This window comes from Abrus precatorius, unplaced genomic scaffold, assembly GCF_003935025.1.
Source record: "Abrus precatorius isolate BTA unplaced genomic scaffold, Abrus_2018 Scaffold5, whole genome shotgun sequence".
Taxonomy (NCBI): Eukaryota; Viridiplantae; Streptophyta; class Magnoliopsida; order Fabales; family Fabaceae; genus Abrus; species Abrus precatorius.
In genome coordinates this window covers 2,701,261-2,843,882 of record NW_020874395.1, presented here as the reverse complement: position 1 = coordinate 2,843,882, position 142,622 = coordinate 2,701,261, and the positions used below count along the sequence as shown (strand labels likewise).

General features: G+C 31.7%; 16 protein-coding genes and 1 pseudogene across 24 annotated transcripts; 9 read left to right on the top strand and 8 right to left on the bottom strand.

Annotated features, from left to right (window-relative positions):
* The first annotated feature begins 5,486 nt into the window (after positions 1–5,486).
* Positions 5,487–8,102, top strand: LOC113867000 (COBRA-like protein 4). Of its 2 annotated transcripts, none has more exons than XM_027501891.1 (6): positions 5,487–5,609; positions 5,697–5,776; positions 6,026–6,482; positions 6,789–6,936; positions 7,033–7,310; positions 7,680–8,102. In XM_027501891.1, exons 1-6 carry the CDS (start codon positions 5,558–5,560, stop codon positions 7,961–7,963), a joined length of 1,299 nt encoding a protein of 432 aa, XP_027357692.1. In that variant the 5' UTR covers positions 5,487–5,557; the 3' UTR covers positions 7,964–8,102. The 2 variants fall into 2 exon arrangements, with proteins under 2 accessions (XP_027357692.1, XP_027357691.1); XM_027501890.1 differs by having other exon boundaries at positions 5,515–5,608; positions 5,693–5,776.
* A 297-nt stretch (positions 8,103–8,399) lies between these two features.
* On the bottom strand, positions 8,400–12,265 carry LOC113866999 (protein COBRA-like). Its single transcript, XM_027501889.1, has 6 exons — positions 12,043–12,265; positions 11,093–11,172; positions 10,057–10,513; positions 9,736–9,895; positions 9,361–9,644; positions 8,400–8,990 (listed from the first exon to the last, which is right to left on the bottom strand). The coding sequence occupies exons 1-6, from the start codon at positions 12,146–12,148 to the stop codon at positions 8,701–8,703; spliced, it is 1,377 nt and encodes a 458-aa protein (XP_027357690.1). The 5' UTR covers positions 12,149–12,265; the 3' UTR covers positions 8,400–8,700.
* A 19,760-nt stretch (positions 12,266–32,025) lies between these two features.
* Positions 32,026–34,732, bottom strand: LOC113867175 (receptor-like protein kinase FERONIA). The gene has a single exon (XM_027502280.1). It carries the CDS (start codon positions 34,680–34,682, stop codon positions 32,211–32,213), a length of 2,472 nt encoding a protein of 823 aa, XP_027358081.1. The 5' UTR covers positions 34,683–34,732; the 3' UTR covers positions 32,026–32,210.
* A 1,058-nt stretch (positions 34,733–35,790) lies between these two features.
* LOC113867177 (solute carrier family 25 member 44-like) lies at positions 35,791–42,031 on the top strand. Its single transcript, XM_027502282.1, has 7 exons — positions 35,791–35,821; positions 36,625–37,006; positions 38,142–38,338; positions 39,064–39,208; positions 40,474–40,627; positions 41,593–41,625; positions 41,677–42,031. The coding sequence occupies exons 1-7, from the start codon at positions 35,793–35,795 to the stop codon at positions 41,682–41,684; spliced, it is 948 nt and encodes a 315-aa protein (XP_027358083.1). The 5' UTR covers positions 35,791–35,792; the 3' UTR covers positions 41,685–42,031.
* A 904-nt stretch (positions 42,032–42,935) lies between these two features.
* LOC113867178 (nucleoplasmin-like protein ANO39) lies at positions 42,936–45,371 on the bottom strand. Its single transcript, XM_027502283.1, has 7 exons — positions 45,227–45,371; positions 44,992–45,113; positions 44,840–44,892; positions 44,479–44,542; positions 44,282–44,324; positions 44,112–44,159; positions 42,936–43,691 (listed from the first exon to the last, which is right to left on the bottom strand). Exons 1-7 carry the CDS (start codon positions 45,347–45,349, stop codon positions 43,368–43,370), a joined length of 777 nt encoding a protein of 258 aa, XP_027358084.1. The 5' UTR covers positions 45,350–45,371; the 3' UTR covers positions 42,936–43,367.
* A 4,849-nt stretch (positions 45,372–50,220) lies between these two features.
* Positions 50,221–52,316, top strand: LOC113867176 (phenolic glucoside malonyltransferase 1-like). Its single transcript, XM_027502281.1, has one exon. The coding sequence runs from the start codon at positions 50,285–50,287 to the stop codon at positions 51,653–51,655; it is 1,371 nt and encodes a 456-aa protein (XP_027358082.1). The 5' UTR covers positions 50,221–50,284; the 3' UTR covers positions 51,656–52,316.
* A 1,493-nt stretch (positions 52,317–53,809) lies between these two features.
* Positions 53,810–54,865, bottom strand: LOC113867651 (receptor-like protein kinase ANXUR2). The gene has a single exon (XM_027503062.1). It carries the CDS (start codon positions 54,863–54,865, stop codon positions 53,810–53,812), a length of 1,056 nt encoding a protein of 351 aa, XP_027358863.1.
* A 2,611-nt stretch (positions 54,866–57,476) lies between these two features.
* Positions 57,477–59,604, top strand: LOC113866962 (PI-PLC X domain-containing protein At5g67130-like). Its single transcript, XM_027501799.1, has 8 exons — positions 57,477–57,622; positions 57,706–57,828; positions 58,134–58,271; positions 58,363–58,461; positions 58,599–58,902; positions 58,997–59,220; positions 59,330–59,416; positions 59,503–59,604. The coding sequence occupies exons 1-8, from the start codon at positions 57,536–57,538 to the stop codon at positions 59,533–59,535; spliced, it is 1,095 nt and encodes a 364-aa protein (XP_027357600.1). The 5' UTR covers positions 57,477–57,535; the 3' UTR covers positions 59,536–59,604.
* Positions 57,537–62,900, bottom strand: LOC113866961 (receptor-like protein kinase FERONIA). Its single transcript, XM_027501798.1, has 2 exons — positions 60,087–62,900; positions 57,537–57,858 (listed from the first exon to the last, which is right to left on the bottom strand). The coding sequence occupies exon 1, from the start codon at positions 62,765–62,767 to the stop codon at positions 60,128–60,130; it is 2,640 nt and encodes an 879-aa protein (XP_027357599.1). The 5' UTR covers positions 62,768–62,900; the 3' UTR covers positions 57,537–57,858; positions 60,087–60,127.
* A 2,180-nt stretch (positions 62,901–65,080) lies between these two features.
* On the top strand, positions 65,081–73,781 carry LOC113867222. 7 transcript variants are annotated; one of them, XM_027502377.1, is made up of 10 exons: positions 65,184–65,258; positions 66,126–66,628; positions 66,799–66,891; positions 68,134–68,238; positions 68,330–68,579; positions 68,951–69,136; positions 69,800–69,907; positions 70,268–70,471; positions 70,570–72,422; positions 73,015–73,781. In XM_027502377.1, exons 6-10 carry the CDS (start codon positions 68,990–68,992, stop codon positions 73,556–73,558), a joined length of 2,856 nt encoding a protein of 951 aa, XP_027358178.1. In that variant the 5' UTR covers positions 65,184–65,258; positions 66,126–66,628; positions 66,799–66,891; positions 68,134–68,238; positions 68,330–68,579; positions 68,951–68,989; the 3' UTR covers positions 73,559–73,781. The 7 variants fall into 7 exon arrangements, with proteins under 7 accessions (XP_027358172.1, XP_027358175.1, XP_027358177.1 ...); XM_027502376.1 differs by lacking the exon at positions 66,126–66,628 and having other exon boundaries at positions 65,169–65,258; XM_027502370.1 differs by having other exon boundaries at positions 68,134–68,579; positions 73,015–73,608.
* Positions 73,782–75,434: 1,653 nt separating this feature from the next.
* On the top strand, positions 75,435–77,591 carry LOC113868131 (polygalacturonase QRT3-like). Its single transcript, XM_027503695.1, has 3 exons — positions 75,435–75,530; positions 75,687–75,923; positions 76,587–77,591. Exons 2-3 carry the CDS (start codon positions 75,777–75,779, stop codon positions 77,589–77,591), a joined length of 1,152 nt encoding a protein of 383 aa, XP_027359496.1. The 5' UTR covers positions 75,435–75,530; positions 75,687–75,776.
* Positions 77,592–85,013: 7,422 nt separating this feature from the next.
* On the top strand, positions 85,014–85,720 carry LOC113867845. The gene has a single exon (XM_027503342.1). It carries the CDS (start codon positions 85,161–85,163, stop codon positions 85,494–85,496), a length of 336 nt encoding a protein of 111 aa, XP_027359143.1. The 5' UTR covers positions 85,014–85,160; the 3' UTR covers positions 85,497–85,720.
* Positions 85,721–88,924: 3,204 nt separating this feature from the next.
* Positions 88,925–93,749, bottom strand: LOC113867429 (eukaryotic translation initiation factor 3 subunit M-like). The gene is made up of 10 exons (XM_027502749.1): positions 93,542–93,749; positions 92,905–93,034; positions 92,371–92,509; positions 92,062–92,274; positions 91,788–91,926; positions 90,511–90,661; positions 90,307–90,416; positions 90,132–90,229; positions 89,872–89,941; positions 88,925–89,341 (listed from the first exon to the last, which is right to left on the bottom strand). Exons 1-10 carry the CDS (start codon positions 93,632–93,634, stop codon positions 89,252–89,254), a joined length of 1,233 nt encoding a protein of 410 aa, XP_027358550.1. The 5' UTR covers positions 93,635–93,749; the 3' UTR covers positions 88,925–89,251.
* Positions 93,750–96,766: 3,017 nt separating this feature from the next.
* Positions 96,767–99,658, bottom strand: LOC113867796 (protein SPIRAL1-like 3). Its single transcript, XM_027503278.1, has 3 exons — positions 99,587–99,658; positions 98,149–98,426; positions 96,767–97,127 (listed from the first exon to the last, which is right to left on the bottom strand). The coding sequence occupies exons 2-3, from the start codon at positions 98,395–98,397 to the stop codon at positions 97,041–97,043; spliced, it is 336 nt and encodes a 111-aa protein (XP_027359079.1). The 5' UTR covers positions 98,398–98,426; positions 99,587–99,658; the 3' UTR covers positions 96,767–97,040.
* Positions 99,659–103,673: 4,015 nt separating this feature from the next.
* Positions 103,674–107,458, bottom strand: LOC113867650 (annotated as a pseudogene).
* A 1,968-nt stretch (positions 107,459–109,426) lies between these two features.
* Positions 109,427–113,000, top strand: LOC113867876 (ubiquitin-like domain-containing CTD phosphatase 1). Of its 2 annotated transcripts, XM_027503377.1 has the most exons (7): positions 109,427–109,580; positions 110,247–110,521; positions 110,604–110,685; positions 110,858–110,924; positions 111,279–111,464; positions 111,580–111,640; positions 112,552–113,000. In XM_027503377.1, the coding sequence occupies exons 2-7, from the start codon at positions 110,248–110,250 to the stop codon at positions 112,737–112,739; spliced, it is 858 nt and encodes a 285-aa protein (XP_027359178.1). In that variant the 5' UTR covers positions 109,427–109,580; position 110,247; the 3' UTR covers positions 112,740–113,000. The 2 variants fall into 2 exon arrangements, with proteins under 2 accessions (XP_027359178.1, XP_027359179.1); XM_027503378.1 differs by lacking the exons at positions 109,427–109,580; positions 112,552–113,000 and adding an exon at positions 112,262–112,535 and having other exon boundaries at positions 110,062–110,521.
* A 9,650-nt stretch (positions 113,001–122,650) lies between these two features.
* On the top strand, positions 122,651–128,344 carry LOC113867263 (protein LONGIFOLIA 1-like). The gene is made up of 5 exons (XM_027502456.1): positions 122,651–123,459; positions 124,619–124,671; positions 124,751–126,655; positions 126,729–126,882; positions 127,266–128,344. Exons 1-5 carry the CDS (start codon positions 123,306–123,308, stop codon positions 128,054–128,056), a joined length of 3,057 nt encoding a protein of 1,018 aa, XP_027358257.1. The 5' UTR covers positions 122,651–123,305; the 3' UTR covers positions 128,057–128,344.
* The last annotated feature ends 14,278 nt before the right edge of the window (positions 128,345–142,622 follow it).

Here is a 142,622-nt window from a genome sequence, read left to right as displayed (position 1 = left end):
TATTAATAATATTAATTTTAGTTATAATAAATATTTTATTTTAGTGACTATGTAATATCATCACAAATATAATAGCTACTTAATTATTAGTGACAATAAATATGACGAATTTAAATATCGTTACAGAATTATTTTAACAATGACTTTTAAAGCTTTTAATGATAAATATTATAGTCACAAAAGATGTAATTTCTTGTAATAATTTTAAAAAATTACACATGATAGATTACTAATGTTACTTCTCCTATCTCTAAGTATGGTCCAAAAACTATCATTCATGTCCTCATAAATTGATGATATGCTAAATAAGTTTGAAAATAATTTATTCTTCTTATTAATAATAATAATAATAATAATAATAATATATTATTATTATTATTATAGAGTGGATAACTTATAATCTCTTTAATTATGACTTTAATAATTTTTTTTACTAAAATATGTTATTTAGAGTTGTTATATGACATTTGATACATAAAATTTTTTATGATTTTGAATGCAAGACTGTGACTAATTTTATAAATAACAAGAGTCAAGTTAGATGACATTCTCTTCTTGGACAACTAAAATTGAATGTCATGGCTCAATTTCTCAACTTTTGAGAAGCTGAGTTTAGTAGATTAATTTAAGTTTACAAAAACAACTTTATTGTTAGATAATATAATAGTTTAGAACCTTGTTTTCCTTTAGTAATTGAGCTTTAAAGAATTATTAAAGGGTGTAAAACTAGTTATATAAAAAACTATTGATCTAATTTATATTAGTGTGACTTTAAGGAAGTTATTTCTATATTATTGTCTATTTAATATTGTAATTATTTCTTTTTTTCATTGATTAGTAATATTAGAACTTTATTAAAAGATATTAAGTTTAATTAGAATTAATTATTCTCTTGAACTGAGAGAAATTAACTAAAGTGTTAATAAGTAAGTCAAAATTAGAGTAGAAAAGCATTTGTCTTTTAATTATTTTTTAAAACTTTCTTTTTTAGATCTTTCTTAAGGCTTGATGTTTTAGGTAGGAGCTTTTTAGAACTCTTCTTGCATTTGGATAAAAAATTATACATGTTTTCATAGTAATTTAAAATGTTTATTAGAGTGGATTCAATGTTTCTTAATATGTATTTTTAAGTATAACATTTAAGAAATTAATATAAGAAACAAACATATATTTTTACATGTATAAATTGCTAAAATTTTCTTTACACTTATTTATTATGATATTTGTGTTAATTATTTATTACTCATTTAAGTAAATATATTTATTTATTTAAGATAAAGGTTAATAATTTGACCATTTTTTAATATAGTTGTTTTAATGATTTTTAATATGTATTTTCAGATATAAATTAAAAAAATTGATATAAGAAACAAATATCTATCTTATATGCCTAAATTTTTTCTCTACTTTTATATATTAAGACATTTATGTTAAGAAGATATTTCCCTATTATGTGAATATAATCATTCATTTAATATATATCTCTTACTTTATCATAAATAAATATTTTTTTCAACTTTCTTATTCTTTTAATATTAAAAATACATTTTTATATATCCTTTTAATACATGTTATATGATGGATGATTATTTGATTAAGAATGCACAATCGTATACGATGGTGAGTGAAAATAAAAGGTAATATATATATGCACATAAGATTCATTATATTTTATATCCATTGCTTCTATACCGTATATTTTTTCTACATCTCATCACGTTATAAAAATCCACAAATATCTATAATTTTTTAATAATTTTTTATGAACTGTAATTTATAAAAGAAACTATTTAAGATTTTTTCAATAAATTTATTCATTATCAAGAAATAAGATCATAATCTTAAAATATGTTTGATTTATATTTTAAGAATAATTTTTAATTTTTAAAAATAAATTATAATATAGATTTGTACTATAATTTATTTTTAAAAACTAAAAACTATTTTTAAAAAATAAATCAAATATATCTTTGGTTTTCTTATTAAAAAAACACTATTGAATTATAAAAATTACACTATAAGAGACAATACTTCCTTCGCCTAGTTGAAACACAGTCAGGAGGTGTTTTAACTTATATTCCTACTAATGTAATTTTTATATTAAATGACTAAATATTCTTATTCGTCGATTTATTCAATGTTGGAATCAGACCAACAATTAATGTTAGTATTTCCGTTTTAAAGTTAGATCAACAGCTCAAATTAAAACTATGAAATAAGTAGCTGGTAAATTAAAATTGAAATTAACACAATTCACAAAATTAGAAGTTTTTGCACAATTCACGTCTGATCTTAATAAAGCTACTCAAAATTAATTGGTAAGAGGTTAACGATTGGGCGAGTTGCTTAAACAATCTCAATTAGCCCCCTCACTTAGAAGAACAGATAATAACTATTTATACTAGAACGAATAGTTATCTTGATTCATTAAAAATTGGACAGGTAAGTAATTTTTTTTATTAAATTATGTACTTACCTAAAAATAAATAAACTCCAATTCAAAGAAATAATATCTTCTATCAAGACATTTAATGGAGAAGAAGCTCTTTTGAAGGAAATTATTCAAGAATAGATGAAATTTTTTTTACTTCAGGAACAAATATAAAAAAATTGATTAATAACTAAGATCATGATTTTTAAATAAATTTTTTTATTCTTAAAATTTTTTTTATTGATATAACTATTAAAGTATCTTTTAAATGAGTTTTGTTAATCTTAATTTTTAATTTTTAGGGTTGAATTTAAATATCTATAAATAAATAAATTTTATAAAAAAATACATAATTATTATATTAAAATTATAAAAATATAATAAATACTTTTCTTTGTAATAAAACTTTATTATTATTAACTGCTTAATTTTAACAAAACTCTTTAAATATATACTTTTCTCTCATCCAAAGATCATTGACACAAGCAAAAATTCAAACTTGAATCTACGTACCCATGTCAAATCATGTAACAATAATAACATTTGCAAAACGTATCAATAAAATATTTTCAACTTTAAGAATTAAAAAAACTAAAGAAAATAAAATAACATATTATCTGAAGACCTAGACCTTATAGCCATATTATTTTAAAAAATTATATGTGACTATTTATTTTGCATTAAAAAAATGAAAACTTTACCCTTTTTTCTGTAGAGCTTGTACCCATTGTTCCTATTCACTAACAAAGAAGGACGGAATTAAGGAATTAACCGATTATGGATCAAATTATAAAGTAAATACAAATTAATACTTTAAAAATACTAGTTAATAAATAAAAATTTTAAGATATTATCAATAAACATCTTTCGTAGTTAGTTTTTGATATAATTTAATGTAAATTTTAATTAAAAAAGTTATGTTCAATATCTTAAATAGTATTTTTAAGACACTAATTAACGAGACTCAAATAATAACATTTAAGAATTTAATTACTTGTATATTAATATTTCCTCTCTTAACTCAAATCTCAATTTATTAATACACTTATATTAATTCCTTTTTTTTTATAAATTTTCCTTTTTACCCATAAATTAAACTACCTTTATTTATTTAATATATATATATATATATTCTATTATTATTTTTAAATTTTGCTTAAATTTAAAATTTGTTGTATGATATATAAAATAGTATTCCTAGTATGGTTTTTATTTTATTTTATTTTCCTTTTGATCAACAGCGCCTAGTATTTTTTTTTTCAAAGCCCCAAAACTATTTTCTCACTGGATAGGATTTGGTCTTACTTATAAGTTTTAATTCCTTAACCAACGCCCTAAGGATTTTTCTTGCATGCTTGCTTAGTTTTTAAATGTTTGTACATTAAAAATGGAAATTTTAGTTGTTACAGAAACCAAATTCTTTTAATAATAATAATGATAATATATAAAAATATTAAATTTAAATCTTTCAGTATTTTTTTATAAGAAGTAATTATTGTGTTTTTCCTAAATTTAAAAACAAAAACCCATTTTTATAATTTTTTTTTAATTTTTTGAATTCCTGTACAATGCTTTAAACATTGAAAGAAAGAAAAATATCCGTATACACGAGGCATTGCATTACCCTCTAGAATTTGGTAATAATGAGGGTACAAGAACTTGATGCCAGCACCCCATAAACTTGTTCTCATTATATTAATAACATTATTAAGAAAAGTTAACTTGCAAAGTTTGCATATCAAAATTTGGTGAACTAAGTAAAAGGCAAGTGGCAAAAGAGAACAAAATAGAATAAAATTTGCAAGTCCTAATAGAGGCATGAAGCAGTTAAAATGTCATTTTTTCAAAAGGAAAAGAACTCACTAACGGTCCCTTCCTTGCTTGCTTGCTTCAAACTCATTTCAATGACTCAATGCAGACAAAAAAGCAAGCAAACACCCTTCAAGATTACGTTCACAAAACAGGTTGGTAAGTTTAAGAGTTTAGTTTTTATGGGAATGGGAAGAAAGAAAAATAATCGATAAACATCACATTTAAATAGAGATAAATTTTTTTTTTATAAATGTGACAAATATTAATATATCATATTTATTTATCAAATACACGTAAATTTAATATAATTTATGATGTATAACAATCCAACAAAGGACAATTAGACATATAATATGATATGAAAAAAATAAAATAAAAAAGTCAAATAATAATAATATTATTAAGTTATTTACAAATAAAAATTATACTTAATATTATCCAATTTGTGGTCACAAGATGACTATAATACCACTTTTTTGACATAAGTAACTTTTGATATTTTTTTTATGCACAAAAAATTTGGAATTCAAAAGTTGATCCTTTTAATTTTAAATTTTAAAGTAAGTTTTTTTGAGTTGCTTGTGTACAAGAAAGATAAAAAGTGAGAAGAAAATAATTATATATAATAATACATACAAATTATAATTTTTTATGTATAAATGATAAAACTATAAACTAAATAATTTCCCATGGTGGTCCAATATAATATAACGACTTTAAGTAGTTGTTTAATCCCTTTATATGGCTATGCATCTCAAATTCCGTATGTGCAAGAACAACATTTTATTTCGTCTCAAGCCAAATTTATTATTCAGAACTTTCTACATTTCAATCAACAATCATTCTTAGAAACATTTGAAAGAAATGAGAAAATTGTACTTGCAAAGAAGAAAGGGAAGAAAGATACTTTTAGAAAAAGTCCTTTCTATCTTTGGAAAAACCTTATTTCTCTTTTCACTGTGTCAAGTTCCTTAATCAAAGAATTTTCTTTCCCTTCCGACACAACCGTTGATGTGTTATGTTCACTCTTACATGTCTGTTGTGGTCTGTAGCGGTAGCTTTAAGAAAGGGAAACTTAAACAGAAATCTCAAGTGTGAGACAGTGATATATAGCAATAAAAATGTGCATGTTCTTAACAACCATTAGGTGAGACACCACAAGAGAATTCCCTGGAAGGTTCTTCTTCTACTACATTATACATTCAATGCTATGCATAGCATTTGGTCACTAAACAACTCTCTATCTTGATTTTTTTTGTCACTTGAGCTGTCCAAATTGTAGCAGTTGATAACATCAAACGCAATATTCAAGCAATGAGGCTTGTCATCTCAGCTCTTTGTGTTCTTGCTTTATTCTCTTATGCAGGTGAATTACAAAGTTTAACTATATGCTGGTTTTGTTTCACTTGCACATGCATATTCAACTAAAGTTTTAATATTTATTTTATCGTAGTTGCTTATGATCCTTTGGATCCAAATGGAAACATAACAATCAAATGGGATGTCGTGTCTTGGACCGCAGATGGCTATGTGGTAAGTACAAAGTGCATTGCTATTTGTTTAATAGTTCTTAAGCCAGTTATCATTGGTGCCATAAAAGATCTAATTGAATGTCACAGTATTGTTAGCAATTTATTGTACAGCAATGAAATGCAGGGAAAGAAACCAAATTAAATGTTAGAAAAGACTATCAAAAGATGTTCCTATTACAACTAAACATTTAAATCAAATTCTGCAGTCATGTATTGAAATAACCTTTGTGTAAATTGCATTTTTTATCAGGCTGTGGTAACTCTCAACAATTTTCAAATGTTTCGGCACATCATGAATCCTGGGTGGACCTTGGGATGGACATGGGCTAAGAAAGAAGTTATATGGTCCATGGTAGGAGCTCAAGCCACAGAACAAGGAGATTGCTCTAAGTTCAAAGGCAACATACCTCATTGCTGCAAGAAAATTCCCACAGTTGTGGACTTGCTCCCTGGTGTACCTTACAACCAACAATTCACAAACTGCTGTAAGGGTGGAGTGGTGGCAGCATGGGGCCAAGATCCTTCACAAGCTATCTCATCCTTCCAACTCAGTGTAGGACAAGCTGGTACGTCAAACAAGACAGTTAGACTACCCAAGAATTTCACTCTCTTGGCTCCAGGACCTGGCTATACTTGTGGCCCTGCAAAGATTGTTCCTTCCACCACTTTCCTTACACCGGATAAGCGCCGCAAGACTCAAGCACTGAGTAAGTTCTCTTACTTGACAATGATTCAATTTAGATAAACTTCTCAATAAATCTTTATAAGAGTTAAATGTTAAGTATTAAAATGATAAAATCAGCATATACTTTCTCTGTCTTTTAGAAGCTATCTTATTTAATTTTTTTAAAACTCATAACATATAAGTTTTATTCATGTTTCATATTAATTTTTTTCTCTCGTTAGTACTTATCTAGAAGTTCTTATCTAAATTGGGCCAATTTCATTTTCTTCTCCAACTTCACCATCAACAATTCTCATAAAGTCTCATTTGGTCTTATTATTCAATGCAGTGACTTGGAATGTTACCTGCACATACTCTCAATTTCTAGCTAGAAAGAACCCAAGTTGTTGTGTATCCTTGTCATCCTTCTATAATGAAACCATTACCCCTTGTCCATCTTGTGCCTGTGGCTGCCATAACAAGAAGAATTGTGTGAAGTAAGTTTGATATTGCCAAACAATCTATGACTTTTAACATATTATTGTAAGAGAGAATTTCCAATTAATTTTTATCATTATTGATATGGTATGCAGGAGAGACTCCAAAATTCTTAGCATGTTGGGGGTTCACACTCCAAAGAAAGACAATGAACCATTGCTGCAATGCACTCATCATATGTGTCCAATCAGGGTTCACTGGCATGTGAAGCAAAACTATAAGGACTATTGGCGAGTCAAGGTTGCCATAACAAACTTCAATTACAGAATGAATTACTCTCTCTGGACTCTTGCTATTCAGCATCCAAATCTTAACAATCTCACCCAAGTTTTCAGCTTTGATTACAAGCCTCTTCTACCCTATGAGTCCATAAGTGAGTATCAGTAAACGGATCTTCTTAAGCTTCTACTATATCACCTTTGGTTCTATGTATAATATATTTTTGGGAAGTTTGTTATAGTCTTTTTTTTTATATCCCTTGCAAATTGTTACTTGCATTAATCATATTTTAGAAAATTACCCTTAAATGAGGTAAATCAAATGAAAAGAGAGTAAGACAATAGATTTCAGTAAATTTTAAGGATAGTTCTGAAAATAAATATATAAATTATGGTCTATTTAATGCTATTAACATTTCTTAATTCTTATGAAATAGTTAAAAGGGTAATATATTTAGAATTAGAGGTATTAATTCAAGAACTTTAAGAATGATTAATCAAGTGTGTAATCATTATGTATGCAGATGACACTGGCATGTTCTATGGCATGAAATATTTTAATGATCTACTAATGGAAGCTGGACCAACTGGGAATGTTCAGTCAGAGTTGCTTCTCCAAAAGGACAAGGATAGATTCACTTTCAAGCAAGGATGGGCTTTTCCTCGCAAGGTCTACTTTAATGGTGATGAATGCATGCTGCCACCACCTGACACCTACCCTTTTCTCCCTAACACTGCACCAGCAAATCTATTTATCTTCCAAGCATTCATTTTCTTATTGTTGCCTTTCTTGCTAGTAATTTGGTAAATTGGTGCATAGTGTGTCAGAATTATTTTATGAAAATTTTGAAACCATGTATACCTTAACAATGATAACGTGACAATAGGTATATATATTCAAGTTATTCTTTGGAAACACCAAGCCAATCTCATGGCTGTGTTTTTTCTGACACGAGCACCAAACGGATGCTAAATGTAAATCCCAACAATGATTTTGTCTAAATCGTAGATTCACGAAACTGTTAAGAAAATGTCATGAAAGAATAATTTGTTTCTATTTTGTTCTGCTCCAATTAAGTGACCACAAAGAATAAGGAACCGTTAATTTTAATTTCATAAACTCTTTTGAGTCTCTGTTCTAATAAATTTTATAATCAAATTTATAAAATAAATCCTCCTGTAAAAACTGAGTAAATGTTTAATTAAGCAAATTGTTTACCCAATCGCACCCTATCAGAATTATCATGTCAAATACTTACATATGTTTATGAATTATTTCATTCCGTGTATACCTTCATATATTTCTTATACACAGATCTAAAACCAATAATTACATCAGTACACTAAATAACAATATAGTACTAGCAAATTCAATTGCCCCAAATACCGAAACTTAGCAACAAATCATAGGACAACTGAGCTACTTTTGACTTGTCACAGCATGTCATACTCCTGCTTGGTTCAAATTCCAAATTGGAATCCCAAAATTGGGTCAAAACTGGTTAGACTAAAATCTTTTGATGCCAAACTGTGTGGCATGGAACTTTAAGCATTTGCATAAAATACCAAGGCCACCAAAGAAGTCATCATCAAAGCTAGCAGAGAAACCTCTTGCCGAGAACCAGTGTTAGGTAACCATGGATAAGCATCAGGTGGTGGCATCACACAGATGTCACCATTGAAATAGATCCTCCGAGGGAATGCCCATCCCTTGTCAAAAGTAAAAGTTGATTTATCTTTTCTGAAAAGTAGCTCTGACTGCACATTTCCAACAGGGCCAGCTTGCATGAGAAGATCATTGTAGAACTTAATTCCCCAAAGCATGGCTGTATCATCTGTTAAAAGCAACTTAGATCAATCATTTTTGTGCCTCTACAAAAATAAGGAGTAAAAAGATGCTCTATGGTGAAAAACAAGAATATATGCTGCTCATGTACTGATTAGTATTAGAAAATTTAGAAATGTCAATAACAAGTATAACAAAAAAAAAAAAAAAACTGAAATTAATTACTTTGAAGTATATGCAATTGAGATTTGGTAAGAAAAAAATTAACATAAAAAGGAAACATGATAGCAAATATCAAAAGGAAGAAGAGATTACAGTAGAAGATAATCTCCAATTCAAAAAGCTGTACTCTTATCAATTAAGTAACCATCAGTATTTTGTATCTTTAAGATTGAAAGTCATTGAAAGAGCACACTTACTTATTGACCCATAGGGCGTTATTGCCTGGTAGTTGAAACTGAAAAGTTGGGTCAGATTGTCAAAGTTTGGATGTTGAACAACCAAGTTCCAATCAGAATAGTTCATCCTGTAATTGAAATTAGTAATAGTGACCTTCACACGCCAATACTCCTTGTAGTTAAGCTTAACGTGCCAGTGAACTCGGATTGGGCACATATGACTAGTACATCGAACCAAAGGTGCAATATTACTCTTTCCAGGTTCATGGTTGGAGACAACTGATTCCAAATGTGATGAATCTGGACTGTAACCACATAAAAAGGGACATATGTGAGTGTATAATATTTGTTTCTGTTCAGAAGAAAATCACAGCGCCTTGAGTATCAAAAGCCTACTCTACACAGTTCCCTGATTGAGATGAGTTGCCCTGGCAGCCACATGCACATGTTGGACAGGGTACAATAGTATCATTATAGAAAGATGAGAGGGAGACACAGCAAGTGGGTGTTTTCTGAGCTAGAAATTGTGAATATGTGCATGTCACATTCCATGTCACTGCAATAAATCAGAGCAATGTTAAGGTCAAATTAAATTGATGGGTCTTCTAATAGGAAGTAGAAACTAACTTGGACCAGAATTTAAACCAAACTTTGGCACTAACCAAAACTAAAACAAACAGCTAGTTATAAAATGACCATAAAATTTCATTAACTTACTGAGTGCTTGAGTCACTCTCCTTTTGTCTGCTTGTATGAATTGTGTTGGTTTCACAATTTTTGCTGGCCCACATGTATAACCGGGTCCTGGTGCTTTCAAGGTGAAATTTTTTGGCAATTTAACAGTTTTGTTAGTGGTACCACCTCTACCCACACTGACTTGAAATGATGCAACTGCGTTGGGTTGATCCTGTGCCCATGAGCTGAGTACACCACCTTTGCAGCAGTTAGCAATCTGTTGATTGTAAGGCGTTCCGGGGAGTAAATCCACAACTGTTGGGTTCTTTTTACAGCAATGTGGGATGGTTCCCTTAAATTTTGAACAGTCCCCTTGTTCAGTGGTTTGGCCTCCCACCATGCTCCATATTACCTCCTTCTTTGCCCATGTCCATCCTAGTGACCACCCAGGCGCCGAGATATGACGATATTGTTGGAAGTTGTTCATTGTAACAACAGCCTGTCCATTCAATTGTTTCTTAGAGTTAGACATCTAAATAACTAGTGAAACAAAAATGAATTCGATCCCTTATAAATGGATCTAGCCATTACCAAATAAACTCATTTGTATACTTGAGTTTAATCAATACTTTTACAACTTAAATAGATAATACTAAATACAGACTTGGAAACTCAATGAAAATGGCTCAGAAGTGTGGTTTGAAATTCAAACCATCATATTCCTAATTGGAACAAGATAAATGCTAACAACTAACAACATACTCTTTAACACTGTTCTTGTTGAGTGAAATTCCCGCATAATCCCCTAAATAGGAAGGGACCCACACAATTTCAATGGGCCCGACAGAATTTCACCTAAATTGCTGGCATTTTTATTGGAACAAAATGATTTTGATATTCAATCTTCTAAACAAGTAAGACTGGTATATACCATACAAGATGAAACTGAAGCGAAGATACAAATACATCAGAGAATCACAACAGATGTGCCCAACTAGTAGAGAGAAAAAGAGCTAAAAACATTTTAAAACCTTGTCTAATTGTAAATCAAATGATCATTGTAAAAGAATGTACTTACAACATAACCATCAGGTGTCCAGCTTATAATATCCCATTTGATTGTGATATTTCCATTTGGATCAAGTGGATCATAAGCTTCTGAAAGATAAACAGACAACAAATTAATTAGAAGGAAAGAAAAAGAGGGGAAATAAAGTAATCAATGAACCTTTAAATCCTCCATAACATACTCCACATTAAACAACAAATACAGTGGTGATATATGTGAAAGATGCGATAGAAATTATGAGACTCAATTTCTGGAATTGCTAAGCAATGGACGAAGATAGCAAAACAAGCAAACATTTTTGTTCGAGTCAACGGTCAATTTGTCAGTTTCTGACCTAATACTACCTTACTTTTGCATATTCGATTACCATGATAAAGAACTAGAAGCTATCAACAACCTGAACAGGCTAATTGCTTATACATTTATTTTTTTCCTCTGTGCCAAAGGAAGAGGAGGAGGAAAAAAGAACATAAAGCTTTTCGCGTGACTCCATGCAAACTCAATGTTATATCAATTCTTATACAGCATTTCATAACAAGACAGATAATCAAAACATCAATTTCATTGCTTGGTACAAAACTTTAGACGGAAATCAAGAAAGAATAGACAAAGGAATCTAAACGCCATATTTAATTTCCTGCTAAAACCATTGGCATCATCAAAGAGGGAAAGCCGCCAGAAGCTAACAAAACTTTTTTTTTTTCGAATTTGGAGAAAACCCATCACCTTTCGCTACCCTTTTAAACAATTACAAAGAAGAAAACTCGCCATCAATCCAAAACATTCCTTCGAATTCAACATACCGTAAGGTCCACGCCATGCACAAAGGAACAACAAAAAGGACTAACAACAAAAAAAGCAAAAACTGTTTTGCACTGCCACCCCATCAACCACAATCACACAACCAACAAAAAGTCCAAAACTTTGATGAGAAAAAAGCAAAGCATGAATGCAGGAACCTGTTAAAGTGAAGGACATCGAAGAGAACAGAAACAAAAGGAGAATGCATGGAAATGCTTTGGGGAAAAACCGGATCATGGGTGTGAAGAAAAAACAGAAAAGCATTGATCTGGGAACAAAGGGAATGTTGGGGTGTGGTGTTGAAAACAGACTTGTTGCTTTGTGCAATGAATGTAACGAGAGAGAAGAGTGTGAAACTAAAAAAGAACAGAGGAGAGAGAAAGAAAGAGTCTGTGTGTGGAAAAAATTACGCGGCGGAAGATGACTGTTTTGTTGTGTCCAGTTGGCATGTGTGTACACAGTGTAATACATCGTATGCTTGAAATCTAATGATTCAAATGGCACTGAATCAAGCAACCTCCACAAATTTCAGTACACTTCACATTTTTTTTAGAATTTTTATACAATAATAAAATATATTTAAATTTATAATTTTATTAACATTAAAGTTTAATTTAAGATCAAAGTTCGTTTTTTAATTTTTGTATGATATATATTAAAATTTAAAATATTATAAAAATTATAAAAACATAAAATTCAAAAATCACTAATACTAATTTTTAATGTAAGTAAAAACATTTAGCGATATAATAATTAAAAATATTAAATATTAAATCATAAACAAATTTTTAAAAAATAATAAAAAATTAAATCACCAAAAATTACCTATGACAGATTATTATTTTTTATATTTTTATAAATTTTTTTAATTTGGTACTTATGTTTTTTTTTTCTATATATAAAAGGATTTCTTAAATTTAAACATTTAAAAATAATAAAATTTTAAGAACGTGGGATTAATTGTTACTTAGATCTCTGTGAAATGATGAGTTTAAAATTTAAATTTCGATGCTATTTGTTTATTAAATAAAATTATATTTTGATCGTATACGTTAAATATATCTGAAATTAATTACTGTCCATGCGGATTAACAGTTTTAATTTTTTAAATTAAAAGAGAAGGCTATATCTGTGGGTTTTGAATGCTATATTTATTAAGATTTTTTGTTAACAATTATTAATAAATTAAATTATAAATTAATTAGAGGTGATTTACCATCATTTAAAAAAAGTTTTGATTTTAAAATCTTATAGTTAAGTTTTTAATTATATTCTTACTGTATAGAAATATCTCAACGAATTTCCAATGAGAGATTAGCTTTAAATGCCATAAATGAAAAAAAAACTGTTAATATTAAAATAATTTTTAAGGTATATAAAGTAATTATCATAAATTTAAAAATTTTATCTTTAAAATAAATTAATTGAAGCATGTTATTAAGATATTTTATATTAATTAAAAATTATTTTAATATTAACAATTTTAATACGCGGTTACCAGCTGTTTTTTTTATATGTATTTTTTAAACACAACTAAGAAAGACGTTTCTGGGTGAATTGTAAATTTAATGACAGCGCCTGATTTATAACAATTATGATATTTTATATATATTTATTAACATTTTATTTTTACTAATTTTTTAATTTATCGTTAATTATATTTTCAAATATTTTAAAATTTATGTTTCTTACGTCGATTTTATTCTCTCGAAATTCTATAAAATTATCATTATTCATCTTGTATTTTATTTTTTAAAAAAAATTATGAATATTTGTTTTCTCAGACTTTTTGTTTATTTTTATGTGAAATTATCATCATCATCATTATAGCATTTTATAACAAATAAATAAATAATTTAGATATTAAATAGTATTATATTTCTATTATAAAATTCCTAAATTAAAAATTATTTACATAAAAATACCTTTGTTTTATTTTCTAAAATTTTCTGTCTTGTAAGATTTCATAAACACACAGAGGGTATACAGTTGATGACATTGATGCACACATCGACAGCTCATTAACTTTAGGTTTAATTAACTTTTTAAATTTAAATCAGAAATATTTTTAAAAAATATTTAAATTCTGAATTTTGTTGATGACATAGGTGATGCATCATTCCATGGGTGAAAGTCTTGCCCCTGTGATGAAGACTTTATGAGTGGAAGCTGTGAGAGAGCCACTTTTGGTCTTTAGGAGGCAACTTTTAACTTACTTTGCTCGCATGTTTAGAACTTTGCTTATTAGATAAGTAATGTTATATCTATATTAGAATAGAAAATATGCCCTTGCATTGAATGATTTGTTTTCTTTTATTAAATTAATTTATTTTAAAAATATATAAATATAATAAAAATTTTATTTGTCAAAATAAATTATTAATAAATAAATATTAATATTAATTTCATATTTTTATGTATAATATTTATATTTTGATTTATATCTTTGAAACTAATTATAAATTCACAAAATACTAAATTTTTCATTAAGAAACACTTTTCTTTACATTTGTAATTGAGTGCTATCATAAAATTTTTTAAAAGTATTAGAATTTATATTCTAATATGAAAATTTTGAATAATATAGTTAGAATATGAAATTCTAATAAATAAATATAATTTGATATATTAATATAAAAAAATATTTATAACATTTTAAATACTAACTTTTATCTTTCTTTGATTGAAAGTCTTTCAATTGTTGTAAATATTTAGATTTCATGCTCATAAAAATTTAAAATAAATGATATATATATATATATATATATATATATATATAAATTAAATATAACATTTAAATTTAATTCAAAATTAAAACGTTATATTTTCTTTATTTATTCATTCATTACGATATAAAATTATTAAATATAGAAATAAAATGGTTAAATCATATTATTTTTTATTTTATGATATTTAATAATGTTTAATTTATTTCAATTATTATAATTAATTAATTTTAATTGGAGAATTTTGAATTTATCATCATCATCATTATAGCATTTTATGAAAAAAAAAATATTGCAACAAAATCATTAAGTATAAATATTTTTAAATTTTTAGTTAAAAAATTAAATTTGTCATCATAATTATTATAATATAAAATATAAATAAAATATTATCTATGTTAATAGGTTATACATAATTATGATATATCAATTTCTATTAAATTATTTTCTAAAAAAATTAAAATAATAGAATAAAAGAAAAAAAGAGTACTTAAAAATTTTCAATTAAGATTTAGGTAGAAATTAAAAGAGAAGAATTGTTATATCTAATATAAAAATTAATCTTTATATCAATTAAATTTATAGATGTTGATATAATATAAAATTTATGAATCACATATAATATTTGTCTAAGAATAAAGTCAATACATAATATATATAATAATAAAGTAAGAGAGATATATATAATAAAATAACAAAATTATTTTATAAAAAACTTAAATGTTTGGTGACATTTTACTTTTCAGATTCTAAATAATATTAAAAGTATTTATATAATACTGGAATAAAAATAGTTCAATTTTCTAAATCTTTCATTTTTATATTTTCTATATTTAATAATTTTATTAAATCTTTCATCGTTATATTTATAATGTATTATATTTTCTATATTTTCATTGTTATATTTTATTTACTTATAAATTACTGATCTAAAAAATTTAAACAATACATTATAAATTTTTAATTTGTTTATTAATTTTCTTCTTCTTTTTGTCAAATTTGGTGTTTCTATAGTTGAAAATATAAGTAAACAACTTATTGTTAAGTCATTTTCTTTTGTATTTGTATTGTTTAAACCTTATTCCTTTTTAATTTGTAAATATGAAATAATAAAAATTAATTTATTCATTATTGTATTATAAACATTATAAATGAAAGTAATGAAACTCTAATTTAATCTTTGATATTACCTTCACTATCGATATCATAATTTTATTTACAGTGAAACCTTGTTTTCCACAACTTTCAAAGTAAGTATTAATTTTTATTTGAACAATATGTGAAGTGTCAATAATATTTAAAACTTGTTATTCTCCTACAACATCATGAAAAACATAAAAGTAAATAATTCTTTGTGATCAATATAAGAAAATAATAAGAGATTTGATATAAATTAATCAATTAAAAATAAGATTCAATACATTATGTTATTTAAAAATAATATGACTTTATGCTTACTAAAAAAAGATAAATTAAAATATATAACACAATTTAGTGAAATAAAATAAAAAATATTAAACTTGAAAACACATGTATTTACGTGGATAGGTAATTATTGACTGTTGACATGGTTGCAAAATATAAAGAAAAAAAATGACAATAAAAAGGACCTTGAGTAAGTTTTTAAAAGTTGTATAAATATGACTTATATAAGTAGAGAAAAAATCCTTCTTAAAGATATATGAAAAGTTAAAAAATAAAAATTAATATAATAAAAGTTGTCTTTTCATTTAAAATTTACTTTAATAATATAATATATAATATAAAACAATAATTCACTTTCAACATATATTTTGATTTTTGATTGAACTATATATTATATTTAACTAATTAATAAAATTATTTAAATATGTAAACTTACCTTTTCATTAGAAATTTAATTTAATAATATATAATATAAACTAATAATTTTATAAATATATTTTTATTCAAATTATATTTTAATATTTAAAGTAAATATTGTAGTTAATTTTAATAAATGGTAATTTAAAGCAATTTATAGTATGAATATTTATGTTGTCATTTATAATATAACATAAGCATTAATTCTAATAAAAAAATAATTTATCAAATCTAATAAAGATTCTTTAAATATAATTCAAAAATAATAACTATGAATAAAATATAATTTCAATCGGTAAATTTTACGTTTCACATTTTAATACATAGAGTAATAATTAGATGCGGTTAATATAAATGACTTTATAGATTATGAATTAATTATTTAAATACATTTTATCAATTCTAATCAAAATTCTTTAAATACAATTCAAAAATAATAAGTATGAATAAAATATAATTTCAATCGGTAAATTTTACGTTTCACATTTTAATACATAGAGTAATAATTAGATGCGGTTAATATAAATGACTTTATAGATTATGAATTAATTATTTAAATACATTTTATCAATTCTAATCAAAATTCTTTAAATACAATTCAAAAATAATAAACATAAATGAAATATAATTTTAATTCGTAAATTATACGTTTAAAATTTTAATGCATAAAATAATAAGTAAATACACATAAGAGTAACTTTATAATTTTTAAATTTTAATGCATAAAATAATAAATAAAAAAATTCACATAAATCAAGACCTTATATATTTTAAAATTTAGTGTATAAAGTAAATTAGAATATAGACATAAGTTATTATTATGATTATGATTATTTAACAATTAAATTGAGCTTGTAAACTCTTGTTTACGGTGAAAAATGACATTTGTAAACAAATAATCCAAATATCATTCTGGGGACTGGATTTAGGTCCTCTTTGGGTTCTTTTAAGTGTGTTGTTAACGTGATATTCAAATTAACGGCGTAAAAGAGTATTAAACAAGAATAGTGAATAATAAATGTGCAGAATTAAATCAGACGTAAATGCTTTTACAGAAATGTAGCAAGCAGGAACTAAACAACGTACAAAGACATAAGTAACAAGAACTGAAATTAAAATGCAGAAAGGTAAATGCAGGAATTTAAAGGTGCGTGAATGTAAACGTACGACTCCTCACAACGGCGAACAGCGGCCACCGTAGGTCTCCTTGTAGCTGGTGTCTGGCGCGGTGCAGGGTTTCAGCGTCTCAGAGTGTTTAGGTGCGGTGTCTAGGTGCAAAAAGTCGTCCCTTGTGAAATAATGCTTTGTAGTATTTATAGACATGAAGATCACCACCGTTTTCCTCCTTTTGCGGGCACTTCTTAGTAACTGCCTTCAACTGTTGATGCTCACTATCCACGATTGCTTGTGGTCGTGCTGTTTGTTGGGGTTGTAACCGCTATCGCCCATGATCTCCTTTGCGTAGTGGTGAATGTTGATAACTACTGGTAACCGCTTTTGGATTTTTCAATACTCCTATCTTTCGAGTATTTCTGAGAGAAACTTAGGAAACTCTTTTAATGTTATGGCCTTGGAATAGTTTCTTCTTGACTTCTCTTTTCGAGCCATTCTGGAGTTTTTGAGTCTGTCTTGGTCTTGTGGACTTAGAACATTTTCTTTGCTCATTTCTGTTTTTCGAGCAATTTTGGAGGGACTCTTGGGTTCGACCAGATTTGTGAACTTAGAATATTTTCGGACCATTTCTTGTTTTTCGAGCAATTCTGGAGGAAATCTGGAGCTCAGCCAAGTTTGTGGACTTAGAATATTTTCTTACTACTTCCTGCTTTTCGAGCAGTTTTGGGTGTCAGGTACTTGGAAACTCCTCAAATATTCCTCGAAAAGCCATCAGTTTTTTGTGGACTTAGAATATTTTCCTGTTAGTCCTGTTTTTAGAGCAGTTTTGGGTGTCAGGGACTTGAAAACTCCTCAAAAAACCATCAGTTTTGTGGACTTGGAATATTTTCTTGTCAGTTCTATTTTTCGAGTAGTTTTGGGTGTCAGTGACTTAAAAACTCCTCAAAACTTCTCGAAAAAGCCTTTAGTTTTGTGGTCTTAGAATATTTTCTTGTCTTTCAAGCAGTTTAGAGAAAAATCAACAATGTGACAAAAATCTCTTAAAATAGCTCGAAATGTGTTCCTTTTAATTAAAACCAAAGATCTTCCAATATTCTCTTATGTTTAGGTTTATCTTTGACTCCTTCTTGACCCTCAAAACTTGTTGAAATGTAGTTTCCTTCAAGATGATTTTTAACTTAGAAAATTTTCCTTATCCCAAACAGATGCCCCCCAAAATATTAATATCTCAGGTTGATGAGATTTTAATATTTTTTATTTTGATATTTAATTGGAAAATTTTCATTTTCTAATTTTCCCGCCATTTCTTATGGCGTCTCTGCCACTTACCTGCTTTATGTCAGGCACGTCGTCCAAAGTCGGCGCAATAAATGCAGATACTGCTTGGTAGTTACCGAAAATGTCCCATTATTGAGACGTGCTCCGTTCTGTTGGGGATTTAAGGCCATTTTTGATCGAAAAGACACCCCACTACCTTTTCATCTTCCCACTAAGTGCCAAAATACTCTGGACTTGGGCTCTTGTATGGGCCTTGCACGAGGTTGGGGACCAGTATAAAAAGGCGAAGTTACCTTCCCATTTTTTACACTTTCATACTTTACTTCCCTCTTAAGAGCTCTGTTCTCTCTCTTCTACTTTTGTGTCGAAATCTCTTCCAGTTCTTTCCTATCTTCTCTTTTTTCGTTGAAATGGCCTCTAAGTCTAAGGTCCCGTTGGCTCTCTCCAATGTTGAGCTCGTGCCTATTGGTTATTCGAGCTACCTTCCTGAGCCGCCTCTCGAAGAGGAGAAGTTGGCTATTTGGAAATCCCAGGTACTTATTCCTTTTACAATGAACTCGAAGCCCCATGCATTTTTAGGTCCTTTTGTTCCTCAGAACTCTGTTGAAGGGATCATGGCTTTTTCCTCAAAATATAATCTAGATTCCCTCCAAAATTTACAAAAAATCTTTCGTACTATGCCCCCAGTTACTAAAGATCTTTATCTTCCTTGGTTAGATAGAGTTGAAAAGGAAAAACAAGATAGCTGGAAAGTGATAGGGATTTACGATATAATTCAACTTTCTAGGTATAATTTGTCTTATAATTTTCCCATGATCATGAGTTCTTTCTTCTTTTGGAATCAAAGTACCAGTTCTTTTCATGTTCCTTGCGGTATGATAACCCCTACTCTTTTTGATGTTGCTGCTATTACTGGGCTCAAGCCTACTGGCCCCTCATTTCGACCAGATTCCCATCCTAAAAACCCAGATGTAATTCCTAATTTTCAAAAACTTTCTTATCAACTTTTCATCTCTCTCAACATGAATAGAGATGGTCCAGTTACTGATGAAGAACATGTTGCTTTTCTTATGTTCTGGCTTTCGGCATATGTTTTTTGCTCGAGGTCACTCCAAGTTCCAAAAGCCCTTCTTACTCTTGCCCAGCTTTTACATGAAGAATCTTCAATATGCCTGGGGAAGCTTATCCTGGGGAATCTTTATGAAAATTTGAACGAAGCAGTGGCTTCTTTAAGATCTAATGAGTCTTTACCTGTCGTTAGTGGTCCATTTTGGTTGCTTCAGCTGTGGCTGAATGCTATTTTTGAAGATAAGTTACAAAGTTCTGAACCTCCTCATACTTCTCGAGAAATAGAGGGTTTTCGACTTACTTTTCTTACTCCAAGTATTGCTAAAAAGCATTATTGTGATGCTTTTCAACAATATTTTACTTTCTTTTTGAACCTACAGACCTTCAGTCCTCAATTAGCCCCATTTTCTTCTTGAAAAATTGGACCAGTTTGGTTCAAGTGCCCTTTCCCGTCGAAAACTCCAGGTGCCCAGGCTGAAAGTTTGATAATTTGGAGGCACTTCCTCTCTTGTCAACTTCTTTTCTGTAGCTTCACTCCAAGACCTTATCAGGTGGTTGCTTATCAGCCAAATTTGGTGGCTCGACAATTTGGCCTAAGCCAGCTCAGGCCAACTCTTATGCTTCAAGGGACAAATCAGAGTGTCTTGGATAATGCTCGAAAAAGCATTGACAATTTGAATGAAGCCATTAGCTTCTTTAGAAAATGTAGGCCAGAGCTTTCTTCTGTAGATTTCGAGCTTTCTTTCTATAGCACACAAGCATATGAGAATTGGTGGTCTAGCTATTATCAACAATGTGATATTTCTGTCGAAGTGTGCTACCAGAAGATGACCAGTGCTTTTTCTGTGTTTCAGAAGGGAGATCCAAAAGCCAAGACGAGAGGTACGCATATTCGAGAAATTCAATCTTTTGAGTGATTTTTTAAAGTGCTTTACTTACCCCAGAGGATATCTCAAACTATTTTTGAGGCTGCTCTTTCTTTAAGAGAGAAAACCAAAGAAAGGGTTAATAGATACAAAGAATTTCATCCTTTTGAAAAGTTCATAGAGGAACTCCTTTTCAAAAAATTTCGACCAACTTTTCCCCCTTTGCCAAACTGTAATTTTGCTCTGGCTTTACCAATAATTTCACCAAAATGGGTCGATTTACCTTCAACTATTTTGAACGAATTAGCTCCTCCTCGAAATAGAGTAACAGCTTCGAGGTTTTCTTTTAAAACTTATTCTTACCCTCTTCATCTTGATATTCAAGATGTAAGAATCCTTACAAAGTTCAAAGATGGTAAGGTTTTACCCTACTTTTCCTCGAAATACCTTTTGTATTTTTTATTTGATTTTAACCTTTTTCGAGTACTTTTACAGCTCTTCCAACAGAACCTTTTGTTGGTCGATATGACTAAGAGGATTGGGAAGAAGATGAGCCTCCTAAGAAAAAACAGAAATCTACTCGAAAAAGTTCTTCTTCAAAAACCCTACAAAAGGATTCATCTACACCCCAAGCTGCCTCTGGGGTGTCTAAGGTAAACATTTGATCTGGGTTTAATTTTATTTTGCTTTTCTCGAATGCTTATTATTTGGAAATTTTACATCTTTCAGGCTAAGATTACCAAAGTCACAAATCCTGCCAAATCCAAAATTTCTGTCGAAATGGCTGTTCCAACTCCTGTTCGACCAACTTCTGATCAACCTTCGACTCAGTCAGCGGAGGTAAATTTTATCTTTTTTCGAGTACTATTCTGTTTTTTTTTTTAGCAATTTTTGATCCTTTTCTTTGTGGCAGGTTTCGACTGATGACACTCCAAGTGTCAATTCACCCCCTAGGGTCCGAAAAGACCCTAAAAAACGTTTGACTCCTATCCCTGAGGAGTCTCAAAAAATCTCGAGAAAAGAACCTGTATCTACTGCCCAACAAGGGAATGAGGCAGCTTCTTCCTCGAGTTCTGGATCTTCGAGTTCTTTTTCGGATACTTCTTCGAGCTCTTCTAGCTCGAGTTCTGAAGACCAGGCCCAAACAGAGCCGGCTCCTGAGGTAAGGCATCTTTTTACTCAAAGTTTGGTCTTCATAATTGTGAATTTTCTAACTATTTTTTTTTCTAGGTGCCCCCTATATCTCGACAAACACCGCCTCTAGGTTCTCCCGAGGTTGATGTTGTCACATATCAATCAGAAGATGAGGGGCCCTTGCATGAAATTGAAGAAAATGTAGCTGAAGAGGGGAACCAAATCCTTGAAAACCCCCAAATTTCTGTCGAAGGTCCTCCCAATATTGATGTTATACCACCAGCATCATCCATGAATTCAGAAATGAACTTGGATGATTTTAACGCTATGATTGAGGAAGATCCAGAGGGGGCCATCGACAAAATCTTGGCTAGTACTTTCACCTTTTCTTCTTCGTCTCATACTCCCTCAGGGTCACATTCAGAAATCTCTAAGCCCACTGAAACAACTGAAAAAAATGCTCGAAGAGCTTAGGTCCTTGGTCTTTGATGCACCAATGATGAAGAACCTTCCAACTGACAAGGACTTGGTTGCCAAGGTCAAAGGTCTACTTTCTTCGTTGAAGGCTCAACTCTCGACCTTTCCTGAAGGACTCCAACATTTTGAGTCTCTTTTCATCGATTCTTTAGCAGTTATAGACCAAACCACTGTGGTGGGTTCTAAACAAGATCAAGCTCGAGTAAAGCAAGACTCTGCTTCTAATAAATTGAAAGAGGCTCGAACTGGGTTAGTCAAGCTAAAGGAATCGGCTACCAATGCCGATATGAAGCAGAAAGAGGTTGATGCTAGAATCGTTGATTTAGAGAAACAACTCGAAAGAGCTCGAAAGGAGTCAGAGATGCTGAAGAAAGCTAGTGCGGCTTGTGAGAAGAAAAGAAAAAACTTTATAGAAAATGTGAAGACCCTGACTATTGAGAGAGCTCAAGCTATGGAGGATATTTCGAGTCTGGATGCACAATGTACAGCTCTTGAAACCAGATATCAAAATTTGAGAGCTGTTTATACTGAAATGCGCTCGAAGCCTCCTTTTTGATTTTTCCTTGTATTTTCCTTTGAATTCTTGTAGTTAGGCTTTTTGTAAATACTCAAATTTTACTTTGAATGAAATTTACTTATTGTTCGAATTACCTGTTTATTTGCCTTAATTCAAGTTATTCTTACTTCATATGTTTCTGGTTTGTATGGTTTTAAGTACTTACCGTTAATCGACATGATTCGACTATTAGTTCCAATTTCTCGAATTGAATACGCGTTATTTGAAAACACATTTTCAATCTCGAATGGGCCTTCCCAATTGGGTGACCATTTTCCAAGTTTTCTTGATTTTTTGTCGAACGGTAAAATTACTTTCCACACTAATTTACCAGGATTAAAATGCTTGTTTCGTACCTTTTTGTTATATGATCTCAAAATTCTTTCTTTTTGTCGAATCATGTTTTCTAAGGCACTTAAACGAATTTCATCCAAAGCATTTAATTCATCAAACATTAAGGCCCAATAATCTTCACTTGGTAATTCAAATTGCCGTTGTAATCTAACTGATTGTAGATTCACCTCCACAGGTAGAACGGCTTTATGGCCATAAACGAGTCGAAATGGAGTTGTCCCTGTAGCTTCTTTTGGGGAATTCCTATATGCCCACAATACTTGACTTAAGGTTTCATGCCAATTTCTTGGTTTTGATCCAATGTGTTTTTTAATCAATTTGATTAAAATTTTATTTACTGCCTCCACTTGTCCATTGGCCTGGGCATAGTATGGGGTTGAAGTTATCATTTTTATATTCAAGGACTCTGCATATTGAGTTACTTTTTGACCTACAAAAACAGTTCCTTGGTCTGTTGTTAAAGTTTCTGGTATGCCGAATCGATGAATTATGTATTCGTCGATAAAATTAACAACATCACTTTGAGTAACTTCTTTCAACGGAACTGCCTCAGCCCACTTTGAAAAATAGTCGACAGTTACAATGATATACTTATGGCCTTTTGTTGAAGGAGGATGAATTTGGCCAATTAAATCCAGAGCCCAGCCTCGAAAAGGCCATGGCTTAATTATTGAATGTAATTCTGAAGCTGGAACGTGTTGAATATTACCATGCTTTTGACATTCTTCACAAGATTTTGCGTAGTCAAAGCAATCTTTAATCATCGAGGGCCAGTAAAATCCTTCTCGAAGTAACATCCATTTCATTCTTTCTCCAGCTTGATGAGCTCCGCAGATCCCCTCATGGATTTCTGCCAGGGCAATATAAGCCTCATGTTCACTAAGACATCGAAGTAAAGTGTCATCAACACTCCTTTTATACAATTCGTCAACCATAATTATATAGTTGACTGCTCGAAATTTTGTTTTTCGATCAGTTGGAATATTGGGGTCCTTGAGATAATTGACTAAAGGTTTTCTCCAATCTTGGTCAGTTAAGTCATTTATGTTTAAGATCTCAAGGTTTGTTGACCCTAACTTCTCCCTTATCTCTGTTAATTTTGCCAGGTTTTCACTCGAAATTCTATATTTCGAGGCATTTTGGGCTAATTCATTGGCCTCTTGATTTTTGTTTCGAGGAATATGTTCTAGAAAGACTTCGTCAAATTTTTGTAATAACTTATTCACTTTTACCCAATATTCGATGAGGTTTCTACTTAAACATTTATATTCTTTTGTTAGCTGCTTTATTACTAAGTCAGAGTCTCCTCGAATGATTACATTTCTTGCCTCGAAATTTAACAGTATTTCAAGTCCAGCTAATAATGCTTCGTACTCAGCTTCATTGTTTGAACAAGCTGTTTTTATCTCGAAGAGTAATTTCGTTGGGATTTCGTCTGGTGAAATTATCAGTATTCCGATTCCAATTCCATTTCTATGACTAGATCCATCGAAGTACAATTTCCATGACTTTAGACTTATAAAATCTATTTCTTTGATTGGAATCGAATGATCAACAACGAAATCAGCAACAACTTGGCCTTTTACAGATTTTAGTGGTTTATAAATTAGAGAATACTTTGTTAAAGCCAACGCCCATTTTCCAACTCTACCGTGAAGGATAAGTTTCGACAAGAAATATTTTATTATATCATGATGTGAATAAACATGTACATCAAAAGGCCTAATATAATATTTCAATTTCTCACAAGAAAAATATAGATACAAACATAATTTCTCGATTAGACTATATCGAGATTCTGCACCTATCAACATTCGACTAAGATAATAAACAGCTCTTTCGACACCATTTTCGTCTTCTTGAGCTAGCATGCTCCCAATAGTATCTTCTGATGTCGAGATATATAACTTCAAGGGAAAACCTTTCTTTGGCGGAACTATCACTGGTGGTTTTGTCAGATATTGCTTTATCTCCTCGAAAACAGCTTGATGCTCTACCTCCCATCGAAACTCTTCTTCTTTCTTTAACTTCAATAGGGGTGAGAAGATTTTAACCTTGCCAGAAAGGTTGGAAATAAATCTTCGTAGAAAATTTATTTTCCCTAGCAACGATTGCAGTTATTTTTTAGTCGAAGGGGCTTGTGTCTCAGATATTGCTTTGGCCTTATTCTTGTCAATTTCAATTCCTTTTTGGTGAACAATAAAGCCAAGGAACTGTCCTGCAATAACACCAAAAGCACACTTTAGAGGATTCATCTTCAAGCCATATTTTCGCATTCTTTCAAATGCTTGTCGAAGATGACCAACATGGTCACTTTTATACTTAGATTTCACAACAATATCATCGATATAAACTTGCAAAAATTCGCCTATTATGTCATGAAAAATAGTGTTCATTGCCCTTTGGTATGTAGCTCCAGCATTTTTTAATCCGAATGGCATTACTACCCATTCATAAGTTCCTAGAGCCCCAGGGCACGAAAAACTGTTTTCGATATATCCTCTTCAGCGATAAAAATTTGGTTATACCCTGAATATCCATCTAACAAACTTAAAATTTCATTCCCTGCTGCCGAATCTACTAACATGTCGGCTATTGGCATTGGGTATTCATCTTTTGGTGTAGCAGTATTTAGATTTCGAAAATCAATGCAAACTCTAAGAGATCCATTTTTCTTAATCACAGGTACTATGTTCGAGATCCAGTCAACATACTTGGCTGTACGAATAAACTTTGCTCTAAGGAGCCTTTCGATCTCTTCCTTGATTTTTGGCAAAATCTCAGGCGCAAATCTCCTAGGTGGTTGCTTTACTGGCCTCTTTTCTGGTCGAATTGGGAGTCGATGTTCGACTAATTCCCTCGAAAGGCCTGGCATCTGGTCATAATCCCAGGCGAAGCAATCCTTAAATTCCCTTAGTAGCTTGATTAATTGGTCTTTCACTTCTCCGTCGACCAATTTACTGATGAAAGTTAACCTCGGCTCCTTCTCATCTCCAAGGTTCACTTCTTCTAAGGGATCTTGTGCCTCCATTTTTGGCCCTTTTCGAGCTGAATCTTTCTCGAAGCTAATCGGTGCATCATCGTAGATGCAATCAAGCCGAACATCGTTGCCTTCGGTCTTTAGAATCGATTCTTCTTGAATCACACATGTTTCAAGTTCTGTGTGCCTTTGTTCGGCTAGATAAGCCGAATTTGTCTTAATGGCCGAATATGGTGAATCAGCCTCCAATCCTTCGGCCACTTTTAGGGCTGCTTCTCTTCTTTCGGCTAGACGAACCGAACTTTCGACCATGTTGATATCTGCATGGCCTTGGATTGGGTTTACGGCTTTATGAGCCGAGATTTCTTCAATTTTTTGTGATTTTATGGCCGAACTAAACTTATCGGCCTCCAAAGTATCCCCGGCTTCGATAGCCGTTTTTATTTTATTTTCGGCTACGTAAGCCGAAATTCGAGCCAAAAGGCTCTTTTCAAGGCTCTTCATTTTCATTCTTTTCAGCCTCCACTATTTCTTGGAAGCCGTAAAAACCTACTGAAGGATCTAGGCGAATCTGGTGTCGAATTTCGCGAGCATTTGGCAGGAGAGGATTTCGGCCAAAATGAGGGCCGCCTATATCTTCTATACGGAGTGGTGCAATGTTGGCAAAAGATTTGTCGAATGTCTTGCTATCAAGACTGCTTACATGAACTTCAGCCTTAAAATAGCTCTGATCTCCATCGACGTATTCCAACACTCCGTTGTTATTCCAAAGACATAGTTTCTGATGCAGTGACGAAGGTACTGCCCCAACCCCATGAATCCATTCTCTCCCGAGGAATAGATTATAACTTGCCTTAGAAGCTACCGCTACGAAGATGGTTGCTCGAGAAACAGATCCAACCCTCAAGTTGACGATTAGGGCCCTTTTGGAACTTGAAGATTTCCCTTCGTAGTCCATTAGTACCAAGTTGTGTGGGAGTAAATCCTCTTCAGATTTCCCAATCTTTTTCAGTAAATAACTGGGCATAATATTGATAGCTGCCCCAGAATCAACGAGGACTTTGTTCACTCAAAATTTTTCGTCAATTCGAGCCGCAATGTATAGCGGCTTCATATGACTCTTCATTTCACGTGTCGGCTTCTCGAAAACAGCCGACGATTTAGCAAGTGAACCATCCTCTGCTAAATAACAATAACCCCATGGGTTATTATCGGGTTCGTCATCGGCATAGAAGTCTTCTTCATCTCCTTCGCCGATTCCTTCGGCATATTCAGCAGGCAGCATGGATACAACCCCAAGTATGTCCTCGAAATCATCTTCAAAGCCTAATTCAAATACATCGGTGATCAATTCATCATCCGCATCGTAGTCGATTTCTGGACTCTTCATCTTCAAGTTTTTCTTCATTGCTGGTGCCCTCTCTTGAGTCATTTTGACTTCGACACTAACCGGGGTACACCGCATATTTCTGGCGGCGTTTCCCTGGGCTTGTTGGACTTGATTTTGGGCTCGAATTTGGGCTTGGATTCGAGCTTGAGCTTGTGCCTGGACTTGAGCTTGAGCTTGAGCCAAGGCTTGTGCTTCATGCTCAGCCTTCCTAATTCTTTGAGCCCTTCGCCAGTGAGTTTTAGTCATAGGAGCCTTAAAATAGGGCTTTTTCGATTGAAAATGATTCCCGGATGGATTCTGGAACCCAGTTTGAGTGAAAAACTTGGGTTGTGAGAAAACTTGTTATGGCATGATCGTCGAATGTGACGGTCTGCCCTTTTCGACCATCTGCAATTTTGGTCGAGTTAATGATGGGTGCAGCACGTTCCGAACCCATGTGTTGCTCGGAACGTTTTGAGCAGGTAAAAAGGTCCTGCTTTGAACAGTCTGGGGATCCCGTATGGTGATAGAGGCATTCTGGGTCTGGATCCCTTTGTTCTCTGTGATCACCTGGTTGGTAGTTACCTGATAGTGCTTCTTCATCTCTGATTGCTCGAAGGCTTTAGCCGCCGCTTTATCGAAAACGGCGCTGCACCTCGGGCACAACATGACCTCACTGTCTGCTTCCTTCTTTCGAGTTAGAAAGTCCAGCAGCGAGTCACCAGCCTTTGGGAAGATTTCATCTTCTTCCTTCTCGAAGGCTTCAAGGGTGTCATTCAAAGAGCCTTTTCCTTCTAACTCTTCTACAGCTCGATCGAATGACCCCTGTTGTTTAGCAACGTCGACCATCAGTATGTCGATAGGTTCCACGAAATTAGCTTCTATTTGCATGGGATCAGAATTGATTTTCATCGGCATTTTGGGTTTTTGCTTGAATTTTAATCGTCCTTGTTTAATGGCGTCCTGAATAAGATCCTTGAAATGAACACAGTTATTAGTCCAATGTCCATAAACATGATGAAACTTACAATATTTTCGACCCTTTCTTTGTTCTAGAGTAGGGATTTTATGATCATCAGATAATATAATTTGCCCATCTTTCAATAAAATGTCGAAAATATGATCAGTTTTAGATACATCAAAGGCATAACTCTTATTAGGTCGAGTTTTGTCCTTAATTTCGAGTGATTTTAAAGATTGGCAAACATAAGGGGGTCCTGGTTTTAATTCAGCTACATTTACCTCATTTACCCCTAAATCGACATCTTCTTCGTCGAGATCATTCTCGCTTCCTATTTCTCCTTCAGCGAGACCTATGTAAGCCACTTTGTCTTTTCGAAGAAATTTCTCTATTTTCTTAGGGACAAATTTTTCAACCTTAAGTTGCTCGATTTGCCTCACTCTCGTCGCCAACTGCGACATGTCTCTTAACTGCTGATTAATCAATTTCTTTCTAATCGAGTACTCTAATCCGCCTATAGCCATTTGGACTAGTTCATATTCTGGAATTTGAGTAAAACATCTCGACCTCATTTGTCGAAATCTACTTAGATAATTATCAATGGATTCATTATGTATTCTTTTTATATTAACCAAATCCATTAAGCTAACTTTCGCTTCACCACGAAAGAATTGTTCATGAAACCTTCTTTCTAATTGATTCCAATTATGAATTGAATTCGGGGGTAAGGTTGTGAACCAGGTAAAGGCCCCCTTAGTCAAAGAACTAGGAAAGTACTTTAACTTTAAATCTTCATTTCGAGCTAAATCTCCACATTCTATGGCATATCTAGCTATATGTTCTGCTGTAGATTCACCGGAATCTCCGGCAAATTTAGTGAATTTTGGGACTTTCCAGCCTCGAGGTAGTTCAGCCTGCAAAATTGCCTCAGAGAATGCTGAGACAAAGTAGGGTCTAGTAGCGTACCCTACGTCGAACCCATGTTGATTCAGGACTTGTTCGACTACATTGGCAATGTTTTGAGGATTCGGGTTGTTTGGATATTGAATTTGATGCCCCCTTACATTATTTTGCCTAACGTGCTCAAGTATTTCATTAGCATTCTGATTTCGAGCAATAATAAAGGGTTGATTTCCCTGGAAATCACCCTCATTTTGTCTCAGAAGGTTCTGGTCGAGATTTCGACCAATTTGCTCAAACGGAGCATTTGGATTTCGAGCAAAAACTAGGGGTTGGTCTACCTGAAAATTTCCCTCATTTTGTCTCGGAAGATTTGGACCAAAATTTGGTCTATTTTGGTTGAAAATTTGACCATTTCGACCAAGATTTGTAGCATCTTGATTAGGTGTTTGGGCAACATTTTTCCCTTGCCTTATAGGGACTCGAGGTGCCCCAAAAACGTCAGCAATTCGACGCATTTGTTCAGCCAAAATTTGATAGCTGGTATTAGTCGTTTCCACTATGGGATTCAACACAGTGGTCATTTGATGAGTCAGCATATTGACCATCTCGTGATTGCTTTCATCCATCTGTTGCCTCATGGAATGTAAGGCAACATTCAAAAACGAGCTAGTAGGAAGTGAATCCCCACTCAAAGCTCCAAACGCAAATTGCGTTTCAGGTACTCCACCAATCGTACCCATTCCCGGTGGAATAGTATGGAGTACACCCATTCCTGGTGGAATGGTGTGACTCTGGGGTGACACGGTTGTCACCACAGGGTTAGAGTAGGTTGATACTCCAAAGATAGGAGGTATACACACGGGAGGTAAGCCAAATGGGTGATCACCCAGCCTTGGCCTTGGGCCAGGATTTATGCTGAGATTGGTTGGCGGCATAGTAGCCATAAATTGGCTAACTACGGGAGATGACGGCGTAGGTAACACCTTCGTTGGTGTGGGTTGTGCGGCAGTAGTAGTACTGCCGCTTACATTTTCTGGGTTAATATCACTACCATCACTTCTGGAATTGGCATTCCCAGAACTAGAATCACTATTTCTTCCTCTATTAGCCATAATACAACGTCCGTTACGTAATATTATGCAACAAAGCAATCAATCATTCAAAACACACAATATGGTTTCACTGGGCGTGCCAATTTGTTTACGGTGAAAAATGACATTTGTAAACAAATAATCCAAAGATCATTCTGGGGACTGGATTTAGGTCCTCTTTGGGTTCTTTTAAGTGTGTTGTTAACGTGATGCTCAAATTAACGGCGTAAAAGAGTATTAAACAAGAATAGTGAATAATAAATGTGCAGAATTAAATCAGACGTAAATGCTTTTACAGAAATGTAGCAAGCAGGAACTAAACAACGTACAAAGACATAAGTAACAAGAACTGAAATTAAAATGCAGAAAGATACATGCAGGAATTTAAAGGTGCGTGAATGTAAACGTACGACTCCTCACAACGGCAAACAACGGCCACCGTAGGTCTCCTTGTAGCTGGTGTCTGGCGCGGTGCAGGGTTTCAGCGTCTCAGAGTGTTTAGGTGCGGTGTCTGGGTGCAAAAAGTCGTCCCTTGTGAAATAATGCTTTGTAGTATTTATAGACATGAAGATCACCACCGTTTTCCTCCTTTTGCGGGCACTTCTTAGTAACTGCCTTCAACTGTTGATGCTCACTATCCACGATTGCTTGTGGTCGTGCTGTTTGTTGGGGTTGTAACCGCTATCGCCCATGATCTCCTTTGCGTAGTGGTGAATGTTGATAACTACTGGTAACCGCTTTTGGATTTTTCAATACTCCTATCTTTCGAGTATTTCTGAGAGAAACTTAGGAAACTCTTTTAATGTTATGGCCTTGGAATAGTTTCTTCTTGACTTCTCTTTTCGAGCCATTCTGGAGTTTTTGAGTCTGTCTTGGTCTTGTGGACTTAGAACATTTTCTTTGCTCATTTCTGTTTTTCGAGCAATTTTGGAGGGACTCTTGGGTTCGACCAGATTTGTGAACTTAGAATATTTTCTGACCACTTCTTGTTTTTCGAGCAATTCTGGAGGAAATCTGGAGCTCAGCCAAGTTTGTGGACTTAGAATATTTTCTTACTACTTCCTGCTTTTCGAGCAGTTTTGGGTGTCAGGTACTTGGAAACTCCTCAAATATTCCTCGAAAAGCCATCAATTTTTTGTGGACTTAGAATATTTTCCTGTTAGTCCTGTTTTTCGAGCAATTTTGGGTGTCAGGGACTTGAAAACTCCTCAAAACTCCTCGAAAAACCATCAGTTTTGTGGACTTGGAATATTTTCTTGCCAGTTCTATTTTTTGAGTAGTTTTGGGTGTCAGTGACTTAAAAACTCCTCAAAACTTCTCGAAAAAGCCTTTAGTTTTGTGATCTTAGAATATTTTCTTGTCTTTCAAGCAGTTTAGAGAAAAATCAACAATGTGACAAAAATCTCTTAAAATAGCTCGAAATGTGTTCCTTTTAATTAAAACCAAAGATCTTCCAATATTCTCTTATGTTTAGGTTTATCTTTAACTCCTTCTTGACCCTCAAAACTTGTTGAAATGTAGTTTCCTTTAAGATGATTTTTAACTTAAAAAATTTTTCTTATCCAAAACAACTCTTAATCATAATTAAACTCTCATAAAATCAACCTTCTAATTCTTCGTTAGCATGGGCATGCTCTGCGCGCTGCTCTCACTAGAAACAGATATTTGTTCTTCACTGAAAGTCTCTGCATCAACCTCACCATCCTCTTGGAGTTGTAACGCGAACTCCAGCATCCAAACGACGTCGTTCATGGACGGTCGTTGTGCCCCGTCATCAAGCAAACAACTGACTGCAGCCTCACAATACTTCTTCAAACACTCGGGCGCAATCTCGCCCTTGATCACGGGGTCCACAATCTGATCAACGGTTCCGTTTTCATAGCACTCTCTGGCCCATTCAGCAAGCGACATCTGTCTCTTCTCCACGCAATTCATCAAAGGTGGCCTCGCACACAGCACCTCGAACAAAACCACCCCAAAAGAGTACACGTCAGATTTCACAGTCAATCGCGACCGTTTATAATATTCAGGATCCAAATACCCGAGACTACCCTTGGCCACCGTGCTGACGTGGGTCTTCGAGACCCCACTGGGCCCCACTCTACACAACCCGAAATCCGAAACCTTAGCCACCCATTTCGCATCCAATAAAATGTTCGTGGTCTTCACGTCGCGGTGAATGATGCTGTCCGTCGCGCCTCTATGGAGGTAATGCAGCCCACGCGCCGCTCCCATGCAGATTCTCAGCCGTTGCTTCCACGAAAGAGGAGCGTTATCATTGTGGTAGAGATGGTCACGGAGGGTTCCACGTGGCATGAAATCGTAGGCCAGAATCATCTCGTGGCTCTCGGAACAATACCCTACCAGTGACACGAGATGAAGATGACGAAGCTGAGAAAGCATTTGAATCTCGGTTAAGAACTCGTGGGCCCCTTGTCGTGAACCGGGTCTTAACCGTTTGATCGCAACGGGTATTGAAGGACCACGGTGATCTATGTACCCTTTGTACACGTTACCAAATCCTCCCACTCCAGTTATTAAGGCATCATCGAAGTTGTTAGTGGCTTCTCTCATTTCCGCCAATGAAAACCTACGACAGAGTTCAGACGGTAACGACGAGGTTGACTTGGACTCTGTATGTTGACCCCATTTACGATAGAAGAAAGCAACCATGGAGAGAAAAACAACCCCAGAGAGCCCGCCAACAACAACCACAAGTTTTCCTATGAGGGGGTTGAGAAAACTCTTGTTGGGGTTTGGAACGTACAAGGTTGTGGGGGATGTGAATAGAACAGTGTCAGGGTTGGGTCCAGCGAGGTTACTTCCATTAGGGTTGCTGATTTTGAACACTTCGAGCCCATTTAATAATACATCGCTGTAAAGAGTCGAATCAGCTGGCCGAGGATGCATTTGGAGTGACAAATTTGACTTTTTATGATTCTCGTTATTCTTAGGAATGAACACAACGTAATCTCTGTACACAGTAAGGTTGTTGTTCTCATTGCTCCACATTTGAACATCCGCACGGGTCTCAGCCATCTGTTCCGCTATGTAGATGTAGAATGCTCTGTCGCCTCTTTCATTGATTTGTCGGTAGAATATCTCACAAAAATGAAGCCTTACCAAGTAGTAGAAGCCAGAATCAACTGGGAATTCCCATGTCAGATTAGAAATCTTATTGTGAGTGGCGTTATTACCCATGGACCTTGCTGTCTCATACATTTCTTTGGGTGCTATATAATCAGGATTAACACGAATATCCCTGCCTGATAAATCTATGGGTTCGGCACTCGAAGAGCTTAGATAATGCGTATCATCGCTTTCCCAGCTTCTGAGTATGCCAGAGTCTTGTCTGGGTGGGAGATATCTACCTCCAAAGTTAAGCCTATATTGTGTCTCAAGGGCAGTGTTGTTTTCAATTGTGAATAATGAGTCTAAGTGACCCACGAATTTGATTATGTGGTTGAAGATATCGTTGGGATCACTATAATAGAGGTAAGAGGGCATGGACACGATCTCAATTCCGTTGATGAAAGCATAAGATTTTGAAGAGGGAGTGAAGGTTAAGTTGAGGCTTTGATCATCATCATCATCATCACCTACGTGAATGATGTATTCTTTGAAGATGGTGTTGGTAGGAGAGGTGTCAGTGTCAACATCAACAAAGAGTGAAGAGTTGAAGTCTTTGAGGAGTGTGAACCCACCAGCTTTAACCGTGAACAAAGCATTAGAGCGATGGAACCCAGGGTATGAATCTGGGTAGAAGAAAAGGCGCAAGAATTTTGGGCCTGAAGTGACATTGAAAGAATAGGTGAATAGTGAATAAGAAAGACGAGCTGTGGAGTATGGGGCTTGGTTGGTAATTGAAGGAGCTTGAGCAGTGATGGTTTGGTTGTGGTGTAGGGACAAGAGTTTTGAGTTTGTGTCTTTTATCCATCTTCTATCACCATCGAAAGAGTTGGCGTTGGATCCACAATCGATGCTAAAGTTTTCAATTGGGGCATAGGCTTCAAGGAGTGTGAAAGGGTAGAATAAGAAAAGAGAGAGAGAAAGGAAGTGAATAGTGCCTAAAACTATCATGTTTTGTGAATGAAGGAGTGACAAGAGTGTTTCATGCAGAAAAATTATGAGACGTGGATGATATTAGTTCTCATAATAGTCTTCTATATAAGAGCGAATAGTGCCAGTGTTTCGTGGTTGCTTCGAAGCTTGGAAATGTCAATACTAAAAAGTTAGAAGTCTTGTGCATGTGATCTGACTATTCCATATGAGCTGAAATATAGCGAACTTAAACGAGGGTAAACTGAACGACAGAACAGTTGTCTCTTAGATTAAAAAATAATAATTAAATATTGTTTAACATTATTTACTAAAAAATAAATAAAAATTACCTGTTTAGAATAATTTTTTGTCACGTGTGTAAATTGTATTGCACTTAAACGATGGTTATTCTTTTATAAACTTATAAAGTCTATGTCATATGCGATATAACGTGTGTCTAGCCAAAAAATGTCCTAAACAAATAACTTTTTTAATTATTTAATAATTAATTTTAAAATTTAATGTTTTAGTAAAAAATCCTAATTTGAATAACTATAAAACAGTCACTAAAATCCAACAATTCAATTTTCTTCCCTAGAAGCCGTGAAATGCAGCACAAAACAAAAAAAGAAGTCCAAAATTAGAATACTATTTTTATCCTCTAAAAGGCTCTCATCTTTCACATTTCAATTTTTTAAGAATTAGTTTTTTAAATATTTTAAATGTATTTTTTTTTTTTTACATTTTAATTTATCTAAGCATATAAAAGAAATCATTCAACTGATTTTATTAACTTATTTACACACAGGAAGTAGTGAATAATTGATAAATTGGCATTACTATATTATTGAAAATTATTTATTTAATTTTAGTGAACGGTGCATAAGATGAGCTTGTTTTTGAGCTGAAGGGGAGTCTCAGTCTCTCACCTGACTTTAAGAGAAATTATTTTGCCTCCAAGAAACTAAGACGACTCGGCATATTCTCTTTCTCTTCTTCTTCTCATTATAAAAGGGTTCTTTTCGTTTTCGGTCTTGATTCAACGTTTTCTTCTTCTTCTTCTTCTTCCTTTCCGGTTTCGCTTCTTTCGAATATTCGAAATCTGCAGCATCAAGCAATTCATGAAATCTTCCTTTCTCTGCTGAATCAATGGCAACATCTGAGATTAACTGGGACAGGTTTCTTTGCTTTCACTTTCTTTTTTCATTTTTCTTATTAGGTTTTCTTTTACCTTTTCTTTTAATACTATTGCTGTGTAACCATTCTGATAGATTTGTTGTTGTTTCGTGAACTATTAATAAATATTTTCGTTGATTATCGAGAATGAACCGAAATCGAATTTAAAGAAAGGGAAGAAAATAACAGAGTACATAATTTATTTTTACTAGAAATTTAGTAGTAAGTGTTTGATATTGTTTGTTGGTTCAATGAGAAAGCATCTTTGAGGTAAGATTCAAGGTTGCGATTTGCTGCTTGTATTGTTACTCTCATTTTCCTATTAGATAAAGATTTTCTTTGCATATTGGAAATAAGCTGAAATAGAATTCGAAGAAATGGAAGAAAAATAACAAAGTACATAAATATAGGAAATGTAATTGCTTGTTATTTTTCACTAGCTCAACGAGAGAGCATCTTTGAACTCAAGATTCAAGGTTGCGTTGCGTTGCTTGCATTGTTGCTTTCATTTTCCTATTAGATAAAGATTTTCTTTGAATATCGTGTATGAAAAATATCAAAGTACGTAGCTCATTTTGACAGGAAATGTAGTAATATATGTTTCGTATTGCTCATTTGCTCAACGAAAAAGCATCTTTGAACTCAAGATTCAAGGTTGCGACGTTGTGTTATGCTGCCTGTGATTTTTTATGCCCTCCTCCCCCTTTATGTAAATTCTTCATCTTTTGAAGTGAGATCTTTTTATGGATAATGAACTTAGTATCTTGGAGCTCTACATCCCTATTAAGTTCACTTACTTCTGTAGGTTAGATAAAACAAAGTTCTATGTCGTGGGAGCAGGACTCTTTACGGGTGTTACAGTGGCACTCTACCCAGTTTCTGTCGTGAAAACTAGATTGCAGGTTGCTTCAAAGGATACTCTGGAGCGAAATGCATTTTCTGTTGTGAAAGGATTGCTTAAAACGGATGGCATCCCTGGTCTGTATAAAGGTTTTGGCACGGTTATCACTGGTGCCATTCCTGCCAGAATCATATTCCTCACTGCCTTAGAGACTACAAAGGTGGCTTCCTTTAGGATGCTTGAGCCATTTAGGTTATCTGAAACTACCCAGGCTGCCATATCAAATGGAATTGCAGGCATGGTATCGTCGCTTTTGTCACAAGCTGTGTTTGTTCCAATTGACGTGGTATGTATGATAATCTAGTTCATTTAACCTGCTGCTAAGTACAAAAACTGTATTTTTATACTTCTTTTGGACTCGCTGTCACTGATGCCTGTATGTGACACTTGTACATATGGACATAGTGGTACATTTAAATAAGTTAGTTCTTTAACAATCTTTCAATTTTGTTTTTAACTCTTCCATAAACTAAAACGGTACATTTAAATAAGTTAGTTCTTTAACAATCTTTCAATTTTGTTTTTAACTCTTCCATAAACTAAAACTTGGAATAAATTCACTGATGTTCTGTTGCAATTTAATTTTATTATAGCTCTAGAAGTGTTTATTGTTGCATACGATTATAAAAGTTGTACTAGATGTTTACTTTAAAAGTTAAACACTATTTTGCACTCTTAATTTTGAGTCAAAGTCTAACTTGGTTGTTTATCTCTCTATCTGATAAAATATTTAAAATACAATGTTCAGTTCTATAAACCTCGAGTATCTGAAAATTTTGAAGGATTGAAAGAAAGGTTTTGCAGTAATGTGCTTTGCTTTCTCTGCAGACTTACAATGTATTCTATTGGAGTATGATGCAAGATTTAACAACTACCAATTTATATGTTTTCAGTTTATTTTGCACTTCTTGTATACAGTGCTTCTTTTTAATGTTGTTAATGATATGCTCAGACAAATGAGAAAACATATTTTTATTGGTGTGTTTACTCTTTTTTGTTTTTCCTTTTGTCTTTGTCTCATTGTGGTAAGAAATTTCCTTGTGCTGTTTATCTGTGCTAATTTCTTTTCTTGTTAACTAACCATTTTTTTGTTTTTATCAAAATATAGATAATCCTTGTCAGAATATCTGGAAAATATTTCATATTATCAAATGTGTTATCATATTTTAAAGTATTTCAGTTCTCAGATGATTTCTTAGAAGTGGTTTCCATATTTCCTTATATTTCTTGATTTGCTTCTTCATCTACCTAGGTAGCATTAGCCAATTAGGAACCTAATATTAGTATAGTGCCTTGTATTTTTGTATCACATCATAATACTTTCATATCAATTTCTCTCTTTTTCTGCTTTCTTACGTAAACGTTAGTATAATTTCACCAGATCTTAAATGTTAATTGCCTTTACATCAAATGATATTTAGGTTAGTCAAAAGTTGATGGTGCAAGGATACTCAGGCCATGCCCAATATAGTGGTGGTTTGGATGTTGCTCGTAAGGTGTTAAGGTCTGATGGAATCAGGGGATTATATAGAGGTTTTGGTCTATCTGTCATGACTTATTCACCATCTAGTGCTGTATGGTGGGCAAGTTATGGCTCAAGTCAACGCTTCTTATGGAGGTGAGACATGATCATACTTTTTATTACGTCTTAAGGCTCATTTATTGTTGTATCACCTTTTCCTTGATTTTTATATTGTTTCTCAAATGGTTAGAAAAAACAAGATATCCATAGAGATTCATATATTCAACTTGACACATTTTCCTTTATGAAGTTTAACCATCATCATTGCGGTATCATGCCATTAGTAATATGAGTGTAATGAAAGAGCTAGTAAAATTTTTACACTCCAACAATCAGTTAGGTCTCTGATGCACTTCTATGTAAATGTTGATTATAATCAATGCACGATTTCAAGAAGGGCTTATATACCTTCCATTTAAGTTAAAATGTGTATCTTTATTCTATTCTGAGGATGTGGCAAAAATGCAAAAAATCAGATAAAGATCCTATTAGTTTGTTGTTATCAGTTATCTTGGTCAGATCAATTTAAAGGATTCAGCTTCAAAGGATTGTATTATGCTGCTTGAAATACATGTACGTGTAACTGTGTGGAAGTGTGGAAATTTGGAATTTCTTCTTGATTGAGAGAACCTATGAACAGCATAACCCAATTTTGCTGTGAGCTTAGTTTTTTTTTTTTCAAGTTTTTATAAAAGGACGGATTTTGTCAGTAACAGTGTAATGAACTTTCAATATACAATACATGCATACTAATATTTTATTTCTGCATTATTAGTCAAACTATCTGATATTAAGGACATTACTTGACGATGCTTTGGCAGATTCTTGGGAGATAGGTTCAGTGAGGAAGGTACTCCTCCTAGTCTATCAAAGATTATTATGGTTCAGGCCAGTGGAGGGATTTTCGCTGGTGCTACTGCATCCTGCATTACAACCCCATTGGATACTATCAAGACAAGGTTACAGGTATTCATAACCTTGTTGACCATGTTTCTTTCTCTTGCAAAAGTTCTCTGTTTTCTGTGGTCATCACTGTAGTGTGGAGTGTGATTCTTGTATTTGGTTGTAAGTAATATCTTTACTAACGAACTGGTGTTAATATATAATGTGTTTGGTAAGTTTATGAGAAACTAAAAAATTGCCTATGCTATTCTTCATTTCATCTACCTAGCTTTAATTTGACATCCCCCATAAATCACCCTAGCACTTTGTAAGGCAGACCCAAGATACCCAAACTGTTCAAGTTGTAGTATATGATGAGATACTCAATTTCACCTCCAAAATATTTTTGCATCTTACTAAACCTTTTTCCATATAGTTTGCCTTCCTCCTACTTGACCAAAATCCCTTTGACTCCAAAGCTTTTCTCCATAACCCAAGTTTAAAATTTACTCCTTTTGACATAATAACTTGGACTCAATCATTAGCAAAAAGCATGCATTGAGGCATTAGCTCTTGAACGTGCCTACTAAGTACATCCAATACCAAGGTAAAGCAGTATGAACAGAGTCTATCCCTGGTGTACAATTGTCAAGAAATGTTTCTGTTAGCATGTTTGAATATCATATTCAAAATATTAGTTTACTTTTATCAGTTTATGTATGACATTTATAAAGAATTTAATATTTTTACTCTTTTTTTTCTTCTGGAAATATTTATGTGATACCAAACCAACTGCATTTTTTGGATCATTGGATGTTTGTCTCTTTGGTTTAGTTCTGTAAATGAATCTGGTCATTCCTCTTTTCTCCTTCTATCTGCATGTTCTTTCTGTAAATTTTGACTAGCCTTATATATTGTGGATGCAAAGGCAGTAATACGTGTGTTGCTTGTGTATATGTTTTGGTAATTGTGTATTTTTCTTTCTCAGAAAGATGACAGCTAAAGAGGAATGCTAACAACATATTTTCTTACACTCTTTTTAACACACTTAGTTATTGACTAAAATTTATTGAAAACTACAAACAATCATGTGAGCTCCACTTATTCTGACTCTTAATTTAACATTTCTCTTTCATATTTTTGTAGCTTTTAATAAATTTTAACCAATAACTAGAAGTGTATTAGAAAAATGTATTGCTAGCATTCCTCGAAAGCTAAAAGGGGAAGAATTGGAACATCATTTTATGATCGCTATATAATGTTGTAATTGCATTTTACATGCTGAATCTCAACCATATTTATTTAATCTGTCATTGGCTACTCAATTTTTCTGATTGCTTACGCTACAGGTGATGGGGCTTGAAAACAAAAGTTCTGTAAAACAAATTGTCAAAGACTTGATAGTTGAGGATGGTTGGAAAGGTTTATATAGAGGATTAGGTCCAAGATTTTTCAGCATGTCAGCATGGGGTACTTCAATGATATTGGCCTATGAATATCTGAGTAAGTCTTGCTCTCTGATTACATTCTCTGTGTTTATAATCCTATTTGAGTATTCTGGTCTGGTGTATTTAAATATTGAAATAACTATATAATTTAAGTTTAGTTCTGATAATCCATGTTTAATTTGTTATTTATTGTTTTATGTTGTAACGATCCTAGTTCTGAATTGTGGTGTTGAGTAATTCTTCTGGTAAAATTTGTGATACTGCGTTTATGTTGTAGTTATACATTGTCTATGATACATTTACATCTTAAAGTTAAATGCATGCCAAATAAGAATGATTCAACCTTGCATTTAGATTATCTCCTATTTTTGTACTGGGCGGCAAAGGCAATTGGCTGGCTGAAAATTAACCATGATTGAAATATCATCTGGAGTTTTCACAAGGGATATTGGTTTTCTAAAGCCACAATTTTATAATGAATACAAACTTTTGTGGATTGAATTTTTCCTCTTGATTAGTTCTATTTTAGTCCAACCTTGGACCTTTGTTTATCTAAATTTATGGGCACTCAATGAAGAATTATACAATAGATAACTGTGTTTTGTGGTTGTGGGCGGTAGAATGCATGTGTCTTACCAGATATGCCAATTAATGAAGCCATGTATAATTTCTTTTTTCCCAAAAAATGGGCTATTAATATCTTTATCTACAATTCTACATACATATGATGTCTACTCAGTGATGACCTTGAGACAAATAGGCTATTAGTGACATCATTTATTTCCTCAAACCGGATTTATCGACCCATTCAATGCATCTTTTTCATCCTTTTTGAAGATTATTCGTTTTATTTTCTTGTTTATTTAATGTCATAGACTTGTTATTTGGCTTGTTTTCATGATTTTGCCCATTATACAAATCTGGTACGCTTTTTAGTCTTCTTGTATCATATTACCTACCTTTTCTATATGTTAAATATTTCAGCTCATTTTGAAATTATTTCAATGTTTCTTCACTCAGAGCGATTATGTGCAAAAGATGAAGAGGCAGTTGGTCTATAAACTGGTCGCGTTTCCAATTAGCCACTTGGTCCCAATCTAGTTGGTAATTGACTTTCTTTTCTTGTCGTGACTTGAAAGGTTGCAGTTCAAAAAAGGTCTTGACATCACGGTTAAACTTTTGATAGAGTTATACTAACTGATTGTTCAAGGAAATTATCGTTGGATACATAGATATAGATTTTTTCGTACTAGAAAATTGTTTTCATTCTTTTTGACAATTAAATTGGATTGGGTGTATTCTTTTCCCACACTGTTATGATAATGTACAATGGGAAGAAAAAAGTTAACAATCAGATTTATTTTTTCCTTTTCCCTCTAAATCTATGCTAATTTCAGATTTGCCTCCATACCACTGCCTTTTCGTCTTTCGATTTTGTATTGTGTGTGACTTGAAGAATAAGTATTTTCGTTACCACTTTTGCCTGGTATTACTAAGGCCGTAAATATAATATGTCATACAGAAGTGTAGGCTATTGGGCCTTTTATTGCAACTTGACTCCCCATGATTGGAATTTGAGGGGAGGGAAAAGAATGCAGGGATTAAATGGTGGAGGATGTTCCAAAAAATAACAGGAACGAATATGGAATTGAAATGTTTAAAACAAGTAAATGAGCTACTGTAAATTTATTACGCTCTAGATTGGGAGAAATTTTTGCATGGTTTAGGATTATTACGATCTTGAACAATAATAACCTAACACAAACATATTTGGCACGTGTAAAAATGTGAGTGGTTAAGATTACGTAGTCTTGGATAATTAAGTAAATATAATTAGAACCTATTTGTGGAGAAATTCTTAATTTATTCAAAGATGTGTTGTAAACTAATACAGGTATTTTGTAACTAGTGTTATGCCATGGTTGACCCTAATGACAACATTGTTATCCCTGCCTTTACAAAGCAATTCATTGCTAAGAATAACTGGGCATTTTCAGGCGAATTACATCCCACGCCAATGATAAAACATTAGTTGATTATAATTTGATATAAAAAATGATAAATTTCGTATTATAAATAACCAAAGGAAATTCATCCTCAATCTTATTCACCAACAATTAATTAAAATTAGTTAGCAGAAAGCCACTTGTAATCTAACCCCTGCAGTATTACCAAATTCTTAAATATTACACATAATCGTAAATGTTGTAGGATTAAGGATGTATTAGATTAAATAATTTAATTAAATATTTTATTTATTAAACTTTTATCTCATGAGAACTTATAAACTTCGCTGCGAAGCTTCTTTTTAATAATTTTCTACATAAGACTTGCAGAAATTAGCTAAAAAAACTTATAAAAGGATCACAAGCTACTTTCATAAACACCAATAAGCACTTCCAAGTTCTTCCTAAATAAAATATTATATAACATAGCTTAAAACAAATCCCAACCATTTAGGGTATCACTCATAATACTAGGAAATTTTAGGTTGGGTAAGTAGAATCCTGTGGCTCAAAATGCAGCCACTAACTTAATAATATGAACTGATGGTCACGCTCAGCAGAACAAATCAGGAATCAGGCGGTGTTTGAGTGGATTAAAAATCAACAATAAAACAAAAATCCCCCATAGGCGAACAAGATTCATCTAAACTCTGTGTATATAATGATACAACTCATCCAAAATTTGTATTCAACACAATATGTGTCACCTAAAACGCAGCAGATATGTCAAAAACAGACTGCAAAGAAATCAGATTGTAATTTCTCTAGGAAACTGACTCCAATCCCGAATCATTCATTTCTGTCATCTGTATGACCAGGAACATTATCATCATTATTGTCATCATCCTCATCACAATCTTCATTATCACCAACACTGTTATCATCTTCATCATCACAATCTTCATTGTCACAGTTATCACCTTCATCTTCACAAACTTCCCCCTCACTATCATCAGATTTATCATCACATACTTCTCCATCATCATGCCCCACGTTAACTCTATTCAGTTTGGCATAGTCTTCAAGGGATGCATTTGGAAATAAATGTCCAACTTTATTATCTTTAGTATCGTTTGGGGTATTTCTTGAACTCTTAGATTTGCCTTTGTTCATCTGATAGCAGAAGTAGAAAGATGAATATTCAGTAACATGCATGTGTGCGAAACATGGACAGTGTGAAAAAAAAAATGGTATAAACAATACAGGTACTGCCTTTGCCATGAATGATAAATAAATCATGTTACACCATGGCGTATATAGACTTGGGCCGATTTTAGAATACCAACATAAATTCAGGACAAATGTAATTACACATATATGTAAAAACATTAGAGAATTGTGTATGCATCAACAATAGGTACTACAAAAAGCTTCCTAACCAGGCATCGTTTAACAATCACAACTCGGTGATATGATTTTCAAATGAAACATTCTATATTCATGTTTTGTTTTAAATGCTGTCTATTAAACTACATGTTAGTGATGAAAATGAAGCAGAATATGATATGAATAGGCTTGGTTTTAGTATCTTACAGCACGCAATAGGGTTCTTCTCTCTCTCTCCCGAGAGTTCTTAATGGCCTGCAACAAAAATGTCAGTGTTATTAGGAGCTTCTGCTTTGCATAGATGAACCAATCTAACATTCCGAAGATACAAAAACATGGCAACAAGAGGGGAAGAAGAGAGTCACTGAAAAAGAAACCTCCTCAAGCATTTTTTGCTCGGCCTCAACTTCCAAAGAATCCCTACAAGAAACAAAATTACATATCAATACAGATTCATTTTTTCCTTTAATGAGTGTCAGGGTCAACTAAAGCTAACTGATATCCATCTTGAACAAAACAAATCTTACAAATACAAACAGAAAGTGAATCCTTCATAAAATGAAAGAAAGACAACCTTCCAACTATTCGGTCCCCACTGCAACAACACTTTGCACATACACCATGCTCCTTGGCACAACCTGCACAAACATCAAAGCCAATGAGCAAATACACAAAACCAAAGAAGCAAACTTGATCTTCAGTTTTCAACCAATATCATCAGGGTATTATTATCTTATATCCAAAGAGCAGTTTTCACAAACAACTTGTGCACCATTACAAGCTCCAACCAATTGAACCCGTACCCTTTTTCTCCTTCCACTTCCACACTCCAAAAATCCAATCTTTTTTTGCTTATTGCAACTTATTTGAAAACACCTACTCACCAAAACCCAACAATAAACACAAAGTTAAATTAAATTAAATGTGATACTAACCAGCACATAAGTTATGATAAGCTTGGCGAACAGCACGCTTGGAACATCTCTGGCTGCAACCCAATTAACTAATTAATGAAAAAATAAAGAAATAAAAAAATATAAATTAAGTTTTTTTAACAATAAAAAATCAAAACAAAGAAAAAAGATACCATTTAGCAGGTTGAAGAAGAGGCTTGTACTTGCCATAACGGCGTTTCCATTCAATTTGTTCCTTGCAACGAGGGCACACTCCAGTTATATCAGACAAAGGTCTCAACCTTCCTCCAACTTCCTGTGTATGAGATTGTGAATAATATTTTAGAGAGAAAAAAAGTTTTTATGGGTTTGATATGAATGAAGAGAGTTTAGAAGTAAGAATAAGAAAATGGGGTTACAAAAACATACAGTTTCATTGATTTTGCGACCAGCGTTGGGGTTCCAAGCATACTTGTTCTGATGCTTTGGGGGTCCACTCTTCTTGCCGCTGCTCATCTTCGTCTTCTGTTCATGCATTCCCTCGCAGCGCATCAAAGGCTACTTCTATTGCTCTTTTGGTAATTTACTTTTTCTTTTATTTTTAAATATTTATAAAACAAAACTTTTATTTATTTATTTTTTTAACTTTAAACTGCAATAGCTCTTTCAAAAAAACTAATAATAATCATATGCTCGAATATAATTAATTAAATTGAAACAATTTTGTTTCACTTGATTCATGTGTTTTGGTAATATTAGGTTTTTCATATGAAATATTATACAATATAACTCTTCACTTTTAAATAGAATATCGTTTTTTTAAAATGGGTCTTCAACTATTTTTAAAATTATATTATTTATACTTTTATTAAGATATATATATATATATATATATATATATATATATATTAAACATTTAATTTTATTTGTTCTTGTAATTTTTGTTTCTTTCAAATAATTTTTTAGTTAATTTTAATTTTGACATAATATATCAAATGAAACAACTTTATTATAGTATAAATTATCTAGTTATAAAATTATCTTAATTTAATTGATAATTTTGAGTTTGAGTCGTTAATCTTAAATATTTAAAAAAATCTGATATTTATAATTGTCCTACCTAAATAAATAATATGAATGTTAAGTGTTTATTTTGTATAAATTGTAGTTTGTATTTACACTTTAGAACTTGATTTAAAAGGAAATTTTATTTTTAACCCATTTTTATCTTTAAGAAAATTAAAGAATATGTGATTACTATATTTTGTAAAAAGTTATTGACTTTTGAAACTAATTTTCTTTTATCTTGATCTTGGATGACTTATAAAGTTTTTTTTTTTTTTAAATAATTTTGAAGTCTCTCAACTGCTCAGCCTTTGGAGAAGCGCTAAGCGGATTGGAGTCAGATAACAATATTTGGAAGCATGTACCAACCACTTAGCTATTGTAAAGGCGTTGAACAAATTAGGTCTAGAGAGGATGGGAGGTCTTGACTTTCAGAGTGTCTAACACTTCTCCAATAGTTCAACAATTTAGATTTCTTAATCAAGAAGAATTTTTTCGCGGTTCACTCTCTTTTCAGTCACATTGTTTTAATTTTTGGGAGTATAACAAAGAAAGAATGGAAAACAGAGGTAACGAACAAAAAACTAGAAAACAGAGGAGGAACAAAGGACCACGAAGTTTGGGATTCAACCTGATAGCATGGAGATTCATCATTTATCTTCTTTTACTCTATTCTCTCATATTTTGAGATTGACATTCACTACCATGAGTAGCTAAATTACTTTTTTATTGAAATTGAATGTAATCAGTCAAACTTTCTTGAATTTCTTTTTTATTATATTTATGCTATCTATTATTCATTGTTAGTAATTGTGATTCTACTCTTAATGCTTTAGATGAACTGATTACTCATATTTAGATTTTAAACTTTGATTTCGATTGAAAAATACTTTCTAAGTCTAATTTGAATCATATTACCTAATAGCTCTAGTGGTAGGAATATGTTTGGAGTTATTAGTTGGTTAAGTTATTGATCTTAATGCAAAGATCATGATTTGATAAACTAAGAAATCTTTGTTGGATTATAATCTTTAGTAACTCTAAATGCAAGAAATTGATTTAGAGTAACTCCAAAGAACTCAATAGTATTGATTAATAGAATCATATTTATATGACGTTAGAAATCAATTGAGTTAGATAGATGAAATTCAATCTCAACAATTTCTTTATTGTTGTTTTCTATTTATTTACACTGTTTAACTTTAATCAATTTAAAATTCAAATTAATGAATATCAAAATATGCATATAATGTATATAGTTATTTTCTCAAACTTTATGTAAAATATTAGAATCTATTATTATATTACAAGTCTATCAGATTCAACAATATTTATTTCATCTTTACTACAAATAGAATTGGTAAACTTGTCACACATAAAAATTGATTAACAGTGAAGTGATTAAAAATTATAAAAAATAATTTTAACATATTTTTATATTTTAAATTATATTTTATTTATCATTTATGATTTATGCGATGCACTAATGTGTAAAATGTAAGAATAATAATAATAATAATAATTAAAATGTAGATTGATGAGAAAATAAAAGTAAATTTTACAATAAAAAGAAACAAAAAATAATATAATGTAATTTAAAAATTTTACAACATTTAGAGTGAAATAACTATACAAATAAACACAACTTAATAATATTAATAAAATATTTTAATATTGAAAATGTTTGTGCATTTGATTATATAGTCATTAACATTAAATAATTAGTTTGATGTAATAAAAAAACATTTATTTCAATATTATTTAAAAATTTTGAAAACTTGTATAAATAGCAATTAATAAAATCATTATGTTATAAATTTTTGGGTGAAATATATAATTTCTTTAAAAAAATTTATAAGGAAATATATTAATTATTTTAATAATTTAGAATAATTTAATTTTATGTATACTCTTATAATTTAGAAGTTAATATTAAATTTCCATTCTCACGATTTTTATGATGTAAAAATTATCACAATTTTTTATTCTAATATAATGTATATTGTAACTCATGTGATTTAGATATTAATATGTATTTATTTTTTATTTAACTATTTGTATGCTTTTATACAGAACTTTTATTACCTGTATTGTAAATATTTATTCCCCTGATTTAAATATAAATATAATTTAAAGTAAAGATTTTATTCTCATATAATGTAAATATTTATTTTAATAATTTAGATAAAGGAGTGAAGTTATACTAACTTTTGTATTGTTAGATATTGTTAAATATAATTTAAAGTAAAGATTTTATTCTCATAAGTTTCTTCTAGTGATCTAAAATATTTTTTATGTAAATTTTTTATTATAATGCAAATAAATATCTAGAATTATTGTTAGATATTGACATGTGAGAAATGCTAAGAGCATATTTTTTAACACACTCGTAGTTATTAATGAAAATTTATTAAAAATAAAAAATATAAAAAATAACTAAATTAAAATAAAAAAGAGTAAGACTATTGAAAAGATACTTTGAATAACATTTAGGAGGGAAAGGGAGGAAAGATGTAACATGAATGGGTTGAGAAAAATCCATAAGTCATTGGGATATATTTTGCTGATCTTGGAAGTTTTAATGTGAATTGGGATTAGAAATCTCAACTAAGGGATACAATTTGAAGGCTTAAAAATGAGTTTAGAAATATTTAAACATGTTGATAAAGAAGAAAATCTAAAATTATTGGGAGTTATAAAATTGTTAATCAATTAAAGAATTTTATTATGAGTAATAAGAGATTATTAAGAAGATGAAAGAGAATAAACAACTAAAGGAATTACAAATCAAAATAAATTTTTGTTAGTTCCTAATCTAAAATTTTGTCTCATTCATGTGAAGGCTAATTTTTATGTTGATAGTCTTATCAATATAGATATTGATTAAAATGCTCAATTAACTTTTTCTAATGATTCTCTTTTTGAGATTAATTTATTTAGAGGAATTTTGTGGAGAGGGATGGATCAATTTCAACATAGATGGTTGAGTCAGGCAAGAAACTGCTTTGGCTGGTTGTGGGTTGCTCTCTTAAGGAAGCTTTTGGAACTTTGGTTTCACCAAAAACTTGGGCATTAGTAGTGTTATTATCATTTAATTATTGAGGGGTCACTTTTTTAATTTATTATTAATAATAATATTTTAAATAGGCTTATAAATATATTTTGACTTTAAATCTCAATTTTTTTAAAGTAAATTATTGTTATAAATTATAATTTTTTGTTAAAAAATATTACTAGAAGCATTTGAAAAACCACACTTATATTGTGTTTTTTTAAAAAATTTTAAACTAAACTTTAAAATAAACTTTATATCAAATAAAAATATATAAATTAATTTTACTTACCTAAAAAATATAATTATTTTTATAGAAAGCCAACTTTTGAAGTTTCTGGAACACTGTCCTTTGAGGCACGTGGCCAGCGGCGACTTTCTGCCTGCAAGTCATAAACCGTGGGAAAAGGCGTTGGAGTTTTTATTACCATTATTATTATATTAATATTTAATTTTAATTAACAAAATATTATATTTTAAGTTTCTTCTTTTCAACAGAGGATGGAAATTCACAATATTTGTTTATTGTGTCGACTAACTTTGAAATTTCAATTTTATGAAATTGTGTGGATTAGATTTACAGGTAGAAAACCATCTTTTATACTTTTTAATGAAATGCATTTTATTAAAAATTATGATTAAAACTAATTATATTACATGTTAGAATTATATTTAATAATTTAAAATGAATTTTATTAAAAAATAATATATCCTTTCTAGATATTTTTTGATACCTAATACCTAATGTGCTTTATGGACTTTGAAATCAAACTTGACTTTTCTGAAAATTATTTTTTATTTTGCATTGGTAAAAAATAAAAGCTATCGTCATGAAAACGCATATGAATGCGGGAATTTGCATTGCATTAGTTTTTTTTATTATTAGCTTTTTAAATTTTAATTTTAAAAGTTATAATTGATATTTTTTAATTATTAATATAATTCTTATATAAATTTTATTAAAAAATATCTATCAAATTTTAAAGTGATACTCATATAATATTTATAATAAACAAAGTAGTATACCAATCTAAAAGGATATTTCACCAAAGGGGCTAGCCATTCCTAAACTTTCAATAACAATTTTCAAATTACTCTTTTTGAGGAAATTGCAAAAAACAATCCTACAAGGAAATTCCATGATACATGTAAAGTCCAAGATGATAACATCTTCCTCTATTGTCTTCTAATATAATAACATTTTTACACTCACTTTCTCTTAATTTTGTTTATTTCTTTTTTTATTGCATTGTTTGTCACATTTTTTTTTTATATATATTTTCCTATCTTATGTATATATATGTATATCCATATTGATATTGCTGTGAACGCCCACCTCTTATTCTCCCTCTCCCTCTCTCTGATAAACCATGACGCAACCATCAACTCCATCTTTCAAAGTTGTTCAAGTTTGTTCAGTAGCACCATTACAAGGACCAACCCTTTCCACCACGCCAACCTCTCTGCCTCTAACCTTCTTTGATCTCTTATGGCTAAGGTTTCCACCTGTTGAGCGTCTCTTCTTCTACTCTTTCCCACACTCATCTTCTTCTTTCTTTGATTCTGTTCTTCCTGCTCTCAAACACTCTCTTTCACTCACTCTCCAACACTTTCTCCCTTTCGCTGGTAACATCACATGGCCACATGATTCTTCCATACCCATCATCAACTATTTTCCTGGTGATGCTGTTTCCTTCACTGTTGCTGAGTCCAATGCAAACTTCACCCATCTTTGTTCCCATCTTTGTGAAGCAGAAAAAAGACAACCCTTGATACCCCATTTGAATACTTCTCATGAACAAGCTTCTGTGTTAGCACTTCAAGTCACTGTGTTCCCAAATTCCGGTTTTTGCATTGGAATAACCACACACCATGCAGCTTTTGATGGAAAATCTTCAACTTTGTTTATGAAATCATGGGCTTATGCATGCTCCAATAACCTTGGAGAATCATCGTCTTTGTCATTACCTCAACATCTAACACCTTTCTTTGATAGATCAGTGATAAAAGACCCTGAAGGAATTAGCCAAGCCTATGTGGATGCATGGATGAATCATGGAGGATCAAACAATCGGAGTCTCAAGGTGTGGGAGTCCATTAATGCAACACCAAGTGATGCAGTTAAAGGTTTGTTTGAATTAACCCCTTCACATATTGAGAAGCTCAAGCAACATGCAAATTCTAAGATGAAAACAAAGGTTAAGTTATCAACGTTTTCAGTTACATGTGCTTATGTTTTAGCATGTTTGGTCAAAGCAGAACAACCAAAGACAAATCGTATAGTGTTCATATTTAGTGTGGATTGTAGATCTCGTTTGGACCCTCCAATTCCTGCCACGTATTTTGGAAATTGTGTTGGAGGCCAAATGGTTGTGGCTGAGACAAAGGACTTAGTAGAAAATGATGGATTTATTACTACTTTGGAGGGGATAAATGAAGCCTTGATTAGAGTGAAGGATGGAGTGTTAAATGGAGCAAAAGATTTGGTTTCAAATATGCAAAAAGCAACCACGGACAGAATATTTTCTACTGCTGGATCACCATGGTTTGAGGTTTATAGTACTGATTTTGGATGGGGGAGGCCAAAGAAGGTGGATATGGCTTCAATAGACAGAACAGGAGCATTTTCTCTTTCTGAAAGTAGGAATAATGATGGAGGAATTGAGATTGGATTGGTGTTATGTAAACGGGAGATGGAAGCTTTCAGTACCCTATTTGTTCAAGGACTTGAATCCTTTTAAAGTTTAAAACTTGACTATTTTGAGGGAAGGATAATAATTCCATGAATATGTTTCATGCTATAGAGTGCTTTTCCTAGTTCCCAAGAGCATATATTTTCATAGTATTTGCCATTAATATCTTTATAAACCTATGCAATACTTTTAGGCTGAATAAGCAAAAATTGTGAGTCTTAGTCTGGTAATTAATGTCACAAAAAATTGTATTATCATATATGGAAGCATCTAGTGACTATTCTTTACCAGTACCCTTAATGTGCTGTGAAGTTAGCTTTTGCTGTTTATAACGTTTCCAATTGGGATTACTTGAATTATTGTTTTTGGTCCGTTTTCAATGTACTGTGAACGTTTGTCTTCTATTTCAATGGAATGTTGACAGTGAAGGAAGGAGACAAAACACCAGTCCAATCATGTCGATGCCCTTTTGTGGAAAAGAGTTTAGACTTTTTTGGTAAATTGCATGCTGTTTGGTTGAAGGAAATGGTAATTTTTTTATAATATTTTCACCTTTAATTTAATATTTTAGAAAGAAAAAGAAGGGACCCAAATTTCTCTTTACTTATTTCGCCTTTCCGTTCTTTATGATCAAAGATTCCAAATTGGAATGATCAAAGAAGAATTTTCCGAGGTTATGGAGACTTCATGAATGCTATGGATATTGAAATTTCAGAGCAATTACGTTATTCTATTTTGGAAAATAATCTATGGACACTCCTAAATTCGAATGTGAAATGAATAAAGAAAGATTTTATAATAATATTAAATGTGTTTAATAAAATTTCTCGTCCTAACTTCAGTTAATAATATTTTACCTAAATTTTTCTTTTTCTTTTTCTTATACTATACTATGATACTACACCGTCCTCTATCATCATCAAAGCCCCCTTGAAAAGTTACCCTCTCTCCCTTTCATTCACTACGATTGAACACTTGACAATAAGGGTTTTAGTTTATGTTTTGTGAAAAGAAAATTGATTGATCCATGCTACTGGTAAGGATGATAAAATATTTTATTTCTCTTACTTTTGAATATTTTGTCCTTTCTGCATTTCAGGAAGAATTTAAATAGGATGAAGACTAACACAATTTACAAGAATAATTTTAATAATATACTCTTTAACATAATTTTTATTATTAAATAAAATTTATATTAATTTTATTCTTAAACTAATGTTTTTGTTTCTGTGGCATGATCGTAGGATTTGGATTAAGGTTTTTGTGGTTTATCGATGAACTGTGACAGATAGCTTCAAAAATTGATGTTTAAAATGACGTGCGCAGGCAAACAAAAACGCAATATACTATGAAAAAGATTGTACACAGTGAAAGAAGATTGCTTCCTTCCTAAATGTATTATATTTGGTCAGAATGAACTTAAAGTAATTTTTGAAACTTTAATTGCTTAAAAATATAAACAAAAAATTATTTTATTAAATAAGGTGGAACATGGTGGTCCAAAATAGTAAGATACTACCCTATTACACAAATCCGGATCCTACCACAACTGCACTGAATCCGGATCTGTCATTACTATGATTGTTGATAATACACAAATCTCAAAATTCTCGTTTTTCCTGTTTCCTGTAGTAAAATTCACTGTATATTTTGGTGACACATCATTATCATTGTCTCAACATTTAACGGAGCAGTGATATAATAGACCCCGCAGAAGTCGGTGAAGCACTTAAAGAATGCACAGTGATGCAATTAAAAGTTAATTTGAATTAACCCCTTCACATATCCAAAAGCTCAAGTAATATGCACACTCTAAACTGAAAATGAAGTTTCAGTTATCAACGTTCACCTAATTTAAGTAAGCTTACACACAAGTATTTTTTGGCATTTTTTGTCAAAGCAAAACAAACAAGACCAATAGAGTAGTTCACATATTTATGTGAAGAATTGAGTGCTAAGTGGAGTAGAATGTAGAAACTTTGGTTTCAGATGGCTGGTTTAAGGGGAAAGAAGAGTCCCTTCAAGCAATATGATCTATGATGGTCAGTTTCTGTGCTGCTAACTTGATCTATGTACAAACAAAATTTATTTGTTACAAGGTAGCACCTTAATGTGATATCCTTGTAACACTACAATAAGTGAACCGAAGAAATACAAGATTTGTCAAAATTAAAAAAATTTGCAACATTGAAAATGTAACATTTAGTTGCAATTGGCCAAGCTATAATTAGAACTGGGATCATGATGCTCCTTCTCAGCATCTGCTCTTTCCTGCAAAAGCAATGCATTCTCTAGAACCACTTCCACTTCCCCCATTGTTGGTCTCTCTTCACCATCTGAAGCCAAACATCTCTGAAGGATCTCAATGAACACTTGCCAACACTCTGGTGCTATTTTTCCCATGAGACATGGATCAACAATCTTCTCAGGAACACCTTTTCTTTCATCATTAAAGGCCCACTTGACAAGGTACACATAAACTCCATAAGGGGTCAAAAAACATGCTTCTTTCCTACATAAAATCTCCAACAAAACCACACCAAAAGAATACACATCACACTTCTTTGATAGCCATCCATACATATGAAACTCTGGGTCCATGTATTCCAAACTAACTTCCAAATCCTCCCTCACCTCAACTCTTGGTGGTTTTGGCCTTGAATCCCCTTGAGGTTCCTTCTTGCATAGCCCAAAATCTGCCAATTTAGGCACCAAATTATGGTCCAAAAGAATGTTGCTTGATTTCACTGCACGGTGAATGATGGGTATCTTTGATCCAAAATGAATGTAGTGTAGTCCACGAGCCACACCAATACAAATGTTTAGTCTTTGTTTCCATGACAATGGAACAACATTGTTAATGTTGGTACCATGCAAACAATCATAGAGGCTTCCATTAGAGACATAATCATACACAACGAACTTGTCACTTTTATGCTCACCAAAACCAATCAAAGGAACAACATTTGGGTGGTGTAGTTGACAAAGAATTTTAACTTCAGCCCTGAATTCTGTATCACCAGCTGGGCTTCTAGTCTTGAACTTCTTGATTGCAACATATCCTTGGGCTTTGAGGTGGCCTTTGTAGACCTGACATGGGCCTTCTCCACTAACAATTGAACTTTGGTTGAAGTTGTTTGTGGCTTTTTGAAGTTGAGCACAAGAATAACGGTGACATAGTTGTTCGAGAGGGATAAAGTGGTTTTTGGTGTTGGATTTTGGGGTGGTGAAGCATGATAGACATGGAAAAGGACCCATTTTGCAGAGGAATTAATGCTGTGTGAAGCTTAATTAGGTGCAAAGATGTTCTTGCTGCTATGATTGGATGGGTTGATTCACACGGTTTGGTCAAATTAGCGGGCTTTAGTTGAAGACTTGTGACTATTTGAGTTAGTTGAAATTTTAGACCAATTATCATACACAAAAGTCGTCTCGCCTATTTGGTTGTTTTTTCTTGTAATAATATGTGAAAAATGTTAATATCAGCTAATAAATATGATTTTTGTAAACATTTGTTAAAAATTATTTATTATATATTTGATATAATATAAGTTTATTATTTTTAAATAATCAAAATCAAATTTTAAGAGTTGATGTTAACAAATCTGCAATAATAATATCCACTAGACATTTTGGTGGGAATAGAATTCTCTCATTTTTTACATATGATGTATGGGAGTCACATGCCCTGAAGCCTAATCTTTAGACCAAAGTTTAACAATGACACATGTTACATTACATTAAATTAAATTTACTCAACTTAGAATTTGTTTTTTTTTTTTAATTTTGGAATTTGAGTGCATATTTGGGTTTTCTTTAGGCTTATTTAGTAGTTTAGGGATATATCCAGGGAAGAGGTTAAATAGTGGAGGTAAGCTTCAACCTATGCAAGAGGCAATATAAAGAGATTGGAATCATATGCATGGACACACAGGTTTGGATTCCTTTTTCCTCTTGTAAATATTTAGGTTATTACAACTTGACTATTTGCTTAGCTTGCTCCAAGTTGTTTGTTTCACCAAACTGACAATGATTGCACCGATATGGATTGCAAATGAATTAATAAAATAAGAAAAATGTTTTATCACTCCTTGAAATTAATTTTAAAAAATAAAATATGACAAGTTTATATATAAAAAAGTATTTATTATATTAAAATAAAAAATGTAAATAAATATTTTCATTTTAATAACTATTTTTAGATGTTTAAAATCAATTCTAAAAATTAATGCTAAAACAATTGATAAAAAAGAACAGGTATCATTAATTAATATTCTTCTTGTTTATTAATAAAAAAACCCAGTTAAAATAACATTTCACATAACATTCTTGTAAATACAAAATCAATTTTAAAGGTACTATTTACAAAGTTAATTTACTGAAAAATAATTCTACAATGAAAGTATTCTCAGCGTTAAATTCCAAGATTCATAACCTTTCTTACTCTAGTAATATTATATAATAGTAATAATGATAAATTTGAATCTTAGGTATTGAATTAAAGTATTTTTAAGAGTTATTTTTATTCATATTAAGTCACCTGATTTTTATTGCATTAAATATTTTCTTTTAATTTTTGTATATATATATTTTTTAGAATTTTGTTAAAATTACTAGTCAAAGAATAAAAAATATTTTTCATTAAAAATTACATTAATGATACATTAAGAATTATTAAAAGAAGTTCACTGTCACACTTTTTGATAAGATATTTTCACATTTGATTCAATAATGACATCAGTTAGCAGTTTATTTTTTTATTCCACTTAAATGCTTATTAATTAAATTTAGTTTCTTTAAAAGTTATTACTTAAATGTAGTTACTCTTAATTAAATATGAATTGCATTTTGATTTTTAAATATTGACGTACTTTATCAAATTAATTGTTGTAGAAATGATATGTCTTTATTAAATAATTTATTTTCATTTTCTTTTTGCAAAATATTATCTTTTTTTGCTAAACTTTATCTTTTCAATTTATTTAATTTTATAAAATAACATTTTTACTATTAAAAACAAAACATATACCATTATACTTTATTTATTTCCAAGATTCATAGTTTCATTATTATTGAATTAATAATAATAATAATATATTTTTCTCATAGTTTTTATTTTTAACTTATATTTATGTTATTATGTATAAAAAAACTCGAGCTATACCAAAAGAAATTTGTTAATTATGAAAGATGACAAAGTTCAGAGAATATTCCATCCAAAATATATAAAAAGAAATTTAGAATTATATATATCTTTTTGGGATGACGACGAAATTCAAAGAATATGCCTCGCGTTTAAAGATCTATCAGTATGAATATGATTATTGCATCATTAAAACCGAATTTTAATATAAATAAATTTCAAAATAGGTAAAATAAGAATTTTATAATATTTTTAATAAAAATAAATATATATAAAAGTTCTTGCATCCCAGTTTTAAACGACTATGTTTTGAGCATTGAAGTACAGCAGCATGACAATGGTGGATAAACCACAATCTTATATTATTGTCTAATCCACCGCGAATATAAATGTACCCAACCAACCACCAACCGAGAAGCTAGAGCACATACTTCAATTTCATACTTTATCTTTACGGTTTACCAAAATGTCGCAGATTTTTTGTCTCTCAAAATCCAAATCAGCACTTCAACCGTTAGTGTTCTTCTTTGCAGAAGCACTGAGTTTGGCGATAAGTATGAAAAGTAGGAAACTTTTCACACTCAACTTCATCAAGTATTCTTTTGTAGTGCTTTCGTTTCCAATAATTAATGCAACATAACCGCTTTCCCTTTCGGCTGTACTATGAGGATTGAAAACTCCTTAAGCCATTATTGCTTTTTCCCATAAATTAGATTTAGACCCCTCTGTGATTTTCTTCACTTCCTTAAGAGACCCCCCACTGATCCAAATTAGTCATTGTGTAAATGGGTTCTCTGCTGTGCTTGCTTTTGGTTATTATTCTTCCCTTGTGTTGTTGTGTTGATGCTGCTTGCTCTAGTGGAAACTGCAGGGTTTGTGTTGCCTATCACCTCTTCTTTGAATCATGCTTTTGAGTTTTTGGTTTTTATCTCGATGTTTTTGAATCTTTGATCAGCTTCATGATGGGTGCTCGTCTAATGGTGATTGTGGAACCGGGCTCTATTGTTTCTCATGTCCACTTGGGTTTTCTGGCTCTAGGTGCGTGAGATCTTCCATCACAGATCAATTCAAGCTCATAGTAAGATATCCATTTCTCTTTAGTCTTTGCCTGATTTCACAAGGAACTGTCACAACAAATGCATAGATGACAACCCACCTAATTCCTATGTATCAAACTTCTGAACACCAGCATCAAGTGACAAAATTTATAGTGGTTGGACACTCGGTGTAGGCCAGAAACTACTTCATCATTTCACATGAGGGCATTGTAAATTTTTAGACCAAAAGAGAATATATGATACATGCACATTCTTTTAGAGAGGGAAAGGGGAAATTCAGTATTTCATCTTAATCTTATGTTAATTGGTTCTTTATTTCTTTTAGAATAACTCTTTACCATTCAACAAATACGCATTTTTGACAACGCACAACGCTTTTGCCATTGATGGCGAACCATCTCACACAGGAGTGCCTCGAGCAACCATCACTAACCAGGAAGACAGTATAACCCAGCAGCTACATGTATGCCATTCATTACTACTAAGCTTTGCTTCTGCTCACTTTTCCAGATATTCTGTTTCTTACAAGCATTCATCAATGGTTTCATTTGTAGAGTGGAGTTCGGGGACTAATGCTAGATGCATACGATTTTGATGGAAATGTGTGGTTATGCCATTCATTTCAAGGCCAGTGCTATGATTTCACAGCTTTTGTATGTAAAAAATAATCTTCCAAGTTCTGTTTCTTTTTGGCCTATGCTTTCCTAACTTGTTTCTTAGCAAACACTAATGACTAATGAGTAGTTAGTTACCACTACACAAGTACCCTAACTTCGTAATCAACAAGTAGGAACCGGCTATAGATACACTCAAGGAAATTGCAGCTTTTCTATCAGCCAACCCAACAGAAATTGTCACACTCATATTGGAAGATTATGTTAAAACACCAAAAGGATTGACAAAAGTCTTCACCGAAGCTGGTTTGATGAAGTTTTGGTTTCCTGTGACAAGCATGCCAAAAAATGGGGGAGATTGGCCTCTGGTGAGGGACATGGTTGCTAAAAGCCATAGATTACTAGTGTTCACTTCAGTAAGGTCTAAGGAACAAAGTGAAGGCATTGCTTATCAGTGGAATTACATGGTTGAAAATCAGTGTAAGAAAACACCAACCATCAAAGCTCCTTTATTCTTTAACACATGCATTGATCTTCCTTTGTCAATTTCATTTTGATGATCTAGTTTCTGCAGATGGGGATGGTGGAAGGAATGCAGGAAGCTGTGCACATAGAGCAGAATCATCTCCTCTTGATGATAAGAGCAAGTCCTTGGTGTTGGTAAACTATTTTCGATCGGCTCCGCTTAAGCCGATCACATGTATGGATAATTCTGGAGGCCTCATTGACATGCTAAAAACATGTCATGGTGCTGCTGGCAACAGGTGGGCTAATTATGTCGCTGTTGATTATTACAAGGTAGGTCTATGGCATATTTTTCACTTTTTCTTGTAACTTCTGTTGCGAAAGCAAAAACTTTGGAACACATGTATCCCTCTATTCTTACAATTTTGGGACCATTGTGAAGAGGAGTGAAGGAGGAGGATCTTTTCAAGCCGTGGACACCCTCAATGGGAAGCTGTTGTGCGGTTGTAATGATGTTCATGCTTGCGTGGTAAGGGAATTTGCACCCTTGCTTTCTATAAAACACAGCTAATATATAACTGCCAACAATTGAATTTTGGTTCTTCCATTTTGCAGCCTGGATCTACTTCACAAGCTTGCTCAGCATAGAAAGCATAGCAATTCCAAATGTGTTAGCTATAGTTACTGGAAGATGTTGAAACATGCAAGTGAAAATTTTAGGAAGGACGAACCTTATGTCCTATTCTTTAGACGTGTATTTACCACTTAAGAGTTTTACTTTAACGTTATCGAAGATTATCCAAATACTGTGGAAAGTGTTTTAAGATTTAGTTTAAACCATAATTCCACGTGATTGCTCTGCATTTTGGTCTCTACCTACAATTATACAAGTTTCGTTTTCTGTGGCCATAGTCTTAGTAGATTCGGTTATATGCTTTTATTCGGCAATCCATAATGTAGCTATGCATTTGTTGTTGAAATCCTTTTATAGTTGTCATCCCTAAGGAAAAAATAACAGAGTAAGAGTACAAGAGACTATTAGGTGAGAAAATTATTGAGTCACGTTCTGAAAGAAACCTAAAAATTAATTATTGGAAGAAAAAATGTTACAATAATTGAACACACTTAGGCTAATAACAAAAATGTTGATATAGAAGCACTATAATTCCTGTACAGCTTAAAGTATATCATTATATTACCATTAAGAAAATGAAATAGAGGTGTTGGAAATTTGGAATGCTCAACGCGCCTTTGGCTCCATAATCTCGGAGAAGACGGTTCCAGACCCAGACAATAACCTATCGCTACTCTTATCATCAGCAGAATAACTACGTTCTCCGCTAGTGGTCGTAGTCACACTGTGGTTAAAATCGGAAACCTGTCCCACACTCGTTCCACTACTGAACATATCCTCGCTATCTTCTCTTCTGTCGTTAACCATTTCAACACCATTCTCATTCTCATTCTCACGCTGCTCCGCGCTCTCTTGCAACTGCAACGCGAACTCCAGCATCCAAACGACGTCGTTCATCGACGGCCTCTGGGTCCCATCGTCCAACAAACAACTAACCCCAATCTCGCAAAACTTCTTCAGGCACTCGGGTGCGATTCTACCTTTCAACGCGGGGTCCACAATCTGACCCACCGTCCCATTTTGGTAACAGTGTCTGGCCCAATCAGCCAGCGACACCTGTTTCTTCTCCGCGGTGCGGATCAGAGGCGGCCGAGCGCAGAGTATCTCAAACAACACAACCCCGAAGGAATACACGTCAGATTTTTCAGTTAAACGCTGTCGTTTGTAGTACTCCGGGTCCAAATACCCCACGCTCCCTTTCACGACCGTGCTCACGTGGGCCTTGGACATCCCCGTGGGCCCAATTCTTGAAAGCCCGAAGTCTGAAACCTTGGCCACCCACTTCTCATCCAGTAAAATGTTGGTGGTCTTCACGTCGCGGTGGATGATCGTGTGCTTCGCGCCTGAATGGAGATAATGCAGCCCCCGCGCCGCGCCGATGCAGAGCTGCAAGCGCCGCTTCCACGAGAGAGCGGGGTTATCGGTGTTGTAGAGATGGTCGCGGAGAGTTCCACGAGTCATGAAGTCGTAGACGAGGATCATCTCGTTGCTTTCGTTGCAGTAACCGATGAGGGAAACGAGGTGAAGGTGACGAAGCTGCGAGAGCATCTCGATCTCGTTCATGAACTCGTGCGCACCTTGCTGCGAACCTGGCTTAAGGCGCTTGATGGCGACGGGGGTGGAACCGCCGTCGATGTAGCCTTTGTACACGTGGCCGAATCCCCCGACGCCGACGATGAACACGTCGTCGAAGTTGTTGGTGGCGGTTTTGATCTCGGGGAGGGAGAAGTGGCGGCAGAGATCCGACGGCAACGACTTTTGCGTGTTGGTTGACTTGGTCGTCGCAAACGACAGTGGACCCCACTTGGATGTCGCGGAGGACTTGGTAGATTTAGAAGTCTTGGCTTTCCTTGGCTTATTCCGAACAAATAGGAAAACGACAAAGGAGATCAAAACGACACCGGCTACCACGCCGACGACGAGTCCAACAATTGTCGTTGTGCTGCTGCTTTTTTTATTCGAACTCTGACCGGACGGGTTGGGTGGAGCCTGAACCGGGTCCGGGTTAGGTCCGGCAAGGTTGTTCTGGTCGCTGATTTTAAAAATTTCGAGACCGTTCAAGAACGGGTCGCTGTATTTGGTATCTCTAGCACTCGAATAGGGATGCATTTGGAGGGAGAGGTTAACCTTTTTATAAGGGTTGTTAGGGATGAAAACGGCGTAGTCTTTGTGCACAGCGAGGCCTATTTGTGTATGGGCCCATTTCAAGACATCGGCCCGTTCTTCAGCTACCTGGCCCGCTATGTAGATGAAGAAAACCCTGTCACTGTTTTCAGTGACATTGGGGTCAATTTCACAAAAATGGAGCCTGAGCATGTAGTAGAAGCCAGAATCAACGGGGAACTCCCATGTCAAGTTGAGGCGTTTGTTAAGAGCGGCGTTAAGGCCCATCTCACGCGCCGTTCTGAAGAGTTCCACCGGTGCCACGTAATCAGGATTCACGGTTATGTTCATGACGCGGTTCACGTCAGCTGGTAGGCTTCTTAGCGCACTCGGGGTCATTAGAAAAGCGTCGTCCTGACCCGCCCAATCTCTCAACAAACCGACGTCGTTTCGCGGCGATATTCCCTGGCCTCCCACTTTGATTCTGTAATCCATCTCCAGCGCTTTAGTGGCATCCACGCTGTAGACCGAGTTCGTTCCGACGAGATTGAACCCTTGGTCCGACGTGTAATAGAGGTCGTTGGGCATGGATAGGACCTCGATTCCGTTCACGAAAGCGTAGGTGTTCGGTTGCGACGACGAAGGGATGAAGGTGAGGTTGAGTCTCTGAGCGTCGTCGACGTTGACGATGTATTCTCGTACGATTGTGTCGGTTTTTTGTGCGGCGGCGTTGAGGGAAGCGTTGAAGTCGTGGAGGAGGGTGAATTGGTTGGATTGAACGGTGAAAAAGGCTTGGGAGGGAGGGAAGGAAGGGTATAGGGTTGGGTAGAAGAAGAGGCGAAGGAATTTGGGGCCTGCGGTGAGAGGGAAGGAGTAGGTGAATTGGGAACGGGACAAGCGTGCGGTGGTGTATGGGATTTGTTTGGTGGAAGAGGACTGGGTTGTAGCTGTGGCGGAAACGGTGTCGTGTTGGAAGGGTAAGAATTTAGAGTCTATGTCCCCTGTCCATGTCCTATCCCCGTCGGAGGAGTTGCCGGTGACACCGCAGCTGATGGTGAAGTGCTCCTCTGGAGTGTAAGATTGAAGGTGTGTGGAGAGGTGTAGAAGAACTAAGAAGAAAAGCAAAGTGAGCCTGAGCCTCATGGTTGATGTGATACACTAGGAAGTGAGGTTGTGAAGAGTTTTAATAGTTGTAATCATCATCATGGCTATTGGCTTGTATGGGGGATTGTAGTTGCTGGGAAAGTTCAGAGTGTAAGCCGAAGAAGACTTGAATTGAAGAGGGAGGAGACTGGGATAGGGACTTTTCTTCTTCTTTGGTATAAAAATTGGACACGATACACACAAGTCAATGGTTTAGTTCAGTGTCAATGGTTTAGATATGCACGGATTGAAACAATTGCCCTTAAAAATTAGTTATGTTATTTTCACACTAATACTAGCAAACACAAGAGATTCAAAGAGACAGATAAATTAGACTCACCCAATCAACTCTCCACCCAAGTCTGCTACAACTTGCTAAATAAAATCTAGGATTTAGATTATATTTATATCTTTTAGTCTAGTATAAGTTAAATCCCTAAAAATATTTAAAAAAATGCTATTAAGTATGAATATTAATTTTGCAAGTTTTAATTGGATTCAAGCTTCTTTACTCCACCTGCTAAAATTCATCACATGCAGTCAAATGGACTAGCTAGCTCATTTTACCATGTATAAATAAAATATGTGATGAAATATAGATTATGCGGCTTAGAGAATATAAAAAAATGCTGCAGAAATTATTGAAAATGAATTACATAAAGTATAGGAAATGATTATTTAAGTAAATGCACAATTGCTGTTTAAAAATGAGTTATGTTAATTTTAAAAAAATTTGCACTTGCAAAGGAAGAGAGATAAAGAGATAAAAAAAATGAGTTAAATATATTTGTAGTCTTTTAAAAATACATTCAAATTTTATTTTGGTTTTTTATAAATTTATTTTAGTCTTTATATTTTTAAAATTTGTTGATTTTGGTTTCTGGTCACTACTAAATGACAACCTATTAATTAAGATATTATCACATGTCAATTTTGTGTCATGCGTTATTTTTTAAAAAAAATATTAAAAGGGATGGAAATTACAATTTTTGAGAATATATATTTTTTAAATTAAAGAGATTAATATTAAAATTTAATATACTTAGTGGGACTAAAAAATTATTTTAGTAAAAAATATTAGACGTAAAATAAAATAGATAATATGGCAAAGAGATTAATATTAATTGGTTTTTCTAAATTTATTTTAGTTCTTATATTTTTAAAATTTATTAATGTTGGTTTTTGTCACTATGAAATGATGATGTGTTAATTAAGATATTATCACGAGTCAGTGTTATCTTTTTGTAAAAATAATTAATAAAAGGGATTGGAATTAATTTTTTAAATATAAAATTAATTTTTTTACAGAGATTAATACTAAAATCTAATATATTTTCTGGGACTAAAAAAATATTTAAGTAAAAAAAAAGTAAACGTAAATTAAAATATATAATACGACGAAGAGAATTAAAAAAATGCTGTGAGAAATTTTTGAGAAACATAGTCGAGGCAATGATAATTTGTGCCATGAGACTTAAAAAATGGCACTCTCTGAGTCATTGGGCTTTGTCTTATCTGCAGAATTAGCAGATATTGTTGGCATGCTCTCTGAAGAAGAATCTGCTCCTTTCGTTTTCAATTCTTATGAATTATCAAATGAATGAGATCCCCTGAACGTGAGGTCATTACTTGTTATTGAAAATTAGGATTCTTAAACTCAATTTATATTTTTCGTTGATTATTTTTTAGTGCAGATTTTAGACTATTCTTAAAGTTGAGATTATGATTAAACAATTGTAAACTGTGTATTAACATAATCCATTTTGTCTTGTAATATTTATCTTCTTTATGACCAAGTCAGGGCTGCTTATTTTTTCAGTGTCTTGTACTCTAGTAGCTGTAGTACTCGTAATTGTTCAAAATAATAATAATTGAACATTGTAATGGGACATTGAAAAGGCAGCTAATAGCTGAAATTGACCTTCGCATATACATGACAGGTTATGTGTAACTAGTAGAGTTGAAGCATAAGTTCTTCAGTTTATACCAAAGTGTACCATTTGAAAAATTGGTGATAATCTTGTGTGTGTGTGTGTTAAGAGCTAGCAAAGTATTCATGAGTTGGATAAAGGATTTTAAGTTGTGATAATTTCCATTATTTAAAGTCAGGTTTAATCTAGATTCAAAGATAATAAATTATAATTATTATCATATGATATTTTATTTAAATTATAATTAAATATTAATTTAAAGTAAAATATTTATCCCGTGTATTAAACCATGCTATATACTATTTATAATTATGTTTATACAAAAAGAATTTAAAATACTCATCTTGAACATGTAAATCAACTATTAAGAGACCCTATCTGCGCTGCAGACAAAAAAAAAATAAAAAAAATAAAAACCTGGAGAGAGAAAGTAAAGACCTGAAAAGTAAAAACACATTCTAAACGACCGCGTTTTAGGGATTCTTAAAAATTATCTGTTATTGCACCCTTCTACTCGCTGCCTTATCCGGCGACGGCGCTCACTGCCTCCACCGCCGTTGGTATGTGCTTCTTCTCTGATGCTCTTATTTTATTAATTTCAAATTTCATTTAATTAGATATTTGGATTAGAACGTAAATTTAATATAAATAATTTTAAGAGGAAAATGAATTAGTATGTTCCTGTAACAGTGACGTGAACTGAGATAATTTTTTTGCGTCTAACTAGCAAGAAATTTTTTTTTGTTTGATTGGATCAATGCCTCTGTTACCTAGAGTTGAATGATTCCTACTAGTTGTATTACACTACTACTACATAGGAACAAGCTAAATGATTTTATTCTTGTACATTGTAAACAATCAAAACGGGAGTGAGGGTTGGAGTATAATTTGGTTTCTGAAGTTACAGTAGTTGTCTCCGCCTGATGATTATAGTAATTAGTAACATTAATTGGTAATACTGCTTCAGTTTCAAATTGTTTGATATAATTTGCACAATGTTGAATCATTCTATAAGTTTGGTTCTTCTTTTATGGTTGGCTATAATGAACATATTTATAGTCAAACATGCACAATGATCTGGAATTGGAACGAGCTATTTGAAGGAATTAGTGTGATAGAGTGCAGGAATGATACTTTAATAGATTATTTATTTATTTATACATTTGTCAAAAGATTGAGTTTGGATGTATCATTAAAATATGCTTTACTTCTAATCCTTGGGGGTTCTTTATTTTTCTAGCTGTACTTATTTACCCAATATTCAATCATGAGCATTAAGTGGGTGTTTTAGAGAGAGAAATCATTATTGGACCTTCATTTAGCAATTAAAGCATTTAGGAGAGTTAATTTTTGATAGTTTCATTGGGGAAATATTATGATTTAAAATTCTGTGAAGTGTTTTATGAGTCTGTTCCCCTTTGACACAGTGGAGGAGTGGTGGTCTGCAGCAATTGTTGTTGTAGTAGGAGAAAGAAGAAAGAGAAACAACAAGGTGGTGTGGTGTGGTGGTAGGCATCATTGTATGAGGAAGAAGATGTAGTGAGGTGGTGGCCATGGCCCTTTTTGGTGGGTGGCGGTCATAGGCAATGGAGGAAGAGTTGTGTTGGGTGGCTAACAACAGAGGTGGTGGTTTGAGAGATGACTTGCTAGAACATGAGTGAGGGAAGAGGAAAGCAAGGAAGGAGATGCTGGAGAGCAGGAGGGATGAGGGAAAAAAAAATTCAGCATTCACAAAATGACATAATTTTATATTTCTTTTAATCTTATTTGTTATTTTCTTTTAAAAAATAATTAATGGCTAGTTTAACTCACTTAGCCCTCTCATGTTTCTTTTTCAATTGAGAAGATACGTTTCCATTTCTTGAGCATAATAATTTCCTTCTGATGCCATCATGCTTTGCTGTGGATAACCAGAGAAGAGCACTGTGCAGTGAGTTGTAGTTCATTCCTTTATCTTCCTCTGTTAACTACAATTCTTTTTTCCGACTTCAAAGCCAACTATGATTTTACAGATAGCCATTCTTTTTCGCACCAATTTCAGAAAACAATGATTGGTACCACGCTTTCTTTGGAATAATTAGTATTATTCTATTCTTGTAGGGAGAAAAGAATCTGCCATGGAACCAACTTGCGCTGCTCATGCCATGGAATGGAGCATTCAACTCGAAATGGCCCTCCGTTCCACTAAACCAGGTTAATTCTCTTATTTCTTTTTATTCTTGCTTATTTTTTGTCATTATGTTATTTAGTAGTTAAAAGATCTGAAAGGAATTTTGTTCCCCAAAAGTTTATCAAAACTAATCATACACAAAGGCTTTGTTTGGATATTTAATGCTATCACAAGGTTTTGAACTGTGGTCCAAAACCACAATTCTGCAACTTCAAGGCTTTTGGGGTTTCCAAAATCACATTGCAGCCACATTGCGGTCTCATTTGACTGCAATTTCAAGATTTTTGAATTCTCTGCAGCCATGACCATAACTATAATTAAAAAGCAAAGCAAAATGAAGTTAAACAAAACATAATGAAATAGAATATAATTCCATTTTTTGGATACTTTCTGATGGAATGAAATAAAACTTCCATTCTGTTGTTTAAAGTCTAAATGATATGGTAAGAATTAGTAAGAATTATATTTTTCATATCTTACCCTTATCACTAGTAAATAGAAGTTAATGATAACAAGTTTTTTTTTTTTTTTTTTTTTCATGTAAGCAAAATAGTGGCTTCTTGCACGCTATAGTGACGATCCCCTGCTATAGGCTTCAAAAACCCATCTTTACCCCTGGAATGATGGTGTTCAGTTTTTTTTTTTTGGTAAAATTGTGATTTCTCCCGCATTTTATAATGCATTTTTTGCTTCAAAAATATGATAGGATTTGAAACCCTTCTTCCTTGACCATTCACGCAAAAAGTTACCTCTGTTTTAACATCTGTTTCTTCACAATTTACAGGATTATTTTACCTGTGTTCCATTCTTTCTTCGTCCTTTAGACTTTGTAGTTCACTTTCTTCTAATTTTTATATAATCTGTTGTGTTCATTTTCCATTAATTTCTTCACCATCTTTTATTTTTTGAATTCATTACTATGTTCTGATTGCTACTAGATTGATGGTGATTGCGTGTGTGAACATTCTTATTCTTTATCAATTATCATGAATTTCTTTAATTTTGGGTATTTTTTTGACTCTTTATATGTATAGTATACATTATTTTGTTTGTGTTACAGTATTTGAAAAATTGGCCATCCCACTTCCTACTTTCTCATTAATAACTTTTTTAAAGCTGGTCACTATGCACTACTATCCATGATTGATAACTATGATTTCAGTTCATTTCATTGAGTACCATGAATTCATATGAAACCTTAAAGTTAAAACCATTCTATTTTTTTTTTTTCATTTATTTGGTTACTGAAATTTATTATTTGTTAGGTGTTCCTGTCAAAGCCATATTGGAAATGGAGCCTCGCCTTCAGCAATGGAGTAGAGAGCCTGAATCTGTCATTGCTTCCAATGCCATGTTTGGTCTTGTTCCAGGTGAAGATAGGCTATTTGCCAATGCCATTCTCTTGCGCCTTGCTGGTGCCTTTAGGGAAGGTGACATAAAGACCAGGCTTTCTGTTGTCAGGGTTTTCTTATCTGAACAAAAGCACTATGATAACAAGAAGAAAAAGAGGTGTAAAGGGTTGCTGTCAGAGGCCAGAGTAGCTAACCAATTGGAGTTGTTGAAGCAAGTGAAATCTGTTTTTGATAGTGGGGATTTGAAGTCAAGGGCACTGGCTTTGGTTCTGTTTGGTTGTTGGGCAGATTTTTCTAAAGACAATGCTCAGATACGATACTTGATATTTTCCAGCCTTGTTTCTCCTCATGATTGTGAGGTAAACTAAGTGTTTTAGTGTATCAGTTGTTTTGGATCTCTAATTTTTTACACTTAATAACATTGATTGTTTAAATATGTTTGCTTCAATATTCTACCTTAGAACCTTGTCATGTTTTCTTGTAATGTTTCAAAAAATTTGTGCGCACATTTCAAGTGAGAAACTGCAATCTTAATTTCATTTGCATGACTGTACATGGATGGATGACACTTGACAGTGACTGCCTGATTGGATGTTGTATTGTCCTTTGCATTTTATAAAATGTGAAGGGCAATTGCCTTGTAGCGCACTCCTAATTTTTTTGCTTCTGAATTTTAACTTGTATAGCCAACCCCTCAATGCATCTGAAATATTGGATTGGGTTTTTCCAGGTTAGAGCATCTTTGTTTGCTACTGGATGCTTTTGTGAGATGTCAGATGATTTTGCGTCTATTGCACTGGAGATGCTGTTTAATATAATGAATTCATCTTCAGCATCTTTGCTTGTAAAGTTGACTGCAGCCCGAGTTCTCGCGAAATGCAAGTCCTCCTATTCAATTGCACATAAAGCGTACAAGGTCTTTGATCATCTTATATTCTGACATCTAATCCACATTTTCTTTTGAAAAAAGTGTCCTCTTGTTAAATTATGTGTTGTGTGGCTTCCTGGCTTATTGTAACTATGTTTGTTTTTGTTTCCATGTACTTCAAATGGCTTTGATTGTTTCTGGTTCTGTGTATATCTCTGTTTGTCTTCCTTGCTTGTTCCTAAAATCAATCATATACAAGGTGGAAACAGAGCATGGTTAGACAGGAATGGAGAAGAAAAGACCTGGAACTTTTTTTTCCTGTTGAAGTGGAGTTTTGATTTTTGGAAATTGGCTTGTCCACTTTATTATAAATACTTCTAGACATTGCACCTCAACCAGGTGTAATAATTTAACCAAGTGTCCAAGACTACTACATGGTGGTTTATGGAACAGTATTTTGGTGTGTTTCCTTAATGTCATTGAACAATTAGGTTGACTTTGCTGATGAATTTAAAATTTTGGTGCCAAATGGATCCAGCACTGTCATGTGTCTTAGGGTCAGTATCCAAATTTTAGTGTTGTAAAATACCATAGCAACAAATTTCAATTTTAATCAACTTTCAGAAATTTTTTAATTTTTCTATTGTGTTTGTTTCTCTCTTGGAACAATGACAGAATTGGTTTTCTGATGTTATGATTGATTTAATGCAGATGGGTATGGAGTTAGTATTCAATTCCTTGGATGAAGATGTTTTGGTAGCTATGCTATTCTCACTCTCAAAACTGGCTTCCATTTTAATGCTTTTTAACTCCAATCAGGTATGTACCTTTTTTTATCATACTATATGGTTTTGAGCATCCAAGTTGAACACACAGAATACGAGCCCTACTTATTACTTCATCCTAGCTTTTATTTCTCTGTTTGAAAGATTTTGTATATACATTTGGCAAGGCTTCCTTCAATTGGCAGAGTTGCTCTTTTGAAGTTGTCAATAATATGAAGTTTGTGAAATTCACCGTTAGATTTTATACTTTGAAAAGGCTGGTAAACTCGTTAAAACTGTTGATTTAATGAAGCACCATACAGCTAGCTTTGGCATGCATAAATGGTGTTTTCCAATTCAAATATTTACTATGGTGCTTTCTTTGTGTAATTTATTTTAAAACATTTAAATTCAGGTGGACTTTCTTCTTTCATTTCTCAATCAAGAAAGAACTGCACATGTACGAGAAACAGGGATAAAATGCTTGCATTTTTTGTTTGAAAAAGATCCGTGTCTGCACCCAGTTAATTCAGGTCTAATCCATGGGTTATTCTCCATAATGGAGGAACCTGGAATTTCGATGGCCATGCAATATAAAGCTCTAAAGGTCTTGCACAAGGTTTAACTTTAGTACCTAGCAAGACAAAACTCCCATTTTTATTATGTTATGATCTATGAACTTGTTTGACATGCATTAAATCATTTAATGATTGGCAGGTCCTGCTTTCAATTCCACCTTCTTTACTTCACGTGGAATTTTGTGAATTTGTCAAGCTTCTAAATGTTGCTGAGAACACAAGACAATATCCAGTCTCAAGGAATAGCTGTTTGGCAATTCGTATTCTGGCAGATTTGTGTTGTAGGACGGTGGACAGAACAAATAATGTCAATGGTGTTTTTTGTTGTTCTTCTCTGCCATCTCGTGTTATCTCCTTAATCAAAGATCATATCAAACTTTTGGTGATGCCATTGTTGAAAGCTCGCCAAAATGATTTGACAATTTGTCAGGATCTCCAGGGTCTGCTAAAGATTCTTCTAATTATCGTTGAAACTCATCCTTATCTAGGTTCCTTGGCACTTGATAACATAAAATCAGTGGTTGAATATCTTGTGACTGTTGCTTCTACTGATCATGCAGTACCATCAGCTCATCTAGCTGTAGATTTTAAAGTTGAAAAAAACAATTTCTTTATTTTAAAACTTATTCGCAAAATATACAGATTTCTGGTGGCATGCCTTGAAAATCTTTATAAAGCCAGTGCCATCAATGCTGAAGTGTTGAGTAGAGTGAAGATTTTGGCTGACCTTGTGTGCCAGTGTAGTTTAATTGATTGCTATACGTACACAATGTACCATCTGCTATTGCACAATCAACCTGTCTGGGATGGCTTGGATCATGAGAATGATGAAACACATGATTATCTTTGTATATATCCTGATAGTTGTCTTACTAAATGCACAGAGTTTGTTAAGAAAGTCCTGACTGAAACAGATGGTTGGACTGCTTACAAGGTTGGTGCACATGCAGCGTGTCAAGGTGAATGGTTGTTAGCTACAACTATATTCAGGACATTAATAGAGAAAGTGAAGTCTGATTCATGCTGTAGCTGGTTAAAATCATTATTCCATTATGCTCATTCTGAAGGAAAAATCCAGCTTCTTAGTCTACCAAAACAGGGAACCACCTCAATGGAGTTGTTGGAGACTGTCAAATTTCCTTTAAATCCTTTTGATTACATGGATAAGACATGTCCAAATCTTGCTGGGCATATCAATGATAGCCATTACTATGATGAGCTTACACAATCTCATGTGGCACTTTGCTCTTCCTTGAAAATTTTAGAAGCATCTGTAAAAGGTTCTCAAGCATTTTGTTTCCAGAGGTGGTTTTTATCATTAAGATCTAGAGTTTTGGAAAATTTAGTAGGTCTGTTTAATGCTTTGAGAGAAGTTTCATTGAACTTAGATGGGAATTTCAATCAAGTAGAGTTTGAGAGCAGTGATATGCTTCAAGGCCTGAAATCTTGTAAAGTTATTTCTCAAATTTCTTTTCAATTGTGTAGGCTAGCTGAAGAATTTGATCTATTTGGAAGATCTGTCATTGGGATGGACAGTGAAAGTTCTGCATTCCTTGCTTCTCATGGCTTGAGTTGTTCAGTATTAGCATTTGCTGCTGCTTTTGGAGTTTCTAACATAGAGCAGTATTCTCATGGAATTTTTGTTGGTGACAAAACCTCCTGTAATTTACAGGCCTTGACAATACAACATTTAATGAGACAATTATGGTGTGTAGATCATGAAATCAGAGCAAGTCTCTCTTTGCTGTTGGATTACTTTGACCAGAACAAGAACAGTTTACCCCTGCTGCATATGTATCAAACTTGGAACATTGGTTATAAAGATAGAGCGGTGCTTGATATTTGTAGTTATGCTGTTTCTTGTGCTGTCCGTTTGCAAAATGAGAGAACTGCATCTCAATTTACCAAGAATGCTTTATTACTAACTTTCAATACTTTGATAAAATGGATGCACATTCATTTTCGGATTCCCAGGTTTTTCTTCGAAATAAGGTATGTGTAATACTTGTACAACAGTATTAGTATATGCTCTTTGATGAAAATTAAAATTTTTGAGAATATCAAGAGTACAGCTACGTGTTTTTTATTTTTTATTATAATGATGCTGGCTAGTTCCGTTATTTTCTCCTCCAATATCATTACTGTTTTGGATAAATTATTTTATATAAAAAAACTTTGGTCCTTTCTATGTCTTCTTTTTCAAGGAAGAATGAATTATATAATTACAGAATATTGCTGAGATAGGAGTTGACGAGTTTGCTTTGGCAACATTGTATTTAAGTCTCTCACGATTTGATTTCCCAATCATGATCTTTAGTTTGCTTTTGTTGTTTGTTGAATAGATGTTCTCTTTGTATTTGTAGTTCTACTTTGCGTTTTAGTGTTCTCTGATTTTATTATGGGGCCTTGTTTGCAAATCTAGAGCTAGTGTGGACTGTGTTTCTGTTCTTATTTTATCAAAGCCATGACTGAGTTGGCAATTTGGTGTATGTTTAGTGTTTTTCTAACACTTTAAGCATGATGTGCGTGGCTTCTTATTATTACTTAACAAACTGCTGATGTTTTATTTGCTTTATTTATGTAGGCAGTTTGTTGGGTCTGAGCTCTATGTCCACAATGAGGACTCAACAGATGGGGTTGCTATATCTGTTTTGCCAGGCTTCCACCTAACATTGAACATTTGTCTTCAATTGAAAAATGTGTCATTAAACCTCCATGCTAAGGCAGCCAAGTTGTACTGCATCCTTCATTGCAGTACTACCTCCCTCGTCTCAGATGGAGAAACTGTGGGGCACTCGTGTTCTGGATATGAAGCTTGGAAAGATGATGAAATTGTTGAATTGAACAAGAAGTTGTTTTACCTTGTGTTAGATAATATGGCAGACAAGAGAACAAGGGGCTTGCGTAATAGGGGCAATGTTAATAGGGTTGTTGAGGCATTTTTGGATTTTGAACCTAATGAGAAAGGACAGGGGTTTTCACTATGCACACTCGATGTTTCTGACTTTCCTGTGGGTTCTTATAGAATCAAATGGCATAGCTGTTTGGTTGATAGTCATGATTCCTATTGGAGCCTCCTTCCTTTGAACTTGGGACCTGTATTTGTTATAAAAACTCTGGTTGGCTAATCTGCAATGAAAGCATAGCAATTAACTTAAAGATGCATTACATTTACAAGCACAATAACAATTTCGTTTGGTTTTTATTAGATTGATCTGTTAGATGATTGGATCATTCAAATTTAGTTATTGTCACTGAACATGTTCTTCCAAATTTTATCATGGATGGTAACCATTGGCAATGCACATATGTTTGGTGGTGAAATTCATGTAATTCATCATCACGTGTTATAACTAACGCCAATCTAAGCTAAACCTAACTCACACTGAATGCTAGAAATATTTGATGGACCTATTCAAAAGGTCACCTAGGGTTGGTGTCAAATATAAGCAAACGAGGTTTTTGTGTCTAAATCTTCCTTCAAGTAGACGCAGGAAACTGAAGTAGTCAAATTAATTGCATCATTAAGGCAAGGCAGGCACAATCATAAAAACTTGGCTACTTATATCAGCTTTCTTTCCCAAATTGATTGCTTTATGTATTCCGTCACCGCCATCATAATTTGGCTCAATTCAGTTGCACTTTTAAATGATGAAAGAAGTTCTAATTGTGATAATAATGGTGGGTGGCGAAGCATGTATCATATGGGATGCAGACTTGGGTTGTGCCATATTTTGAATTTTCATACATAACAGATAGCACCTCCAAGAAACTCTGTCCTGCATGACAGCGTTAAGAAAAAAGCGTGTTTCATTATTTTTGGTTAATTCAAAATTATATATAATCAACAATTAATATTTTAAGAAATGTTTTTCAAAATTTAAATTATGGAAGAAAAAATGGATTGGAAAAAAAAGAGTGAAAATCAATAGTTCAAGTTTTGGTGGGTCTATGATTCTGACATTCAAATTGAACTCAGACTTAGACACTGGCTGTGGGGTGGTCCAGCAGTACCATTGTGAGAATAATAATAATAAAACTCGTATGATTTTATTTTGCAATACATGATTAAATTATATAATATGCAAAAATCTATACTAGATCAAAACTAAATCCTTAAACTTGTGATTTTAATACACCTTAAAATCATCTTTTTATCAATTTTTGGAGATATTTCTTTTACAAATTTATATTTTCAAAAATAAATTCCAGACATGCAGAAATTTTAGTAGTAATTCTACTTTATTATTTGAAGAATTCTTTTAATTTTATTTTAAAATATTTTTTCTTAAATAAAAACATAAATTTTCAACATCAATTGCTTTGACATCATTTATTTCAAAATAAACTATACCAAGATATAACGCAAATGGAGCCTTAATATGGATCCAACATGACTTGATATATCTTGGCATCTCCAAGATATATCATCATGTTATAAAAGACCAACTTCACCACCAAATAAATGTCATTTTCCTTGATCAAACAGTCAAACCCATTGTCCAGAAATAATAGTGGACCCTACTCAATAATTCCATCACAGAATTCAAGATCATTAAAAGTTCCTATTTGCTTCCTACACCAAAAACCTTTTTAAAGTCACTAAATTTGTTAACTGCTTACTTTTTTTTGTCAGGTTAGGGAAAAGTGAAAATTTTACAGGAAAAGTGAAAAGAACAATCTTCAAACTATCACTAACGTCATTGTCAAAATGAAAATGTCACCAAATATTTTCATATCAAGTCTTAGTTAACCCCTTCAAACTTCCCTCTCCTTTCCCTTATTTATATCCTCTCACAACCTAAGCCCTTTTCAAATTTCTTCTACCTAACCTGATTTGCTAAAAAGAAGTCACCAATGGAAACCACAATGTATACAATATCCCCTATGTGGTTCATACTTCTAGGAATAACTTGTTTCTTTGTAACTCATGCTTATGGTGAGACCATGCCTCTAAGGACTCTTTTAGGTGGCATTCATCAAGAATCAATACTTGGACTAAAGGCATTCAAGTTCAAAGCCCCTATTACTAGGAGTAATTCCATTGCATCAACACCAACTTCCTTCTCACCCTCTCCTAGTCCTTCTCTATCATCACAGGTAATTCAATCATACATAGTACATAGAAGATAACCTTTAATTTCCTTTCTGAATTGTTCTCTTGAAGAAACCCCTTAATGCAAGCCACTCATGGCACTTGTCCATTCATTTTCTAAGGAAAAATAGTGAATGTCTAATAGTTTTCTGTTAATGCAGAATCTCAAGAAACCACACGTGTATCATGTGACATCTTATGGTGCAGATCCAACAGGTAATTCAGACAGCACTGAAGCTCTTCTTGCAGCCATGGCAGATGCAGTCAAAGGTCCAAGTGAAGGGTTCTTAATGAAAGACATTAGAGACCTTGGAGGTGCCCAGATTGATCTTGAGGGTGGAAAGTACTTGATCAGCCAACCATTGCAGTTACCAGTGACGGGGGTTGGAAACCTTATGGTACAAAAAATATAATCTCTTAATAAATTATTAGCACATCAATCTAGAACATGAAAAAAAAAAAAAAGTACCTTTAGGAAGTTTGTAATGTATTCCTGGTCTGTGACACGTGGTTGTGTTGTATGAGATTCAGACAAGGTATTTTCTGAGTTTAGTATCGTTTGGTCAAACTTGAACAAAAATCTTTTCCAACCTTTTCTCTTTTTCTGCTATTGTTTTTCGTCTTTATTTTCTCAATTAAAGACTTTTCAATAATCTTAGAACCCAAAGTTGCAGCAAATCAAGGCAAAAATGAAGGACCCGTTTGGTTTTCAGAATTTTTTTTTCTCATTTTATGATTTTATTTTTAATTACAAAAATATCCCCTAATTTTTATTCTGTTTTAAATATTTTTACCGAAAAATAGTGAGAACTATAAAAAGTTGTTTAAATTATTTTCTGTACAAATTTTTTAAAACAAGAAATAAAATAAAATAAAATAAAAATAAAAATAGCATTTTCATAACTAAAAGTAAAAGCAGAAAATATTTTCTGAAACTAAATAGTCATAAAGATTTTCTTTTTCTTCTGTTTTTTCTCATTTATTCTATGTTGAGTTGGTGATACAAAAGACCTTGAATTTGACTGCTGAGTTTGATTTTACTTGTAATTCTATGTTAACAGATACATGGGGGAACTATAAGAGCCTCAGATGATTTTCCATCAGATGGACACCTCATTGATTTGTCAACATCAGGAGAAGGCAAATCCTACAATTATGAGTTCATAACTCTCGAGGACCTCTTGCTAGACTCCAACTTTAGGGGAGGAGGCATTGTAGTAAAAAACTCACTTAGAATTACCATAGACAATTGTTACATCACACATTTCACCACCACTGGAATTCTAGTCCAAAGTGGCCATGAAACCTACATTCGAAACTCCTTCCTTGGCCAGCACATCACTGCTGGTGGTGACAAAGATGAAAGGAACTTCTCAGGCACTGGAATAAGCCTTCAGGGAAATGACAATTCAGTCACAGATGTTGTAATTTTCTCTGCTGCTATAGGAATAATGGTTAGTGGCCAAGCCAACACTATTTCTGGTGCACATTGCTACAATAAGGCCTCTGGCTTTGGAGGCACTGGAATTTATTTGAAACTACCTAGTTTGACACAAACTAGGATTGTGAATTCTTACATGGATTACACCAATATTGTTTCTGAAGACCCTGTTCAACTCCATATCTCTAGCAGTTTCTTCCTTGGTGATGCCAATATTGTATTAAAATCAATCAAAGGGGTTGTAAATGGTCTCAATATTGTCGACAACATGTTCTCTGGGTCAAATCATGGGGTTGATATAGTCAAGTTGGACCAATCAAATAGTCCTTTTAGTCAAATTGATCAAGTTTTTGTTGCTAGAAATGTTGTGAAGGGTATGAACTTAAGGGCCACAACTGCAAAGATATCTATGCATGGGAATGGAACTTTATGGACTATCGATTTTAACAAATTTCTGCTTTTCCCTAACCTTATTAAACATGTCCAGTACTCTTTAAGTGCCAATGGTAACACCTTCCCAAACCATGCTCTCAGAAATGTGTCCGAGAATCGTGTTGTGATTGAAACAGATGAGGCTGTAACTGCAAATGTTTTTGTCACAGTGGATCAAGGCATTGCAAGTTGAAGACAACTAGAATGTGGTGGCCAAAAAATTGGGTCAAGTTCTGTCTGAAGAGGGAAATGTGCATAGCCTGGTTGCCAAATCATTCTTTGGATAACTTCAAATGAATAAATGTAATTTTACTGTTTGATTTACAGCTGACACTTATTCAATAAACTTATTGTAAACGGCAATTTATGTTATAAATTTAATTACAAAATTTGTTGAGATAAATTGAAAAATAACTTATTCTAATAAGGTATAATTAAAAAGCACATTGAAATAAATAGTAAAAAACTTGTGAAAATTATAAGCTATTTTTAATAAGTTGTTTATAAGCTCTTTAGAAACTTTTAAACTGTATGTTTCAAATTCTTAAATACATTAACTGTAATGGAAAGAAAATTTGATTGGAAATAATTTTCATGTAAAAGTTTGTTATTAAAAAATTGACTGAATCGGTAAAAAAAAGTGTATGTTGATCCAATTAGTATTTGGTTTACAATTAATTATTAATATCCATAAAATGAATTTACAGTTATTTGTTGCTTTGGTTAATTATCTTTAAATAATAAAATATGTTAGTACCTTTTTGTTAATGGTGATAAAAATTATTACTTATATATTCTACGAATAATTCCTGATAAGATTGCATGAGTTCCCTTAAGCTGCAGTGAGAACCTGAGGCATCTAAAGTTCTGTCATTAAAGATTGCAACATTTTTTTTTATCTTGTGGGTTATGGAGTTGAACATTAGAACAGAACCTGGATAAAGAAAGATTGTATGTACATTTGTGTATTTGTGGTCAAAATAAAATATTGTACCCCTTCCTTTTAAACACGCATGGTTATTTTTTAAAAAATTAATTTTTTTCTTCTAAAATAAAATTAAAAAAATGCTATATAAAGAAAGATAATTCCAAGGGACCAATTGTTTCTAGAAGTAGCTCAATTGAATGATGTGTTATTGTTTAGAAGTTGTTAACACTAGCAGTACTTAAAAAATGTTATCTTATATTGTTGAGATAAAACTAATTTTTAATTAATATATAACCTCAACATCATCAAAAGAACTACTATACATAAATTTTGGGGGAAAAAATCTAACAAGGAACGGCTTTAATTTTGACTAAGAATTGTAGTTGAACAGGCTAATTGATTATGTAGAACTTGAAGTGTGAATCCTCAAGTTTTTAAAATTTTATGGAACCATATTGCTGGTAAACAAAATCTACTAGAAACAGCCAAGTATAACTAATCTTTGCTATTAATGGGTCATTGGGGTTGGCTACTTACTTTGTTACACATTATTGTATTCTACCAGTCAACATCAGTGAAGCTAATCAATTTGAAAACTTGCTATTCCATAGAATTTTCAAATCCAAATTTCACCATTATTTTCTATGTTCTTCCCAAACCAAATGGAGGAAATCGATCGATCTTTGAAAACTAAACTAATTATTTTCTATTGGAATCATGTAAACTTTTTGGATGGTATGAAAATAGGAGGGAGGAAGAGAAATAGAGTGGAAGATGAGATAAATCTTCCATTGTTTAGATGATCCATGAAAAAGGGAGAAAGAAAAGTTTCCCCCAATAGTAAGGGAAATGAATAGTGATGGGAAGGAGATGGCACCATACAGGGGCTTTTTTTATTATTAATTTAGGTTTGTTTTCTTCTTTTTTTATAAAATTAAAATAATATCAAAATAATAAAATAAAAACATATTTTATCAAGAAAAAAATTAACTCAAATTTTTATTTTTTTACGAATACCTTTAATACTTTTCAATTATTTTTTTTTTGTACTCTTTTACTCATTCAAATAAGTAGAATTTTTTTATTATTTCTTTTTTTTCCTATTTTAACTCATTAAATATCAAATATCCTTTTAGTAATTGCAAATAATATCTAAATCATAAACTAGTAGCTTTTCCTTACATATTATTAAATAAAATAAAATAAAGTATATTTATTATTATTTTTAAATTAATAAATTTGAAAAGAAAATATTTTAATTGTTATTAATAATAAATTTTTATTATAATAAATAAGAAAAGAAGTATTTAACCACCTAAAATTTCATCCTCATTGTAAATAGATGCTTTAAACTTAATTTTATATTGGTCATTAAACTTTATTTTTCAATAGACACCTCAAACTTTAATTTTGATTTAATTAATTTTGAAACTTCACTAGTCTTACAAAGAGTCATCCTAAACTTCATTTATATTCCAAATGATCTTCAAAACTTATTCATTTTATAAATAAAAAATTTCATAAATTAAGTTGAAATTAAATTATTAATTAAATAAAAAAATCATTTATTTAAATTTTTGTGTTATAATTATTTTTTAAAATGCAAAATATAATAAAAATTATAAATTAAAGAAAAATACAAATAAAAAAAATAAAAAAATCAATATAAATATACATTATATAATCAAGGATTCTTCTTGTATTGTTTTTTTTTCAAAATTACTATTATTATAATAATATATATACTCTATTTTTTTTCTTGAATTTAATTTTTTTTTATTATGTTTTGATGTTTAGAAGAATGAAGTAAAATAAAAAACGAATAACTAAGATTTAAAGTACATAGATGGTTATTGTTTTTTATGTTATTTAACTGTAATTAATTTATAAAAGGAGCTATTTGCAAACACTGTAAAGTTTAAGGATTAAGTAAAATTGAAATAAAATTCAAATTTAGAGTGTTTATTTTCAAATTTAATAAAGTTTAAAGATTAATTTAACTTGATTAAAATTTAAGGTGTCTAAATAAAAACATTTAAGGATAAATTAGGATGAAATTAAAGTTTAAGGTTTGTGTTTACAACGAGGGTAAAGTTTAGAGTGGTTAAATACTTCTCTTTTTTTTTACCTCTTAAGTAATACTAATTTAAAGAGAGATATTTTTAAAAAATTAAAAATAAAATATAAAATTTAAATTAAGATTAATTAAAAGATAAATACTCTATAAGAAAAAGTCAGGTGATATAATGAGAAAGAAAACTAACACTTCAAAATATTTGTTGTTTAAGATAATTTCTAAAAATACTATTATTTAATAATCTAAAGTCACAAATTATATAGAAAAATAAATTGATTAAAATAATAATAATAATATTTTTTTTCAGATTTGCATATACCTTCTATTTTAGTAAGTGTGTACCATAGGTAAGTATTCAAATTACAAGAGTTTTTTTGTTTAAGCCTTATCCTCTTTCTGGAGGGCAACTTATAAAAATCGAGTCCCTACCTTCACTTAATAATTGAATTGTAGCTTTCCCATTAACTCAACAACAGGAAATACACTAATGATGACATACGAGAGATAAGTTCCACACACAGCAAGAAAGAGAATTCATAACTTATTTCATTTTCGTTGTTTTTTTTCTTTTAAAAGAAATGAATAAGAATTTTGGAGTGAGAAGCTTTTTCAACCATACAAATCTTACCATATATGTACGAACTCAATGCATATTTTTCTTTAAAATAGTTAAATTTAATAATCTTAATTTACAAAAATTTTAAAATAAATATAAAAATGTTATTAGTGTACCATAAAAAACATCATTTTTGCACTAGTGAAAGACTTATAGGTGTGAGGAAACAATTGGCAAGAGTATATGAAGATCTCAAAAAGAGGTAACGAAATGAAAGAGAGACTCTCCTTACCATTCCTAATCATACTGATCCATCTTCATCAAAGTAGGGCAACATCATGCAACGTAGTCAACCACAACTATAAAGCTTGTGGTGGTGGTGGTGGTGGCGGCGGCGGCAGTGGCAGCACCACCACAAACAACTGCCATGTCAGCAACAACTTGGAATCAGAGAATTCCCATGTAGCCACCATGCTCTACGCTGTGAGTGCAGGAGCCGGCAATAGATACGGTTCTGTTATAAGTTGTCCAGGCGATGGAAGTTATCGTAGCTGTTTGCCAAGCAAAAATGGAGGTGGCCCTAGACAACGTTGTGATTATTACACTAGGTCTTGTTAGCTACCAATCTGTCATAGTTTATCCCTACTTGTTTCATGTGTTTTTCTAAGTTATCTTGTCATAGGTTGTGGCATAAGAATTAAGATATGTATTCAGTTATCTTGTTTTTATTAAAACAAGTACTAATTTTTTTATTATACTAAGTTTAGATTTTTTTTTATGCAATAAATAAGTAGAGAGAATAAAGAAAAAAGGTTTTGAGATAATAATTATCTTAAAGATAAAATTAGAAGAAAAAAAAAGTTAATTTTATCTTAAAATTATAAAGTGACTTATTTTTAAAAACTAAATTTAACTAAAAATTATTTTTCGGAAACACATGCAGAGTACATTTATCAAAGTTATAATAATGTCAAATTTATATATAATATAATATAATTTCATCTCCATACGTGATCAATATATTACCAATTTCTTAACCACAATACACAATCCAACGTTCCAAGAGAAAATCTAAAATCTATTGTGTCTTGGTTAAAATATCTTATGTGTCTTTCGTCCCTTCTATACAATTTTTATTAAATTAATTATTCAATATAAAATAAAAAGTTATATAATAACAAGAACATGAAATGAAAAAAAAATAAAATTAATAAAATTTATTAAATATATTATAAATATATTTGAATAATTTATATAATGAGATCATGAAGAAAATAAAGTAGTATAATAATTTCATAAACATTTACAAGTATACATTGTTTAGTAATTTCAAAAATAAAATTAAGTATACATTTATAAATTTATTTTAAATTAAATTAAATTTTTAGGTTTAAAATATGATTTAGTCTAAAACCTTTTTTATTTTAAAAATATTTGTTTGATTGATTTTTTCGACTTTTTGATACATTAAATTGAACCAGTTTTAAAAAGTGAAAAATTATTATTATTTCTTTAAAATGGAAAGAAAAGGAGAAGGAAATGAAAAATGATAATTGATATCATGTAAGTTAAGGAATATTAAGTAAAACAAGTAATGTTCCTGTATACTGCAAGGATATCATTAAATTGAATTAAAAATATATGATATGACTCTTTTTAAATTTAATGAATTTTACAAATTAAAAAATAAACATGATAATTATTAATCATAAATATTTTTGTTATAATGATAAATTTTAAATAGATTATGAAAATTTCAAATTATTATAAAATTAAAATAAATACATGATATGAAAAAAAAAACCAATACTTTTATTAAATAATATTCCTAAAAGCATTATTCAAATGTTAATACTTAATTTATACATTATATATATTCAACTAAACAAACTAGAATTTGATGTTACATGTTAATATAATATAATAATTTTTAAGGTATATTGTAAACAAATTGAAGAAGGTAAAATATACTTTTACATGTAAAATAATTATTATCATTAATTTTATATTAAATATGTATAATAAATAGTAAAAATTAGTAATTTATTTTAAAAATATAAAGTATATTATCAATTTAAAAAAATATGTAAAATATTATTACCATTAATTTTCTGTTAAATATGTATAATAGGTAATAAAAATTAATTAATTATTTAAAAAATATAAATTATATCATTAATTAAAAAAATATAGAAGATCATCTCAAGTTTATAATTATTATATTATGATAGGCACTTTTTAATATGAATTTATTTATTTATTTTGATCTTGCCAGTTTCTTGGACCTTATTAGTTGGAGTTCTACAGTTTTATTGTTGGTAAAGAGTTGGAGTTTAACAGTAAAATCAATAAATCAATTTGGGATTATTTAGTTGGTACACTGTTATGGACATGTCTGTTTGAATGGCCCAAATAGGTCCACTGAATATAAATTGGTTTAATTATTATATTACAAGTTGGTCCATTTATTAAGAACATCCATTTAGAGTGACACTTAACATATCATTTACGAATTTAAAAGTGCAATTAGCAAAAATCAAACTCAATGCCATTTGTCGACAATGATGAATGATGTGTCGGTCAAAGAAAAATAACACAATTAGATGGCCTCCAACACACGTTGGGAAGAGCTAATTATTATTAACATTTTTTTAATATAATAAAACTTTTGGGTCTCTAATGCTAAAAGCATCTTTCATTTAATGTTTAATTATGTTATTACTAGTGCAACTACACTTAATTAAATTCATGAGTAATGTTTAGCTACGTTGACTAACAAGACATAAAATTTGACATGTGAAAATATTCAACTTAACCATATCATAGATTAACCATGAATAGGGACAGAAATATTTATAAAAATAAAAATTAAATATATTTTGAGTGGATATAATTATATTTAATTTAAAAAAGGAGAATTTAAAAGGATATAATTATTTATTAATTGTATCAACTTTGTTGATTAGAAGTGAAAACTTGAAAGATGAGTAAGATGGAGATGAAAAGAGGAAGGAGGTGCCTGAAAATGCCAAGTTGATTTTATTCACAAAAAGCTGACCTTATCCTCCTTTTTGAGAGGAATGCACAATCTGAGTCCCTACATGCCTCACTCAATTGAAAGGTAGCCATCCAATTAACTCAAGAACAGCCCATAAACAATATACAGAAAATTCCTAACTTTTTTCATTTCATTATTCTTTTCTTTCAAATTTGTTGAAAAGCCTTTTCTGCTAGACCATGTGAACATACACGCCAACTCAATAACAAATTAAAAAAATAATAGGGAGTAAGGATAAAAAAGTTATCTTTATTCACATGAGAAAAAAAATAAGACCATAAAAATTAACATCCCAAAAACAATAAAACTTAAATAAAAACTCAATGCTAAAGTAATATTAAAGGCACTATTTAATATAATAATAATAATAATAATAATAATAATACATTATTTTAATGATTTTTAATTTATTTTAACACGACTTTTTAAATAAAAAATATTACTTAATAATTTTTAATGGTACCTTATCTTCAAGATATTTTGAAATAAGGTGGAGGCAGAGCCCCCACATTTCAAAATGTAGGCATATCCTTGTACTAATCAATGCACTCTTATCTCGTGAAAAAATTACTAAAAAAATGTCTCTAAAATACACATATTGGTCTATTCAGCTTTAATTTAATTTCATGCATATTATTATTTTAGATTTAATTCTTTAAAATTGTAAAAAGGATAAAATAAAAAAATATGTTCTTCACTTTTGATTTAAATATGTAAACTATCTCATAAACTTAACCTAGTATAAATTAATGATAATAAATTTTTATTTTATTTATATTTTTACTTTTCAATACATTTTCCTTTTGACCACCTAGACTTAATTGTCATAAAATTATTATAATGTAATTAGTAATTTCAAGTTTAAATTATGAATATGCAGTTAAGTTAAATGTATTAACATATTTTTAACCATTTATATCGATCTTATTCTATTTAAATAGAATTGTCTCTACTTATATATTGAGTGAAAATGTTTTATATATATAAAAGAATAGCATACCTCAATGTCCTGTTCTGCTTAGCCTGCAGGTATAGAAGATTCCTTAATAATTTTTTTGTGATCCAACTGTTTCAAAAGACAAAGGTCTTGACTAGTGAACCATACACACCCTTTGTCTGTGAGAAAACAGATCCACAAAAAAGATGAAGAAGGGTCTCTCCCTTGTGTTGCTCATAATTCTGATTCACTTACATCTCAGTAAGGCAACAACATGGAAGATGGTCAACGGAAACTCCAAGGGTTGTGTTGGTGGCACAGAGGATTGCCTCGTTGACATTGACTTGGAATCAGAGTTCTCCTTTGGTTCACATGTGGCAAGAATGCTCTATGATGTGAGTCAATCTACTACTGGCAGAACGGGCAACAGGAACGGGGCTTCTGTTAATTGCCCACAAACTCAAAATTACCGTAGCTGTTTGCCATCACCAAATGGTGGTGGCCCTAGACAACGTTGTGGTGATTACACAAGAACTTGCTAGGAACATGTATTTCATGAATCTTTGTCTTGTTTAAGGTTGTCATGTATAATCTCACGTTGTTTTATCTTCCTTATGTTCTTTTAAGATTAAGATTGTCATAATTTGTGGTTGTATTGTTGTGTATTATCTGTACGGTCAGTTTAATAAATGTTGATAGGAATAATTCCATGTGAAATGGAAAAGTTTCTGAGATGTTTGTGTATGCTTCAGCATGGTTTTAACCTGCATGGATTTCTGGGAATTTTGTTTTCTATAAATAAAAGTATATCATGTTTTGCTTTCAAATCAAATTAAATATGTCATGCTTTTAGGATTTCTTCGTTGATATATGGTCTTGAAAAAAAAAAAAAGTTAAAATTTAAGGGAAGAAGTGAAGAAGAAACTGTACTGACATACATTAGATGGTTACAGAACAATTGAATTTCACACCGGTATCTGAATTCTGAAATCATATCTTCCCCAAAAGACTGTCTCAAGGTATAAATTTTTTGTGAAGAGTAATTTTTAATGTGTTATTGGGCAACTAGACATAAATTTGGGTCTTGAAATTGGAATTAACCAGATGCAGAATCCTTAAACTACAACTATCGCCAGCATTCTCTAATAGCATTTTAATTACTTCTAACTTATAATTTCATGTTTTGATACACAGAAGATTAATACTTTTAAACTTTTAATTAATTTAAAATTTTGCTAAATTAAAATTAGACTTACTGCGTTCCAAATTTAGACAGACAAATGAAATTACCTGTAAATTCAAGACATGGCAATGATTGGACTAGTGGAGGTTTAATTACGTTATTTACTCCAATTGGTGATATTGTGCATAAATTCAAGTTTAGCTGGCAAAGCTATTGCGGACCTTGATTAACTTGTCAGCTTTGTTAAGACCAAATTATGCTCAAACACATATTCGCTAATAAACGACGAAAACGAAGTTAGCTAGGTATTTTGCTTTTCTGAGTGTAAAAATGAAATGTGTAATTTAATTTATTTATTTTGTATGTAAAACTATGTTAAAATATTAATGGGGTAATTAGTTCTTGATTAAAAAAATGTGTGTACTTTGTTACTATTATTAGTATGATTGAGGCTAGCCATCAAATCTTAATACTTCATCACTCATACATATGACCCTTGACAGAAATTTTGCCCGCAGCATTCATCTGTCACAGCACCAAGGTTCAAGGTAACAAATATAGCTCCTTAAAATGTGTAAAGTGAAAAAATGAAGATTTTGATTTGAAGTTAGTTATGTTTACAAAATATTTGAATTCAAATTAAGAGCAAGTATATATTCACTTTTTCACTTTAAAAATCTCTTTATTTTAGAAGAATGACTGATTTCCCAAGAGAACATGCTTTGAGTGACATCAATTGTGCTCCTATTAACCAAATTGAGAGCTTCAATTGAGGGTGTTGAAGGAAAAAGATGGAAAGCCAATGAACAAGAGATGCAAAAGCAAAACTGGAAGGTACTTTGCACCAGTTTTTCGTGTTTACAAGGCTCAACAGAATGTTGTTGTAGAAAAAAAGCACCTGCACTTACTCAATGCCACAAGAGCACTTGTGTTCCAATCAAGAACTCCAACTGCTTTATGGGGAGATTGTTTAACTACAGCAGTTTCTCTCATAAATCATATTCCATCATCATTGTTGAATAACAAGTCTCCTTCTGAGCTCCTATACAACATAGCCTAATTATCAGGCACAGAGTGTTTGGATGTTTACATTAGTGGTATAAAACAACTTCAAGGAAATTGACAGGCTTTTGAAATCTTAAAATCATATATTGGTCTTGACGATATTAAGGGTCATAAATTCAAGGCAGTCATTGGTGGAAATTCAGAATTACAAAAATTAACTTCCATAGATTTTTTTCCTTTAAAGTTAAATTTATGAAAACGCTCGTTATGTAAATGGCTGTATAAAAATAGGGATAGTACAAACATTTCTATGCATTAATAGCATATCAAATTATAATTATTAGATAAGAAATTCTTTACCCTAAGTGAGCTTGGTTCTATGTGCTTGGCATTGGTGCTGACCAAACACACAATTTTAAACATGGATCCAGCGCAGAAACTATAACTAGTAGAGTTGAAGTAAACGGGGTTCCATAGCTAATCAAACGTGAAACCAAATATGCACTAAATCATGCATAACAGCTAACTGAATTTTCAACATGAGGGAATATATGGATGCTGAACAGAAATAGTATTGCCAACAGGTGCATGTTCATGTGCACCAGAGTAAAGAGCCACCACGACATCAGGCTTATTTTGGCAATGCATTATTCATGCACAAGCCCTGAAAACATCAAAACATTTTGATAGTACCATAAAGTAGAAGAGAACCCTGCATGTATAACTATAGATAAATGATAACAATTTACCATAAACAATGACAAATAATAACATGGATATGCATTTGTGTTAAATACATCCAGGGAGAGTTTATCTATAGTAGTCCTACCGATTAAAGCAAGTTGTCTCGTATGACGAGTACCCAAGTTGTAGTCCAAAAATAAAAAAACATGATAGACTTGTTAAAACAAGATTTAAATTAGTAGAATATCATGCCTTAATGTCGTCCTACTCATCTTGGAGTTGTTGTAGGAGATTCGTCCATTATTTTAGTGTTATCCAACTACTTCAAAAGGACAAAAGCCTTCACTAGTGAAACAATACATAGCACTTGTGAGTTAGAAAACAGACCCCAACACAAGATGAAGGGTCTCTCCCTAGTGGTGCTGATCATTCTGATCCAACTAACAACATGGAAGTGGTCTATGGCAACATCAAAGGTTGTGTTGGTGGCACAGAGGACAGCCTCATTGACAGACTTGGAATCAGAGTTCTCCTTTGGTTCACAGGTGGCAAGAATGCTCTATGAAGTAAGTCAATCAGTTACTGGCAAAACAGACAATAGCAAATCTGCTTCTGTTAATTGCCCACAAAGTCAAAGGTACAGTAGCTGCTTGCCATCACCAACTGGAGGTGGCCCTGGCGTGTACATTTAAATGGCTACTTGAACTTAGACTCTTGTAATTGAAATACTTATATTTTCTAAAACACATATCAGAGCATTTCTTTTCGTCCAATTTTAACCCTTCTAAGTCTTGTATTATAAAACCTAAAATTTAATATTCTTTTTTCTCTATTTCACAAAAACTTGTAGCCAAATAAAATCTCATGATCACACCAATTTTAATCAAAACGTATGCTTAAATTATACAATAGTAACAATATTTTTGAGAAGTAACATCGAACCTTTTCCTTAGTTCTTTCAAGCAAAATAGGTAAAACATGCCCTAACCATATAAAAGTTTCTTTTTTCAAACATAATGCCATTATAAAAAAATATTTCTTTTTTCCAAACAAGATGATAACATCATCAATGTCCGGTATATAAAGCGCCGAGAGGTCATGGAGCATTACTCGTTTATGGCAATTGTAAAATAACAAATGAAAGTTGATGCCAACATTGACAGAAAATAAGAACATAGCAGTGAGAGAATATTTAAACAGACTACGGAAAATGAGGACAGTCACGTAAATGAAGATAAGATGGAAAAACTTCAATCAAAATGGCTTCTCCGTCAAGGTTGGGTATTACAATTAGTCACCTGCCAACTAAAATAAATGTCAAAATTGTAACAAACCAAATTACAATCTTATCCTCTTTTTTCCTTCAAAAAAATGACCTGGATAAAATCTAGATACTTAAGACAATTGCTTCAGTCGAAAACGTCCTCAGCGAACTACCAAACCTTGGGTTGCCTGGGACCCATCCTCTGTTATTTTATTGGCCTGAATGGTACTGATAACATTTGTAATATTTCCCTGGAAATAGGAAACAAGAAATCAAGCATCATAATCAAAAACCTTCTACTCGTGTTGAAACAATGGCATTTTATCTTCTTATCAGTCAACGATCAAAATGCCATCAAGTGCACTACCATCACGTAGAAAAATTAGATATAAAAATGACAATGATCCTTTGTGAAAAATTAGATAAGCAGAAGTAAACATTCCACACAAAAAAAAAAATTATGAAACAGCAGTTAAAGTTGTATACACCATCAATAGCATATATGTGAAATGTTTAGTGATATAAAAACAACTTTAAGGAAACTGACAGGCCTTTGAAATCTTAAAATCAAATATTGGCCATTATTTTAAATTTTAGGTCATAAATTCAAGGTAATTTTTGGCTTAAATGCTGATTTACAAAATTTAACTTCTGCAAATTTATGAGAACACTCTTTATGTGAATGGCTGTATAAAAATAGGGATGTACAAACATTTCTATGCATTGCATTAATAGCATATCAAATTATAATTCTGAATACTATAGATGAGAAATTCTTTACCCTCCATGTCACTAGCTTCGTTCTCAGTGCTTGCCATTGGTGCTGATCAAACACACGATCAGTATGATGACTGCACATTTAACAGTTGCATTAAATAATGTATATCAGGTAACTGAAGTTTCAAAATGAGGGAATATATGATGCTGAACAAAAATAGCTATGGCCAACAGGTGAATGTCTATGTGCACCAGAGTAAAGAAAGCCAAAAGGTGGGGGGGGGGGGGGAGGAGAGAGGAATGACATTTTGAGGCAGAACATACCTAACAACTACTACTTGATTCATCTGGTCCATCTTACAGTCAATTAACTTGGCAGTTATTGCTTTAACCACCCATAGTTCCACCTCATCATCATTGATCTGAAAGGGACATTCAAACATTTCAATTATGCTATGAAGAAGTCAAATACAAAAGTAAAAATCAAATACAAATTTACCCGAAGTGTATCCCTAATAAGTTCATATGGAATTTGGCCAGATCCATCAGAGCTAAGATCCACCAATGACATCAGCCTTATTTTGGCAATGCACTCTTCATGCACAAGGCCTGAAAACATCAAGACATTTTGTTAGTACCATAAAGTATAAGAGAGCCCAGCATTTTGATAAATGATAATCAATTATACATAAACAATGTTTACCATAGCTTTTCAACAAGGCAGAATTTGCAGCATGATAGTCTAAGTATGCATCCAGCCTCTGAGTAAGAAAAATCTTAAGAAGCTGATATAACAGAGCGTATTTGGCATCCTTCTCCAGTTGCCCAACAGCAGGCAAGTCTAGTAAGTCACACTACAACATAACAATACACTCAGTGCATACTCTTCCATAATTTAAAGCAATCAAGGCCAAAAATGATAGACTTAGATATCTAAGATTAAAATTATTAATTTTGAGAAGAAAACCAACAGCAACTCAAATGACAAACAGGAGTTATAAGAAAATGACCTACAAAACCAAGAAATCACCCTTATCACTTGCGGGTTTTAGCACTAACTACTAAGCAATAAATTACAATGTTTCACTGTTTCATACTTTGGTGCATAGTAGTCAATCCCAGATAGCGGTGCAAGGCGGCCAAACCCAAAAAATCCTATAGCAGGATAGTGGATTGCAGGATAATCACTATTCTGAAGACAATCAAAATAGAGAAAGAAAATAAATCAAAGAGTGATAAGTCACCAAAAAAGCTCTAAAGCAGATGGTCTTGCCGGAAAATGTCTCACTATCATCAGAAAACTTCTACATCTCATTAGAAATAGCTTGTGTTTCTCTAGAAATGAAGACGACAACTAGAAAACGTCTCCACTCACATTAGAAATAAGTTGAGTTTTGCCAAAGATGAAGAAAACGACGAGAACTTGGCCAGAAATGTGACTTGCACCAGAAAATGACAACAGAGATGGAGGACTTAGCAAGAGAACAAGGCAGGGTTTGATCTTGACGAGCGAAGACAGAGAAGCACAACGCGATATAGAAGGGGCGCAGAATCTCAAGAGATTTCCCCACTTTAAAAGCATTCCAACTTTCAGAAAGGAAGAGCAAACTTGCCCTTTTGCCCCTGTTTGAAATAGGGGCTGCAATGGCCATGATTTTTCCCTCACGCAACAGCCACTACATTGAACTGCAATGCGATGGCCCCAGAATTGCGGCAAGGTGCCGCTCCACTCTGTGCCTCCGCAATCGCACCCACTATTGACTACTATGCTTCTATGTCTAGCTATATATATACACAGGCCCAAAAAGACCAGAAAGTAAAGCACCCTCAAGCAATGGAAGCATTAGAAAAAAAAAAGAGAAGATTTCTATTGACACCAGTAACTCTTAAAAAACAAATCGACAATCTAGGAATCTGAAACTATGAAACAGTATGATAAAAAAATATTTCAATTTTCATAATTAGAATTAGACAAGGTACCTGAAATATGTCAGGTGCCCTCACAAATTCCACAATTGCACGTGCAGCCTCCTCCTTGGCTTCACTCAAAACATGTGCATCTTCTCCGTAAAAAGTCGCCAGATAATTGGTCAGGAACTTAAAAGCATCCTTTGACATGCTGTGATATAACGAGATGCAATACTAATTACTATATTAAGCAGTATTAATGAAAAGAAACTTAAGCAGTACTTACAAGAGAGGTAAAGGAAACATGAATAAAATTTATGTTAATAGGGACTCACTTCTGCTATACCTTTTATTTTCCTTCAAAATATTAGAGATAGTAAGAAAGAGCTCCCTCTGTTCTGGTATCCCAATTTTCCAGTCTTTCAAGAAGCTATCAATCTTTTTGAATGAAGGTATAATGTATTCTGTGACTTTCCCATCAACAGCTAAATTCAATGCCTTCATGTAGACATAAAACTGGCAGTATGGAGTCTCCAAAAGATTGTAAAGATTTATCAAACTGCAAAGAAAAGAGATGTTGTTTTATAGGTAGTCATATAAATAGGCCTAATCGCTGCATTACCAAAATTTCTAAACCAAGTAGATGTGATATTACATCTTCAATCGCACAGCAGGCTTTTCGCTTGGCTGCTGAAGTATTTTAGCAGTTATAACTTTTACCATCTCCATCACTTCATCAGGATTCTCAGTCTTTGTAACAAGATTGCAGATTATAGTGAAGATGGACTCTATATCTGGCATCAGAAATAACAGATCTAGTTAACATTAAAATTAACATTCAAATGGGAACAGTAATAATGAATCCCAACCCTGAGCAATTCACCATGCATGCAACAACAACAAATCTGATTCTAAACAAGAAAGTAAGAAATGCAAAACCAAAAGAAGCTATAAATGCAACAGAATCAAGAAGAAAAAGCTAAGAGAATATCCCATGCAACAATGCTATGATCCACCAAAGTAGCAGGCAGATATGGAAAAAGATCCAGTTAGAGCATTGTACAATGTACAGCATATACACACCACATTGGATTCATGTTTTTCACCAATAGAACAGGAACTAAGCCAAAATGTAAGAGGAATACAATAAAAAAAAAAGAGTATATGTCAAGCATAAAGAGCACTCTACCTTTTTCAGAAACCTTTGAGAAAATCAGTTCAGCAGATGTTATCATCAATGATGCAAGCTCCAACCACTTTCCCATAACAATGAACTCTTCAGCCTCCATGCAGAGCCTACTAACTTGTGGTTCAGCAACCTGACACACCAAGATAGAAGAACCAAGTTCGTGAATAACACAAGCACCAAATTAAAAACAAAGAACACAATGATGTGCTCGCATATAACAATATGAATGAGTGTACATAGCAGAAACAAAAGAAACTAATCTAGCACTCACAAACCCTAAAATAAACTATTCCCAATAGCCAATATTTCCAACTCACAAAACGAATCTGAACTATATATATCATTCCCTTCCGTTTCCGAACATCAAAGTAAATCTCGGAAACTTCTACAACTGAAAATGACGATACAGAACGAGTCACGAGCATATCAAAACGTGAATATACTATCAAAAGCTCACCAAGATTTATAAGATCAGATTCAATTAAAAGTTCCACGTGCATTTCAATTTAGCAAATAATTGTGAACATATCGTTCTATCTCCAGAAAATAATCAAAAGCGAAAATCGCAAGCCAAAACCAATAAGTAAGCAAAATAACCGAACAATTTACGAAGAAAAAGACGAAAAGAGAAAAATACCTCAGGACCGGCATCGGCCCAGGCGAGTTCAGAGGCGAATCGAACGACGGAGAGTGCAGCATCTTCCTCAGAGGTTGGCACCACCGTCGTCATGGTTTCTGCAACTGAGAGATTCGAAACCCTAACTAGCTCGCGCAGCACAATATACAGTGAGGTGCCAAAAACCCTACTTATTCGGTGTCGATGACCTTAAAACTGTTCCAAGGTTAAAGAAAGAATACGCATTGTTAATTTTTAAAAATGAAAATTCTAAGATTTTTTTAATTTAAAAAATATTTCAAAATAATAAAATAAAGGCTTTTGTCCAATAATAATAATAATAATAATAATAATAATAATAACAACTATGCCTATAAGATACATAAATAATAATTTATGAAAAATAGTATTTTTTAAATATTATATTATATATTTATTTTTAATTGAATATTACTTTAAATTTTGATTTTTATAAGTTTTTAATTTTATTTTAATGGAATGTTTATCATTAATGGTTATAATATATTTAAAAAAATTACAAAAAATACTTTAAGAATAGTTATATAATAAAATTTTAATTATTTATTTTACAAAATGAAGTTAATTTAATAATATCTACACAGAAAAACTATTAGCTTATCTTAGATAATTAAAAAAATGTTATTCAGAATTTGATAAAAAATTATATATATGAAGGGATTTAATTAAAGTCAATGCCTAAACTCTAAAGCAAATTGGATAAGATAAAAGGTACCTTTTATATTAAATCGTTATTGTTAAAATCATCAATCCATAATCCATAATAGTAAGTCAAATGGACCTTTAATAAAAAAATTATTCTTTTTTAAAGTAATTGGTTCAAAGTAAAGTTTTATCACCAATTTCTTTTTGCCAATTTTAGACTAAATTAATAAACTTTTATTAGTAATTTGACTGACCAAAATTTTAAATTAATACGTTTCCCGTGTAATGTTCTGTTAATATTAAATTAAACAAATTTTATGAATATTTATGTATCATAAATTTTATAAATTTAAATATTAATAATAAATATAATATTTTGTTAAATTAAATTAAATAAATATAATTTGTCAAATAGATAAATCATAAAAATTAAAATATAAATTTAAATTAATAATGAATTAAGAATATAAGAAGAGAACTGCCACCTTGTGTTAATATGTAACCTTATACATTTATTTTTATTAAATAAAATAATTTATCATATTATGCACAAGATTTTTTATAGTTAATATTAATTGTCTCAAATTAATGATTTATCACTAATTTGTTCTTTTTACCAATTTTGGACTGAGCTAATCCATTTTTATTCGTAATTTGATAGACCTATTTTCAAATTGTGTTAATTGGTGACTTTATACGTTTATGTAAAAGAAGATTTTGTCTAGATAGATAATGTCGTGCGACAATTATTTTATTTGGCACTAAAAACATTTCCTTTTCTTAATTTATTTTAGAAATCATAATTATGTAATTTTAATGAATTGATAAAAAAAATAAATATTATTTTATTTGAATTTTATGATTAATTTTTAAATAAATATTGATATTTTTTATAATTTCAAATAAATCATGGTGATGAAAGATAAAATAAATTGATATAAAGTTTAAATTTTTTATATAATCAACTAATTAATTATAATAATTACTGTTAATAAATCTTATTACAATCAGCCAATAAAATATTTAATTGTAGAACCTGTCCATCAAATTGATTAAATATGTTTTTTGTCTTTCAAAATATACCAAACTTTGATTTTGGTTTCTATAAATTATTCAAGTAACATTCTTTTACTTAAAAATTCATAATTTTTTCACTCATTCATCCTTTAAATTTTCTTTAGTCTAGCACCCAAAAAATTATTTTTCATTTTTATTTAGTCCATTTGTTAGTGATATATTAACTTGTTTCATTAATTGTTCATGTAACATTCAAGTTAACTTATTCAATTTTATTAAGACATGACATAGATAAAATAAATCATTAACAGCATCATATCCTACGTATTTTAGAATAAAAATTTAAGCTATAAGGTTAGAATTTTTAAAATAAAAAGGAAATGAAATTATAAATGCCACCCCATCATTCATATAATGCCATGCTACATGAGGTAAGTTGGACAGTATGTAGGTAAATAATAAGTTTTTTTAAAATAAATTATTAATAGATGAATCATACGAGAGTGAAAAAGGATTTTTATGAGACTTTTGAAAATAATTATAAATAAAGGGCCAAATCAAAAGATCTTGAATTTTTTAGGAATTAAAAAATTATTTAACCTATTTCTTTTTAATTTAAAATCTATAGGAAGATACAATTATTTTTAATAAATATTATTTGAGCACCGAGTCTTTTTCATTGATTTGGTAAATTTCAAACGGAATGATAATTGAGTCTCTTCTTAAAAAAAATTGCTTAACAAAATTACTTTTGGATATGCTTTTGAATAAGATTTTAGTTTAAGTTTACTTATTCCTACAGAGTAGTTAAAAGACTTACAGCATATTTGATTTCTTTTTTATACAAATTTTATTTTTAAAAGGCACCGCACTAACCTTTGGGATAATTAAGGTGCTTTGAAGAGTAAAATAGTGTTTTGTCAGCAAAAGAAGTTTGTGAAAGCTACCAGCTAAAAGGGGTATTAGAAGAACTCGAGAAACCAGTTATCAAAATTGCACATGAATTCATCTGTACATAGATATAAACATATTAAGATTGATTCACATCTCATAAAAGGTTGAAAAAGGGTAATTTATATTCCATTTGTTCCAAGTAAAAATTAAGTAACTGATATTTTGCCTAACGGTGACAACTCCTTGAAATCCAAGTTAGCAAGTTGACATCTTTGCATCAACCCGAGGGAGATTGTCAATGAAATTGTTAAAATCAAATTTAGAATCAGATTTTTAAGAATTAATAAAACAATAATATGATGTTAGTTACTAGTCAAGTCTTAAGAAATAATATAATGTTACTTTCCCGAGCATGTGGGTCAATTAAGCAAACCAATTTATCTAGCATTAGGATTAAAATTAGAACAAGTGCAGCTAAAACATTAACACACAATTCAAAACAATGAAGCAGGACCTATAACCATCAAGGACCGAGTTAATGTTATGGTCTTGATGATTCATGCAACAATGCCAATGCAACGGGTACAACATGATACACTACTACACTTCTAAAGCCAAAGGAGAAGTGGATTTTCCAAGTTGGTTGGCCAAAGTCATTTCAAAAGAGTCATCATAATGATATGAACACACAAATGAAGATAAGAGAACAATTATGAGTCACTTTAGCTCATAGGTACATTAAATTTCATTAATCGAAACCCACACAACAGCACAGAACAACAAACCTATGAATCAGCTTAGTTTGGGCCATCGAGCTACTAAAACATTGTCAAGAGTTTAATTGCACAAGAAACATGTCCACTGGTCTAAACACAAGGCAACACTGTCTATTTTACACATGGTAGGTTCAAATCAAACTAATGAATTAGTTTCCAGCTGGAGGACCACCGAAGAGGTAACCCAAGGACGATCCTCCACCTGGGGCAGCATGAACCTTGGTAGATGGTCGATCCTGCATGCAAAAAGAAATCATTGTTAAGAACAGTTCTTCAGTATCATAACAAAAAGCATACATTATCAGAGATGATGAAGTTAACGGTTTCCATCTTCACTCTTAAAGCATCAAACCAAAATACTCAATTATGTTAAGGTTGACATCATACACAAACAAAGCATGAGGCATGAAATGTGAAGGAAAATTTCTATTGGAAGCCGCTATAAAACCCAAAATATGAAATTGCTACATGGCAGGCTACAAAAATACAACAGTATCATCAATTTTCTTCAGCATGCATCATAAAGCACAATCAGAGCCCACAATTTTAGCTCATGCACTAACAGACAACAAAGAGGACAAAAGCAAAATGGAAACAAAATAAATGTAAGACTAAGCAGGACTTAGGAGGGAGAGAAAGAAATATTAATTCAACAGATTAAAAATTATAAAAATAGGTTATCTATTGATCAAAACCCAATAATTCAGAACAATAAACTGCAAATTTTCAAGAACATAAATACTTCGAATCCCTACAAGAAAAACAAAATAATTAAGAAAGCATGCATAAAGGGCATATTATATCTGATGGATATGCAGGAACAGAATTCCTGTCACTTCAACATCTTCTTCTCAACTTACATGGTTTGCCCTTCCTACCAAAATGGCAAGGAACCACGCTTAAGTAGCTAGCCAAGAGATATGAATTATTCTTACTATAAAGTTTTGAATATTTTTAAATAGAAATTCATCCTAATAGGACCACGATTGAGCACTATTCCCTTTCTGAGTTTGTTTTGCCCCATAACTTGTAAACACTAACTTTGTAACTCCATTATTTTTTCCTGATCATTATCAGCACATGAAAAGCAAGACTGAACTTCAATCCTCATCTACTATATTGTGAAGCTTTCTAGAATTTGCTAGGGTAAGGTAAGTGGTAACAAACAACAGTATTCAGAATCACAGAAATACCAAGGAGAGCTACTATGCAGCACAATTATAATGAGTATAGCAGATAAGTTGACAAAGGTCATACAGTGAGAAAGTTGCCACAGTTTTGGCCATCAGCACGATGGTAATTGTTTTTGAGACTCCCTGGAATTCCAGCAGGAATTTGCTTATCAATTGGAGGTGAAGGAGCACTAGCATTCTGAGACTGAGTACGCCCACCATTTGCTGGCTGACCTTGATTGCTTGCACCTTGGACATTGCTGGGGGCCTCCCCGCTGCCAAAGAGATAACCCAAGGAACTCTGACCACCACCACTGCTGACTCCACGACCCATTTCCTGTCTCTGAACTTGTGCACCTAGACCTACTAGCAGCATCACATTTTTTGTCATGAAAATTTTTACATCCAGCATTCATGGAATGGCATCCAATGCAACAGACAGAATCAAGAGCCATGAGAACTCAACAGAAAGCAACAACTATCAATAGTGGATACCATATTCAAACCATTGGAGTATTTACTATGCAGCTCAGAGTAAATAAGTTGATCAGCTTTAATGCACAAAAATAATTATTTAACATTAATAAAGAGCACATATAAACTTTCAATTATATACATATAATTATAGAACTCTTCAACCATGAAAACTAACATTTTTGGGTAAACTTATTATTGTACAATCAAATGCGCAGCTGTCAAAAATGAAATATATGGGGAAATGAAAAGTTCGAGGATTGGCAAAATCTAAATGTGTATAGATAGAGATCGTGAGAACGATCAAAAAGGTTTCCATTTATTTTCCCTTGCTCAGCACCATACTTCTCTTATGCATAAACATTTTGGGTAGAACATCAGCAAGTCACTTTGAAATTATATAGCCATTTTACTTAGAAACAAAACAAAAACTCCCTTTTTCTTTATCTCGTATATATCCTCCTCACGGGGGAAAAGTTACTTCCAGCCAATAAACCAATTGAAATTGTACAGATCAAGCGAACAAAATCACTTCAGGGCATTCTGATCTGGCTATGCTCATGCATGAACCATTAGGCAAAGGCACATGATACAATAGGAAAACCAGTGAAAATCATATGCTAAATCTCAAAACAAGTCACCCCACAAACAAATCTAACCTAAAGAAGCCAGCTTTAGGCGATTCAAGCATGAAAACCACAAACATGAAGATGCCACAAAGGTACTCATGATCCAAGTCACACACCCCAATCCAAACTAATAAAAATCTAACAAATCTAATCTGAGGACTAAAAAAAGCCAAACCCCACTAATTTTTTCAGCGAAAATGAATTAAGAAAATAAATCCAACAAGCATGGAAGAAAAAATGTGCCAGAAATAAAAGTGCACAACCAAAAAAAAACATAATGAGTTAACTAGAACATGATCATCGTACAATAAAAAAAATCACATGAACAAAGATAATGAAAACCCAGAAAGGGAATTAGCTAACACAGCGCGTGGATCGAAACAGAAACGAAGAAAAGAGTGAGATCTGAAGTAACCGTACCTTGTTGCTGCAGAGACCAATCACGCACTCACTCGTTGATAGCAACCGAGTCGGTGACTTGAGAAGCCAGACCCAAACTATGTAACAGCTATAAGAATAAAACGGATATTTATAAAAAGGAGCCATTTTTTTTTCAAAATAAATAAATTTATATATATATGAAATTCAAAAATTGAAGTGCGGTTGGAACAAGGTCAATCAACTGAGCTGGCTCTTGGGGCCCACACCCATATCCTTAGATGGGCCATGATCCATGCCTTGCCAAACACAATAATTTTCCTCACGTGCGTATGCATTCGTTATAACGTTAAAAAAGCACAATGCAAGTGCTATAGTTGTTCCCATCAAAACAATTTTCTTTCAGCATGTGAGATTTATTTTTCAAATATTATAAAAGTAAAATGTAAAAGTAATGATAAACAATATCGTTTGAATAGTGAAATTGTTTGATAAAAGATATTTGTATATCCATTTCTATTAATAAAATTAAGAAAAAGACAGAAATAATAAAAAAAGTAAAAAAAAATAATATAATAAGTATGTGATCATAATAAAAAAAAGTAAAGATAATTTAGAAGGTATTAAGAATTTAATTATGATACATTTTTAGTTTAAGGATTTTTATATTATTAATTAATTAATTAAAATATATAATTATTGCAAAAAGTAATTATTGTTATTGATATAATAATTTATGATTAGTTGATAATATAATCTTTTTATGCTATCAGTATATTATAATTAAAATTATGTATAAATATTATTATTATTTTTTATTAATAGACCACTTCATAGCTTTGGGACCTTAAAGGGTTATTTTTAAAATATAGTAATTTGAGAATAAATTATTAATATGGGTAATTTTAACGGAATTTAGAGTTTGAACGGTTCGAAACTCTAAACTTTTAAAAGTTCTATAATTTTAAAAACTATTTTTTCAGAGCATGTTTATTTTTCTTTTTAAAAATAGTTTTAAACTTCACCAAAATTTATGACATTTTTCAAAATATTGAAGTTGAAATTAAAACTAATGGTTTTGGTTTTAAAATTATGAAGCTTAAAACTAAACCTGATTTTCAACTTAACTCCAATGGCTTTCAAAGTGCTATAGCTTGTTTCACGGTAGTTGAAGCAAAACTAATAACAAAGTTTTCAAAAATATTGATAATTTAAAATTGTCCCACACCATATTTTGCTCTGTATATATTAATATTTTAAAATTATATTTTTCTAAAATTCTAAGCCATTATTATATTAATATTTTAAAAATATTATCATTAAATTAATTCTTTAAAGGTTTAATTTATTATTGAATTAATCTTTAAAGATATAAAAAATCACCATATTAATATTGATAAATAGATAAAGTAGTAAAATATAATTATTTTAAGAGTATAATTTGATAATATATTACTTCTGATACGCAAACATAGCATATCTAAGACGCGTGTTAAGGTACACTCAAAACATATTTAGAACATCCTTTCAGCTGATTAGGGAAGCCCACTAAACACATGTTTAAGTGGTCCAAATATAATACTAACAACGAGTTCATATTAAATAAAAATTTCATTAATGACTAGCATTTTTCTCATAAAAATAATTTAAAAGATTTATAAATCTTTAATTAATGGATAATAATAAAAGCGATTTCTTCTTAAAAAATACATTAATTTATTTGTGATAATTTTTTCTTTAGCAAAACAAATCTTTTTTTTAAAGAATAGACTTTTCATTTTTAGCAAATAAATCCTTCATATTAATTATTTTTTTAATTCATAATTCGCTTTGGATCGGACCTACATTTATATTGAGCTGAGCTTAATTTTAAGGGTCTATTATATATTCATTATTGACCTATTAAAACAGGTTACTTGATTGTAATTAATTAAACTCATTTAAATGTTTTTAAAAGAAAATGATCAATTCCAATACAATAGGAAAAGACTTAGTTATTATAATGGAATCAATATAAGAAACTTCAATACAGCCACCTATATATATAATAGAAGTGAAGAATGTCAATACAGCTGGAGAGGAAATTAACATAGCATATTATTCATAAACAAATTCACATGAAAAGGAGAAGAAAAAGCAATTCAATTATTAAGGGTCTTGTGTGCTTTTCACCATGAGCAGGGCAAACAAATCACAAGAGACTAAACCACAACTCTCACGAAGAAATCACAAAGCTTGTTAATTTATCTGTTCATAAAGCTAGCATATACGGTGCACTTTGCTTGTGGATTCCAATTCCAATAGTTGCTTGTCACTAAGGCAAAGTTGTGAAGAAATGAAACATCTCAAGCAAACTTTTCCAGCAAAAAAAGCCAAACATCCAAAGACAGGTCCTTTCTCAAGCATCACGCATGGGACAACTTGCACTGTATCGTCCGTGTCTCAAACACCATTAATATTACTGCATGCAAACACCTACTTTACCTTTACTACAATTTGGTGCTTCTAACAGATAACAATAATATTTCAGCAATTTATACTTGATTATTCATTCTTCTTGGTTGCATCCATAAAAGAAAATCTCTTCTTGAGTGCAAAAGATTACTCAAATTATTATAGTTTACATTAAATTAATGTTCATAAATTTTTTAACAAATTTTTAAATGAATTAAGATCCATTAAGATCAAATATTAAACTTACACACTCATAATTTTTAATAACTTCACACTAAAGTGGGAAACTTCCTTTTCTCTTCCATATGCTATGATGCGCCGAATTGTCGGTCACCAAACATGACAACCACTGACGACGGTCACAATCTGACAGTTTCAAAATACAATTAATAATCTAACTTTCCTACTAGAATTAGCCCAGTTGATTAGATTACGTTTCACTTAATTTTTGTTTGATTTGAAAACAAATGGAAATTAGAAAAGATAGATGTACAAATTGAGATTAGATTCTGCATTTACATGAAATTGGTGATATTAATGATACAAAACGATTATATTAATTATTTTCACGATGTTAATTAATAATGATAGTGAAAGTATATATTTATGTACACAAAAATATAAAAAATTCATAAAAATATGGTTACCATACATTAATTATAAAAATTAAATAATCTTAAATATTTATTTTACATATTTTTGCTAAAAATAAAAGAAAATATAAAAAAAATTATCTAAACCTGCAAAACAATCGTTATAGCCATTTTTTTATATTTATGTAATTTTCCCTAAATTTCACATTTTAGTAAATATTATTTAAAATACTATATAAAAATAAAAATTGTATTATCAAAATAATAAATTCCACAAGCATAAGTCATCATTTAAAATAAATAAATAAATAAACACTTCAATAAATTATATATTCAAATGCACCTTAATTAAATAATATAATAGAAAAAAAGTACTAACAATACTCTGCTTAAATTTTTTTCATATGTAAACTGCAACTTTACTCAGCAAAATGCAAAGCTTGATACTTTTAACCAGTGAGCACAAGAGACCCAAAAAGAGAAAAAGAAAAAGATAAAAACCTATATAGGAATCGACGTGACACCAAAATATAGATAAGCAAATTTGAAAAATTAGAAGTCATGACACAATTTAGATGCAAATGCAATACATAAAATTAATATCAATATTAAAATAAAAACATTATGAAAACAAAGATGTTTCATTAGTTACTTAACATTAGTCAATGTAGACACAACAAAACATATAATTTTTCAAATCAATTTGGTACCCCACTCGTTCAAAAAATAATTAGAAGATTAAATTAGAAGTATCCAGAGGTATCCGACACTTATCCAACACCATATTTGCCAACCATTTCGAGATATGGTGCTTCCTACCTTAAAGTTTTGACCGACAACACTTACAATATACCATGGTTTATATGTTGCATTGCAAGAATAACTGCCATAAATTTCAGATTATATTGACAACAACTTTCCTAAATTAAAATAAAAATGGGAGAAAGAAACTCATAACTTGCACAAAATTTTGTGATATGGTAACTGAGTTAAAGAAGTTGAAGTTACTGATGCCAGTATCATGACTCATTCCTATGTCAATGTTTATATAACTTCAATTTGGATGAGGCTTCACTAGCAATTTAGGTAGAAGATTGTTCTCAATGGATCTTTGAGATTTCTACCAGCAACTTGTGTAGGGCTTGAGGCTTTGAGAAAAAGGGGGAATGGTCAGCACCTTTCAAATGAAAAACCTTTTCGGGAGGACTTGTGTTTATCATGTTTTCTTGTAGGGTGATGGGTATAGCATTGTCTTCAAGAGTTTCTATGTAAAATCGTCTTATGGATCCATATTTCAAATCAGAAAGGGTAAGTTTTTCTAAAATTGGAGCAAATGGTATTGGCCTCATTGAGACAGATGCCAAAGCAACATCCTGCATTAAGAGAGTGATCAACATAACAAGGTGAGGTTCCCGGAAATAAATATAGGCTCAATTTGGATAATTTATCGATAAATATTTATAAAAGTGAAAAATAAAGTAATAAAGTAATCAAACTTCTTTAACAAATTAAAATTAATTTATATTTTTTCTATTTTGTTAGAAGCTTTTTCATTTAATTTTTCTAAAATTTAAGGAGTATAAATTACTTTTTATTTATAAATTTTTTTTATCAACTCTAAATTAAAAAAAAAAGGAAATAAGTAAATATATGCTGCTTTCATAAGTCTCACTGTTTAACAAAAATTGCCCATGCAAAGAAGGGGTGCATGGCTTCTATGTTTGTTCTCATAGAAAGGTAAGAGGAAGGGGAATTTGGCACCCTAAATCAGATATCTATTCAGTGGGTTGATCCCTAAAATAAACTAAACTCTTCTGGCCAACATAAATGAACAATCAATTTAGGAGCCCAAATGTGGACTTGCCTATCAAATGCAAAGGGTTGCTAAGCATAAAAAAATTTCTTTCAAAGATTAACTAAAGCTTAAAAAATTGTAGGGTTTGCATAACTCTAAGTAATTCACTTAGTGTGCCCCTGGCCTAAGAAAAAGCCCTCTCATTTTACAGCCAAAACCTTCTACTGTAATATTTCCATATCTAACAGCTATTATGTCATAATACTAGATTCCTAAAATAGAAATGATGCTCAAGTGTCAAAATTTATCACAAGTTACAACTTACTTTTGTGGGACTTCGGTTGAATAATAAATCCTTCAATAATGACTTGTCCAAATCAAAAGAAGTAGGAGAGCGATCGTTCCCATTTGCATATGAAAAATTCTGAGCCTGTTGCATAAGATCATTTGATCCTGCCTGCAATAGATAGGCACAACAAATAAACGTTAAACAGATACAAAATTTCTTCATCTATAAATGATGTTAAAATTATTGCTTGAGATCAATAGAAATTATATAATAATTATAAAGCCATTTCTCTCATTTTCAATCTCACTTCCTTATTCTATAGTGCTGTGAATTTCCTTTTTCATTCTCCCTTTAAGTAGGGAGAAGGTGAAGGTGAAGGAAAGTGATTTTCAAAAAATATATTTTTACATAGAAAATACAACAACAATGATCAAGCATATCTATCCCTTGTAGCTGGAGTTGACTAAGTGGATCAAATGATGTCACTAGGTCTATCAAAAACTAAATTTTCAATAAATCAATTCAGAATAAGGCATTTCTTAACAGTAGGATGTATTTATATAATTGTACTTGAAACTTGAAAAGTTAGGGAGTTCATCAGTTTAAGAAAAAGTTACTGCAATATTATGCAAGGATGCAACCATGTAGCAAGTATAAACTCAGACAAATAACCCTTCAACTTTCAAAAGCAGGTATAACTCTAGTTAAGAAATGAGTCATAGAACTTATCATCAGAAACCACGAATCTAGGCAAATTGACAGCGTGCATAAAATTCATTGCTTTTCCAAATGATACTTGTAGGCATACACAGATAGAATGATCAATCAAATATTGTTGATAGGTAATTATTGCATGTATACCTGTTACAAATTTCAGAATAATAAAATAATTAAGATCATAGCAGTAGTAAAAATAAAGATTTATCAGTCTTAATGCTAACATGAGATGGAAAACCTGCTGAGAAAAGATATCAAGAGTACTTTGTCCACTAGTCAGCATTGCTGCTGCAATGAAGACAGCCTTGGAAATCTTAAAAGGAAACAACTCCATTGCAAATGATACACATGTCCCACCAAAATCATGCCCAACCAATATCACCTGCATAAGAATCAGAAAGAAAGAAAGAAATACTCTTCTCAAAAGCATAATGCTAGGCCACGTATCAAATCCTACCAAACAACTGCTATTAATGGGAAAATAATAGATCATAATCGGTGTCATCTGGCGTTTACTAATGACTGAAACATTTACATTTCCACTCAGGATTTTACATTGGAACAAATGCAGCTTATATTCAGACCCAATTGTAAAAATTGCAATTTGTACCAAGCTAAATTGATACTTTTGAGCAGCACTTGGAAATGTGGAGAATAAATGCAAGTCACTAAGACTTGCAATCCTATTAAGATCATCACCACATCTCCTAAACAATTGCAAGAAAGAAGTACTAAATTTTTGTTTTTGTAGAAGAATAAAATTAAACCATAACCTCAGTTTCCCTTGGTCAAACATCTTCAACAATATGTCACATTATTCAGAATTAAATTAAAATCAAGCACGTGATTTTTTTCTTTTCTATTCAAATCACAACTCTATTCTTGGGGAGGCATGGAGTGATTAAAAAAGAACACATGCTAAAGGGCATGCAGAGATATAATAAAGATCAATGAGTAGTTAAGTTACAAAAGGAAAGGCAATTAAATAAGCACCTTCTCCCCTTCAGGAAGATTTTCAAGAAAATCTGTAAGTGGCTTCACATACTGTGACAGACACGTAATGTTGTTTGTATCAAATGAATGAACTCCAGAACCTGTCAAGTCTATGGCAGCTACTTGCAAACCACTTTCTTCTAGAAGGGCTATAGTCTTGTACCAACACCAGGCACCAAAGCCACCCCCATGAACCAGGACAAAATGATTAGTCTCAAGATCATCAAGCTTTGTACCCTGTCAAATCGAAAATATGCATAATAAGCTAAAGGGAAAACGGAAATAATGAACATAAGAGGTGCCGGGTGGGGTAAAATCATAAAACAAGGAGCAAGATGTTTGAAATTTCAAAAAAACAATCATGTGCTTGGACTTGAGCTAATAGTAATGGCTTAAAAAGTGAAATCAAACAAGTTACTTGATGTTCCAAAAGTCTTCTGATATAAGTGTAACAAATCTTATGAAGGGATCATCACTGATCATTCCACCTATAATTCCCTTCTTAACCCAAAATCACCAAATTATTTCCTTTGATCAAACTTTTAAAGAGTCCAACATAACTGGTCAATTCCAAAAACACAAAAAAACACTAAGTCCAAGTCTAAATATTTTAGCCAACCCATTATTTAAAAAAAGAAAAAATTAACCAAAACAAAAGAAAACTAATTACAATTGTTTTAACGGTTTTGTATAACCTCAGCACTTATATTAAAAAAGTAATAAATATTTTTTGTAAAAAAATATTTATTACTTTTTTAATATAATAAATATTTTTTAAACAAAAAATTATAACTTTAAATGCTTAAATAAGTCCAAATAACTGAGGTTATCAAAATTTTTATTTTAATGCACTCGATTATCTAAGGTGAGGCAACGATGAAGTTAATATAACAAAAGAAAATTATAAGCAAAAGAACCTGGTTATAGCTATGGTTATGGTTAAGAAAGTGATGAGGTTGGAGCAAAGGGTGGTTGAGGGAGTTGGAAGTTCTTGGCAAAGTGGTTTTGTTGGAGAGATGGAAGGAACTTTGGTTGCAAGCATTGTGTTTTCGCACTGAACACAGATTCCCCATTGCTGTTGCATGCACACTGAGGTAAGGGATGCGTGGGTAGTAACTGTGTTTTCAGAGCACAGGGAGACTACAACTGTGGTTCGTTCTTATATTTTTACACTCATTACACGCACGCCTATGTGAGTTAGATCCCTTGATGTTGCTCTACTTACGTTGTTTAATAACTTTTTATATGATATCAGCCATTCTTGTACAGAATTTGACTAGTTCAAAATTATAATTTAGTGTAAAAAAAAGTAAAAGCTTAGCAAAACAAAACACATGATAAGAAAAGCAAAAAACATGATGATGAAATGATTTGCTAGCTAACAGCGTGCCAAGCCTATAATCCCTTTGATGGAAGGCTTAACTCTCCAAAATGTTATTTGAGCAATGATTAAAGGTCATCTTGGAGGAATCTTTAAAAAAGACTAACTAAATTATGAGAACATACAATTACAAAAAAGGATATGAGTAAGTGGTCCTAATTAATTGAGAAAATAATGAGTGGTCATATACATAAAATATTAGAAAATGTATTTATAATATTTTCATTATAAATAATTATGACTAATTGAATCATTAAAGTATGTAATATTATATTTAAAAAATTATATAATTAAAAAATATATAGGCAAATAGTAATTATTTATTTTAAAAATATATATGCTAAAATAAAGTGCAAGTGAGAAAGTCTTGAATAAAATTTTAATTGAATAAAATTTTATAAATTTAATTCAGTATGTGATAATTTTAAATTTAACATGTGAAATAATAGATTTTTATTTATAATTAATATCGTCTATTAGCGAGTGTACATGCATCGGGTAATTAATTGCACTGATGTACTTGATCATTTTATTTTAGGGCGTGTAACTATTTAATGTATATCTCGCCTTAAGCGCATCAAGCATGTGAATCTACAATAATGATGGCACGCATAAGGGTCATCATATGCACATGATGATCGTGGTGATCTTTTCAAATAAACAATCGATTGCTTCATAGTGTAATTGACTTTTGAGGTCATGATTGAATCATTAAACTATTAGTGTAAGTCCTATTCAAACTATACTAATAAATAACATTGTTAATTTTGCTTTCTTTAGTACATAATCATTGTATTATTCTCATCTTTTTTAATTTTTTAATAAATTATAACCAAGAACTAAAATGTATTAAAAAAAAGTATATTTTCAACCTTCTTTAAAATTTAATTTAAATAGTATAATCATTGTATTATTATATTTATTTAAACATGTAGGTCTGTCAGGCTTAATTTAATTTTTTTAGAAATAGTCTGAAGTCAAAACTTAACTATATAAATTTTAAAAACTTAAATTTCTTGTTTAATAAATATACCTGATCTAACTTAAATTTATTGGGAATTAAATTATAAATGTATGACAAATAGTGAAGATAATAGTAGGAATTAAAAAAAATTATCAGAAATTTAATTCCTATGAAAAAACTACATACCCCTTCGCATATTATTTAATTAATAAAGTTTGTTGCTATATAAAATAAGCATTAAATAAAATATGTATTATTATTTTAAATCGTAATGTATATTTAATATTCTTCAAACAAATAATTTGACATTGGTCAATTTATGGTCTATTTAGTTTCCCCCATTTGAGGTAAGAAGAAGTGCACGTAACTGGTGTGGTATTAAAAGAAAAAGTCAATATTCTTTCTAATATTATTTTGCTAAAATTTATTAAAAATTATAAAGATGTATAAAAAAATCATTAAATTAAAAATAAAAATAATAAATTAGAAGTAAAAGTCAAATAAATTTTAATGAATTATTAAAAACAGTGTTAGAAATGTATTAATAGCTTTTTAATTATAATTAAAAAGAAAAATTAGTGGGTGAGGGCAGGTAAAGGTAAGGTAGCTGTGATGGCTATGTCTTGGTAATGGTAATGTCAGTGACATCTCAGCATTTCTTAGGAACTCTTATTTCAATGTGACGGTTACGATTCTAAAACGAAACCGAATTTCTCTCTCAAATTCGAGTGCATGAATGTCGTGAAGAAGCGGAAGAGTGAATACAAGACTCGGTGAGTAACATTCATTCTACATCGTTCGCTTCGAAGAACAACCTTATTCTCCTTGTTCTCTTCGTCAACTTCGCTAGGTTGGTACCACGTTCATTCTTTTTGCTACCTTCGTATCCTTTTATCTTTGCAAGATACATCGATGTTCTTAGTTTAGCCTTCTTTCTGCCTAATCGATTTAACTTCTGCTTCATGTGTGTCTCGTTTATCTTCTCTTTTAGATTTGTGCTCTTGCTCTTACTCCTACTTCATCAACTGTTCTGTTTGTCTCATTCCATAAATCTTGACCTTATTTTCCTGGAAAAATGACACAAGAAGGCAATAGCAGCCACTTGACTCTGTAGAAGAACAACATAATGATGGTGGATTTGGCTAGATTCTTGCACGGATTTGTATCATTTACCATTAAGATATGCTTATTAGTGAGATATGGAAAATGAGAGAGTGAGCAACATATTGAGGTGTAAATTCTTTTGGCCATTTTCATTCATTAAATTATGTTATGGCTCATTAGAGCTTTGTATTTTAAATTGCCTTCTTAATTCAATCTAACAAGTGCAGAAATATGGTTGGGGATAGAGAATGCAGCATAGTTAGTTGCATAAAAAAATGAGTGCAATAATATGTGAAGCTAAACTGTATTAAATAACATTACGCATGTGCTTGCCAGATAGTTTTTCTGTAAATAAATTCTATTAACTTATTTGAATTTTTTTTTGTGCGCATATTTACCGAGATAAGAATAGGATGGAGCCAAGTGCAAATACAAAGTCAACTGATTCGAGCGAAATTAAAAGTGACAGAGAGTTTTCTTCTCATACTGATGAAATGAAGACAGTATCTTCTTCTGTCATAAATGAAGATATTTGTTCAGAGATTTCGAAAATCCATTTGATGAGAACTCAAGTTAGAAGTTTGAAGAAAAAACTTCTTGTTCTTGATATAAATGGGCTCTTAGCAGATGTAGTTTTTTCCCCTCCAAAGGATCATAAACCAGATGCAATCTTTGCAAGGCGAGCAAGTGAGTATGGATTCTGTTATTTGAAGTTATTGATGAATCATCCAATTTTTACTTATTGGGTTGTATTTGAATTTGATTTCAGTATTCAAGAGGCCCTTTTATCTTGAGTTTTTGGAGTTCTGCTTTGATAGATTTGAAGTTGGCATATGGTCTTCAAGATTGAAGTACTCTTCAATTATCTCTTATAAATATGACTTTATTTATTACGTCTATGTTAGTATCTTTCTATTTTTTCAATTTCTTTTTCAAAAGGTAATACCCTCTTTCCCTTTTGGGATCTTGTGTTGTTAAAATCCAACTGTTATATAAACTTTAGGATTTTTTTTATTGTTGTAGGAAAAATGTTGATCGAGTCATTGATGCTTTGATGGGAGACATGAAAAGCAAATTGCTTTTCTGTTGGGTAAGCATTTGTTACATTGTTCTCTGACTCCTAAAAGCTCTCTCTGGTTCCTCATTGACCTTCAGATTTATTGGTTTAGTATATTATTTATAAATAATACATAATTAGATATGTTAGGTTTTGCTTGAGAGTCCAATTTAGGTATGGATTTTATTTTTACTTCTCTTCTTGTGCCTGTATTATATACAAAAATGAATTGTATGCATTAATTAACTACTCTGCTCCTCTGTAATAACTAAATTCATATAATCTTATCATGAGATAGATGAAAATTGAAAACTACTACATTTTACTGCTGTCCCAATGTTGTTAGTGGTAAACCTTTTTCTTCTTCTGATTTATTGGATGTTGCAGGACATGTCTCATTGTACTGAAACAAATTTCAAAACTCCTGAAAACAAGTACAAGAATGTGGTTTTCAAGGATCTGAGGAAACTTTGGGATAAGCACGATCCAAATCTTCCTTGGGAGAAGGGATATTATAATGAATCAAACACATTGCTGTTGGATGATTCTCCTTTCAAAGCATTGCTTAATCCTGTAAATAAGTTGACTTTCGTTTCTTACCTTGTTTAAACTGGTGTTTTTTTAGAACCACTACACCACTTTTACATTTTCTAACCCTTTTGAAAAATGTTTTGATCAATTATTTCAGCCAAATACCTCGGTCTTCCCTCCTACATTCGGTTATCAGAACAAGAGCGACAATTCTTTAGGTAAAATTCTTTGTCGAGACCTACTAGCATATATATCTTGTTTTTCTTACTGTAGGACTATGCCACACTTGTAAGTTTAGCAGATTTAGAAAAGGTTTTCGAATGTTTATAAAAGTTAAAAATTAAGTAATAAAATAAAATAAACTCTGATTAAAAATAAATTTTATAATTCTCTTAATTTTTAGAAACTTATTCATTTAACTTCTTTAATACTTAAAGACTTTAACTTGTTTTTAATTTATGAAATAATATTTATTTTTTTATATTTTTTTTAATCTTAAAAGTATTTATTTAGAAACTTTTACAAATTAAATCTTTCTTATTTTTTTATTCACATACTTGATCTTAATTTTCTTTAGCTTTGTTTTAACTTTTGGCTTGAATGTCCCAGAGTTCAAGAATTAAAAGGTAAAATGAAATTTCTTTTGATAATTTTGTTTCATACTTTAAACATAATGTTACCTCACATAGGTTAAGAATAAGATCAGAATAAACCTTATACGACTTGAACAGTCTTTTTTTTATGAGCTATTTTTTTGGAAATAAGTTAAACCTAATTTTCTAAATAGGTTGAGTCTATTTAATTTGTATGTTTGGTGAGTCATTGATATCCTATACTAGATCAGTAAATGTTCAGTGTTGGGCGTGCATGAAAGGTTGTGCAAAAATGTCCTACATTAGCTAGGAATATGGCCAGAGATGTCCTACATAAGTCGTTTAGTAAGTTAAGCCTAGTTTTCTAATATATAAACCGGTGGTCATTTCACCATTCTGATTAAACTTGGCATTTAGCGTGAGACAAACTATTTTGCAGTTTATTATTTCACAACCTCAGGAGAATTAAATGACCCATAATTTCTTAAGCTAATTTAGTTTGTTTGATGAATGTAACATAACTACAATGCATGCAGCTGAAGGAGGGGATCTGAGAGTATATCTAGAGGGATTGGCAAATGCTGAAGATATGCAGAAGTACGTAGAGGAACACCCATTTGGCCAAGAACGCATCAGTGAAACGAGTGAATCGTGGGACTTCTATCGCAAGATTATTGATAGTCTTTCTGTAGGTCAACCTGAAGACAACGTGACCTCGACTTGAATATCAGCATACATTTTGCATACTGAATGAATCAGAGCAATTCTCTTAAAGAGAAAATGAGATATAGAAGGGTTTTCGTTTTCTATTATTCAACTTTTTGACATGGTTTTGTTGAGGATTCCTTTAGAAAGTATTAATGAATTAGCACCAGGGTCCACATAAGAACCAGGGTTCTGCATGCTCAACAGGTTTTGATATGGTATTGTTGAGGTTTCCTTCAGAAAGTTATTAATGAATTAGCATTTGTGAACTGTTCATTAGCATTTGTGAGGTTTTGATATGGTATTGTTTTAGTTTTCTTATGTGGCCTAAATATCTACATGATTATATCGTGTGGTCTAATTTCTCAAAATCATGGGATTGTCGTATCTCTTTGTTGTTTTAGAAGAGAACCTTCTAGGTTTGTTAATTAGGTCTGATAGACTGTTCGCAAATGACTTGCTCTGTAGTGTCACTGCATTAGAAGCACTTAGCTAGAATAGGCCAAATAGGTTCTGGCCACGAAGTTTCTCTTTTCTTTACACATGTAATGGGCCAAAACTTGGGATGAAACCATGGCCCATTCAGTTATTAGGCTGGAACAACTCAATTTTCATATTCTTGACTAAATGCTGGTTGATTTGAGCCTAATGATCAAAAAGGATATTTTTGTATTCTGAATAAAAATACTCGGACAAGGACAAAAGTTTATCTATCTAGTAAATGAAAATATTATAGTTGAGCCTTCAAGTGCCTGTTTTAGCTCAGTAAACTAAATGTTCATCAAAACTTTATATGTAAATATATTTTAAACTTTCTGCAGCTAGTTGGCTGTTCTGCTTTGGTTGTTGGTCATCTTTTGTTTTAAATAAATAAAACCATTAATGTACTTCTGGTTAATAGATTTAGGAGTGAATGTCAATGATAAAGCAGTCAACAGTTGATCCTTATTATCCCATAACTTTGTAGCTAAGTGACACGGAGTTGCATCTTTACCGCTCATTTTTTTTCTAATTGGAAGGTTAAATTTTAGAATTGACTTGTGCTTTTATTTGTGATTTTAAACTCAAATTTTCTGAAGCACGATTTGTGTTAAATATCTATTCCTATGTATTTATATTTAAGTTTAGTAACTCCACTAATGGTAGGTAAGGAAATTAAGTACCATATAAGTTCCACCATAAATCTTTTGCTAAATAAAATTCAAGTATATATATATATATATATATATATATATATTTATATATTACACTAGTATACGTGCTTTTTCTTTATATCCGTAGAATCTTCCTTGATAAGCATTGGTTGCACTTTAACAAAAGTATAAAAACAAAATTGAGCTAGATAGCTAGACAAATGTCCAAATGAAAAACAAGGAATGGTCATTTTCAGGGAAGGGATACATTGGATCACACGAAGACATAGAATAAAGCTGTTAGGTTTTCTAACTTAGTTTGTGGGGTTTGCAACGAAGACTTTTGTCTCCTCATCATTTTTCCTCAGTGTCAGATTTCAGAGAATAATATAAAGTGACGAAACTCCTTTCTGAATTTAAATTTCTAGCATGCACTTGTGGCTTTTGAACATGCTATTGTACCTACTAACTCACTATTCTGTTCTGACTACTCTACCTAAGTACCTCTCTTTAGGACTTAGGCTCTTTGCCCATCACCACCCTACACTGTTTTCCTTGTAAAATGGTTTCAGTGTAAAATATCCATTTGATATGACACATGATAGCAATCATTCACATACAATTAATCACATTGGTCGCTTCCATACAGAATCATGCATGTTCTTCTAAGCTGACATCCATGAATTTTACACCAATTCTGTGACTACTTTTGAGATGCATAAGTCTTTAAGGCAAAACCACTTGGTTTCACTCAGCAATATACACAATCGTAGATTAACAGGTTCTTCTATACACCATATATTTGTGATAAATAAGATGTCACATGGACACTGCATTGGTGCATTTTGTGTGGCCAACTTTATCTGTCCAACTGATGAAATAATAAAACTGATAACTCTCTCTCTCTCTCTCCCTTTTAGGTTACATACAGTATTATAGATAATGTTTTCAACTAAGATCTCTCTCCCTCCTAAATTATGAGTGCAATAGTTATTTAATTTTAAGTAATTTTCACTAAAATTAATCTAACTGATTTGTATCACTAAAAGCTATACTGTTCACGTTAATATAAAAGAAAAGTCTTGTTAACTAGTGTCAATATTAATTTAAGAGAAATATTTTTTTATGAAAATTCTTGTTAGAAATGCATTAGAATCATAATAAAATTGGTATATGATATATGTTTAATTAAAATAACATTTTTAATTCTTTAATAGTGTCCTAAGAATATTAATTAGTTTTTTCATATAAAAAAAATTGTACGTGTGGATCAGTGCTTCATTGATATTCACAATCTAAACTAATTGTCATAAGCATATGCAATAAGTTGGCCAAAAAAATAAATCAATAACATTGTTATCATTATATCTTAAAATTTAAAGAATCGGGGTATATTTGGATAAATTTTGGAAAGAAAATTATTTTTTCCCCCCTGAAATCTATCTCGTTACTGTATGAATTTTTAAACATATTTTTTGATAAGATTTTAAAAAAACATAGAAACGGGCCTTCAAATTTCAATACCAATTAAGTTGCAAACTTATTAACACTTAATTAAGGGTTTGAGATAGGCATGCTTTCTTTTTTGGCCGTAATACATATGTTTTTTGAGACCCCAAGAAAAAGAGATTATGAGATTGACATATGCCAGAAGTTCGTTTATTTTTGGGTAGCTAGTAAGATATCTTCACTTCAAGGACGGGATATTTTACCATGAAATTATGAAATTGTGAGCACAGGAAGTAAATAGATATGAGCATAACAGGTGTGGTGAATAAGGAACTTTTTTACCTACGAGAAAATTGAAAATAAAACAGTCATTCCATGCCTTAAAAATCTCAATTGTTTAGCAATAGGACTATGGGCCTGAATATCTTGATGATAAAATATTAAGAAAATGAAGAAAGGTGGAAAAATGAAATCTTCTTTTTTTTAGCCAAAAATATTGAAACACATGAGATGGGAGCATGTGACACTGTGAGGTTTAGATCATGCAGGCCAGTCAATATTCATATATATTTTTGACTTTTGAAATTTAAAAAATTATTATTGAAGTTCGTTAACATCTTTCTTATATTCTCTTACATATTATTTTATTTTCAGTCAAATTGATTGCATTAAACAGATATTGATTTTAATATTACCAATAATTCTTAGTACACGTGATAGCTATTATTGATATCCACTTTATGCTCATCTTTTTACATTAAAAAATCGCACAGAATTCAATAGTTTTACGCATACAAGTGATCAACTAGTCAGGACCGCAATCTTCTATTAGCAAAATTTCCCCCTCCCCAGGTCGTAAATTCTTGTGCTGCTGCTTCTTAAAATATCAAGAAAGAGAAAATGATATGGTTCAATTATTGGAATCATCTAATGAAAGTGAAAGATAACCAAGCATTATGAAATAAATGTGCTGCCCCACCAAACAAGGAAGAAAAGAAAGCAGGTTAGTGTTAATGATTCGAATGAATGGTTTATATGCTGTCTAGCCTAACACTATATATGTAAAGGCTGTTTTTCTCATGTGACTAAGTGACAAGAGGGATATCAAGACTTTAATATATTGAATATAATCCACTCTAACATGGTCTGTTCGTTGTTTAATGGTCACACCATCTTGGGACCCTTTTGGGCACTCCCTTGGAACATGAATTAGTCTGGCTTTGGAATTCTTCTATTTCTCAATATATGTCAATCTCTTTCTATCTTAATTTGTATCATCAATAGCTTTTTGGGGGGATACATGTCCAATGGTCCTTTTTATTGGTAAAGTTAACAAAATTTCATTATCCTATATCAATCAATAGGCATATAAATCATTAACAAGTGAGCCTAGTTCTTTTTCTCAATGCCTCCTTTTTTTAATGTGATATCCTCTTGTATTATCTTTTTATTATTATAAATAAAGAATAAATATATCATCTTAAAAATATAAACAATATTCAATATCGTATAGTTCAAATCTAAAACATTATTTAAAAGAAATTAAATTCTCATCGCTTTGACCGATAGATGTTATGCATATAGATATAAAATTCACCGGATACTAGCTTTTTATATTGTATAAAGCTCTTGTATTTTAATTAATTTGCTAAAGAATATGGCAATTGAGTGGAAATGGATGGAGACATCACGTGCCAATCATACAGCAATATAATAATGAGGTAAAGCTTCTTGGAACTTAGTTTAGGAATTAGATGTAGATGAGTTGCTTATCAGTTTGGTCTATACTCAAAAAGTAAGGTACCTCGTGATGCTTCAACTTTTCCATGTGGTCGTGTATACCCTTTTTCAAATTTCTTCTTCAACAATCTATCACCATCGACCCTCATTTGTTTTGCTATATAATCAAATGATTTTGACCTTTCCATGCAGGTGGAGAATTAATATAGCATTTTTCAACCTATTATTATACATAGTAATTAAACCTATTAGTTTTTACAAAGATACTATTTCGTGAAACTCATTGGACATATATATTTACAATCATCATTGTCACCATAAAGTAATGAATAACGTTTTGAAAAAGAGGTATCTAATTTCAGACGTTTTCGAGCAAATTTCGAGAGAAAAAAAATCTTTTATAAACAACCCATGTGAAAAGAAATTAAAAAAGAGTCTATTTTACAATACTTCGTTATGAAGATTGTTTTTAATATATGAATTGTATAACACAAACTTGACTCTCTTTTTTAATTTTTTATTTCGTGTTAATGAAAAACAAGACCTCAAAACACACTACATACCGAATCAATTAGGAACTTCAAAGAGTTTTTTTTTTTTTTTTCACTTTGTTGATAAATATTTTAGATATTAGGAGCATGCATAAACCTCTATCCTAGCTCACAACCTATTCCCACTTATGACACCCTAAAAAGAAATAGATAAATGAAGAAAGGTAAAATTTTGATATGAAATTTTGGTTGTTATTATTTCAAGAAATGTATATTTTGTTACTTATATATGTGTATCATATGCACATATGCGTTCAAAATTAATTAATGCGGTGCTATTGAATTAGCTAGCATATATATAGGATCTAAGCCAATATTCATCATTTTCTTTCAATAAGTAATCACTTGTTTAACGGGGGGAAAAGTGAAATCACACATAAATATGTACATTGTTTTTTAATCATTAATTATAGGCAATGCATATATGCTCGAATTCGATAAATCTATGGAGATAAGCCAATAAAATGCGTGATCTTAAATGAATAATTTCATATATTTGCACTCTTCCACATTTTTTTTAAACTTCTTAGATAAAAGTGTGTTAAGGTAGGTAAGGAATTTTCTAATATATTTTAATAATATTACTTTTAGTTGATTTTTTTCTCACTTTATTTACATATTTACGATATATATTTCCATCCAACCATTAGCAATACCATGTTTAAGGATATATAATTGAATGAGGGCCATAGGACACAACTGGCTAAATGCTAGTTGATATATGCATTAACTTTAATTTTGGTAGTTTGCTATGATAAGCAATCCACTAGCACATGATGTTTCTTCTTGCCTGGTTGTGATTCAGACAAAAGAATTCAACCGTCCATTTGAAGATCTTCTATGTTGGAACAGGTCATCTATATGCTAAAAATGCAAAAGACCTAGTATTAACTTATTACTATTTGTTAGTGAAAGAACACTATCATGGACATAATTAGAAGATTTAAGGGGACCATTATTGTCTTCACGTAGTCCAACGCGCGCAGAAATTTGCCAATCAACACTAGAAGCTAAATTTAACATGGGATCATCAATTATGTAAAAAAATATTACACCTTCCACTTAACCTTGCTATCAAACTCACGATACCTTTCACTGGAAACAATAGCTAGATACTATCATATTACCTTATTCAATTAATTTAAGACAGCTATTGGTCAAAATTTCGCCTATATACAGTTAAAAATGTTATTACATATTGTCTTAATAATAAGATAAAATAAGTTTATTCGATTATATTCTTCAGTTAATTAAAAATCTCACTCTACATTAAAAGATAAACGTATGAAAACTAATCAATATCTTATTAATTTTTATAGTAACAAATAACTTGAAATAAACTCAATTTTTTTAAAGATGTAATTATTTCAAAAGTTTATAATTAAAGGACGTTGCAATATAAGAATATAAATTAGTGCTTTCATGTAGTTACGTAGAGATACTTGCAGAGAGATATATAATCCGAAAGATAATCCAGAGCAAGTTATGAATGCTTTTTTGGGCCAAAAACTGATTACTATTGCATAACTATGTATTGGTGAATATCAAAAAGTTTTAGTAAGCGACAAAAATTAAGGACCAGAAGCAGATTCTGATTTACTTTGAATGGACAAGTCATCCTTATGGTGCTCTAGCATAGAGTTCACCAACTATTGTTTCCTTTCTTTTAACATGTTATTTAAAGTGATTTTTTTTTTTTAATTTTAGAAAGATATAAGTTGACTTCATTATATCACCATCTCACTATGACTAAAAAATAATAATAAAATTAAAAATACATTTAGCAATAAGTAATTTAATGAAAACTAAAAGTGGCATTTATTTTAAAACTAAAAAAAATAACGAGTACATTATATATTTGGTTGTGAGAAAGCTTAGATTAAGAGAAGGCTTGCCCGATCCATGCAAGGACGAGAAATAATACTAACTTTAATAAAAATTTAAGGTAGAATTACATATTGTCTAGCAATGGATATTATCCTGAAATCTTATCCAAGTCATGGCCTTGAAACTGCAAAAGCCAACTAGCTAGATGAGTTAACCCCGTGAGTATAATAACTTCTTTTTGTGAGAGCATAATTTCTATAGGTACAGCCAATTAAAAGCTTAAAATGCATTAAAATAATGAATACTAATTCTGTATTAAAGATTGTTGCATGAGTTATTCTAATGCTATTCTGAACTTTCGATTAATTATTTATATATAAAAATACTAAATTACCTATTTTATATCTCATATTTTTACTCTCTTCTCGATTTATCTCTCTTTTATTATAAGACATGTTACTTACTATAATTGTAGGAATAGCATTATCCATTTCTAACTATATATGTTTAATGCTCATGTTAAAATTGCTCGAGTAACATGTATTAGTATGCATACTCTTGAGAAGCTAATTAATAAGTAATAAGCCATCCAATAAGATTGTACCATACTGTACCTTTTCGGTACAATGTGGGGAGCTCATGGACATAACCTGAAAAAAGAAGCTAATCTTTCGCAGGACCACAATTATGCCATTAATTTATCGACAATAAATTCTTATACCAAGTTAATGCGTATATCTTATTAAACAAATAAGTAAAGTGCACATGAAAAGGGGTTGGATGCTTGAAACGTACCTTGCTGATCGATGTGATTTCAATTATTGTCCTTGATTCAATTAGCAATATCATAGAGAAAAAACAATTATATTAAAACGTTGCAGAAGGTCAGAACTCAGAACCCCATTATATAATTGTACAACTGTGCGCGTGAGGCATAATATTAAGGTTAGCAATTTAAAAAGGAGATACCCTTTAAAAGTTTCTTAGGTTGCATGTTAAAGAAGTTATATATAATTTAAACTGGGGGCTATTTCGCAATCCTATTTTGAATGCATGAGAGATATATAGAAGTAACAAAATAATGACGGTTGATACATATTATCTTAGGTTAAGGTATATCAGTCAATGCAAGTAGTATTTTAAGTAATTAAAAAAATTAAGAACATGTGTCGAGTTTGATTTGTTATATTTATTATGGATAATTGGACATCAAAATTTGTTTTCATGTTTCTGAAAACAATATTAGTAAAGGGTATGTTGCTTTCGTTTTTTCTATGGTTCAATAGTTTGACTTTATAGTTCACCAAAAGATGATGTAAGTCAAACTTGGGAGAATCCCTCCAAACTCTGAAAGTAATTCAGCTAAAGATAAAATTTGATCTTATTATGAGAATGGGGGGAAGGGACTCCTCTTTCATTCAGGTATTCCAAGAACTCTCTATGAAAAAGCAAATAGTTAAGACAAGTTGGCAAGAATTCTTATCTTCACAATGTTGACTCTAGTTCTTTATGGTTTGTCCCCCTCTTGTGTTCAGATTTCCCTCATTAAGTTCAATGAATGTGAGCTTTGCCAAAAGAAAAATTACACACAGATAAGTGAAATCTAACTCATCCAATATTAATGATAAGGATGAGACACTAAATTAATAACATGTGATATTGTCTGGCAGAAGTGGTAGCAAGGGACCAAAAGCTTGCGGCGAAAATGATCGGTTTTCCAATGTATTCCCTCAAAATTTGATCTTATTCTTTAATTCATCCTTTGGAAATGCTAATGGTCCAAACCTATTCAAGAGTTAGTACCTGTCTGACTCTGCATGATAGTTGTGACTACACATTGGACCACACTTCTGAAATGTATACCTACAAAAAAGCACACAGCCAAACATATAGCCTTTGGAGTGAACCAGTACTCTTGTTGCTGGCTAGATTGGTATAATACATTAGAGCGATTAATAATCTATTTCCTATACCATGTTCCTCAATTCCCATTTTTCCAATTGTTGTTTAAGGTTAAACCAAAACATTCACATAACTCGTATACAATGTGCATATTTATGTTACTCAACACTGCAATTTACCAGTACCAACACTATGATAAAATGCAACATTAAAACATTAAAATTCTACATTTAAACAATGCAATTTTGTTTGCAAACTGAACTAGTATCGTATAAGCTCCATTTTGAGGTTAGGTCCCAAGTAAGGAAAAGATTAAAAGAAAAAGTAGTTATGTTAAAGTGGGATATGTATGGAATGGTTGAACAAACACCTTAAAAGAATCTGCATTATTCCACACTGAAAACCCATATATTCTTTCTTCTTCAATTTTTTCAATTTTGAATAAATAATTTAATTAAACAATTATTTAATAAAATCTTATCATACAAATTTAACTTTAAATTTTATTAAAATAATTTTAAAAAAATAAAAATTTGTTGAAATCTCACGATTAAATACAAATATAGTCAAAATAGAATTTGATTAAAATAATTTTTACCTTATAAACTTTTTTTATTTTAAAATTTATTAAAACTAGAGTTTAATTTTAGTGCACTGTTAATATAAATATTTTTACTCTTTCGACCAATTAAAATATATCATAAATATAATTTTTATATGAGAAGTACTAGAAACATATTTTTTAATATATTTTTAATTATTAGTTAAAATTTATTAAAAAATCAAAAATATAAAAGAGAATTATTAAATTATATTAAGAATAAGTATAATTTATATTTTTTATAATTTTTGATAAAATTTAAATATTAACTAAAGTATGTTATTTGCATTTTTTATATTAACTATTAAAAATATAATTCTTATTAATTTGATAATTTATGATTGAATGATAATAATAATAAAAATTTATAAAGGTAGAACATTTAAGTTAAAAATTAAAAAACAATTGGAAAGTGTAGTACTTGTTTTGGTTTTTGTTTTTCCCTCCCTCTGACAAACTCCACATGCTCCTGAAGAGAGGTCGAAGGCATAGACCCACCCACGTTGTTTTGTCTACACACAAGTGCTAGGAAATGACCACAGCAGATCTGCCTCATATGACCCACTCATTCACACACACAAACACACACACCCCTTTTTCTCAAGTATTTATATATTTTAACAACTCTCTTCTCTCTCATCAACTCACATTTTCACACCCCTTTTCCCCTCTCTCTTACGTAATGTAATTATTATAATATGGCTGTCACTGGGTCTTATTTATTCTTAGAAGCCTAATTTTCAACACTCGCATTCATCATATACACACTACAATTCCTCTCACACACACTTTGGTTGCCTCTGCAAGTGCAAGCGAGAGCAAATTAAACATTAAAAAAAATTTATATACATATTCCTTTGCTCAGCATTAGAAAGAAAAACATCTCTTCTTGGGTCTATCAAATTTCCCTATGGTTTGTGCATCCCTTTGGAATTGCTTGGTTTCCACTTCTTTTTGTTCCTTCTGCTTTTGCAGCAGATATACTCTCTCCTCTTCTATGTGAAAACCCAACATCCAATTTATGCAATATTTTAGTTTTCTATCTCTTTGGTTCCATATTCATGGTCATGAACATTCTCGTGTTCACATGCATACACACATGTAACACACAAAAACATGGAATTTGCATGACCAAGTCCTCATCCAGTTCTATAGTCATTGCACTATTATTATCACCATAATTAGAACTTTCTTCTCTAACTCTCAAAGCCAATTCCTCCTTCTCAATCACCTTGATATTTGAGTTTCTGTTTACTTCCATTAAGATCCCAAAACAAAAGATCTTCTCTTCTACATTCTTTGCGAGAGAGGGAGAATGGTAATTACTTAACTGAGGTCTTGTGAACTCTTAGAAGTTGAAAGGAAGCCAAAACAAAACAAAAATGTCCAAAAAGGTTTTGACGTCAATGAAGGATGAAAACCCAGATTTGCAGAAGCAAATTGGCTGCATCAGTGGATTTTTTCAGCTGTTTGACCGCCAAAGGTTCCTCACAGGCCAACGTGGTAGCAGCCATAGTCAGAACACACCAACTCAAGGTAATTTGCATTATCTTTGGTTTCTTTCATGCATGTTAAAGGAAATAAATCCTTGATTACTTCTTCTGATTTTATATGTCAGATGTTTCAGTTACTTAGATTTGATTTTCTTTTTGTTAGTATCTAGCATTAAAAAAACATTAATTTTAAAGTTTTTAATTATATTTCTCATTGTTGTTTTATATTAAAGTGAATGGAGTTTTGTAAAATCAAAATTATAAGAGGAAATTTTAGAATTTTAGGAGATTAAAGTGTCGAATAGTACACAACCTTAAAGATTTATTTAGAGGTTTAATCATTTTAAAAGTGATTTTGATAGTATTGAAGTTAACATAATATATTTTTTATTTTGAAAGTGATCTTTATATATATTATAAACACGATTAATCGGTTTTTTTCAACATTAATTGGACTGGCCCAGTTAACTTACAATGTGTCAGTGATGTACTGTCATATAGTTTTCTCTTTTCTCTTCGGGTTTTGTTTTGTTTTTGTTTTTGGTGGGATGAGAAGGGTGGTAATCGGTAAAAGACTAAAAGCAAGGCAAGACAAATTGTATCAACTGTCTCCGAATTAAATCATGGTGGTCTTTACCAGATTAAATCTTCATTTATAGATATGTATAAAATCTTTCCATTTAATATATATGAAACCATGAAAATTTCAAACAGATTTTCTTATAATTTCCTTATTCAAAAGACAAATTGCATTATCTTGCTCCGCCGGAGATACAAATATTTTCTTTTATTTGAGTTTGTTCGCCTATAAATAGTTTATTTTCCTGATTTAATACACATTGAATGCTTTAAGTTGCGATATTTTATGGAAGAATTCAAAATTTCATATATTCCCAAGTGGCACGTGGCTCTGTAATTATTATTATTATTATTATTATTATTATTATTATTATTATATATAAATTCTTACATAGACTTAATGCATTATTTAATGATATATTAATAATTTATTAGTCTAGTACACCCAACTTGAATGTACAATATTTATGCAGGAATTTTCCAATACTTCCATTAATAATGTCATTGCCTTCCTCTGAAACTGTAACATAATATATTTTAGAAGAATTTGAAAGCTAGTTGAGGTTAAAGTTTTCACAAGATATTTCATATTACTTTCTACTAAGATGTATTTCCTTTCTCAGGTAGAACAAGTAATCATACCAAAGAGCTGAATAATACAACACAAAAGGCAACGGTAAGATAAGTAGATAACAATAGTTTAAATCATCAAAGAATTTTTGCAGAAACAGTTAAGAATGAGTGTGATATTGCAGGCAAAGAATGTGAAGGTTGCAAGAGAGAATCAACAATTCTCCACAGAATCATCAGGAACTTCAGTATCTTCATCATCTCGTTCATCTAGCATGTCATCCCTCGAGTTTAACAGAACAGTTCAGATAGAACCATCATCAATGAGTCAAATCAAAGTTCAAGAAAACTCCGACTCAGGAACAACAATGAAGCAACTTAGCAACCAAGGCCATCAACCCCTTGATTTCTATGATATTGTGAAAGACTCAATGCATAGAGATGTTCATAGATTGTCAGTGAAAACTATAGCTAAAGAGGAAAAGAAGGGCCGCATCTTGAAATACATTGATTCTCCTAGGCCTTTGGAAGCAGCAAAATCTATCAACACAGGAGTGAAGGTTGCATGGGAATCACCAAGACTCTCCTATGATGGGAGGGATATGCATGACACATCCAAATCTGGTACAAAGCACAAGGAGTTCCCAAGGCTTTCCTTGGATAGCAAACAAGGATCCATCAAAAGTTTCAATGAAGGAACAAAACCCCACAATCTTTTGAAAGGTCCACATAAAGGGTATGTGAACTCCAACACAATGCCTAAGCAGCTGCAAGAATCAGAAACTTCCAAAAGACCATCCAGTGTTGTAGCTAAGTTAATGGGACTAGAAGCCTTCCCTGACTGCACACAAACTTGTGATACTCCACCAGGGATCTCTAGCTGCACAACCAACAAAATTGAGACCTTTGCAGGATCTAGCATGATTGATGAGCACAAGCAGCACCAAAGTTTAGCATCACCAAGGACCAGCAAGGGGTCGATCTTGCTTCAGTCTAGGAGGGATGCTTCAATACTGAATGTGATGCCGTGTTCCCAGTTTTCCTTAGAATCTAGTCCATGGAGGCAACCAGAAGCACGCCAAGGGTCTCAATTACAGGCTTCCAAGAGAAGTGAATCTTCAATAACAGCATCAAACACACCCCTCTCTGTATATGGAGAAATTGAAAAACGGGTAGCTAATCTAGAGTTCAAAAATTCTGGAAAGGATCTTAGAGCCCTTAAACAGATTCTTGATGCTATGCAGAGATATAAAGAATCATTGGATATTACAAGAGATCGGGCATCAAATTCTCCATCTGACAATAGGAGTAATAGTAGTCTCAGTGAAAGCTCAATAGTACAAAGCCCAAGAATACAACAGAAGGACACAACATTTACTCCTATTGAGATGTCAAATCCAACTCATGGCAATAAATCTCCAATTTTCATCATGAAACCAGCTAAAGATGCAAGAAAAACCAATAATCCTGCTTCCACAGAAATGCCATTTCATGATAAATCAGACACCAGCAAGTCTAGTCCTGGTAAATGCACAAATGGAATATTGGTTGACAATTTTGACAGGCAAACAACTAAAGGTATCAATTCAGCAATCAGACATGTCAAGGATCCTACTAGTCAACACTTTAATTCAGTGGATAAGAGTACTAAGATGAAAACTTCAAAAATGGTGCAATCATCAAAAGTTCCTCAAGTGATCAATGGAGAAAATGCCACCATCTCCAGCAATACAGCAGAGACCAGGAGTCCAAGATTACAAAAGAAGTTTGGTTTGGAGAGGCGTTCTTCGCCAACAAACTCATCATCTGATTCCAGTAGTAACAGAAGACAACACAATAAGCAACCAGGGGAAATGTCTTCCCCGAGCACAAAAACCAAACAAAAATTCTCTACTTTGCAAGAAAGAAATGAACATTTCAGTGAGATCAACTATCAAAGGAGGGATTTTAAGCATGAAGTTGATGTTGTTTCATCAGATTTTGACAGTAAGAGAAGCATGGACTCTTACAGTGATGTAGAAGTCATTCACATTGATCATTCCCAAAAGATCAATAGCTATTCCATCCAACTAAAAGGGCTGAACCAAAATGTAAGTATTTCTTCCTCTCATCATTGAATTCTTGAAACTAAATCACCTCGTTTAATGTTCTTTCATTGCTCAGAATGCAGCAAAAGAGTTGAGCAAGGAAAGCTTTATGGCCGAGAAAATAAGTACAGCAGAACAACCAAGCCCTGTGTCTGTTCTTGATGCTGCATTTTACAGAGAAGAACCACCTTCTCCAGTTAAAAAGAAATCATACATCTCAAAAGATTTAGGTATATTGCACACTTCATTTCTAAGAAAACATAGACTGAGGGTGCATTTGGAAGAACTTAAGATATGAATAGCTTATGAAAATAGCTTATAGCTCTCATAAACTCTTTTTAACTTATTTCAATAAAGTTTTTGGTATAATTTAGCAAAATAGGCTCGATTTAACTTATTCCAATAAGATTTATAGTCTAATTTATGGCATAAGTCCTCACATAAAACGAGTTGATTGAATAAGTTCTTACTTAAGCTACGTACCCAAAGGCACCCCTAAAGTCAAATCAGTCTAAAATCATCTGTAAAATGAATCTTTGCACCAAATACCCTTTTGTGCAATTTAGAAGAAATCTTTGTTACATATTAATTTTCTTCAAATTTATTGCTACAGATGAAGCTCTGAATACTTATGATAGTAGCGAGGAGAACTCCGATGATCTTCCTCTTTCAGCCAACACTGCAAAAGCCAACTTCAGCAATGGAAACAGTGATACTAACTTGAAAACTGAAAATTTGGTTCAAATTCTTGGACAAATTGATTACAATGACAAGAGATTCACCAATTTCAATGAGGATAAGGATCCTGACCATAAATATATATCAGAAATATTATTAGTATCAGGGCTACTCAACAGTCCAAGGTCTAGCCAGGCTTTTCATTCATCAGGTTACCCAATAAACCCAAAGTTGTTCCTTGCACTAGAGCAAATCAAGACCAACAAGATGTGTTTCAATATTGATCACAGTGCCATGAACATTGCTTGGATGGACAATCCAGAACAAAAGCAAAGAAAGCTTATATTTGATGTTGTTAATGACATTCTAGCTCAAAAAATAATATCGGAAAGTTCTACTTCTACTCTGTGGTTCCAGCCAAATCAACTAGCAGGTAAAAAACTAAGAGGACAACAGCTTTTGGATGAGCTTTGCACAGAAATTGATCAGTTACAACAAAAAAGTAGCAGTGTCAGCCATGCTAATGAGGATGAGAATTCGACGAATCTCGTGTGGGAAGAGTTGATGCACTGTCCCACAATTTATACAAACAGCTACAATGCAATACCAAATATTGTGTTGGATATTGAACGGTTGATCTTTAAGGATTTGATAACTGAAGTTGTGAGAGGAGAACTAGCTAACCATTCTGGTAAGCGTTGCAGGCAACTGCTGTTTCCCAATTAGAAATTATGGCTAAGAAGTCATTTTCAGCCTTAATCTGTCAACTTTCTACCTATACTTATATACTTAGAAGGGGGTGCGGGGGAATAAGCTAATTAATAGACATTTTTAATTTTATTTCCTATATAAACTCATGAGCATTTATGTCTACAATCATCTTTCTTGCATGTATTTATAGCGTATGTCAATGAAATACATGTAGAAATGAAGATAAATGTATATATCAGTGACATGATCTTTTTAAGCTCAATTACAGATGTCTTAAATTTATCAGAGTAAGATCCCTTTTCTATACCTCAGCAGTCTAGTTCATATCGTTGTATGCCATTTGAAGATAGTTATTATTCATAAAACCAATTGGAGTAGGAAGTTGTGTGAAAAACAAGTGATGCTAAAATTGTGTCTCCACCAATTTGTTTGTTCCATTTTAAAATAAACTTTGGAAAATGTTAACCTCAGAAGATTAAATAACCAAAAATGCATTTATTACATAAAAAATATAAAATTATAACAAATTTTATCTTTTTTAATAAAAAAAATTGCTTTTTTTAAATGTTTAAAATCGGCCCTTAAGAACAAGGTTAAGAAATCGACAAACTTTTAGCTAAGTAAGCAGAGAATTGTAGTAGTAACAATTAATGACGATAAAAATATATTCAAGTTTTCATATCACTGCATTCCCTGTGAAGGAGTTCATACATCCACTCTTTGGTTTCTTCCAGTGTATAATCAATCAGTATGATAAATCTACTATATTTTAAAATTCATAAAACAAAAATAGTCAACAGGATAAATTTGAGATTTAGCCATACATGCATACTACAAATCTACTAACCTTATTTCAAACCCCAATCTTAAAACACACCATAGGCTTCATATTCAAAAGGAGCTATCTTCACTTCCTAAAAATCAAAGTGTGTCTCCTGTTCGCTGCTTCAGTTGCTAGAGCATATGTCTCCGCTATTGATGTATATCTATATTCAACTAAAATCTCCACAATTAGTTTTGCTGAGGTTACATCATTGAATAGCTAAGCCTGAGGAACAACAAAAACCACCTCCTTATCCTGAATTATAAGGATGCAGCCAGAAACAAGTTACTTTGCACTGCTACTCATTATCAACTGAAGGGGAGTTTGCATACCCTTTTGGGTTGCTTCTCCAAATTAAACAAAAACTGTTTTCTCTTACCATGCACTTTTTTCTCATTCAAATTTGTAGATTAGAACTTAAAATGGAATAGGTAAATGGAATCTGCTTAGCTACAGAAACAACCTAAAAAATGTCTCGAACAATGCCTGAATTTCCTAGGCAATGATCAATATCTGAAGCACATGCAAACCCCTACATTGATCACATATATTCCAACTATTGACTAACCCAAAAAAAAATCCAATTAGCTGTACTTGAAATATTAGCATAGCAATATGCAGATTGTAAGTTGTACTTTCCAGGAAACAATTATTGAAAGCTATCACATGGTCTTAAAATTCATAATTCTCACAATTTCCATTATAATGAGAGATAGAATCACTTACCTCTATCATGGCTAGAGAAGAGAATCTTCAACACTCTTAATTTCCTAAATGCGAGAGGGAGAATCCAGTAGAGTTGTCTTTCTATTCCTTCTACTTTCCTGATGGTGAAGAGAAGAAGAGAATACGTTCTATCTAAAGGACAACCATATTTCATGTAAAATTAGATAACCCTTTTAAATGAGTAAATAGTTACTTTTGGTCCCTAAATTTGTAACGCTTTTAAATAAAATTTAGAATGTTGGATACAGAATCATGACTAAAATTGCAAATCTGTCTATAGTTTTTCTATCATACTGACAATTGCCCATATAAACGGATCAAAATCCAAAGTGAGCAAAAATTTTAATTAGAAAAATAGTTACACGTTCCAAATTCTACCAAACAAGATTATTAACCAGTTAGCTACATAAAGCAACAATGTCATCATTGGTTGTTTTGAGAGCTTTCAGAGCTCTTGATCTTGCCAACCATTTGAGTGACCAACTCTATATCCTTGGGATCTACATCAATCTCATCCACATCCTCATCATCTTGAACGGTAACGAAAGATTCGGGCTTCATTCCCACACTGCTCAAATTAGGAGTCTTGAACTGCACTTGAGTTTGTAGCTGTGAGTTTAAGTCTTGGATCTTAACTTCCCCAGATATAGTGTATGTGTCCGAAGTTGGACTCTTGAAAGCATTTGATTTTGAGATAACGAATAAGATCTAACCAAACAGAAGTCCAAATTTTAAATTTTGATCAAATCATGTTTCAATTTTCAAATAATTGCTAAACTGATTTGTCATTGTTATCCTTGAAAAGACTATTGATATTTAACATTGAAATTTTATTTAGATATACGTGTTTAATTATGTGAATGACTAAAATAAAATACTAATATGACAGCATAGAGCTCCGTAAGTGGATATTAACCGTGGTTGATGGCAAAAATTAATGTAAATGACATTTGAAAAAGTTAAAATGAAGTGATAATTAAGTTAAGAACTAGAGTAAAAAGATTTTACAAAGTTAAGAAATAAATTGACTAATTACTCCCTTTTAAGTTGTTAACCCCAATAAATAGCAATTACTTTTAGAAACTTATCTTTTACCCATTTACAATTTAGCCATTTCTGTTTAATTAATTATTTATTAGTCCTTGATAAGCCACATGACCCTCAACCTCAATTAAGCTATGTTTGGATGAGAAATGAAAGAGAGAGAAAGAAAATAGGGTGGATAGAAATAGAATAGAAAAGATATATTGTTTGAATGAATAATAATAATAAGAGTAAAAGAAATAACAAAAGATCATTTTACTTGTTTAAATGGATAAAGATGAGAGTAGTAAGAAAAAATAAGTAAATTATATTATAACAATTATAAAAAAAATATTTTTTAAATATAATATTTTTATTAATAATTTTTTAAATTTTTTTAAATATTTTATATATAAAATCTATTTTAAAATAAGAAGAAAAAAATTTATGGCACTCCCTAGCCAGGAAGATATGTAACATTGATATGACCAAATCATTATATACATTATGATTAAGAACGGTTTAATTGATAGAATGTATCACAAATTAGTCCTTTTTTTTTTTTTAACATGAACACTAATTGGTCCAAAAAAAATGTATTTATTTAAGATTATGTCTATTTACGATACTCCGTAACAACTATTTATTCAAACATAGAGAATAGGTATTCAAAAACTTATTATAAATGAATTCACAGTAAAAATTGTGATACCTAAATTACTAAAATTCTAGTACCACTAAATTGTGATGACTCCTAAATTCCAACCTAAGATAAGTTCAGATGTAAGAATATATTACATGGAAATGTCCACGTTTAGTAAGGAAGAAAATTAATTTGAATAACACTTCTAAATACCATCAAATATAACAACATTCTAAAACAATATATATATTAAGTAGGTACCATGAGATTGTTGGCCAACATGCTCGGATACCATTATGGATGAACCATTTTTGATTTCTCTATAGTTCATAAACATGTATAGACAATTTTAGGACTACAATCAATTATTCTCTCCTGCTTATCTCAACATTTTTGTGTCATTTTACATCAATCCTAATTTAAAAAAATGGAAACAGTGAATCATTACAATGTCAAAAACATGGAAGTCTCAACATACATTCTCTTCAGTCATTTTGAATTAATTTGGCACCTATAAATCTCACTTATTTCAAATGAGTTCACATAACATTCACTTTTCCTTTTGTTACATAACTTCAATTAATAAATAGGACATGAATCAACATCAAGAGGACAAGAGGATGAGATAAATAAAACATCATCGCAGGAAATTAAAATTTAAAGAAACTGAAGCGTAGGTATATATTCATGTAAAAGTGAAAATGAAATATGTCCATCCAAATCAAACTTTCCAAGGAGTAAATACAAGAACAAAACAACCCCTTATATATATATATATAAAGTATTTCAAAATGAATCAAAATAAACCATACTATAAGCAATATCAATCTATGACTATACATAAAACTCCAAAAGATGGGAATCCTCGCTAGGATCGGATTCCATTCCATCTGAATAGGTTGACTCATTCCTGGTGGGAAGAAAGTAGCAGGTCATCTTCATCACTGTCAATCCATCCGATGGTAGGGGTGGTGAGCGTGATGTAGGTGGTGGTGGTGATGATGGGTGTCACACAGACGGTCAAGCTTCATCTGAAGGGGGAAGGAGAACTCTCACAGGGTGATGATGTACAGGTCGAATGGATGACTCAACAACTTCAATGTCCTTCCACTTACACTCAGCAACAAGATTCGAGTTAGAAGTAAATGGGGGTTTAGAATTCATAGGGGCCTTACTTTTATCAGGATTTTTACTAGGTTCAGGGAAGGATGTTTGATTTGGTGGTGATGCAAAAGGAGTAGGAGGGGGAAGTATGGAGGTGCATACACTCCCCGATAGAGGTACAAAAATGTCAGCAAAAAAGTAGTCACTCCAGTAAGGCTTCCAACCATTATCAGTGATGAGTCCTAAGCTCAAGTTGATCATCCCTTGAAAAATAAGTCGGTTGGTCAGAGGGTTGTAGGTACACATCTCTCCCTCCCCACGGTCTACTCCTCAAATCGCTGCTTAGTGAGGGTTCATTTGACATACAAACACACAAAAGAAAAACCAAAGGGGAAGGAAAACCAAACAAAAAGGTGAGTCCATCATAGTAAGGAATTATTTTCAACACAATTAAACAAACAGAAGAAAAGATTAAGGAAAAATCCTCATTCCAAGGGTTAAACAATCAAAACATTAATAAGCACATCACACTTAAATGCAAAGACAAACGAGTTCATAAGATAAAATGCATGTCACTCAGAGAATTTTCTTCCTCTAGATTCCAACGTCTCTTCAATCAAGGTGGTCGGAGGTTCTCATTCCCTACTAGCATAATTACAACTTTCTCATCCATTTAACCATTATTCTTTAGGAATGAGCCTGCCACGATCCTCGATAATGGGTGTCTACCTCAGGATTAGTAAGGTTTGCTCGACGACGTGACCCGGCCACGGTGAGCTATTCCACGCCATTGGGTCATCCCCTCCTTCACTACCCCCAAGGTCCTCTCCTGAACCTGGACACAAGCATTCCTCAGTTGTGTCACACTGTTACCTTGACTCTTCCTATCTACTTCTGTACATGATGTATATAGGTAATTAAATTCATACATGTTCGGAGGACAAGTGTACTCATTGAGAAGTAATAAAGGGTTTTCAACTAAATTCCTGAAATATCGTCCCACAAGGATTGTTTATCAATTACTAAGAGTTTTCATAATTTAATTGTTTGAGCTTCAAATATGCGAGATTAATCAAAACTAGAATTTATAAAATCAATTGTAAAAACTAAGAGCAAGAAACATAAAACACGTTTTAGTTAAACTTTATCGGAGAGGAACTTAGGGCGTATGAGTGTTCTCATTCAATCATTTATGATATTTTTCTATTTAGATCTAAATCTGATTTCCTGGTGATTACTAATCATTTATACTAATACTATTAATACCCAATGGTCATGCAGTATTAATATTCTTTTTTCTAAGTTAATATCCCCAATGGTCATGCAAGTTATTAATTTAGAAAAAGCTTAAGGAGCTTATGAATTTGTTAATTCAATAACGATTAGAAGATGAAGATTGGTTTGGTCTATCTAATCTTTCGTCTCGTTTTATCCTATAGATCTATTAATTACCCGAGGTACGATTGCCGGACGATGTAATTAATTAGGGTTAAGAATAAGAAACGATAAGATAAATTCTAATCAAGAAACGAAAATCATATTTAGATTCAAATATCAAAATCCCATAAAGTCATAAATGATAATTCTTATAGCCCTAGCTATGGATTTAGCTACTCATGTAGAAAGAAAAAACTAAAACAATCAATAACATATCTATGATGAAGCAGTAAAGCAAACTCGAATAGGAGATGAATCTTCAGTCTTCAGGTATGGTCACTTGAAGCTCTAAGTTCCGCCAAGGATGTGCCAACGATCCTACGAGAAAGGTGGAAATGATTCGAAATCTCGAAGAAAAGGTTCTGTGTAAATCTGTGCTCCGCAAAAGCTCCCTTCACGATGCTTTCTCCCCTTTATTTATATAATTTAAACTCCTTTGAACTTGGTAAGTTTGGCTAACACAAGAAAGCACGGCCGTGCATGATGGTGCAGCACGGTTGTGCATATCATCAAAGCACCCTCGTGCTTCACTGGGCGTGCTTATTGCTGTGAGGCTTTTAAGCCCATTCATTTGGGCTCAAAATGTACCTGAAATCTACTCGTGGCTTCTTTATATCAAACTGCGCAATTAATAACTAAATTAGTGTAAAACCTAATTCAAATAAATGTTAAATATGAATAAATGGACTATAAAAGAGGGCCTAATTTTTGAATAAATGTCAAGTATGGGGGAGTAGTACCTAATTATGTGATTAATATTGCATGTTCTTAAGTGAAGTGTCTATGCTATCTTTGTAATAAATTAAAACTTTTTCCCTCATGGAACCCAATTTTTCCAGATAGAAGAGCATATTGAGTAATTGTTATTGGCATTGTACTTTCATTAGGAAACTAATAATTAGCTAAGTTCCTTACTTTTATACTCTACATTAAAATTTAACCCACAAATGTGAGTTTTGAGCCTTAAAAGGAGATTTCTATCTTAATTCAATTGTACCCCTTTTCCTCATTGTTTTGTATGATTATCTCTTTAGGATTTGTGCTCTAGAACTTGACTTGGAGCCGACTTAAGACTTCTCTTTTTAATTGCATGTTTTAATGTGATTGAGACATAATAGGATTTTTATTCTTGACCTTCAGCATGTTGAGATACAACTAGTTGCCCACTTTGAGCTATATTGATTTTCTTGGTCCCTTACATTAAATTTATAAAATATTTTGATGACCTTGAGTTTATGAATAGAGAAATTAAGTTGTTGAATTGATTGATAAATTCTTCTCTATATCTTTTATGTGCCAAAAAGAAAGAAAGAAAGAAAGTATAGAGAAAAAAGGGTTATATATGATTGAAAAGAGAGAGGAGTAAAGATATTGTTTATATTCAAAAATATAAAAAATACTCCAAGAGCTTCATTTGTAAACTTAGGGGATGTTTTATAATTTTTATAATTTATTACCACTTTGTATATTTTCTTTCTTTCATTTATCTCACCTCAATTATTATAATCCCTTGGCCACATTATAACCTGAAAAAGACCTCATGATTTTTACTTGCATTTAAATTATTTAGTGGAGAGTCGGTTTATAGTCAAGCCTATGGTAATACACTTTTCTTAAAGAGAATTGAGTGATATCTCATGCATCGTAAGGGGACCTTTTTTTTTGACATCTTGGCTTTTGCTTTGGGATACATCTATCATCTTGTCTCTCTTGCACGGAATCCTTGGCACATGCTTGGAAAGACTTGAAGCTTCAAGCGACCATACTTGAAGACTGGGAACTCATCACACTCTAGTTTTGCTATTTCTTTTCTTTATGCCTTTGTTTATGATTGTTTTAGTTCTTTTCTTTAGCATGAGTAACTAAGTTCATAGCTAGGGCTATGGGAACTATTGTTCATGAATTTATGAAATTTTGATATTTGAATTTAAATTTGATTTCTGTTTTGTGATTAGATTTTATCCTATTGCGCTTTTTTCTTAATCCTAATTAATTATATCGTCAGGCGATCGTATCTCGGTTAATTAATAGATCTATAAGGTAAAATGAGACAAAGGATTAGGTGGACCAAACCAATCTTTCTCTTCTAATCGTTATTAAATTAACAAGTTCATAGGTTCTTTAAACTTTCTCAAATTGATGTCTTGCATGACCATTGGGGATATTAATTTAGAGAAAAGAATATTAATATTGCATGACCATTGGGTATTAACAGTATTCGTATGAATGATTGGTAATCACAAGGAAATCGAATTTAGAGTTAAATAGAAAAATAACATAAAGGATTGAATGAGAAAACTCATATGCCCTAGGTTCCTCTCCAATAAGTTCAACCAAAACGTACATTTGTATTCCTTACTCTTAGTTTTATAATTGATTTTATAAATTCTTGTTTTTAATTAATCTCGTATCTTTGAAGCTTAAACAATTGAATTAGAAAATTCTTAGTAATTGGAAATCAATCCTTGTAGGATGATATTTCGGGAACTTAATTTAAGAACCCTTTATTACTTCTCGATGGGTACACTTGTCCTTCAAACAAGTTTTTGTGTACACACACAAGTATTGTCTTTCATTCCTTGTAAATAGTCATTCTCAAAATATAATATTCAGGTTCAAATAGAATACCATGTTGTGTAATCACCAAGAAAATTTCAAGTAGTACATTACCTTATGAAATAACAATCAGACCCAAACAAATCAAAATACATGTAATGATTATAGCATTTATGAGGGATGTGAAAAGATCACGTCAACCTTAGCCTAAACACATGCACTTTGTTATACACATCAAGGTGAAGGGCTGTTTATCATGCATTGTTCCAAAAAAAATAATAATGATAACTAAAATCGTATATTACAAAGTGAAAAACACATACTTCCTGCCAAGTAAATAATGAAATACCCACATATAACACACGTGAATTTAATCTGGCAAGTATTATGGTTTTATCTACAAAAAGGCTAATAACATTAGTATCCCAATTTGTCAGAAAATGAATAAAAATTCAAAACAGAAAACAGGACTAATTAGACAAACTTATCACCTATACTTACGTTTAAAATTAAAAAAAAAAAAACATGTACTTTCTCGAGTTTTCATTTAGTTATCCAGATATCATAATAAAACATTCACTTTCTTATGAAAAAGGAAAGATTTTCACGTTATAGATCATCAATAATTTAGTCGAACCAATTATTGCACACATTCCTTATTTCAAAAGCAGTGCTTTGCTCTCCAAGACTAAATCGAAAGGAAAATAAAATGGGTTTAAGAAAACAACATGCAGTGCGGGTTTATTTAGTATCCTCCATCACAACCAGCAAAGAAAATGTATTCGATCGGGTAATGTGAAAACAACAAGGCATCAATAACATGCAACGAAGTCTACTCACAATCGCACTTATACAAATAACAAAAATACCCATGCACCGACCAGGTTTATCCCAATACTGAAAGGTGAAGAAGAAACATCACGCATGCAATTTTTGTTGAAATCCAAGAATGAAGCAAGGAGAAAATAACACATGCAACAGGTAATCTCATACATTTGAAATCAATCATTTGGACTCCCCTTACCTTTTCAAAAACGTGAATAAAGGAAAGGGTGGAAAGTCACCTTTACTTGCAATGGAACATCCAAGGCACAACTCGAAGTGGATGACGAAATGACCGGAAGTAGGAAGTGAAATCGTGTAATATAGGGGTAGCTCTCGAGCTTCTTAGTATTCTCGGTGCAATTGAGTCGATATAGTGGTATTTTTTAAAAAGGAATCAAACCAGGTGGAGTGAATTCCTATATATATATATATACACGAGTAAGAATATGAGAGTGGGAGAAGGTAGAGAGGTGTCAGTCTAAGGGTTATTTGGCTCTTTAATTTGATTAAGTGTCATATAGGGCAGCGGCTACTTAATGGTAATTAAGTGCATGCTTATTCTCTCTCTATCCACTATGGTTTTAATTGCATGACTCTCCTTTTGCCTTCAACTCAGCCCTTTACTGTTGCATCTCCCAAGGTTATCGACACCATGCGTAGAGCCGCCATTACAAGCATTTAATATGGAAATGATTTGAGAAAGGGGAAAGGGCAAAAATAAAATATAATGCAAGCTTCTAGGAATAATACACCCAAGGTCTGAATGGTTGGCTTAAATGATGTGTCGGTTAGAGTTCCCCATTGAATGCAGGTCGGCTACAATGAATTAAATCTAGGAGGGAATTATTATATGGTCTAATGGGATTTCCTTGGAAATTGCACGTAGGGAAGAAACAAATAAGGTGGAATTTAAATGGTGAAATTAGTGGGATAGATAGAAGGGTTTCTGACGGGTGGAATAGAACATAGGAATTGTAAGAATTAATAAAGTACTGTCCTTGTGAATACTGTCTAATAATGACAGGGCAATTAATCTAAAAGTGCTGCCTAGGAACATATAAAATTTGCACTAAATGTAACATTTTATGTTAGCAATAAGGTCATAATGGAAACTGTTATGGCTGACGTCTCTCTCCCTCCTGGGCCTTAATTGGTTTTTCGGCTACAACATTCAAGGTAGAGGGGGTAATTATAATCCGACTCTTGGGTTCACACGTGAATTTATGCTAGGGGAGAGGAATGGCTATCTGAGAATTAAATGTTGGTGAGTCCAACAGTCACGCCTTCTCCCATGGAATTCTAAGGGTTGAGTTCATAATGGATATGAAAATTGTAGAAACAAAGAGGCTTTTAATCATTATCATTAAATTCAATAGGGTTCACGAGACATTTATGGTGGAAAGAGAATTTAAATAAACTTTAAGCGAGGAGTGGGGTCACAAGTGCATGTTCTTCTTAAATGAAGAATAAATCTTCCTCTTCTCTCCCTTGTCTCAATTTTCACCAAGATGATAAATAAAAAAGAATGGAGTGAGTAAAGGCATAATAATAATGATAGAACCTATAAATCACATGCACTTGCATAGTCAATTTCTTGGTTAAACACGACCAAGGTCATTAAGATGAGATTCATCTTACTCTCCTAAGGTTCCTTAAACATTTTTCCCATGTGACCATGAAGAGTCATACATAAGAGAGAAAGAATATATAAGCATAAATAAAACGTGAAATTTCTTCCTTCTTAAAGTGTGCATAGAATATTTTCACGTCATTGTATAGAACTTGACTAATTTAGGATAACAAGGACTTTCTATTATATTATTGTATTCTAAGAAGAAACAAGGATCACAAACAAAAAAGGAAAAAATAAAATGATAAATAAACAACACACAATAACAACATAACCTGCAACGAAAATTAAATAAGGGTAAAAGAACAAAAAAAAAAGAATGACACTAATTAAAAGTAATTAATTCATAGAAACTGTCTGAATTTAAAAATTTTACAAAAATCACATAATTCACGTAGATAAAACAATGCATACAACAATCCTAATTAATAATAATACATAGATTTTTAACACGCTCAATAGATAAATGTCTTTTGTGATAATTCCTTTGTTAATGGGTCAGCTATCATAAGTTTGGTGCTCACATATGTTCTATTGACACTTTAAAATGAAAATAAATGATTAAGTTAATAATTTGAAATAAAATAAAATTTGACAGCAATAAAGTAAAAAGTGAACCAATCAACGTGTGTAGGAGTAAAAGTTTCGCTAAACCATTCAATTGAATCGACGTTATGTTATTCAAATAGAATTCAAAAGTTTGAAAACAACGTAAATCAATCAACTGAATTAACTGCACATTTAAATAATAAATAACTGGTAATCATAATTTAATTTGAAATTATTTTAATTTTTTTATATTTTTTCCACAATATTCTTTTCATACATACTGCTAAGTTATAGAACATTAATTTCTTAACTTAAGCTTTAAAATACTTTTTTACAGTTAACCACCCCATCATGCAGTGGGGCTTTGGAATAAGAACGGTGAAGAACACATGCACTAGAGGAAGAAGAAGGAGAGAGGTCAAAATCTATAGAGCTTAATCACTGTGATTTAATCTAATTTTTTTATACGAAGTTGTAATTAACATATTCTTCAATAACCAGTTTTGTATTTTTCTCCCATAATAATTACTAAGTAAAAGATGCATCGAAGAATATTCTTCATTGAGTAATCCAAACTTTATGTTCTAATTTGAAATTTCCGTTTTATTTTATCTTTCGTGATATATGATCGAAATTCAAAGATGGTAAAAGTCTTATAATTTAATTTATAACTAACAGTGGATAAAATCATAGATGCTCTTAGCAATTATATATATTAATTATATTGTGATTGCAATCCATATATTTCGGCTTCCAATATTCAATTATTTAAATTGTTGATACAATTTGATAAATACTTTCCTATTTTCTAGTTAGTATATATGAAAATGTTAGATTCATTTTTTCTTAATACATAAGAGAAAACATGCATTTCTAAACATGATCTTTCATTAAGTCTTCTAACTAAAGAGTAAAGATAAAATTATTATATTTGCATGAAATAATTATTATACTAAAAGGTATCAGGAAATAAGTGGATAGCAACTGATGATACTATATATTAAAATGGTTCATCGTTGTTGTCAGTGTATTCTTATTAACTTCAATTAATAATAAAAAATATATTAAAATATAATTTTTATTCATTTACTAGTGGCTTATTGTTAAGTTTGCTCCTGTTAGTATAAAAATTGTTCGATAAAAATTAAATTTTTTGTATAAAAATTGCTGGTTTATATTAATAATATGTAATATATTATATTAAAAAATAATTTTGATAACTTAAAAAATTACTATATATAATCAGTAGATCACATTATTAATATAATACATTTTGCAATTACTATAAATCTATCATTTTATACTGATAATTTTTTTTTGTTAAAACAAATGTTTATGTTAATTGAAATAACTAACTGACAAGTCATTAATAATTGAATTTTTTTAGTATGTAATTATTGTAAATGAAAAGTCAAGTATAAATTAATCCCAGGGGCAGAATTTTATTCATCTAACTACCAAAAAAATTGATAAACGATGGAATGAAAATTAAATCACCTGCCAGATGACATGTATAATTAATACTATTATCTGGAGAGAAAAAACCTAAAGATATTTTCTAGATTATATATAAGTAACTCTTATCATTGAGGAATATCCATAAATTGCGATCCATCTAATACAATTGCAAATTTTAAAATGAATACTTTTTTAAAAAATTAAATAAATCAACACTTGATTAAATTAAAAGAAAATACTTTTTTTGATTGAATTAGATTAATTTTGTATTGAATTAAAAATAATCTTTTAAGATCTCCATTTAACTAGATTTAAAAATTATTATAAAATAATTTTAGAATCTAATTGTTTAGAAGCAATAAATTTTATTCTAAAAAGATTTAAAATTACTCTTTTTTAAATTATATTTCATTTTTTAAGATATTCATCATGTAATGTAAAATTTCTCTTATGTATTTGTATATCATATTATTTGCAAGATTAATTCAATAATTGATAAACTAACTCATTTAATATTTTTGTTTAAAAATTTCTTTCACTTTTTAAATGACAATAAGATAAAGTTTTTAGACTTCTAATTTATAAATGGTTTATATATTTTATAATTTTTTTATTTTTATTTAAAAAATTAATTTTAAATACAATTTTAAATTTGATTTAATCTAATCTAACCAAATTTACATGTAAGTATATATGCATAAATTTATTTTATTTTTTACAATATTATACAAGATAAAAATTATATGTATTAGTTTTTATTAAAATTATAAATTAAATGAAACTAAATACATTAGTATTATCGTGCTCATCACCCTTGGCTGTAGTAATTTTGTCTCTTGGCTTTTATAGCAAAATTGACTTCTCTTCACCCTTGATTGCAGAATTATTGGAGATCTTGATGGGTCTTCAAATGATTTCCCTCAAAAAAATTCACGTTATTTGAGTAGAGAGTGACTCCAAGAAAGCTCTATTCCTGGTTCTTTAAATTCAACAGCCTTGTCACCCCTGTTTAATTTGATTTGTAATATTAGATAATTGATCAGGTCTATTAGATTTGCTTATTTTATTTATATTCTTAGAAAAGCTAATGGTTGTGCTGACAAAATAACTAAGATAGGGTTAGAGGCTTAATTACCTTTCCATTGTTTTGATGTATCTCCTTCTCAAATATTGCTTCCATTTTTATGTTTTGATACTTGTAGTAGTTGGAACAATAAAGCTCTCCTGTGAGTCTGTTTTAAGCGTTTAACCCCGTTTTATAGCCAAAAAAAAAATAAAAAATACATTAATGTAATTAAATGTTATAATTTTTAATAAAAATTATTATATATTACTTTTTATCGTGTACAATGTTACACAAATTAAAAATTATGTTTATAAAATTAAAATACAACACTTTAAATTAATCTTTAATGTGGTTATTATATATATATATATATATATATATATATTAACTACATGTTTAGAAATAAAAATATACACACTAAAATATTTAATCCAATCTAAATTACTTTTAATACGGATTGAATTTACACGAAAATTGATATTATGTTCTAATCAATCTAAACTGAAACAATAGTACTCCTAATCGATCATCAACTGATTCCACAAATGAAATGAAATTGTTTGTTGTGTTCCAATTACCTTAGGGGAGAAAAAAGAAAATTATATCAACTTTTTCAAACATGTTGGTAGTTAAATTTTAAAGAGAGAGAGCGAGAGAGAGAAATTTATTTATTTTTTTGCTAAAAGAGAGAGAACTTTTTATATTATATTATTATTATTATTATTATTATTATTATTATTA

Excerpts from the sequence above, each read along its gene's own strand:
- LOC113867176 (XM_027502281.1), top strand. The coding sequence starts at position 50,285 with ATGACGCAACCATCAACTCCATCTTTCAAAGTTGTTCAAGTTTGTTCA.
- LOC113867175 (XM_027502280.1), bottom strand. The coding sequence starts at position 34,682 with ATGATAGTTTTAGGCACTATTCACTTCCTTTCTCTCTCTCTTTTCTTA.
- LOC113867263 (XM_027502456.1), top strand. The coding sequence starts at position 123,306 with ATGTCCAAAAAGGTTTTGACGTCAATGAAGGATGAAAACCCAGATTTG. Across the intron at positions 123,460-124,618 it reads TCAGAACACACCAACTCAAG|GTAGAACAAGTAATCATACC; the intron begins GTAATTTGCATT and ends TTCCTTTCTCAG. Across the intron at positions 124,672-124,750 it reads ATACAACACAAAAGGCAACG|GCAAAGAATGTGAAGGTTGC; the intron begins GTAAGATAAGTA and ends GTGATATTGCAG.
- LOC113866961 (XM_027501798.1), bottom strand. The coding sequence starts at position 62,767 with ATGAGGCTCAGGCTCACTTTGCTTTTCTTCTTAGTTCTTCTACACCTC.
- LOC113867876 (XM_027503377.1), top strand. The coding sequence starts at position 110,248 with ATGGAGCCAAGTGCAAATACAAAGTCAACTGATTCGAGCGAAATTAAA. Across the intron at positions 111,465-111,579 it reads TCAAAGCATTGCTTAATCCT|CCAAATACCTCGGTCTTCCC; the intron begins GTAAATAAGTTG and ends CAATTATTTCAG. Across the intron at positions 111,641-112,551 it reads CAAGAGCGACAATTCTTTAG|CTGAAGGAGGGGATCTGAGA; the intron begins GTAAAATTCTTT and ends CAATGCATGCAG.
- LOC113867845 (XM_027503342.1), top strand. The coding sequence starts at position 85,161 with ATGAAGAAGGGTCTCTCCCTTGTGTTGCTCATAATTCTGATTCACTTA.
- LOC113867222 (XM_027502370.1), top strand. The coding sequence starts at position 66,583 with ATGCCATCATGCTTTGCTGTGGATAACCAGAGAAGAGCACTGTGCA. Across the intron at positions 69,908-70,267 it reads TGCTTTTTAACTCCAATCAG|GTGGACTTTCTTCTTTCATT; the intron begins GTATGTACCTTT and ends ATTTAAATTCAG. Across the intron at positions 70,472-70,569 it reads CTCTAAAGGTCTTGCACAAG|GTCCTGCTTTCAATTCCACC; the intron begins GTTTAACTTTAG and ends AATGATTGGCAG.
- LOC113867000 (XM_027501890.1), top strand. The coding sequence starts at position 5,558 with ATGAGGCTTGTCATCTCAGCTCTTTGTGTTCTTGCTTTATTCTCTTAT. Across the intron at positions 5,609-5,692 it reads TTGCTTTATTCTCTTATGCA|GTAGTTGCTTATGATCCTTT; the intron begins GGTGAATTACAA and ends ATTTATTTTATC. Across the intron at positions 6,937-7,032 it reads AACAAGAAGAATTGTGTGAA|GAGAGACTCCAAAATTCTTA; the intron begins GTAAGTTTGATA and ends TATGGTATGCAG.
- LOC113866962 (XM_027501799.1), top strand. The coding sequence starts at position 57,536 with ATGGGTTCTCTGCTGTGCTTGCTTTTGGTTATTATTCTTCCCTTGTGT. Across the intron at positions 58,272-58,362 it reads GTATAACCCAGCAGCTACAT|AGTGGAGTTCGGGGACTAAT; the intron begins GTATGCCATTCA and ends TTTCATTTGTAG. Across the intron at positions 59,417-59,502 it reads ATGATGTTCATGCTTGCGTG|CCTGGATCTACTTCACAAGC; the intron begins GTAAGGGAATTT and ends TCCATTTTGCAG.
- LOC113868131 (XM_027503695.1), top strand. The coding sequence starts at position 75,777 with ATGGCAGATGCAGTCAAAGGTCCAAGTGAAGGGTTCTTAATGAAAGAC. Across the intron at positions 75,924-76,586 it reads CGGGGGTTGGAAACCTTATG|ATACATGGGGGAACTATAAG; the intron begins GTACAAAAAATA and ends CTATGTTAACAG.
- LOC113867177 (XM_027502282.1), top strand. The coding sequence starts at position 35,793 with ATGGCAACATCTGAGATTAACTGGGACAG. Across the intron at positions 38,339-39,063 it reads AGTCAACGCTTCTTATGGAG|ATTCTTGGGAGATAGGTTCA; the intron begins GTGAGACATGAT and ends ATGCTTTGGCAG. Across the intron at positions 39,209-40,473 it reads CTATCAAGACAAGGTTACAG|GTGATGGGGCTTGAAAACAA; the intron begins GTATTCATAACC and ends CTTACGCTACAG.
- LOC113867429 (XM_027502749.1), bottom strand. The coding sequence starts at position 93,634 with ATGACGACGGTGGTGCCAACCTCTGAGGAAGATGCTGCACTCTCCGTC. Across the intron at positions 91,927-92,061 it reads ATTTTGAAGGAAAATAAAAG|CATGTCAAAGGATGCTTTTA; the intron begins GTATAGCAGAAG and ends GTTATATCACAG. Across the intron at positions 89,942-90,131 it reads AATCAAGTAGTAGTTGTTAG|TCATCATACTGATCGTGTGT; the intron begins GTATGTTCTGCC and ends TTAAATGTGCAG.
- LOC113867651 (XM_027503062.1), bottom strand. The coding sequence starts at position 54,865 with ATGGGTCCTTTTCCATGTCTATCATGCTTCACCACCCCAAAATCCAAC.
- LOC113867178 (XM_027502283.1), bottom strand. The coding sequence starts at position 45,349 with ATGCGCTGCGAGGGAATGCATGAACAGAAGACGAAGATGAGCAGCGGC. Across the intron at positions 44,893-44,991 it reads CTTCTTCAACCTGCTAAATG|CCAGAGATGTTCCAAGCGTG; the intron begins GTATCTTTTTTC and ends ATTGGGTTGCAG. Across the intron at positions 44,160-44,281 it reads AGCAAAAAATGCTTGAGGAG|GCCATTAAGAACTCTCGGGA; the intron begins GTTTCTTTTTCA and ends TTTTTGTTGCAG.
- LOC113866999 (XM_027501889.1), bottom strand. The coding sequence starts at position 12,148 with ATGCTTTTCTGTTTTTTCTTCACACCCATGATCCGGTTTTTCCCCAAA. Across the intron at positions 9,645-9,735 it reads CAATCAGGGAACTGTGTAGA|TCCAGATTCATCACATTTGG; the intron begins GTAGGCTTTTGA and ends ATGTGGTTACAG. Across the intron at positions 8,991-9,360 it reads AACGCCCTATGGGTCAATAA|ATGATACAGCCATGCTTTGG; the intron begins GTAAGTGTGCTC and ends TGCTTTTAACAG.
- LOC113867796 (XM_027503278.1), bottom strand. The coding sequence starts at position 98,397 with ATGGGTCGTGGAGTCAGCAGTGGTGGTGGTCAGAGTTCCTTGGGTTAT. Across the intron at positions 97,128-98,148 it reads ACTGTGGCAACTTTCTCACT|GATCGACCATCTACCAAGGT; the intron begins GTATGACCTTTG and ends TTTTGCATGCAG.